The following is a 121,896-nucleotide window of genomic DNA, read 5'->3' as shown; positions in this document are numbered from 1 at the left end:
TTAAGAAAGTCTGTCTGGACTCTTACATGTAAATTGGCCTCTGTGCAAGAAAATAGTCCCAGGAATGTTTAGTCTAGTAATAAAACATCTATATCATTATAAAATCAGTCTAATAATCAAATAGCAATGTTCAAATGTCTAGTTTAAAAATCTGAGCAAATCTCATTTTTCTAGTTGCCCATGTGTACTTGTAGAGCTCCAAAGAAACTTCTAGTATGAATTGACCCATTTTTGATAGTAAAACAATGGAATTCAGACATCAGAATTTTAAAAATTATATTCATCTCAATAAATTAATTATTAATCTTTTTAATATGAGACAGAAAAACAAATATTTTTCCTTAAGATAAAAATGTAACTAAAACTTCTTGAATTAAATATTTCAATCATATTTACAACAGAGAAGACATCCAATAAGGGCAACTTATCCAAAGGGTAAAAATTAGCCAAAACTGAAAGCAAATACAATGACATTTTAGAAGATTGCATGTGAGGTATCATTCTCTCTTGGCTGCATTGCTGTTTTCTACAAGAAGAAGAAAGTGAAGAAAGCCTATATATTCTTCCAGACTTTCCAGAGGAATATACAGTTGTCTAAGAACGCACTTTCAGACTTCTCCATTTTTCTTGGTTATCTCACGGTGTCAGCAACTAATACTATCTCTTCATTTTCAGACGTTATTGACTGAATTTTGCCGTCCATCAGCTGAAAGGAAAATAAAAACTTCTGTCAGTTTTATATATAATGTTAGGTTAGCCTCTACTTATGCACAATTCAGAGAGTATTTCATCTGTTTTTGCTGTGTGTGACTACCACAGTCTGTCCGTCCTGTTTCCTTACAAAACCCTATTTTGAACTGTTTTCTGTCTAATCTTCTTTTGTTTCCTGCATGTGTAATTTGGTAGTGGGTAGGTAGGCAAGGTGTGCACCTGGAGGGATTCAAGGGGACAGCTTGGAGGGGGGAATCTGTGGGGACACGGGGCTCAGACACTGGGATCGGGTGTGAGGAACTTTGTGGTGGTTGTAGGTGAAGGGAGCAGGGAGATATGCTAATCTCAGCATCAGATTCAGCCCTGCTCAGCTGAAGAGTAGCAGAAGGACTCTGATGTCTAGGACCCTGTTGTAGAGACTACTGATGGTGTTTACAAGGTGCTGGTAGAGGCAGCCGTGCTGTTTTTTTGTCTGGCTGCCTCACTGTGCTCTGTTGTGTCATTGTCCATGTCCTTGTGTTGGGAAAGTGAACAGCTCCTGCCAATGGGAGCATCAGCCTGTGCACCCGTGGGACTGGAATGGGAGAAACCCTGTGGTTCTGGAAGAGCACTGCATTTTACTTCCCTTAAAAATCTCATCTGCTGATTTTCTTTTATTTTTCTTCAGAATATGGCAAAGAGAAGAGTGATCCTCTGTAATAAATTCCTTATCATTAAAAAATTTAGCCAGTAAAGTTTTTTATGTATTTCACACATTTAATATAACAATAGAAAGAGAACATACCTCTGGATTTGTATCAGCCAGTGTAAAAAAAGCAAGTTTTGGTCTTGGGATCTGTGGAAATGCTGCCTTCCAACAGCCAGTCCTGGAAATCAAAATGTATTGAATACAAATTTAAAATTGAATTATGGTAATGTGACAACATCATTGCACCTTTGAACCAGCTCTTATCTTCCTCTACAGTATTAGAAGTGAACTGAAAAATATAATGTAATCTCAACACAGAATGAATATATATCATGAAAACATTAAAAATTTGGATGGTAATAGATTCACTTTCGATTGAAGATTTACTAGTAGTAAATTTCCTTCTTTGACAGAAAAAGAAAGTTGTCCTGCAATGTCATTACAAAAAGTGAAAAGTGGGGATAAAAATTTTAACAAATTGAGAGAGCCATATCTTCTCTAAATTACTGTATATTTTTATAAAAAGTTCATCATATAGCAGAATATACTTTTTCTTTCTGCTTCACTTAGGTGGTTTATTTTAACCTACAGAGACACTTCTGCCTTATTTGCTTAAATAATTTAGGTGTACACACACAGGGAGAAAATAAATTAAATACATAAATTAAATTTACCTTTTGCAGAAAAAGAAAGTGATGATTGCCATTAAGGATGTGACAACTGCTACCCCAAGTAAAATCCATACTGAAGAAGACATAATTTCCTCCTTTCCTGAAAGAGAAACATTCATAAATTATTATTATTAGTAGTAATATGAGGAATAAATCATAAAATTACATAACATAGGATAGTCTGGGTTGGAAGTAACCTTTAGAGATCATCTAATTCCAGCCACTCTGCCATAGGCAGGGATGTCTTCCACTGAAGCAAATTACTTAGAGCCGTAGTCTGACTTTGAACACTTTCAGGGGTGGGGCATCCACAACCTATGCCAGTGTCTCATCATCCTCATAGTGAAGAATTTCTTCTTAAAATCTAACCTAAATCTACACTCTTTCAGTTTAAAGCCATTCCCCCTTGAACTATAACTACATTTCCTTGCACAAAGTCTGTCTCCAGCTCTCTTGTAGCCCCTTCAGGTGCTGGATTGAGTGCAACAGGATGTCCCTGGAGCCTTCGCTTTTCCAGATAGAATAACCCAAACTTTCTCAGACTGTGAGAGGTGCTCCAGCTCTCTGATCCTTTTTGTGACCCTCCTCTGGACTCACTCCAACAGGCCCATGTCTTTCCTGTGCTGGGGACCCCAGAGCTGGATGCAGCACTGCAGGTGGGGTCTCACCAGAGCAGAGGGGCAGGATCCCCTCCCTGGCCCTGCTGGCCACATTGCTTTGGATGCAGCCCAGGACACGTTTGGCTTTCTGGGCTGTGAGTGCCCGTGGCTGAGTCATGTTCAGCCTCTTTTCCACCAGCACCCCCAAATCCTTCTCAGCAAAGCTACTGTCAATTCCTTGATCTCCCAGACTGTACTGATAGCAGGAGTTGCCCTGACATGGATGCATCACCTTGAACTTGGTCCTGTTGAACTTCATGTTCTGTCAAACATGACAAACATCTACTGTGGTGACTGACTGTGGTCAATGTCGGTCTGAAAGGTTTTGCTTGGTATAAAAATGAATTCTGTACTTTACCACTTTAGCAGAAATGCCTGATGAGTAGAATTAACATTGATCTTATTTGTCCACCCCTTGCAGTCTGCAAAGGTGTAATTTTTTAATGTTATTTTCAGTGTTGGAATGTTAAGAAATCTATTAAGTCTCTTCCTACTCTTCTCTGTAGCATGATGTGAAGCAAAATATTTGCCAATCCTTCATACATCTGTGAGTCCCGAGGTGTGTGACAATGTGTGAGGTAGACAGGACATTGCTGGGGGAAGAGTGGCCCAAGGGCATGAATTTGCTCTTACCAAACTCAACGGGTGTGCTCCATTCCCCCCAGGCTGGGTTCACCAGGCAGGCACTGCCAGCTGCTCTCATTTTCAAGACATACTTCTTTCTTATATTGGGTCTTACAAATGTGTTACTATTTCCCCCTTCCTAAAAAAAAAGAACCAAAAAACTGAGTTGCTTTTCTTTGTTCCATGCCCGTGTTGACGATATGTATGTGCCATTTACCAGTGAAACATTTAAGAGGCTATGAAAGCATTGCTTATTAAAGAAGACTGCTGTTACAGAGAAAAAAAAATAATTATTATTTATATAATATATACCCAAATATATATCTCAGAAATAACCTCACACTCATTAAACATTTTTACATTTAGAAGAATTTCATTTTTTACACTAGAAAAGTATAACCTGTGGTTTCTTACAATATGGCTTAATTTATTGATCATTTCCTTAAGCACATAGAAAGGTAGAAAATCATCTTGAACCATTTTATTTTAGTACTGCTAGAACTGAGAGTTTTGAGGAATAACGCATCTGTGCACCTGCCTCAGTCCCTGCATTATGGATTTTCAGAAAAAGCATAACTTTCCAGCCAAACCTGTAAAATAAGTAGATGACTACAACAGTTAGTATTACCAGAATTTACTGCAATTCTCTTGCTCCTGGAGACTTCTGCCTAGAGGTGGGATGTGCAAGCTGCACTGATTAAAAGGAGGTGCAGCATACCTGGATGACAGCCTTCATCCCAAAAGGGCCTTTGTGGTATATGTTTTTCATAAACAAAATTGAATTCCTAGGAGATACTTTATCTTTTTTCTGTTTTCAGTGATGTGTAACTTCAACTTCTGTTCCAAATATTTGAGAAGGAGAGTGGACAGTGTAATGAAAAATGGGAGATTTTTCAAAATACATACAGAAAAGCAATAATGTTCTGCCCCTGAATGGATAATAAATTACATGTGCCATGATGACCTAGCAGTTAGATGTGCTCATGAAATCCATAAATAAGGTTCCCATGAAGCATAGGGCACTGAGAACACACTGAGTTAAAGGTATTTGAATATTATTTACTTTTCACAGTTGACAATGAAATGAACATGTATTGCTGATAATTAGAACAAACATATACTCACTAGTATGGAAGTATATATGGCTTTTCCTTTAGGATTATCCTGTAAATTGAAAGAAAAAGAAAAGCAACTAACTTTGTTTTTATCATTGCTTGTTTTATGTTTCAATAATAATTATTTTGTATCAACAGTACCATTTTTCTGCATTCTCTTTCTTATGTACTTCATGGTTTGTTTGGAAGAACTAGCAATTTATCTAACATTTGGTATCTAATATCTAATTCATCTGTAACGCAAAGTTTATATAGTAATTAATTCTGCTATGGAAAGATATTTGTTTTCCTTGTCATGCCAGTTGAGATATAAATTTTATTTCAGATTGAAACACAAAGCAAACCAGACCTGAATTAAAACTTTAAGTTTATTCTTACAGACACCAGGGAAAAAAAAAAAAAGAAAATAAAAAAATCTGTGAAACTTTTTTTTGTTTACATCTAATGTTTTAATATTACAATAAATGTTACTGTATATAATTGAAAATATTATGTAAATATTAATTTTCTTTTAGATTAAAATATTTGGGACTGGCATAGATTCACAGATATTTTAGGTTGCCCTCCAGTACATTTTTGATAGATAAAATAAAATTTGCTCATCTTATTTGAATAATCATAATAACTGCCACATAATGTACTGACCACACACAACTAATGACTGAAGACAATATCATCTCCATTAGACAGCTAGTTACGTATTTTTGTAATTAGTTTGCAATACACCATTTTAGAACAAAACTCAATTAATCAATATTTATTTTTTCAAATAATTGCATGCATGTTTATGTGGCATCTGAATATAAGGCTGTTCGGCCTGGAAAAGGAAAGGCTCTGGGGAGAGCTTACAGCACCTTCCAGCATCTATAGGGTCCTACAGGAGGGCTGGAAAGGGATTTTTCACAAGGGTTTGTACAGATAGCACATAGAGGATCGCCGTAAGATGAAGGAGGGTAGGTTTAGATTAGATATTAGGAAGAAATTCTTTACTGTACTGGTGGTGAGGCACTGGGACAGACTGTTCAGAGAAGCTGTGGATCCCCTATCTCTGGAAGTGCTTGAGGCCAGGCTGGATGAGGCTCTGCATATCCTGGTCTAGTGAAAGGTAAGGTGTCCCTGCCACAGCAGGACAATTGAATTAGATGGTCTTTAAGGTCACTTCCAACCCAAAGCATTCTAAGATTTTATAAAGCAAGCTGCTGTCCAGGATCTGCAGTCAAGCTAAATTATGCTCAGGAATCAATCTAGGAGAAATATCTGGCTAATGAACCCCTTGTTCTTCTTTATAGGTGCAGAGGTAACCTGAAAGATTTTTAGGGTGATTACAGAGCACTGGGGGATGGAGTGGCAGGGAAGGGCAGGGAGTCCAGATGGTCTTTCCTCAGGCCTTCCAGTGAGAGGGAAAGGCTTAAGCAGAATTGCTGTCATCCAGCAGGTCAACACCTGGCTGAGTAACTGCTGTCACAGGCAGGGCTTTGTCTCCTGTGACCTTGGGATCCTTTTTGAGAAAGAGGGGCTACTGGGCAGGCATGGAATACATCTCACCAAGGAAGGTGATTGCATCCTCACAAACAGGTTTGGGCAACCCCTACTGTAGGGCCTCTTACTGTGTATGAAGGAGTGTCTTGTATGCACAGAGATCTGTCCTGGGAAAAATAATGCATTGGTAAGAGAACTTGTGTGTAGGCATCAGAAGACAGACCAGCAGAGTTGTTAATGAATTAGGTGTTTGTTCCAGAGCTCATGACCAAGAAAAGAAAGCAGATGAGACCCTCTACAGGAAACCTCATGGTCACAGGCCTTAGTACTCAAGGGAAAGTAGTCTTAAGGGCCAAATTACTGGTTGATCTATGAGGACAACCTCCTCAGAGCACAAGAATCATAGAATTGTTCAGCTTGGAAAAGATCTCTAAGAACATTGAATAAAAATTAACCCAGCACTGCCAAGTTCACAACTAAGCCATGTCTGCAAGTGCCACATTGCAGGGTTAAATGTGTAAAAATAAGGAGATGTTGATGGAGGTACAGCTATAACCTACATATTGCCTATAACAAATCCCTTTATGCTTTGTTAAGATCGCCATTCTACATTGCAATATATTGTTAGTTATGTTGCTTTCGGCTGGATTTTCCCAAAGCTTATTGTGTATTATGTGTTAATGAATTATACAAAAGGTAGAAGAACGGATTTGCGAGGAATACAAAGATATCATCTGCACACAGAGGAATGGAGTCAGTAAAGACAAAGCTTAGATGTAGTCAAGACTAGTGAGGGAGGTGAATATGAGAAAGTTTTTGATGAGTTCATCGACAACAAGAGAGGTTAAGAAGAAAGCAGGCCTGTTGCTTACTGAATTGGGTGAACCTCATGACAAAGGACATAAGGGAGCTGCTTGGTGCCTTTTTAGCCTAGTTTCCCCTGCTAAATTTTGCCTTTGGTTTTCTCAGATATCCTGATCTATAAAGTCTTAACAAAAAGCATCACTGAAGAAGAAACATTTTCGAACATGAAAAAATGTGATTGAAATTATGTTGCTCATGGTATTATCCTTTTTTCAATTTTTTGTTTACTCCCAATGCAAGAAACTTCAGTTGTGAAAATTAAAGTTTAAGGGCTGACTGTAATGCGTTTGTTGTTCATAGTGTATTGGTAAAAACCCACAGGTTTAGACCTGTCAGTGATAAAGCAATAAATTTGGCAGAAGAAATTTTTCTGGGTAAATCTTCCAAAGATATGATTATAGTTGCATCTTATAAGTGTCAAAGGAACTTACCCTGCTCAATTACTGAAATAAGTGCTGTACCTTGACATAATTAGCTAGGTGAAAATTACTAATGATTATGAAAAAACTAGAAAAATTCAGACAAGGTGTGAATTGAGTATACTTTATAAAATGAGTATTACATACATTAAAAGTTATTAAAAATTATTTATTGCTCTACTGCAATACACTTTTATTCCAGCGTCACACGGAGTTTTCAATAAGATTTCATTGTTACAATAGCCAAGTGATTCAGAGAAGTAATGCTGTTTCGTGGCAGTTAGTTGGTCTTGCAAAAAGACTCATCTGTGAAATAGTAAACCCAACCCAGACTAAGAAATTCCAAATTACAGAAACCTAGGGAATGCCTTCAATCAGGCACTAAGTGAGTGGCTAAATCTGGTTGTACTACAGGAAGATTTTTCCTTTGTAGTCTCTGTCTGCCACCCTGTGGCTTTTTGCTGCAATTCTGCCGCAGTGGTTTACAGCTACTCTTGCAGGGGAGCACAGCAATCTCGTTCCTTCCCTATTGCTTCCAAAAGACTTGTAAAGTCATCCCCTCACTAACCTGTCCTTAATCACACTTCCTTTCTGCTTTCTCTCACATTTATTTTCCTTTTATTTTTCATCAATCTCCAACTTTTGGACCAACAAGCGTGATGCTTATATCTGGGTAAGCTATTTGCATTTTATACATGGAGAAATTTCATTCACTTCTATTAACTCAAAATTGTTAAGTGAATGCACGTTTCTCTTTTCACTCTGAAGCCCAGCTCTACCCTTCCACAGAGATCCAGTTTCTATGGGAAAGACTCCAATCCAGGGCAATTCCAGCAAGTTTTAGAGAAAGAAGTGCCTTTTCTAAGACAAAGCTGTGAATAAACCATGCTTCTCCTCTGAGAATGTCCCAGACATCCAATGTATCTCCAGCAGTATCTTACTTGAGGGAGCAGGGATTAAAAACCAAATAAAAAAATGGAGCATTATGGCATAGCAGGATTTGGTATGGACCTGAAAGGTACAGTCATAAAGGAATAAGATGTTATGTATGGGGAAGTTACATCATAGAAAAGACAATTATTTTCTTTCCACTCATGTATTGGTAAATGCAAATATATGAATTAATGTTAAGCGTAAGTGAAGACATTCTTACCTTATACTTTATGTTAATTTCATATTTAAAACACATGTCTTTGTTAGAATGACTTATTTGGGGTTGTTGCCATTGAATTATGCAATCATTTTTAATTTCATCACAGTTAACTGTGATATTTGATGGAGGCATGAGCTTTTCTGAAATGATATAACCAAGAATTCAAATAATTAAAATCACTTGACCCCTTTTTGATTTGATGAAAGAGTAAAAATTGTAAGTAACACCTCTATGAAGAAAGATATTAATTTGTATCTATTTTTCTTAGGACTATCAGAAATAGTTGAAAGACCAAAGTTTTCTTAATCATGTACACAGGATCATAAAAAAAGAGATTAAGACAGTGAACATGACAGGAGCATAAAAAGAATTAATCCCTCCACTTATTTTTCTAGAGTAATAAGGTAGAATACCATCTTCTTCTTAAGGGAATGTTTATTACTGCAGATAAACTAGCTGCTGCTATCCCTAAAGTAAAGTAAGAAATTCAAAGATCTTTTTATTTTTTTGTCTAAGCCTCCTTACGATTCTTCTGTGACATGAAGGTGTTGCCTTCAATCTGCTGTGAACTATGCAGTTTATTCCCTCCTTGCAAAAGAAATAACCATACAAATTTAAGGAAGACTCACCATTTTTAATAGTCTAGCCAACTTCCTCATGTATCACCCATCACAGATGTAAGCAAAAATATGAGGACCTTTATATTTCGATCATTGCCAATGACTTGATTATTGGAACAGTAAAAGACAGTCACTCATGGCAGAAAGGGTGAAAAAAGGCTGATAGAGGAAAGTTTAATATCAGCTAGACTACTACTTTACATCAGCCTTTAGGGACAGGCCTGGGCTATGAACAGTAGCCCTGTTTGCAATAGGCTACTTCGTCAAAGGACAATCTTGTTTTATCTGCCATGAGTGACCTTACAGCTCAATTTCTTCTTATAGAACGAAACCGCCTTTTTTTCCCCCCCAGTCTTTTAGCCTAATACCAGAACCAGTGTGACATTTCCAGTGAGAATTTGCCACAGTAAAACTAACTGCACAGGATACTTTCAAGTACAGCACCACACAGGTAAGGCATGTTGTACGTGTGTTAATTCATTTACTACAGGGTATGGTGTCTTGTATGTCATCCCCACTGGCAATGAAAAGCAGAAATTGGTGCTCAGATAAATTTCTAAGAAGTCCCTTCTTTCCTCTATTGAAAGGTATTTGGCCATCACTGCAAGGGCAGCAGGGGAAAGTACAATTTTGTAAGTCTTGAGGACCTTGCATGAGAAAAACCTAAAAGTCATAAGGGTAGATTGCTAAAGAATCTGAGGCAGAATGTAGCTATAGAGCTTTCCTGTTTAATTCCCCTCTTTGTCTTTTGCTTGGGGAATACATTTTCTTGAGGAAGCCAGAGTGTCTTACTCTCAACTCTAGGTGAGACAGGGTACATGATCCCTTCTCAGGGATAAATGCCCTACTATTTTCATACAATATTTAAAATAAAGCTGGAATAAATTATTTACTTACCAATTTTATACAGGTCAATGTACTCATCATAGAACTGGATCAGGGAGTCTTTGCTAGACCCATTCACCAGGAAGTAAGCTTTTTCAATCCCTATGCTCACATTTTGGAAGATACATCCCGTATTTCTGCGATTTTCATCTTTCATGTAAAGCTCACATTCCATCTGATTGTCCTCTCTGCATACAGCAAAGTATTTTAGTTAAACATGGGCACTGTGATGTGTTGAAACAGAATTCACACTTCCCTGTCTCAAGCAGACCTACTTACCCTGACTTCTGCCAGTAGAGAAAATACTGTGTGTCTGCTGGAGCATCCCTTCCTGCCTGCCAAGTGCAGTTCATGAGGAAGATGTTATAAATCACACAGGAGAAGTTTTCAATGGCTGACCCATTCATGCCTGCAAGCACAGGAATATCCATGGCGAGGAAAAATCCTGTGACTCCTCCAAGCTGGAGGATCACAGCACACACTTAGATATGTTAGATGCTTGCAAGCCCAGCTAGTTATTGCTTGGATTAGGAATGACTTACTTAATTTTGTTTGCTAACACTGAAAGATATTTGCCCTTACAGATTCAAGAAATAATTTTTTATAGATAAATCCTCCAAAGATGTGATTATAGCTGCAACGAAACAATTTGTGTGAAAAAAAGCTGGTGATCTCAAGGAGCACTTTGTAAACTTTATAGACATACATTGGGTGGCTGCTATTTTAAGGTCTAAAGATTGTCTATCTGCTATATACAAAGTTAAGGATGGGTAGATGTCAGGCAAGTGGGTAAAGAGCTGCAAGCAGAAAATATCAAAATATGTCACGGTGATATACATCAATTCTAGTTACCCAATGTTGAATATGGTAAGTTTGCTGAGGGTGTTAGTTCATGTGCTTTCAGGGATGTAGATCAGATACAAGGAAGAAAACCTTTACTGTGAGGGCAGTGAGACAATGGAATATGTTGCCCAGAGAAGCTTGGGTGCAGCCTCCTTGCAAGTATTCAAGGCTAGGTTTTCTGGGGCATTGAGCAACCATGTTCATCTAGAACATGTCCCTGCAGGGGGTGGAACAAAGTGATCCTCAAGGCCCTCTCCAACCCAAATTATTCTGTGAATATGATTCTATTATTGAGGAACACTGTCACTTCTAAAAATTCAGTAGCAAACCCAGTAAAAAATCCAAATTTTGTGTAGGATCTTTCTTAGCATGTAGCAAATAGTTAATTTATAAAAATCTTCATTCACTTTCGTTCCTTATATTCCTCTGACAGTTTCCTAGATTTTGTCTGTGATACCCAGACACCCCTCCAGCCTTGGACTTCCTAGAGACTCCGTACATACCTCAGCAAACAAAACAGTTGGAAAGAAAAAGACAGACCTACCTTTTATTTCAAAATGTCTTTACCTTGTTTATCTTTCTATTAGAGTCTTCAGGTTCAGAGAAGATGGAAAGACCATATTTTAAAAGGCTGTATAATTATAAACAGGGCTGTCTCCCTTGCTGCTTGTGTTTTGGGGAACCATTTTGGCATCGGAAGTGTTGCAAAATAAATGTTCATCACTTCCCCCCTGATTCACAGCAAATTTTGTAATTGCTCAACTTGGGATTTCTTAAAAAGTGAACAAGAAGTTAGCTGGTTAAATTTCCCCTTTCGTTGTACCAGAGTATGCTGGTGTTTGGGAATCCAGAAAGTACATAAAAATTTTTACAGGTATTTCTCTCTAGCTCTAAACAACACTGAGAAGTACAAAGCATCTCTCCCTGCCATCTCTGGGGGATGAAAGATGGGGGTTCTCCATGGAGGGCATCAGGGTAAGGCCTGGCAGTCTCAGCCCACCTCCAGCCCAGATCAGGCCAGATGTGGACCCAGGGCAGCCCCAACCCCGACCACCAGGCACCTCTTTGGGGACTGGGATGGATCACAGGTCCCAGGCTAGGTCCAGCTTGGCAGGGCTATGGGAACCTGGAGACTGGCCCTGGTATCACTGGGCAGGGGCTGACGGATCCAGGGATAGCCAGGTCTGTGGGGATTCTCAGGGAAATGACAATGTAAAGTGTAAGTGTTCTTTAAGCAGATAGAAAAAGGGGATTTCAAATCTTGGATACGATGTCTTCAGATAAGACACATCACTATCAAAAAGTGTGATGTGGGTTTGTCCTTGATCCATTTCTCCCAATGTGAAAATAGCCAAACCACAAACTGCCACTAGAACAGAAAAAAATTGCAGGTAGTAAGCATCCAACTACAAATAGCTATTCCAGGCCATGCTATTGAGCAATTGTTACCTTTTTGGATCACAGCTGTTAATTTTATAAAGAAGAGGGATATTATAAGCAGTATAAACCTTCAAAAGCTCCTTTATACAGCCTGAAAGGCTTTGTTTCACTGAAGACAATGTAATTTGCTTAATATGGAGATTTAAAATCCATGTAAAGTTCATTTCTTCACATTGAAATTGAAGCATCACTAGAAAATAGGACATTTTTCAAACACCAAGATATGTCAACATTTCTTTCTTAAAAACATGCAAGATCCCTTCTGCTTGGAGTTAAAAACTCACGGGAAAGAGGACGGTCCATGTACTTCTCTAACACTCCCATTTCTTGGCTATTGTATATGGAAAAATTCAGCTGTTGCCCAACAGTCTTCCAGGATGTTCCAGGAATCAGCTTTATCAAAATCCTGAGGTCATTCCAACCCTATAGCTTCTTGACTGACACATGGAGTGATTTAACCATATGAGCAATAGTTCTTACATCTCAGCCATTCATAGATAACTAGGATATAGTTCTGTCCAAGAGAGGAAGCCAAAGGTATCACAATGCTGCCTTTTCTTGGAGACAAAGAGGGTCTCCTTCTAGAGACCTAGAAATGCCTGGGCTCGTGAGTATTTCTGCTTCTTGCATCTGGCTGGAGTGTGAGATTGATGACTGATGAACTAGAAGTGGACAGCAATTTTCTGGGTTCATTAACGCATGTTGATTGTAAATATTAGTTAAACTGAGTTGTTGCTGAGGCCAGCCAATGCCATAAAGTGCATATCTGACGTGCTTTCTTCTACTCAACACATGTACTATAAAGTGAACAGGTGAAGTGAAGCAAGTCTACTCATCATATTGGAAACTTTTGGACTGCAAAATTATTCTCTATCACAAAAAAAAAAAAAAAAAAAACCAAAACAAAACAAAACAAAACAAAAAAAAAAAAAAACAAAAAAAAACAAAAAAAAAAAAAAAAAAAAAAAAACAAAAAAAAACAAAACAAAACAAAACAAAAAAGTCTACCTCACTTCTGCTCTTATGCAGTACTAAAGGCATAAAAAAGAACCAATGTATTAAGTGTTACTCTAAGGTTGTGTTCATGCATTTAATCACATCCGTTGATAACTCAGTTGTATGAGTTAACTGAGAAGATGAACAACTCACTTCAAGCATCCAGAACTTCAAAAACCCCAGTCATCCATAGAATCAAGAACCACCTTGCCTGGTCTTTTTTGGTTTCAGAGGTAAAGATCTAGGGCAATGTTGGCTCTATAAGGACACATTCATGGATGTTTACTCTCTTCATATGCTAATAGAGAACAAAAATGTGACAAAATTTCTCTGAAGCATATCTATGAGACAAAGGGTGGGGATGACAAGCACATATACATAGGTGGATATTCTACCAAAAAGCAGATTTAGCCAAGTAAGCAGCTCATTTTTTTAAGAAACACTATGACTACCCCTATCATATTACAGATGTCAACAGACAAAGCAAACAAAAGCTTGGACATCAGGTTGGAGCCCAGATAGTTATTCAGAGGTAAAAGCAGTCCATTTTCAGAAGTTTCACTGTACTTCCAGATTAAATGAATTCCATACATAATCACATATGTATTTTTTGAACACTGACTGTGCTGTAAAGACAGAAGAATAGACTTCTGATCATAAAGAAGGTAAAACCCTACAGTTTATTGTGTCCTCATCTTTGAAAGAAAGCACTCTTTTTTGGTGGTAACATACTGCATTTCACAGAGAATGGAGAAGGGTAGTGACAAGTACCCAAGTAATAAAATCAGAGCCATAAAAAATGTCATAGAGAGTCAAATGGTGTCATAGTCAAGATGGCCATGCACTCAGAGTGCTTCAGTAAAACTTCAGAGGGCTTCAAGCATCAGCACTTTGTTACCTAGTCTTTCATACCTTTTATATGGAGCAATCCTATGGGCAGCTCTACACAGCTCTGTCTCTTTCTCTCCTTCTTCTCTCTTCCTTCTGCAGTTCTTGCTCACTTCTAACCCTGTCTGTCCCTCACACAACCTCCTGTCCCTTCCTCCCCACAGCACAGCCAGCAAACTCCAACTAACTCTTTACTAACTAACTCACTCTTTTATCACATCCAGCTGTGAGGGCAAGGCTATTCCCACTCTTTGGTAATTAACACAGCTGCAATATATCGGAGGCAGGATTCCCTTTAGCACTATCTCTATCTGTCTTCCCACAAAATGGGACTCTGGAAAATGAAGGAAATCAGAATTTTTGTTTGCCTGCTTTTCCATGCTCTCAATCTGAAGATCTCTCGAGCCTGCAGAGAAGGCAGCAGGGAAGCAGTGTGTTTTTGTATGCTATCTCAGATTGTGTATCTCTAAAACACAGTGAGGAAGAGTGAAATTTGAGGTTTTTGGCTACTTTGTTTATAAACTGGAATTACTACAGCAGAACAATCCAAACAGCCCAGAAGGACAGTGGTGTTTTTGCAGAAAAAGGAACCATTCTACCCAGGGGATTTCTTTTCTTGTCTATATTTAGGCAAACTCCTTACCTAAGGCTTTCAAAAATGCAAACAAATTAAACAAATTTTAAAAATTCCCAAGCAAAGAGGGTGCTACCAAAGTCTGTCATTTTTTAGAGACCAGAAAACTTGAGTGGTCTTGCTATGACCCAGGATTTGGAAGCAAAAGAAGAAAAGGAAGAGAAAGAGGAAGAGAAAATCAAATGAAGGAGAGAAGAGAAACCTGGGTAGAGACACTAGGGCTGTTTACAAACTTTCAGCTCTACAAGGAGTGAAGTCATTGCAGAAACAGTAACAAACCCAATATTTCTTAAAAACCACAAAAACTTGAAGAATAATTTATTGCTCCAACAAAAACAGGAGTGTTCACAAGGACTGTCTGGTGTTTGCTGTACTGGTGTGTTGCAGGTTTTGCATAGGTCACAAAAATACTAATGGTAGACAAGACCCTTAATTTTTTCCTTGCAGTAAGAACTTTCCAATTTTTAGCATAGAACAGAGGAATAGCCATAGGAGATCAGAATAAAGGACTTCTTCCTGTGTGAGTATCTAAAGCACTTAGTTAAAAGATTCTAAAGCCTGACCATCCTTTCCCACTGATTTTGGGGTCTTTGCTCAGAGATGGAAAAGTGATAGTCCCACACCTATTACCATCTCCACTGTTTCATGGATATGATTTAAGGTTTTCTCATTAGTGTGCTGGTAGTGAACAAGTTTTCTTAATGACTTTTCTGTCTCAGCAGCTTTCACAGTGAAAGCAGTGGGGATGTAAGGGGTGCACCAATGGCCATAATCAGCTCTGTGCAAAGCAGGATGGAGAGGATCCAGTAGACTGTATCTATTTAATTGCCCTTAGATTATTACAGTGAGTGTTGGCATTAGTTTTCCCATTTAATGCAGGTGCTTTTATCTTTCGGCAATTATAACTTAAGTAGAAGGATCTTTCTCTGGTTCTGTTTTAAAAAGACAATAAAAATAATTTTTTGTTGAAAGCTCATTTAGAAACACAGAACCATAGAAAAAATTAGTTCCAAAGATGGTCTTTTGACAGTTACCTGGCCTAGTGGAATTTTATCACTGGGAGGACTTTATTTTCCATTATAAGATTTCAGCTACTTGAGATGACTTTAACCATCTTGAGACTTGATGGATTTGCAGAATCATAGAATACCCTGAACTGGAAATGAACCACAAGCATCACTGGGTTCAACTCTTGGCCCTGCACAGGACATCCAAGGGTAGCACCAGGTGCTTGAGAGCATTGTTCAAATGCTTCTTGAGCTCTATCAGTCTTGGTACTGTAACCACTTCCCTGGGGAGCCTGTTCAGTGCCCAAACACCCTCTGGGTGAGGAACATTTTCCTAATACCCAACACAAGCCTCTTCCAACACAGCTTCAGTTCATTCCCTTGGGTCCTGTCACTGGTCACCAAAGAGAAGAGATCAGTGCCTGCCCTTCTGCTTTCCTGTAGTGATGTGTGATTGAGTTTTCTAAAGTTCTGTATGGTTTTTGTTATGTTTTCTATTTGTTCGAAAATGGTTTGTTCCTGGTACCCCTTCCCCTTACCCTCTGATGGTCTCCTCCCTGAGGGACACTGTCAATCACCTTGTTAGATCTGGAAGATTAGAAGCTGAAAGCCATGGGATTCGGTCTGGGTGAGGGGGCAACGCTTTTTTCTTTTGTTCTGTTAAGTTCCCCTGTTCTGGGTCACACCCTCCCTTGCTAGCTATTGGTTCTGGGTTCCCCTCTCTGGGGGAACGTCCATCCAGGTAAAAAGGGGAGAGACCTAAAGCCAGAAGCTTGTCTTTTGCCACGAGGTCCAGCTGGAACACCAACCAAGCAAGAGTCCACTCTCTTTATTCCATGTCTGCTAGCACGCTCCTGCCAGAAATTCCAGACCTGCCAAGAATTTCATCTTATCACTACAGGGCACAGCTAGCCGGTGGGCAGCCCTGAAACCGGGATACTTTCCCTCACAAGGAAGTTGCTGACTGCAGTTTCCTCCAGGCTGAACAGACCAAACGACCTCAGCTGCTTCTCATACACTTTCTCCTTAAGGCTCTTCACCATCTTTGTAGCCCTTCTTTGGATCCTCTCTAAAGACTTCATATCTTTATTATGTTGTGGAACCCAAAACTTCCCCCAGCACTTGAGGTGAGTCCGCCCCAGTGCAGAGCAGAGTGGGACTCCTTTTCCTTGCCCACCTGGTGCTGCTGTGTCTGATGCAACCCAGGACAGGGTTGGTCCTCCTGGCTGCCAGGGCACTGCTGACTCATGTTCAATTTCATGCAAATGGAAGGTCAAAATACGTGATTAGCCCTCAAATTGAGGGTTTTCTCTCATACCTCCTTATTACTTGTAGGATTCTGGCTGTTTCATTTCTGTTTCATCCAGACGTTACAAAAGCACACAACTGGCCTGTATCATTTGCAATTAGCAAGTGGCAGGCTTCTGCTGGAGAATTCAAATGCTCAATTTCCAACATTTCCCACTCCATACATTTATATATGTCCATCTGCTACCTGTTAGCAATCTTATATTAAGTAATTTTTTCATCTAACGCAGATAGGAAGGAGGAAACACAGATAGGAGAAAAAAACGTAGCAACAAATAGACTTATGGAAAATTGTATCCTGAGCTTCTTAATAGTACTCACATTTTATGATCAAGTGATCTTTCTGAAGAGGCTTGATCTTGGCTGGCCTTCATACAGATGTCAAATTTTATTCTTGATCACAATCTCAGTGACACTAAACCAATGGAGATGCTGAATAAACCCCTTAAATCTGGTTTATTCTTTTGCACAGTGTTGAAAAACAGTAAAAGAAATACTGAAATATATTTTTTCTGAAATACTGCAATATTCATCATAATAAAAACCAGAAATAGCTCAAGCTAACTGTTCATAGACAATGCATCCAAATACAAAGAGTCTTTTAGAGATAAAATCTTGGGGAATTGTCTCTATAGACAATGAATGCTCTTCTTCCTGCTTCAAGGAGTAAGAGAATATGAAAAAACCTCTTACTTTTTGCCAGCAAGGTATATATGTTTGAAAAAAAAAATCAAGTTGCTCATTTCACTTGCATTCCATTACTTCTTCAACATCTATAATTTCTTCAGTTTCTTGTTTTTTTAATAGATTCATATATTCTGTCTGTTAAAGGAAGAATATAGCATTTCATTAGTGTTTCATGCATAAGATTAGTCTCAAGGTTCTGATTTGTGAATCTCCTTTCATTCAGATTCATTATTTATAGTACAAAACCTGCAGCAGGACAATGTCAATTAGAAAACCAAAGCAGACATGTCTAGATCTTCCCTCCATATAACTCCCAAAGACGAACAAAGACTTACCAACTAAAAACCTGGATAAATCATATTTTAAAACATAGAAAAGTTAATATGATGACAGAAGAGAAAATAAAAGGATTTATAAAGGCTCGCCAGTAATTCAGTGTGTCCCTGCAGACAAATTTTTTCTTCTAGACCTACCTGCAGCCACCCTAAAGGCTTTGCAAATTGCAGCAAACTGCAACATGCTCTCTAGAAGGGCAGTTCCTGCAGTGTTTTTCTGTTTGTTCTTGCTCACAAGTCATTCCAGGGTTCCACATAAGTTAGCACCTCTCAACATTCTGCTCTACTTTCTTGCTTACCTGAGAAACTTTTACCTCCTTTAGCATCATTGCCAAATATTAGCATGGCAAAACTACTGAAGATTTCTTTGTCCCTTCTCTCCCGGCCTGATTCTGCATTATTATTGTGCCAAGAAACTTATGCTCAGCATTATTTTAGTGATACATTGTGGTTTATAGGGAGAGCAGGGTGAAACTGTATTTTCTCCAATACTCCAGGTAGACAGATGGCAATTATTTCATAATGGAAAAAGTAAAACAGACAAATTATTTGCATATGGACTTTCTTTGTCCATATCCCAAGAATAAGAAAAAGAAAGAAAATTGATTCTCACTTGTGTACATCTTTCTGACAGTTAGGTCATACCTTTGAGACTAAATTTTTAAATTTCAGAAAAATGGAAAGAAAGCATACCTGGAAGTCCATTGAAGAGAGCTCATGGAATGGTTCTCTTGGCTGTGGTATTGTAGCAGATGTTTTTTTCAAATAAGCCCTTCTACAGTGACAAAAAAGGTTTGATGAAGAAAAGACTTAGTTTGCAGACACACGAACGTGTAATATATAATAATGCTCCTGAGGTACTATTTTATTTCTCTAAGACATAAGTAGTATTCCACTAATTCAAAGGTAGCTAAAAAATTATGTAGGCTAAATACAGCGTTATAATTTTGTTGTTCAGAATTTGGATGACAATAATGTATTTTATGACTTATTTAGGTGTCACAGGAAGTTGTTTTTAAGTTTGTGAAAAGGAAATGTTGTTAAACATGGAAAAAATTTCATGAACCACCCATCTACATCTCAGGGTCTGATGGTAGGAAAGAGGTACTGATAGAAGGCCTTGTCCCAGTATTGGAAAGCACTGTGTTATATTGATCAAGTGGATAAGAAAGTTGAGAATCAGAAGTGTAGAGTACACTTCAGGAATATCCAGAGGATGATTCCTAGTATAGCTCAGTGTCAAGTTTCTCCCTCCCTTGTTTCCTTTAAAAGGAGGCCAGAAATTTTCTGTTAGGGGAAAAAGTGTCATTTCAATAAATAAATAACCAAGGCTTATAAATAAGGCTTACACTGTCATGCAGAGGAGAAGTGTGAGACCTGCTGCCAGCCCCGGTATCACAAACAGCATATATGGTGAAGTGGATGTAAGTTGTTGTGTTCCTGAAAAGCAAGCAATCATCACAGTGTTGGTTAGCATCACAGCGCACAGGTGATCGCACAGCTATGTGCAATCTGCTTTGCATCAGGGCGTTAAGCACTGTATGAAGGGATGACTTCTTTAGCTCAGCACCTCACTGCCCTGCAGCATACAAAGGAATAGAATGGCTGAGCAGCATGTGGACTGTCCACAGGAACTTGATACCTGAGAAACTGAGTCCTACAGAGTATCTAAACATCCAAGGTGGCAGAGAGCAACAGCAGGAAAAAGGAGTTTATAAAGTCAGGAGCAAAGATGAAAGAAGTAAAACAGCTGGCAACAGACCTCAAAAAAGCGTGTTTCATTCACTATCCCCCTGCAAGAAGAACTGTCTCCCAACAATGAACTCGCTACTATTAAGAGACATGGCAATTCTTCAACTCTTTGTCCTAATGAATTAATGTGCAATTATTAACGTGTTTCCATCTGTAAGCATTAAGTAAAAATTGAGGCAGACAGGTAATAACTGAACAAGGCCAAGGAAGGGATTTTTATTCTCACCAAACTCCACAGGGGTACTCCACTCTCCCCAGTTTGAGCTTACTGAACAAAAGCCCGCGTCTGTTGCTCTGATTTTGACGCTGTACCTTTTTCCTGAGCTGAAGCTTTCATATAGGTAGAAGTTATTTTCAATGATTGCTTCCTAAATGCAAAATAAGTAGAATGAGAATTTTGGTTATATTTTTACATAATTATGATAAAATGTTATGTTTTACATTTATATATTCTTTCTGTGGACAGGCTAGAGTGAAATAATAAGTAGAAAAATATCCTTTAGTATATTAGATTGTTTCATCTTAGTTCCTCTTGTTTAAACATTTTTATTAATGGGTAATATGGAGATGAAATTTGCTGTATGTTTCTCTGGCTCCTTAGACTCTGCTAAACAATGGGACTTTACGGGAAAAAAAGTCTTTAAACATCTGGCACATCATTACAGTGGATATTTTCAAAACTGAAGTAGAGTTTGATACCCAGATTACACAGAAGTAAGAAGTTGATTTTTTTTTTCTCTGCCATCTTTATATTGGCTTAATCTTTGAGATAATATTTTCTTGCCTCTTATATCTCAATCCTTTCCAGAGAGTATTAAAAAAGAAAAAAATCTCCACATTCTTTGTTACACAGAATCATGATCCATATTTTTACACATATATGAACCCGCTAGGAAGTAAAAAAGAATTTTAAATGGAAGAATTTGTGAAGTTAAATCAAAATCCATGTGTGCAAGTGTTTTTGTACCAAGTTTTATAAACAACAGTTTAAAACTTCCGATTTAGAAAACTTACCAATAATGAGCATGTGTAGTACATTGAAACAGGTTGTGTGAAACCAAACCAATTTGGTTGGAGGATGCTCAGATACAGAAGAAATTTCAATATAGCATAAATGTTAGGTTAATACTGACTTACTGTTTTAGATGTAGTTTTGCTGTTTTTCTCAGCATCAGCCTAGCAACAAGAGAAAAAATTTAGTTTTCAGGATTATTCTTTTTGTTACTATATAATAAAGGGTCTCCTCTCATGAGTGTTTGATTTTCAGAAAGAAAAATTGTATGCAATATTTTAAATGCCTTCTTTTTAAACTATGAAATTTTAGCTGTTGTTCCACTAAGCGGTTTTTCCTCTCCACTGATGCTCTGAAATATTGTACCATTTATATTTGACTGCAGAATTGAGTATGAAAGCACAAAAAAAAAAAAAAAAAAAGAAAAAGGCTCAGGTTGACAAAATGTTTACATTTTAATTGTTAAAACAAAGCAAAGTATCTAAAATTTACAAATTAACTTTGACAGTGTTTTTTCCATTTTTTCCCTGTGTATCTTTTGCATTCTTATACATTTAATTTAGCTGAGTTATGTCTCCTGTTTTATTTTTTTTTAATTCTTTACTGTAGGAAAAACAAACTTACAAATATTCCAACAAATATTTTGAACATTATTTCTGAGGAACATAATATTACTTTCCATGTTCATCCAAGCTTTCAAAAGGAGGGTATAACTGGTTGTATGGTGTTATGTGTGGAAATAGAAAAAAAGTGCTATTAAAAGTCATAATTATTCTTACCTTGCTTTCTATGACAATTTCATATTTGAAACAACTACTTTTTTTCTTAGTACTTGTGCGAGGTGGTTGCCACCAAATACTACATCTATGAGAAGCTTCTGTACAGTTCACTGAGACATTTAATGGAGGGGTGAGTTTTTCTACAATAATATAATCAGAAATACTTTTGATTAGTAACAGCTCTCTTCACTCTGCCATTTCAAAAATATAGGTAGATGTTCAAGCAACTGATTTAAAAACATGTAGTTTCAAGTTTAGCAGATTTTCTATATTGTCCCCATATTCTAAAGCAGGTCCCCCTGATTTAACATTTCAGTTAAGGAGCATGGAGCACCAGCTGCAACAGTAAGGAAAACTAGAAACACAAGCTATTTGTTACATTTTACTGAATTCAGCATATGATTTATGCAGGCTTGGTTTTATTTCTTGGATTTAAGGGTTGGGTTTTTTTTAATATGCATTCAAATTAAACAGAATTTTTTATTAAACTTCTTACATTAAAAAAAGAAAGTTTTTGCTCACAGCATAAAATCAACTGGTTGTTTTCATTATGTGGATGAACAGCATTATGAGATAATAAGACCAACATCTGGATAGTCCCACCTGGGAGTCCTTAGCTAGTCAATTCTAAAAGATGTCACCTTTCTCTCAAAGAATAGGTATTTGACTGAAATGTTCAAAATTTTCTGGCCTATGATTCCAGATTGTTTTTGTATTTCATAAGTTTTTTTTAATTCTTATACTTTAGGGCTGAGAAAAAGGGGAAAAACCCCAAACCTATTATGAGGAGCAGTATTTTTAAAATGTATGCTTTTTCCGAAGGATGAATTCTTCATTATTTTAACTGGAAATTATATCAACAAAAACCACTTACCAATTTCATATAGCATTATCGTCGTGTCATATGGCTCAACGTTTTGTCCGCTTCTGGACCCATTTACCAGGAAATAAGCATACCAATTTCCTGTTATTACATTTTGAAATCGACATCCCGTGTGCCTTCCATAGTCATCTTTGATGTAATTTTGACATTCTGTGATGTCTTTTTTCCTTTGCATGAAATATTGTATCAATATAAACTTGACAATGTCACATGCCCAACCACAAATCAAAATTCCCAGTATACAAGCAGATCTACTTACTTTGGGGGCCTCCAGTACAGGAAATATTGGGTATCTTCTGTAGCAGTCCTGCCCACATGCCAGGTGCAGTTCATGAAGGAAACGTTAAAAATGACACAGACAAAATTCTCAATGGCTGTCCCATTCATGTCTGCAAACATAGAAAGAACATCCCGTGTCAGAAAGACTGAATAACTGCTGAAATAACACAGATCTTTTAGCTACCTGCTTGGCAAATCTGACTGTATATTGTTCTGTTCTTGTAGTTTTTGCCTTACTTGAAGATGGCAATGATTTTATTTGTGCTGGGCCATGAGGATTATCTATCACTGTTCCAGAAGCCATAGATGTGACTGGTATTTAATTGAGTCTTTAATGATCAATTCAAGCATTGGGTTTTAGTGGAAGTTAATATCAGAAACCATCCCTGTGGCGTCCTTTGTTTAGATCCCTTGTTTAGCTGAGGTCCAGTCTTGGATTGCAAATTCTACAACCATGAGCACAGTGGAAAAGTTCTTTCTGCTGTGCTTAGTGTTCTGACCCTTGGTTATAAAGCACTAATAATTTAAGTGAGATGTCCACCACTTTTTTCTGCGTGACAGCTAGCTGGTTACAATCTAACCCTGAGGCTGCTTTCTGAAGCTAATCCCTTCAGAAGTGTTGCAATTTAGAAGAGAGAATGTTATATTTTTCAATTAGGAGTTGAAACTGGCTGTCAGCTCTTCCAGTACTTTCAATTCAAGGATAGGGGGAATCTTATTAACACTGAACTTGATAGAAACAGGCCTGAATATCTGTACAATTAGTGTGAAATCACGACAAAGCTGAAACAGAAGTTTATAGCTTGCTTGAGTTAAATTACAACCTGTACTTACAACCTGAATGAATTCCTTGTGTGTTTCCCCCCCTACCAAAAGGTGAGATCTTCAACAGGAAGTGATGAACATTCAGTACCTCAGCAGCTGTCATTGTGAATTGAAGGACTGGGCCACAGCTTTCCAAGATTAATCCAACAACTCATTAAATTTAAGCACTACACACACAATCTTTGCATGTACCTCTCTAGTTAGCCCTAAAACTCCACATCTGATTCTTACATCTTTGGAAATAAAGAGAAATTTTTAAAGACATTAGAAAGTTGTCCTGGATTTCTGGAAATCTTTCTCTCTTCCAAGAGGAAGATTGAAACTTTTTCAAGAGCATGGTTCAGCAGCATTTCTTCAATGGCAAAGTGTTGGCCGAAGCGTGCCCTGTCCTTTCCCATCCTTCATTGATCCTGCCTGATCTCATCCTGCCCTCCTGGCTGTGCTAATGCCACTTCTTGTGGAGCCCTGTAGTGAGTAGTTTTGAAAAAGTGATCATAATTACAACTAATGCTCCTCACAGCAGTTTTTTTTTCTTTTTGGTTGGGTTTTTTTTTTTCCATCCTCTATCAGAAATAGTGGAACAGTCTCATCTGAGATGACAGTGTGGGCTAGCAACTAAGCGAAGAGCTGTCTAAGCTATTTCTGTAGCTGTAATAAATACTGACCCATACTTAGTCACTAGAGGTATCAAAGCTCTCAGCATGGAGTTGTTTACATCCAATTTATGTGTAAGTTTATATACATTGAAGAGACTACTTTTGAGAGTTCAGTGATTATGGTACTGTGATGAGGTGATAGAGAGCTTGGATCAGTTCTCTGGTCTGCCACAGATTCACTTTATAACCCAGGGCCAACCAAGTCTGTGCACTTCACTTCTTCATTTACAAAACAAATAGAGAAATTAACTTCCCATGAAGAAATTGCTGGGTAAATGCAGCATTCTGAAGTATGATCACAGGTGCTGTGCACTGGTCTTAGGGCAATGGGCTTCCTCAAGCCTTTAGCAATGCTGTAAATCTAAAGAAAAAAGGGTTATTCTGATTTTGAATCAGTTCACAACCTGGTTCTTGTGTGGGCCAACAAGCAGTTGAAGTGTTAAACAACCAAGGAAATACTCAGGCATATCCTGAATACAAATGAGTCTCTCTATACCCGTTGCTGACTGGACCTTTTTTCCAAGGTCTTAGGACATTTTTTTTTTTTTTTAATTAATATTTCTGTGGTTATGACAAAGAAAATATAGCAAAGTATATAAATATGACCACCTTTTCTATAAGGTTTATTTTTGAGCCTACTCTATTCATGCAACACTATCAGCATTACCTTCTTTTTTTTAGCAACACCTGGAATAGAGCTCAGTCTTCATGAGATTTGTATCTCACATTATTTCAGAGAGACATCGATATTTTTCCGCCTCCAGTTTATAACGAGGACTAGCTAGTGTCTTTTTGCTTAAGCACTACTATTTGAAATTCCCCATATTTGTCACTTGAATATATTTATTTCCTTAAAAAAATTGTAGGACCATAGTCTTTTCTGTGAGCTGTGATGCAAAAGCCACTTTAGTTTTTCTGTTCTATACTCATCCTTCTGAACTGCCTCCTGTATTATTTGATGATGATGATAGTAAAATACATATGCAAGTATGTTATTATTGTCTGAAGCATCCTTTGTTTCAGACATAAATAACTTATTTTCACATATTTTACTATCTTTAGATATATTTGAAATGTTTGATATGCTTTTCATGAAAGAAGCAAGATACCTAACTGAGATGTGACAGTTATGATTCCATGCAACTGCATAACAATCCACTGTTTCAAGTACACAGAGTGCTTTTATTTATTTGTTTGTTTATTTGTTTACTTATGTCTATTTTGTCAACTTAGATTACCTCCATCTCTTGGGCAGACATCAGAAACAATGTAGGCAGCTCAGCTTCAGAAAAATATCACACAGAAGAACATTTGGCTCTGGCTCTGCAATTTGTGGTTACCAGCATTATTACCTTCATTTGTGGTTACCAGCATTACTAGCAAGGAAGAACAGGACCTCACATTTGGGGCTTGACCCCAAGAGAATTTTTACTTTTATTCAGTGATTCTTTAATTTAAAAAAAAATGCATGAACTGTTGAGTCTTAGACATAATTGACCAGATACTTTATAAAAGATGTTAAGTAATATACTTGATATTGGAAATTAAAAAAAACATCAATTAAACTATTTAAACCTTTCAACCTAACTCTGAAGATGCTGTTAGCTGTAAGGTGGAGTTTGTCTTACCTAAACTTGCTGAAAAGCTGTATAGATGCTCACAGGGGAACCAGTAATTCTATACTGCCTTAACACAGCATGGAAAAAACCCAAAAAACAGCTACTTTAGACACAGTTTATTCAATCTAGTCTAGGACAAAATAAATGAAGGCCTCACTATATTTATTTTTGCCATTCACTGAAAGTATAGCCCAGAGAAATCTCTCTAATTCTGAGCTATCCACCTTTGTCTGATAAATCCAAGAGGACTCACTGCTTTCCTTTCTTACATCATTTGGAATTCTCATGTAATTACTAAACAAAAATACTGACACTATTATTTTCTCAACTGAAAATTTATTATTGAAAAGGTCTTTTTCTCCTCATACTTATAGATGTGCAAGTATCATGTGCTGCTTCTCCTTAGAAAAGCAGTTGCAGTGGAGGAACAGTACTATTTTCCCCAGACATGTTTCAAACTTCCTTCCACATCTCAAATAGTCTCTATGCAGATTATTGATGAAAAGCTTTAGGAAAATTAAAGTATTTCTGTGTGAAGTTGTTTCCTTCCTGTACAGCACTTTATAAGGTTTCTATGAAAACTGGTTGCTGCTAGACTTGGTGCTACAGCACAAGTTGTTTCTTAGAGAAGCCTGAACCCTAACACCCTCCCACATGGGACAGTCATGTTAGGAATTCAGAAGCTGAAATCCTACTGCAGTGTCTAACCTCATCTAGGTTGATTGGAGAGGTGATTAAATGAGAATAAAACCTACAGTAACCTGCTGATTATGAGTAATGCATAACCATACATCTTATCATATTTTCATCCCACTATGATTTTTATAACCAATAAAAAGGAAGGTCTGTAACTGAAAAAAACCACCAAAACTTACACTTTATTTTTAATATGACTATTTTTTTTTTAAAGGGAAAGTCTGTGTTGAGTATAGTACATTAAACTAGACCTCTGACATTCATTTCCCAGCTTTTTCTCTGAAAGATTTCGAAAGACATTCTTGTCAGTTGGGAAATATGAAATGGAATTACTTCTTCCGTGTTGGATGGGCTATGAGGGTAAAATTATGCCTGCATTCCTGCAGCATTTTCAGGGAATTGTGTATATAAAATCTCTAAAGTATTAAAATCATGAAAGAGAAAGGACACTGAAATAATTCCATTCTACTGGCACCTAAATGCAATACTCCTAAAAGAGTTCACTGAATTTAGTGATTTTACTCTACGGATGCAAAGACCTAAAATCCAAACATTTCCAATTTGACCGTTTTCAAGGGAAAGTGACAGAGGCTCTCCAAATCTGTAATTCAGGTTTAACTTAAACAAAATACTGCTATATGGATGAGGCCAGTAACACTGGAAACTCTGCAAATTTTAACATTTAAATTTTCAGATTGTAGAAAAAATATGCCATCAAAATATTGGCTAGGACATTCATCAGAGGAAAGCAAGCATTTGCTACCAGGTAGTGTCTATCCACTCCTCGCAGTTATTTTAACATTAAAATTAGCAGAAATTACAAAACTCAGTATTTCTTTGCCTACCTTCTTTGAAGTAAAATAAAAGAGAAATAGAGGAGAAAATAGAAAAGAAAACCAGACAAAATTAAACCTACCTCCTCCTTGAAACCTTGTTTTCCTGTGGTGCTTACAGTAATGGAGAACAAAAAGAATAGAAACTATGGCTTTTCCTTGGTATATTTTTGCATGGTTTGACAATGTGATTTCATTGCCTCATTTCCCTTATCATTTTTTCCGTTACGTCATAGGGAGAAGCAGGGTCACTCCCTGTCTTGGGAGACAAATAAGTCAGAATGGAGGGATACCCTCCTCATTACTTGATTCACATAATTTTCAGTCATTTCTGTCACACATTTTTCAGATAGATGTTTGTACAGGACACCACCTGAAAGGTTGATGAACATGGCTCTTCCTTCTGGCTCAGGTGTAAGTCAGGTATCATTGCTTCAAGCCATGCCACTGTTTTCTTCTTATTGCTTAGAGATGCTGCCCTGTACAGGAGTATCAGCCCACTGCTCTGGCCTGCAGAAGAGATGCTCCCAGCTCTGCACTAGCCATCCTCATTCCCTGTAGGTGGGTAACAAACCATGTCACCAGTCTTGACAACCGTCCTGCTTTGTGTACACATTTTTCTGGGTTGGGTGAAGTCAATGCACAGATTAGGAAAAGTTTCTGCATGTATGAAATGTCCTGAGTGTACCAAGTCAATAGTATGTCACTTGTCTGTGCTGGTGTCCTGGAACTAAGAAGCACAGAACCTGCCTTTTCATGTAGTCCATGGTACAGTCTGAGTACTGAGCCCCCAGTCTTCTTCATCTTTAAATATTTTTAACAGGAAAATGAAGCCATTAAAGTAGACAGCAACATTTAAATCTGATTATTTATAATGTTCACGGAGTGTACTACTCTTTGGTGCTATATCTCACTGGAAGAGTGGTAAATCACACAAAATCTATCCTCCTTCTTTTTGTCTGTATCTTGCACATCTTCATTTCCATTAGTCTTTGTTCTTGTTGCTCTTCTGGGCAGAGGAGGAATAGGTAGGGGATGGTTCTTGAAATATTTCCTCTTCTTTAGGTCTCAATTCCTCAATTTTTCATAGGGTAAGCAGCAGAACACTATCATGTACCCTGCTATGACATTTCATTTCAGGACCTGCAGAAGTAAGGGCTTCTGATTGCTGCTCTGTAGAGGAATTGAAAGAAGTCTGCTGGAGGACTGCGATAATGCTGAAACTCTTGCAACTACTCAGTTTCTGTAATTCTTGAAACTAGACCTTGTTGTTCTATTCTCAGAACACAATTATTCTTGGAACACTGAGTTCCAGAACTAGAGAAGTTGGGTAATGGTGTAACTGCTACTGTGAGTTAGGTTACCAGAAACTGAGCTGGAATAAAAGTCTCAATTCATTTTCAAGTAATTTTTCTTAATAAATTTTTTCACATAGATTGGAAAAGTTGGAATCTTCAATATTTATACAGAGTAAACAATATTTTATCAGTTTCAGTATAGACAATTTAATTAATTGTATGCAATGTAGGACTTCATGTTTATACCCAAGATCACCTCTGCAGAGGATTTTGGGTACTACACAAGTATCCCATTTTGTCAATTAGACCTAGACATGGATGATTTCACAAAGCCAGACAAGCTGATGATGCAGTTCTCCTTAGCTGCTCTTCAGTCTGAAGGATGATTTGATCTGATTTAGTTTGATTTGCTTAATGAAAGGGAGGGGATTTGTATGGCAGAGTAGTCTAAAGGCATCCTTTTCAAGACCAGCACATATTACCACAGACTCTTTGGGTTGATCTGTATCAATCAATCAATTCTTAAAACCAGAATAATTGTACAACTTTTATATGAATAACTTTGTAGCCTTTAATTTAAAAGATAGGAATTCCACAATTTGCATTTAGTCTTCCTCATAGCTAATGCCAAGAGTGAACATTGCAGTTATAGTAATGAAGAAGTTAACAATCAAAAGAGAATCTTTCACTCATTTCTGATTTTCTTGTTCTGGTTTAATCTGTTTTATACCAGTCACCTTTTATGTAAGGTGTCAAGAAACAGGAAGGAAAATATAAGCAGAAGTTTGCTTACAGGTATGAATTTGCTTAGGTATGAATTTGTTTATAAGAGGGCAGACCTCCAAACACAGCATGTCTCAGTATAGGGCTATCCAGTAGGTACACTTGGCAGTTCTGTTTGGATATTACAATACCTGAAAGCTGAATTGAAGCTCAGGTCCTCATTGTATGGTGATGACTCATCCAGACACTTGTTTCAGTTTACAAGTATTAATTTTCCTCCTTATTTCCTTTACTTTCATGATCTAGCTTGTTTGTACCTGATCCTGGGCTACCATCAAGTGGCCACTTTGAGAATCTTCCCGAGTAACAGAAACAACAGCTGATCACTCACTGGGTCTGGAAAGCAGCAAGATATTGCCTGCACACAAGATGAAGGCCACTTGGATATTTCTGAGGGCATAATTTGGCTTCTTGATGGCACTCAGTCATCCCTTGTTTGGACATTCTGTTCTTTGGTTTGTGTCTGTTTTATTCTGCTTTGATTCTCTCCCCTTGCAAATACTGAAAAAACACACCGTAATTTCAGAAGGAAATTTTTTCTATGAGTAGCAGCTTTGGGTCATTCCATGCATTAAACTCTAAAACACATTTCGACCCATACATTTCAAACTCAGTTTCAAATCATCCCCATGTAAATCCCTTTTGTAAGCTCTCTGATATGGTCCCCATCAACAGTCTTGCCTCTAGGTTAGAGGGACAGTTTGACAGATGGATGGTTAGATGGCTGGATGGGCTCATCCAAAGACTTAGAGTCAGTGCCTCAATGCCCAAGCAGAAATCAGTAACAAGTGGTGTCCCACAAAGGCCCATGCTTGGTTGAGCACTCTTTTACCTCTTCAGCAGTGCCATGGCCAGTGGGATCAAGGTCACCCTTCAGTGAGTTTGTGGATGAAACCAGGCTGAGTGGTGCAGTTGTTGCATTGGAGGAAGGGGACGTCATCCCCAGTGAGAGGCTTGAGGCTTGACAGCCTTGAGGCTTGACAGGCTTGAGGAATAGGCTCATGTAAACTTCATGGAATTAACATGTTCCTGGTCTGAGGCAATCCCCAATCTCTGAACAGGTGGCTCAGAGAAGCTGCGGATGCTCCTTCATTGGAAGTGTTCAAGATCAAGTTGGGGACAGGGTTGGACTAGACAATGTTTGAATATCCATTCTAATCCAAACCATTCTTTGATTTTGTTATTCTAGTCTATATGACTCCAGTAAACACCTCCAACACTCATACATCTAAGCTATTATTTCAGACTGTGACTCAGGTACGGAAACACTGTTTCTATATATTTGCAACTGTCGGATAGGAGCAGAAATCTCCAGGTCACACAAGACTATGCTGTGAAGGAAAATTTTGCAGCAAGTGAAGGTATTTCTACTAGACTCATTTTTATTCATGCAATGGTAGAAATAGTAATTTAAAAGAAACTACATGGTTAATATATTAATTGTAAAATCAAACTGGTTTATTTGTCAGAGCACTTTATCAGGCAATAAGCCACATTGGAGTTCGTGTCTACAACAATTTGAAATCTAAATCCAGTCTCCTGCCAAAGTGGATATCTATTGCAGTGTTAATATTTCACCTTAGCCTTTTTCTAGACGTACAACAAATTGTTTAAAAAGCAGAAAATTGGAAATAATTTTGATAAGGACAGTCGGGCAGAACAGCAGTTTCCTCACTTGATAAGGGTAGTAGAACAGAACATCTTACTCTCATCAAGGACAGTAGAACGGAACAACACAGCCTTGAAGAAATAGATAAAAGCTGTAACTTAGGCAGACAGAAATCATGCAAAATGCAGACAGGATGCCAGCTCAGCTCTGCAAGGCTAACAAAGCAGAAGTTATGCAGAGCAACAACATTGTGCTTACTCGAGCATGGGGATTGAGGAACAGCCACCTGAAAAGGACACCAGGCATTGAAGACAGAGCCCAAAGAACCATGTCCAATAAGGAGTAAGTGATAAGAGATTATGTAAAACAAAACCGAGGAGGTAGGGATATCTAATGAATAATATAATCAGTGTGTATGATATAAACTCTATTCACTTGATGTTCAGCACCCTGATTAGAGGAAATACCATTGCAGTGACCAGCAATGCTGCAATAAAGAGTACCTGCTTTCTAATACTCAAAACTGTGTTAGAACATTTCTATCCAGCTGATTTCTGTACCACATTAGATAAAGGTTTTTAGCTACAAATATTGTTAGCTCTTAGTCCTAGATTTTATTTTATTTTATTTTATTTTATTTATTTATTTTATTTTAATATTTAATATTTTTTCCCAGAATTAAAGCACCATACAGTGATGTTAAACTTCAAGGACTTCAAAGGTGCAATCAATTTCTAAAGTGTAGATTAAAACTGTGTATTATATTCACCTATAATTTAGTTTTGTGATTCCGTGCTAATTTTAAACTCTGTGAATAGATATGAATTCTATCTGGGTGAAAATGAAGAGGGTGAGGAGAGTTTTGTTTTATCTGAGTGTATTTATTTTCATTGAAAATAATGATAGTTGAATTTGATTTGTCTAAATAAAAATATCTTGACAGAAAATACTGAAAATTCTTTATTACAGAATTCCTTTGTGTTCAAGTTGCAGTGACATTTACCTGATTACTCCTAGAAAGGTGACATGTATCAGTCTGGAATTGTGGTTCTACAGCACATAAGTACTTGCATTTTCTTTCCCACTCAGTACTGTACTCTCTTTCATAGAGAGTTGTGCTGAAGTCACTTCCAGTCTAGACTACTCTGAGTTTTGTGTGAGAAAATGTTAAGGAATTAAATTAATTATGTGCTCCCTCTGCCTTTCTGTATTTCATAGAAGACTTGAGCTTATTATGTCTTAATATTGACGTTTTTGCATTTGAGCTATTTTATTCTTAGATGTACCTCATTCACTGATTCATTGTTGAAGTTTGTGAGATACACTATCCAAGCAAATTCTGCTTTTCCTTTTTTTTTTCAAGTCTTTTTAACAACTATTTGTCCTGCATTTTTCAAGTTGTTGTAATTTTTCCTATGATATGTTTAGAAAGGATACTGTGCTTTTAAAACCCTAAACATGAAATAGCTCTCAGTATGCTTTCCACCCATACTGAGAGCAGTCACTCTATTAAAGCAACTCTGTTTTCAGCTGTAAAGGAAGCAGAAAAGATCCCAAGTCTAAATGCAGTCTATCTTTGCTGCATTGAAATGATCTTTTCAGGTTTAGCAGCCTTCTTTGCTGACCTGTTGACCACAAATTTTCAGGATATGGCTTATCCTTTCGTTCAAAGGACATGTCCAAATCTCAGCCATGTAATCATAGGTCTGAACTAACAGAAGATGACCAATGTTAGTATTTCACCCAGCAGAAGGGACGGCTTTGAGAGAAAAACACCTCTTTAGAAATTTCTCCTGAAGGTATGGGTAAATCTACGTGAGATAAGGCAATGGCTTTAAATTGAAAGATGGTTGATTTAGATTGGACATATTTGAAGAATTTCTTTCCTGAGAGGGTGGTGAATTCTTTCCTGAGGTGGTGGAACAGGTTGTCCTAAGATGCTGTGGGCTCACCACTCCTGGAAGTGCTCAAGGTCAGTTCAGTTGGAGCTTGGAGCAACGTGATCTAGGGGAAGATGTCCCTGCCCATAGTAGGGGGTTTGGAATGAGATGATCTTTGAGGTCCTTTCCAAGCCAAATCATCCTACGTTTTTATGGTTCCTCAGAAACAAAACCTTGTTAAACTAAGGAATAATGTTTTAAAAGAAAGATAAACATTTGGCCACACACACTTGTCAGATAAAAATGAAGTGGAAGTGGCTAAATTACTGTGACTCAGCATAATGTAGGGAACAGTTTAAAAGAGTGACGACAATCTGAATCAGCTGGGCTGACGTGCAAACTCTTTTGTCAATAGAGCTGGTGGTACTACTTGCATGATTAAGTGCACTGGTAAAGGTTGGGGAAAAAAAGTAATGTCTGCAGCTGAAAGGGCAGAGATCCGCCTGATTTACTAGTTAGCTGATCTGATAGCACACAAGACAGTGAGTAAGCTGATCTATGGGAAAAGGGAACTAACACTGGACAGAATGAGGGACAGAATTTGGAAATGTTAAGACAAGCTCAGCCCATAGTGCAAGCTAGAGTTTTGAGAAATCGCCTCAGAATGAAGAGTATGTCTCATTGGGACTCCCCAGGAGACTAAATGGGGAATTATATAAGCTTCATAGTTGAAATAGCACCATAGAGGGCTGCATCCTCTCATCTTCTCCATCAGAAAAGCATGTGTCCTTCTTGGTGCACTGAAAACCATAGATGGACTGAAACTGCTGTAAACCTCTGCCAAAGGTAAGTCCTAACAACATTCCTTTTAAAATGTTTGGAAAATTTACTCCCTTCTCTCAAGTTGCCAGAGGGTAGAACCTTCTCTCCCTCCTCTCTGTTGCAGCCTTCCTCTGACAGATTTAAATGCAGCTTCTCCTCCACCTTCATTGTTTTTTTATGAATCTTCAAGCAAAAAATTATATTTTAGTCACAAAAATCAAGTACTCTCTACTGGGATACTGAAAAATAACTCCACACTGCACTCTCAAATTATTTTCAAGCAAAGGTGCAGATTTCAGATGGCTCTTTTTACAAATCTTTCTAAAATTTAGAATAAAACAGATTTATTAACTCTCTAACACATTAGGATTTTATCAAAATATTTCCTGTCATTTTTTTTTTTTTTTTTTTTACTGACGAAAAACAACTGTATCTGTAGATAGGTCAATCTTTGGCTAAGAATATAGTTGTTTCAAGGCTCATTGCTGTTACAACCCACCCCAGAAGGTGAGAGTAAATCAGATTCTTGTCAATATATCTCCTTGGGGCAGATTAGAGTGAAATGGCACTGACTGATATGTGAATAAATATAAATAAATATAAATATAAATATAAATATAAATATAAATCTGGGGTCTATTTTAGAACAATTTGATTGCAATGGAAAGTAGGTAGGTGTACGTTTTGGTTATTATCCATAGTAATACAAAAGCATAAAAATAACACTTAAGAAAATATATAAGGGAAAAGATAGAAAGGATAAGGGTAGAAAGATATCACCACCTGTGGATCCCAAAACAAGGCTCGATAGTTGCAATTTCGATATTCCTTCATGCCCATTGGTCAAAGTAATGGTCATAGTCTTGAACTATTGGGGATGGGGGAAACTCAAAATTCACAAAGCTCAATGGACTAATATACACTTCAGGCTCAGTGGGAATGCTGAGACACCACCCATAGGGCACGGAGTCTTACACTGTCTGATGCCAGACTGTGGATCATGGGGCAGTAAGGGGTCTTTGATAGTTTATGACACCTTCTAAGACATTCCAGCTGCCTCTCTCTTCACCGTAGTTGAGCCAATTATGGCCCATCAGAAGGGATGAATATCTCCAGGCCACATCTGAATGCCCCAGTACTTCCCTGGAAGGGAGATTTCACTGCTGAGTCATTTGTGTAAGGGAGGACACATGACATGGCAAAAGCACTATCCCACCTCACATGATCTCTTCTTTAGAGGCCTCTTCACTTACCTGGCTCCAACTCCAGCTTGTAGCCTCTGGTGGTGGTTGTGCACCCTCTCTGCACCTCGATGATTACTTTGAGCAAGGTCAGTAAAGCACCTGAAGCTTTTGCAAACGGCCGGTTGTTTTGGGTCAGTAACCATTTTAACATTCCAGTCTCCCACAACTGCCTTTCAGTGGGCTTTCTTTCTCAGGGTATTGACCCTGAGCAGAGGCTGAGACACCACAAGACCTTAACGGAAGAATTTGTATTAATGAGTTCCAGGTTAGTAATAAGGAGTTTGAACAAACACGATTACCAGTGTTGACCAATAAATAAGACTGATGAGCAGAGTGCCTGTTAAATGTGCCTAGAAATGTATTTTTCTCTAATACAGAATGCATTTCTGAATATCTCCCTGGGTTAAGTGACCAAGAGCAATTATTCTCTTAGATGATTCCATTGTAAAGAAGCTGACATGTTTTGAAACTGTGAGAAAAACTGTTCCACAAACAAGTAGTTTATTTTCTTTCACTAGGCAGATGGATGGACATTTTCCCTCTGCCTGTCTCTGATGAATTTTATATCACCAGACTGTTTGGCTGAGAGTCAGTTTTCTTTCAACTGATGTTTAATGCTGCTCTTCACTATTGTGCCCAAGGGCAGAGAGAGTTTGGTAGGGAGTGTTACAAGGGTAAGAAATTTTTTCCTTGAATGATGGCTATAGCAGGTGGAGAGACTTTTGTTCTCCATACATGGTTCCATAATGATAACTGACATACTCATCTTCCCTGAGAATGTCATCTTCACAAATATGTTGTCATACTTGGTTAGGCCACAAGCACCCTATACAAGCATTAGAAGACTCCTTATTTAATATCAGAAATCTAGACAGGAAGCAGATTTTTAATAAATGCATGTAAATCAACAGACACTTTACCAGTGCCAGTCCTAGTTCTTGATGGTGGCATTAAGATGATTAGGGCCTGAAGTTTAAAAATGTTGTAAGGAGCGTTTTTGAGTACTTCAAAGGTTTTCTGCATACCAACAGAGGAGAAAAATAGAATGAATCATTCTTAAGAACATTCTTATATTAATTGTATAGAAGCAGCATGGAGATAATTTAACAATGCTCCATGAAGGGAATAGAATGGAGAGAATTTTTCTTGTTTAGAGTTTAACATTTTTTAAAATCTGCTTGGTTTTAAAGATTTTATCCTAACAGGGGGAGCAGACATTAACAATTCTGCTATCAGCACTTGAATATCGGATCTGGAATAGTTGCACAAATTAATAATCAGGTGATGATATATATGTTCTGAAGTTCCTAGGAATTTTCGCTGTATTAGGCTATGTTTCAGCAGTTCCCTTGAAATAATACAGAAGGATCTCTTCCTAGAAATATTTGGGATGCATAGCTATTGTTTTAATGATAAAAGATAAATCATTATTTCAAGCCTTACTCCCTTAGGCTGCTTGTAGTCACAACTATTATGATGCATCAGTAGTCTGACCATCGCCCCAGAGGAAATTTGTGTGCATAATGAGACATCAGCTTCTGACCAGTGTTAGGAGGTTTTTTTATGTAGTTCATCAAATTTAAAATGGAAATGACAGAATAGTAGCAAGTAGCTGTTTCAGGTATATCTGGTCTGATTTGGAAAATTTGTATAATCCCTCAGTTCCTCACTCAGGAAAGATTAGGGATCTGTTTTTATATATTCATGTCCTCCCCTATCTCTCCCATTAAATGCAGTGCCTATTCTAAGGCAGGTGTTAAATGGGTCTGATTTAGTCTAATGGTTTTGTAATCACAACACTAACAGCCTTTCACTGATTCCTCTTGATTAGCTAAGGCCAAACATGGCTATATAGTATTGCTCTCCTTTATGGGACTCTTTCTCACCCTTGTTGCAAAGTCACCATACCCTACAGTGTACCCCAAACCTGTACATTTATCTCATAAATCTCTGCCTGTAGGATTTGAGAGAAACTGGAACAGAGGCATTGTATCTAAGGTTGACTTTCACTGCCAACAGCTGGCTATTTGTTGCAGCTGATAATTTTCACAAAGCAAAGAGATATCTCCTCCAGGAGATCTCCTCTCAAGCCTTGCATTGGTGTATGCACATACACATAGTTGAAAAGTATTACAAAATAATTCATGACAAAAGAAATGTCACATTTTGAAACTGCAGATGCAGAGTAGAAGGCTGCATGGACGATTGCCATCCCTATTATATGAAACAGAAACATGAGATCATATTTAAAACAGAACTATGAGACCAGATGGTGGAAATCTAGTCACTGCAGCAGAAAGCTGTGATTTCAAAATTCCCTTCTGTTAACAAGCACGCATCACTTTCAGCACACTCCCTTTACCTTACTGCTGTCCTTTAAGCCTGCCCCACTATTCCTTTGCAGTGAAACGTATCACTAACAGCACAAATTTCTGAAATTTCATTTTCACTTCAGTACAAAGCAAAAGATGAGTTTTAGCCCTCTTCCTCTCTTGCTGTAAACAGAGGTGGAACTCAAGGGCACCCCAAATATCCCCAGCACGTGATTGCAAACACTATCTGTGTTGACACAACAAACTAGTCTGCAGGGACTGTGAGAAGGAAAAGACTTTGTCCTTCAGTCACATGCATGGGATTTCACTGGCTCTGCACAGAGGGCACAGACAGAAATGGCTGTCAAGTACTGTGCTTAAAGCACAGGCTTTATGGAGTGTGAGCAGTCATAACTTCCCACGGGCACCTAAACCCTGGTGAAATAACTGCACAGTGCACTGGCTTCATGGATATTTTGAATTACATGACTGGCTGTTTTGATCAGCCCAAATCCACACGTGGTTCCAACACATGGCTTTGATGGACTAAAACTGTTATGCATCTCAGTATGAGAGTCTATTAATGGAAAAAAAGCATTGAATTCCTACCATTCTTGCTTTCCTGATTAAATCAACAACATATGAAAATTTAAAATATAAAATAAAAATCTTTAATTATTTAAAATTTTAAGAGAACTCCAGGAAATGTGTATAAAGTAATTAGCTTCTTTCCTCTGAAGTCAGTAAGGGCAGTGAGTTATGGTGTAAGAGAAGAGGAAGAAACATGCTGCAATTGTTGAGGTGTTACTGTTAACTCAAAGAACAAACCATACCTTAACCAGACAAAATGAACATATTCTTCTAATAAACAGAAGACACATAGGGAAATGAAGTTTTCTATATTTTAAAAATTGAGCGCTGTGCTTGTGGTCAGATTTGCCACTATTACCATTGGATTTGAGATTTCAAGTCACATTCTTCACACTAAAATAAAACATACTCTAAATATAGTCCAAGTTCTCCAGAAACATTTACCTTCCTTTATCTTAGTTCATCACTAGAAAAATATGGGTTTTGTACATCCCCAGCATAAGATCATGTCTGATTAACAAGAACAAGGAAGTAATTGGATTCAAGCATTTGAGGTAAAGGTTTGTTGGTTAAGCCTTACCTTGAATAATTTCATTATCTAGCTTTAACAAAGTAAAAATTAGAGAAAAAAAATCAAAGACCACATGGAACTAAATGTATCCTTTTCTAATCTAAGATTAAGATGAGCTTATTGAATCTATGTATCAGGAAAATCTAGATATAAGTCAGTCAGAGTAATCACTGTCAAAAATATTTTATTGAAAGAAAGAGGCACTCAAAAGACACAGCAGCTGCTTTTAAGACTTAACTATTAACAAGCCAAAACATTCCACTGATCTTCTCTATGACATTTCTATAGCTGGATTTTTTGTTTGTTTGTTTGTTTTTTGTTTGTATTTTCTTTGAAATATGTATTTTTAAGACACATACTGGAAGAATAAAATTGTTTCTATACATAACTCTGGGATGAGAGCGAAGATCTTTAGGTTTCTAGCACTTCACTGGATAAGTATTGAAGGTGTTTTATGGGATTTTTCCTTTTTCAGAATTTCTCTGCTGTGTTTCTAGTATCTAAAGATGGGGAAAGGCAAAGAAGATCCAGTTTATATGCTCTGGAAAGGATCACACCAGCTACCAAATGACAAAAACTGCATTACCTGATCTCTTCAGCCATTTGTAGTAGGGATTGTGAAATATAATGTCCAAATTTGGCAATTTTTGAAAAGGCAATAAATAATGCAGTCTTGTCACCTTGAGTTCATTTTTGCACCAAAACTTGGGGTCAGATCCTTAGTGAATAAACTTTTTAATGGGAACAATGAAGCATATCTGTTCCAAGCCAAAATACTGAAACCCACCCCCCACCCTCCACAGAAAAAGAACAATTTTTATCCATTCTTGCCCCACTAAATCCAGTTTAACATGGAAAGCTGCCATGCAAAATATCAGTATGTATGAATAGTGGTTGATTTCAAACCCACTTATAATCAAGTCAGTCAACTCCCTCCAGAATGACAGTCATGAGTTGTCAGTGTGTCTTGCAATTGTATTTATGATAACTACAAATTAACTTACTTTATAAAGCCAACCAGTGAAAAGGATAATTTCAGATACTAGGCTGGGAAAACCTTCAGATATGAAGAGTTAAACAGACAATCCTACTTGTTCAAAATGCAAGATTTATTTGTTCTTTTTCCTTAGTTCTGTGACTTTTTAATTTTTGTTTATTTGGTACACACTGAAAGATGCATATTAGCCACTAAAAATGAGGAGAACAATGGCAAGTAGGGCAAGATCTTTCTGGGATTTTAATTTCATAGGTCACACTTGAACTGTATGATTTAATTTCTTCTTTAATCTGACTTCTTCTTAAAAGATAAAAGCTCATTACAACATGTAAAATGTTTCAAAACTTTTCCATATACAAAATAGAAAAAATAGTAACAGCTCTGACTTCTGAGATAGTCATGCAGAGATGTGTATCCTTAGAGATCCAAAGACCTTGGGTAAGGTTCCAGTCAGTGTTTGCTTATTCAGAGGTGTGCTTCATCCCCTCAGTGGGAAGTGGCCCTGTAATGGGCTTTTCTGAGGGAGTGCTTTGTGAAAAGGGAAGTCCCTTGAATCAATTTCTCATTGTAGTCATAAATCAAGACATTCTCCAGTGCTGCTCTGTCTCACTTCTCAGCCCAAACTATGCATAGGTACCCAAGGTTTAACCAGCATTCAAATTAAGGTAAGTTTTGAAAAAAAAGAATGGAAATGGTACTCCTCTTTTGACCTTTCAGCTACCAAGAAATTTAAACTTTATTTGACTTATACTGCTTATTTCATAATTCATTGATGAATTTCTACATTTTCTACTATGAAACATGGGATGGGGGGTGAGGAGTGTTGAAAAGTATGATGTGACAACCTTAAGTGAAGTTCTAAGTTTTAGGTAGTTTTAATCAGACAGTCTCAGTGATTCCCTTCATTTAAGACTGTGCATTAGAACAGTGAATAAACGATTTCATTGTTTAATGGTTGAATTTATTTTCCAAATTTGGCATAATATAATTTTCAAGACCACCTGAAATTGGGTTTTTTTTGACAATTTTACTATTTGTGTTTCAAAGAAAATATATGTACATAAAAATATGTACATATTTCTTAAAAATTAGCTTTTGCGTTTAGGACAATATAATAATCAGCCCCAGAAACATTTAAAAAATAGCTTTATTCAAACACACGTATAATGTGGATTTAAAATTAAATAGTTTATTTTTCTGCTCTTAAAGTAACAGCTCTTAAGTTTTATGAAACTTGTTTTAGCTATTTTCATTTTTCTTTCTTTGTCCACTTCCCAAAATCACCAGGTGGGCTTTGTACAAACAACTTCTGCAGCTGCAGTGGTGGATGGGCTGACAGCTCCTGTCAGTTGTCTTCCTTTTCTCTTACTCCAACAACCCACTACTGTAAATCAGACATTGCTGGGCACCAACCAACAGGTATTAGATGTAGTTGAAACTCAGAAATTAAAGAAAGGGCATAAACAAAAGAAAAATGGCAAAATACGTATAGTATTTTTTAAAATTATTTTTAACATCCATTTTTGACAGGCAGGACAATGCTTGGAAAGAATTTGGGGGGTTTTTGTTGCTTTGGATTATTTTTTTTTTTTTTTTTGGGAGGGGGGGTGATTGTATTAAGATTATTTTTTTAAATTATTTAGATTGTTGAGATAATTTCTACCAGAGTAATTAGACCGTTGGCAAGTATATTTGGCTAGTATGCATTTTTTCAGAGACAAAAGAGCCAGAGAGTCTTATTAGAAAAAAAATTATCAGACAATGAATTTTATTTTGCACATCGACTGAATTTCAGCACCATATGCTGACCCAGACTTCTTTGTAGCACAGGATGAGGAATGCAAAGTCCTGTCTGCATATGTCTGAGACAAAATGTTCTGTCTTTCAGCTCATCTATGCTGGCATAAACGAAAATATGTTTTCTTTGACAAGTTGTGAATCAAAAGCTTTTTATGTATGGACAGGTTTTGTTCCCCCTTGGTCACTTTGGGTGTAATTATGCTGCAGTGCTTTCACTTTACCATTTTTTGTGGACTAATTAATTGTATATAAACATAAGAAATACCCTGTGGGGTCAGCCCAGCTGTCCTTCTGCTGTTCTGCCTGCAGCAGTGAGAACAGGAGATGTTACTCAGAAATAATCCACAACTCTGGCCTCTTCCTGCAGCTCATTCCCTACATATTCCTCCAGCACTTACAGCTGCTGAATTAGGGATGCGAGCTTGTGCATCCACCTCTAGTACTTTTTGGTAGCTTTCTATGTACCTGCTTTCCATGCATTTTCCTGGTCCTATTTGCAGCCTGCTCACAGTGTCCACCATCACAGCATCAGTGGGAAAAGGTGCACATGCCCATTGCACACTGAGTGGAGAAGTGCCTCTCAGTCCTGTACAAAAGGAACTCCTAGGAGCAACTCACCTCAGGGAAACAGCACTGCTCTCACTTGAAATGTCTTTCTTTGGCTCTCAGGTTGGTTAGGTTTTTTTCCCAAGCTTGTTCAGACTTTAAAAATCTTCCTTGTCTGTTCCTGTGTGTCCTCTCTCCAACTAAATGCATTTCTATTGCCACACAAATTACGTCTATTTTTGTTTCTAACACCAAAAGTTGTTGCGCCTGTAAGATTTATTTTGTTCCTTTTCCTGTTCCACATCCTCTTTTGACTTGTGTTTTCCAAAAATTCATATTAATACTAGCCACAAGTATTTTAACTGGCTTAGTGTTTTCCATCCTCATTTTTCCCTTTCTGCTAATTTAAATAAAGTACTTACATTTCCTAGGACTGTTTTTGATTGCTCCATTTCATGGAGAAGGATGAATCACTATGTGTTGAACAGCAAACCATAAAAATTTCCTTGTTTTTATTTTATATTTTCCCTGACTTTTTCCTCTTGCCACACACTATTCTGTTCTGGAGCACAATTAATTGCACAGCTCACCCCTTTCCTCTCCAGACAATTAGAAATGGCTTCTTACCTGGGCACACCAAGAAGAATTTACAGGTTTTTTGTGCTGGTCATGTGCATAGTGTGACTTGCATACTATAGCTGCTGCTGGTGCTACAGCTGAGATCACTCCAGAATGACAGAGATGGGGAAACCTCTGCTTTACAGCATTTTGTTATGATTTTTTTCATAGCACTTCATAAACAAGGGCAGCATTCCTTAAGTGGTCTCTTTTTCACTGCTTTGTGATAAAATGACGTTATAAATTAATCTGTATATATATGTAATTTAAAGTGGATGTGTATTGCTTTTTCCAGGAAACCTCATTGCAGATTTTTTTGATATGCTGAACATTGACACATTTTCCTCTACATTTCCTCTACAGTGCCACTTATTAGCCAATGTATTGTGAACCTTTTGATATGGCTCCAGGTGCTGATCCCAGGATGCAATATGTCTGAGAATTTAAAAGCAAAAACAATCAGAGACAGGATAAATCAGTTACTGAGTGAAAGTTTCTGAACATGGAGGCATATGAACACAGAAGGGATCAAATGTTATTTTATATTAAAGCAACCTCTGAATGAGACCCTTCAGAGAAATAGCAATGCTGTTTTGCTAAAACCAACTCTGATCAGTCTGAATCTGTTTGCCCACTGTCTTCCAAATTTAGCAAACACCTGAAATTCTCTTGCTGATATTTTTTCAAATGGCAGGATTTATCTCTTCTTATGGTTCATATCCTTCTAAACCAGGTAACACAAGTCACAGTCTAGAAATGACAGTTCTCTACAGACACAAGAGGCCAGATAATGCATGCAAGTAGAGCTACTGGGCTTAAATCTAGTGATGGTTGGGTTAGGTGGGCCCTACCTAAACCCTTGCAGTGTCAGTAGCGTCATATCTGTGGTGTTGGCTTGCAATCCAAGCTGTGCTGTCACTCAAAACCAGTGCTCTATGGCACACATTCTCTCCAGCCCTGGCACAAATTAAAGAGTGGGCTTGAATACAAACATCCTGGGAACAGCAGGCACCAGCCAACAAGACCTGTCAAACATAGATCAATTCGTATTTACTTTTTGTACTTTAGACACATTTTAAGCATCTAGGTGACCTTTTCTTAATATTTCACAGACGCAAAATGAAAACATCATGTTCTAACTACTTTTTCAACTAAACTTGGAACTAAAGAGTCTCAGTTTCCTCAGACCTGTGGCCCAAAACATTTGCTATGGCACGTGTTATAGTCATTCCTGTCCTGCTGATATTAAACTTTTTCCAGCATATGACACTATTTTCCACAATCCTGGCAAGTGGACTGGAAGACATAAAAGGTAAGTAAAATATTAACAGTTCATCCTATGCTAACCATCCCAGATGTCTAATCTGAGCTTGTCAAAGCACTTTCTACAGCCCATAGAGAGAAACAGAGACTTGCAGTAGGAGGAGTGTCCAAGACAGGCAAAAGTGAATAAATTAATTTTGAGAGCCGCAAAGAGCAGCATGATTCCCACTGCTGAAAGTCATATTCAGCAAAGCTCAGAAATTCCTGCTCCATGCAAGAACAGAGGTCCTGGTACAGCTACTGGGCATGCAAGCCTTGCTGGGAGACAATTCCTTTGTGTACACAGTGAAGGATCCTCTCTCTATGTAATATCATTGCAATTGCAGATGCCCTTAGGCTGCATAATGTTCTATGGACCACCAAGAATGATTCAAGAGTTATTTTGTCCTGGAACAATAACCTGACAGAAGAAGAAACCAAGAATTACACTGTGAAGTATATTTTGATTTATAAGTTCTTCAATACCACCAAGGAAAGGAAAGTAAGTTCTTCAGAGGTTGCACATAGTGTAAAGTGTATTGTATCATTCAGTAGATGAATATATATTGTATCATTCAGTAGATGAGTTTGCATAATTTCTCTTTCAATACTTTTACCTTCATAGAATTTCTTCTTGCTCCTCTTAGGAAAGACTGCAGGAGAAAGAAAAGATAATACATCTTAGACTACACTCTGGTTTTACTGCTAAAGTTAAGACACAACTTTTTGCAAAAGAAACAGAAGACATAATTAAGGAGAGTGACTGGACAGAACTTACTTACAAGGCACCTCCAGGTTAGGTATTTCCTACTTGTTGTTAGCATTTATGATAATGTCTTGTCTCACTTGGAAGATTTCTGAAATCTCATTATTATCTTCATTATCTTCTGCTCCTTTTTTTGTTTTGTTTTGTTTTGTTTTTGTACAAGTGTGTTAAGAATATGGTTCGTAATACCTTGATATATTGCAGAATTATTTCCTTTATTAGATGTGTTCAGATTCAGAAAACTCCAGCTCTGCTGAGCAAGACATCAGTATGACCCAAACACTCTTCATTTTCCCTAACAACTTGTCTCACGAAGATTGCTTCCTGTATCACTCAATTTCAGCAATTCTTAAAAAGTTTAGAGATTTTAATGTATATTTAAGTGGGTTAGTAAGGCTTTGGTGTTAGTAGCAGATATGCTTCCCAGTTTTCACTGTCTAAAAAGCAAAAAGACCTATTTTTTTCCCCACGTAGTATGTCTTCATTCTTGTAGAAATAAGCCAATATCATGAGTTTGTAAGGGCAACCATGATGTTTTTATTAGAAAATCAATGTAAAATAAACACAACTCCTTCTTTTTACCATTTATTTGTTGCAGTCTACATTCAGAATCTTTTGTGCATCATATATAACATTTCTTCTTTCAATTGCACCTGGGACATCAAAGCAGAAGCTCCTGAAGATATCCAGATCTTTGCCTCATACAGGTAAGGATGCTTAGCAAAATAAATATGAAACCATGATTTTGGACCAAAGCCTTTGATTTAAAAAATTTATATATCCTTCTCACAGGCATGTAGGAAAAGATTTTTCATGCCAGCAATATATAAAAAATGCAAGGAAGAAAAATATTGGATGCCATATGAAAGAAATACATTTCCAACCATCAAGGAAAATAAATTTAAATATAACTGTGAGAAATTTGAGAAATAGTTCAAAAGGGCTGTCTTATTACAAAGCTTTCACACCTCAGACAATAGGTAAGTATTGTCTATTATTTTGTGTTATGAAAAGTTTATTTATTGGTTAGTTGATGGAAAGCAAAAAAGGAAATAGGTGTGACAAAGTCATAATATTAATTCAAACTTTGTAGGCATTCATCTCAGTGTGAATGTTACACAAAGATTAAACAAAATGGATTAGGGCTGAAGGCTTTTTAATTTTTTTGTCTGATTTAATAACATTGTTTATCTATAATTTTAATTAAAAGAAAAGATGAACTAATGTGAGAAAACAATATTTAAAAGCATTATACCCTTGCTTCTCAATTTTTTTTCTTTTCTATACTTTTTTCTATAGTGCTGAGCAAGTGTGATTAAGAAAAGGAGTATAAATAGCCATGAGTCTCATTTATAACCTGAATTTAGGAATATGAATGTTCTCAAACATTAGTAGCATTTTAATTTATTTTTTAAGTTAAAAATATCTTGGCAGTTATTTTTAATTATCAACAGTTTTGAATGATCATATAAAATTACTTTTCCTAACTTCTCTGGGAAGTTTGAATTAATCTCATGGGTAAGAAATTCACCTGAATTTCAGCAAAGATTGCAGATTCAAGTGCCTTTTAAGTCATTAACATGTTGATCATCTTCCAGATCTGTAACCTGGGAATCAGTCATAGCTCAAGGGACAGCAAAAAAAAAAAAAAAAAAAAAAATTATTCTGAATTAGATCTCATCTAACTTTTTCTAAGACATTAGAATTGTTTGCTTTACAATGCAATCAGAGTCAGCTAAAATCTGACATATGACAAAAGGATGAAAAGAAACTGCTGCCTATTCTTGGTTTCCTTACAGAAGGGAGAATGTCCTGGCAGTAGTAACAAAAAAACCTCTGCTTCTCACTCCTCTCATGGCTCATGACTTCATGGCTCATGGTGTGCCCCCACCCTCAAAGGCTGCTGGAGCAAGCAGAGCAGCTGCACGGACCAGTTGTGCAGCCACTCACCCTCTCTGCTTCTCCCTGGCTTTTCTCACTGGCGTCTTATTGCAGACGTGCCATCCCCAGACCTCGCTGACCCTGTCTGCAGACACTTGCCATGCACTTCTGCTCTTCTGGGAGGGCTTTTTCAGAAAACTCCAGCTGCAGTTCTTCCTCTTATAAAAATGCAGTCCTGAGAAGGACTGAGGATGTGTGGGTACAGAGCACACACTCAGGATCAGTGCCCTAACACTTGCCATGCTAAAAAACAATTGTAGACTTGCTTATATGAATCCGAGGCTGAAATCCCAGGGACCCAAATGTCCCTTGCTTCCAATCCTGTACTTCCTCCTTAGCAAAAGCTTGCTTGCTGCCTTACAGGAGAGAGAAAGAGAGATATTTCTTAAGCACCTGCAGAAATCTTCATGTATTGAATCAGACAAATTCTCTGGGCAACAGGCTGTTCTGAGAAATTGTGGATGCCCCATCCCTGGAAGTGTTCAAGGACAGTTTTGATGGAGATTTGAGCAACCTAGTCTAGTGGGAGGTGGCCCTGCCCATGGCAGGGGATTTGGTCCTAAAGGTCCCTCCCAACACAAGCCCTTCTAAGACTCTGTGAAGACTTTCTAAGTACCCCTCCTGTAACCCTGTTGTTAGAGATGGAATTACTTTCTTTTTTATATATAAATAATAATAGCATGCCTGTGGGTAGACAAAACACATGTATCCTGCATGACGTGGAGCCAGTAGCAGACTCAAGGTCTCCTCAACACAACACAGACTCCAGAGAGGGCTGCCTTCTCCTGCCCACTCTTTCCACCTTTCCTAGAAAAATATGTAAAAAACCCCAACTACGTCCCTTTATTTTGAGAAAGTGAAGAGCAACTTCAAAGAAAATGTGTCACTCACTAGAATGTCTCCTTTGGGTGTGGCAAACTCCAAAACACTCAGCTCTGTATTTTAAGGACTAATGTACTTTTATTTGTTTTACCTCAGTTTAAATATGAGAAAGAGCATGAGGTACAGAAGGTCTCCCTGTGCTCTTTATTTTTCAGAGAAGCTGAACCCACCAATCAACGTCTCAGTTTCCCTTGAAAACAAAAGTATTAAAATTCACTGGAAACCTCCACCTACTATTGGTTCGGCAAGGAAAGAGTGTTTTTTGTATCAAGTGAAAATAACAGATCATAAGGTAATCAGTTTCCCTGATAGTACACTTAGTCTGTATAATATAACTTCCATAAAAACAAGGCATCCTTTGAACTTAAAAGAATTTAATCTCAAACGAACTTTAAAGAAATCCCATTGTCCTTAATGAATAATCCAATTTGTCTCTCTGGTAAAAATGAAAAATCAACACATTTTATAAAATCTTTCAGAGTCAGGCTAGCATTGAAGTAAATTGGAAGTTTCTGTCTTCTATATTAAATTTGAATTGTACATTAGTATCACATAGACTGTATTATATATATTATATATTATAATATAATATATAATATATAATATATAATATATAATATATAATATATATATTATATATATAACTTTTTCGTTATAGCAAAAGAAGTATTGTCTGAAAGCTAGGAAAGGTTGTCAAGTACCACGGGAAACAAGATTAGAATTTGAAATATTGGTTAAGTCTGAAATCAGCAGGGCAAACCTCAGTAGTAAGAAAAATTCTATGATTAGAAAATACAGGTCCAATATGTGTACACAAAATAAGGAATTAAAATATAGGAGTCAACACAGAAGAAATGTCTGTGGATTACATTGAACCACAAACTGAGTCAATTGTTCTGTGTTCTTAGGCAAAGGTCAAATGTTATTCAAGTGTATATGACAAGATGTGTGACCAGCATGCCACACATAAGATGCAGGTTGTGACTAATTTTCCCATTTAGATGCTGAGTTTCACCTAAAGTTTTGTGCTGTGCTTGGACACCACAAAATATTAATAGACAGCAGAACTGGAAAAGTCCTAAAGGGAAGAGAAAGAAGTGATGTGGTGCACAACATTGTTTGTTAACAGAAGCTGGCTTCAGTATTTAAAAGTGGTGGATGATTTAGAGATCCCTCTGCTTTAAACTCTAACACTCCATGTTAGGGCTTGATCTTTTGAAGTGATGTGCTTTTCTTCACAGGCACAATTAAAGATGTTTCAGGATAGTCACAAAAATAGTGGACATTCTTCAGCTGAAAAATGCAAGATTTTATTCTACCAGAGAAGCAAGTGTAGCACATGACCCACACCAAAATCTTGAAACTTGTCGTTCTATAGTTACTGTGTTCATCCTATATATGGTGTGAAAAAAAATGAAAGGGGAATCAGTGCTTTCAATTCCTAATGTCCTGCCATAAATGATATCTCCTTCCATCTTATCAGTTCCATTCTGTCTTCATGTTCAGTTCTGAGTTTTCACACACATCAGATGAGAGTCAAATTGTATCTGGACATAAGAACTTGTTTGGAAAATCTCTTCCTACTACTTAGAGATATAAATAATTGTATTTGACATCTCTACTTTAGATCTGTTTGAATTATAATGCAAAATATTTTAAAACAATCCCTTAAATCTCTCTTGATAGATTGTAAGTGTCACTGCAGAGAACTATAAGTATCCCTTTCATAAGCCAGCAAAAAAGTGTGCAGCACAAGTCAGGGTAAAGAAGGAGGTTTGCATAGCAAACAAGCTTTGGAGTGACTGGAGTGAACCAGTATTTATTCACGATGGTAAGTTTTATACTTACTTCTCATAACTGTTATCATGGGTTATGTTATTACCATTCAATATATTTACTTCATTATTGCCTTTCTTCTTCTCTAGGCTGTTATTGGGTCATAATTGTACCTAGGAGTCTATGGCACACACCAGGCTCACATGGCTCTGCTGCAGGGAAGGAGAGTCCCTAGTCTGAGTTCTACTTCTCTGATCTTTACTGAGCTGCTGTCCTGAATTAAGTTACAGCCTACTCTTGACAGCCTTTAGGAAATAATAATGGTCAGCAGCGGGCAAGGCCCTAATACCACCACTCCTCCACCCTGCTGCCTTGCCCTGCAAAGGACAGCCCACACATCTCTAAAAATACTTTCAACTAGATTTAGTAATCCAAGAAATCCATAAAAGTCATGACATTCATCAAAACACATAGTCTTTAAGAACTGAGTTCAATATGTCCCTTATTACACTGATGGAATAATTTCTTACCTGACAGAGATAGGAAATGGTTCAGCTCTCAGTTAAGTACATGTGCTCTGGCCCCAACAGTTCACTTGAGCACAAAGTAAACAAGAAATACTTTTCCTTCAACCTCTATGAAGAAAACACTTAACATATATGTGCTTACAAGGGAAACTTGTGCTTTCCATGATGAGAAAAATGGCTCCACATGCAGAAGCTTCCTGACATTGGGTTAGACAGAGGGAAAGTAGCACACTGGTGTGATGCTGTATTCATAGCGAGAAACTGGTGTCTGTGTGTCAACATGCAAAAAAAAGTACAGTACTATGGGTAGTAAAACAAAACAAGATAAGTATCATTATTTAGTACAAGAGATTGTATTTTGGAATATGCCTTTTAGATCTTTGAGCTTAAAATACATATTTATCTGAGGACAGGAAATGTCAGGCAAGACATTATTTTTGAAATGGATTGAATATAAACTCAGTTATAGAGTTTACTGGATATTGACTGCCTACTCTATCAGATGCCTCATTGTGTCTCACTGGTCTGCTGAAACATTTTTTTACCTAAATTAATTCATTTAATTTCAAAAGCATTCCATTTGTGAAATATCTAGAGAGAGAAACCTAATTGCTTTCATGTTCATTGTGGTGAAGGAAATAACTTTTCGACTATTTAAGAGTCTTGAATTACTCTTGAGAGATCTCCCTTTCTTCTCAGTAAAGACAGAGTGAGTCTAGGACCAGTGCATGGCCTAGGAGGAGTCTGCCTGACATCAGGCCAGACACATCTGATGTGTAGATAGGGGAAATCAGAAGAGGTCCTCTGGGTGGAGGCATGTAGATTTACTTGCTCCCTGCCAGCCTTTCACTAGAAGAAGGAAACGGATTTGAGCAGTCACCCATTCTGGTTCCAGCCTACCAAACCTCGCTTTCAGCATCTGCCACTCTCCTTTAGCGGATTTTCAACACTGCTGCTTTCCCAGATTCCTCTACAGCTTTTGCTGAGGTTCAATAAGCACAGCATGTTTCCCCCACTCCCTCTCCCACTTCGGAAAAGTTGATGCTGGACAAGATCCCCATGGCACATAAGCTGTAACATGTGCATGTGTTCAATGCAGCATGATTTACCCTGGAGTGTACTGCACATGTGGTGTAGCAATGCCCCTCCTTCCTACTCAGGAAGGATCAGTGGTTTTTATAAAATGGATCTATGGAGATATTGCATTGGAGGGTCAGGTGCACAGCCAAATCTCTTTACATACCTCCTTTGATGCTGAGACAAAGTTTTCTGTCCATTTTATTCTGTATTCTGTGGAAATTATTCTATCTGCATTTAATTGGGAACAAGTATAAATGGACATTGTGCAAGTAACCTGAAAAGTAAAAGATCCATTTAATATTTTTATTTTGAAATGTATCGGTTTTTCTGGTGTTACAGGATCTCTTTCTACTGAAAGACTTGTAGAACCATGGTATGACCTGCTTTCTGTTTGCTTCTCCATGGCATTCTACTGTTTCATCTAGGAAATGTGCAATATTTCTTTAAGAATACATTTTAAAAAGGCATTTTACTATTCTTTTAAAAAAAGCTGAAACATCAAAATGAAATAACATAATTCAAAACATAACTAAAATATTTGTTCTGAAATGTTCCTTTGACATGAAAAGAATTTGCTAATTTTCTCATGAGGAAAACATTAATTCTCCTTTGGAATTAGCATATGCCCTTGAAAAAAACACTCACAATTTAACCTGAACTGCGCTGTTTAGTATAGAAACTTTCTGCTAAAAAAAGAAATGTTTAATCAGCTTTATTCATATGTAGAAACTTGAAATAATTGGTCTAATTTTTAGAGCTGATGAGCATTCATAGATCACTTTGAAGTTTGTAGTAATTCAGAAGTGTTCTGCATTTTTGCAAACCAAGCCACTTGTTTTGGTTTCAAAGTTCTGTTATTTTTTGTCAAACTTAAAGGATTTGCATCTGAAGAAAACCCACCATGAAATGGTCTACCCAAAAGAATATATGTGCTTCTTTTTCTTGCTGCTTTCCAAAATGCAAGAAGAAAGCAGGAGAAACAAACCTCTTTGTGGTTCAGCTGACGATAAGAACAGGGCTTCCTCTTCTTCTGGGTGTGTGCATGATTTAGGGTTAGCAGAATGATGTACAGCAATTACCACAAACTAAAAAAAAATCCTACTTCACAGTCCAGAGGTTGTTCAGAATAAGTTTTCTGAGCCCTCATCTCAGAGAGCAGGAAGAAAAAAAAATTCCTTTCAATCCTAAATTGAATAAAGGATAGTTTTGTACTTTAAAGAAGATAAGACATATTCTTGTAAGTTCTGCCCACAAGTTTCTGAGTTTTTCTTGGTTTCATATGAAATTTGTGGAAATGAATGGGTTCAAACTCAGATCTTTTGTTCCATTCTTTTATACTTTGATTTTTAATCAGATCCTAAAACCACTGTTTATCTGGCATCAGACCATAAACATTTTAAGAGCTGTCCTTGCCTGTTTTTACTTCAAAGTACTTAGTTAAAACCAATCCAAACTAGTTGTGGTTCTAAAGCTAGATATTAAAGAAAAATAAAATTTCCCAGAAAAAACATTTCTGAATTAACCAAATCATTGCTATTTTGGTATTTTGGGTAATTTGGAGGAAGAAATGCAAGGTACAGAACAGTAGTATTTGTTGAACAGTATAAATATTGTATTGATGTCATTTCTTTAGGACTATGCCAAGCAGGGTTAAAAAGGTAAGTATAATAGAAACCAAATGCTGCTTCTTGAATCAAAGAGAATATTTTGTTTGACAAAATGCTTTTATTTTCATTTTGCCTTAAATCAGTTACAGCTGAGAAGTGCTGAGGAGGCAGGAACAGGGGACTTATGGGGTGTGGAGATGGGAGGTAGCAGCAGTAGGAACTCAGGGGCAGCTGGAGCAGCAACAGAAGTACTAATAGCAGATTGACAGAGGGTTTGATATCCAGAGGAATCAAGGTTGTGTGGAAATATGTGGTGGCAGAATGGGCCATGCCCAGGATATGAGAGCAGAATTCCAGGAAAAGGAGGGAATAGTATGAAAAAAGAGGAAGTGCTGGACAAAGACAGCAGCAAGGCTGTGGGTGAAAAGGAGGAAGGGGAGGAAGGAACAGTCCGGAAGTCAGAAGCCCTTTGCCCTAAAAAAAATCTCCAGGAAATGTTTCTTTATATCTGTGACAGTTCAGGAATAGAGCAATATTTATGAGTCGATATGTAATTCATCCATTTATTAACTACCCTCGCATATAATTAACATTACTTTTCCCTCTTCTATGTTTCCTTTTTTTTTTTTTTTTTTTTTTTTTTTTTTTTTTTTTTTTTTTGTAAGGAAAGACAGTGGATATCCTGCTGCTAAGCCTCACATTGTTTTGTCCTCTGGTTTTCCTTGGAGGTTTGGTGATATATGCATGTAGAAGGTACTGTACATTTCAGGATGGTTGTATAAATTTCTAGTGGAAGAGGAGTCAAGATGACAGTAAACTATATAATGGATAAAAGTCAAACGCAGATTTTCTCAGATAAATTATGTTTACAAGAAGCAGTTAATTGTGCATTTCCAACTATTGTTCTAACAAAGTAGTGCTTGATGTTATGACCTAGTGTTAGACACTGAGAGTTGTAATTCTTCTATCGCAGCTCCTACCACAGTCCCCCACAGATCCAGTCTCACACCTTACTCTCTGATGTCTTTCTGCCACCATAAATGACATTTTCTAATCTTACTCTGACAGCTGCCCCTCTATCCTCAGTGTGACTTTATCCCATGCTTTCACAGGTTCTGCATTCAAGGCCACCTATATTAATCAGGCCAGAGATGAACCGCATGTCATGCTGTCCAATTTAATTTCATAATCAATTGGTGTTACGAAAACAGTCTTTCACTCTAAGCTGGAGAGTATATGAAATTCTTATTATTAAGAAATAAATGAAAAAGGGATGTCAGGCTAATGGAATAAATTTCCTTTGCGGTACTATCAATACCATTAATAGCGCAAAGTAACAATAGTGGCCTTACACCCAACAAGAGTTAATGCTGCTAACTCTCTCTATGCCACCACTTTTCTGCCTGGTAACATAGCTTTCCTAATGACAGCTGCCTATGGCAGCAAAGGCTTTTTTGAACTGAGAAACAAACTTGTTCAGGATAGGATGATAACTCAAGATACCTTAATATTTGGAAGGTGCAATATGTAAGTGGAGCCTCTATTAAAAGTAAACTTATTATTTACTTAATGGCTAATCATTATTCCTGATTCGTATACAAGAAGTTATTAAATTTTTATTATGGAAAGAACACATTGGAATAGTTTTTAATCTAGAGACACAGTAGCATGCCACAAGTTCTCACTTTGCTTGGAAATAATATTTGTGTAGAAATCATAGAGGTTTTTATATCTATCCAGTCCTTTTAAAACTCTTGATGGTTAGAAACCAGTCAGGCTAAAGAAGAGCTAGGGAAAATGCTGAGAAAAGTGTCTAGAGTGAAAAGAAAGAAAGAAAAAAATGTTTAAATGGTTTAGAAATAGTAGATACCTGTCTTGGAAATGGAATACATATTAGAAAGCATTAATGTCTGATCTGTTCCTGCAGACAAGAATAGTTGCGTGCCTGTATCACTGTCTTGCAGGTACAGATGCCTGGAAGTTATAACCACTCCTGTTCCACATCCTTCAGATAATATCAAAACATGGTTAGCAGATGAGATTCACCACCAGGTAGGGTGGCTGTCTTTTTTCTCTCACCACATTGACACGCATGATATCACTTGCAGCTGGAAAGGTACAACATTGCATTTGGAGCAACATGTAATTTAAAAAAAAATAAGGGGGGGGGCGGGGGGAAGGTATGTACAGCATTTGTAGTGAAGCCAGAAGAGACAGAAAACTTGTGGAGATTACAGGACAATCATGTCAATAGACAGGATGGAGAAAATCCTCAGGGGATTAAAATATCTAGTCTGCTCCCAGGTGGTTCAGCATATCCACACTCAATGGGCCAACATTTTAAGGAGTGATCACCATGAATCCCTGAAGAATAGTCAGTTATGGGATGTTATACATGTAAGCATGTAGACCAGTTATCAAGGGGAATTTTTTGTGGCGATCTGCAAGCCATTGGCAGTAAATATGCACACCCTTATAGCAGGAAGGAGGAGGCTGCTCAATCCAATATAACCTACCCCAGCTGTGCCCCTGCCTCAGGACAAAGCCATATGCAGAGGTGTTTACTTTGGGAGAGCTGGTGTGATATAAGTTCAGATGCTTGCTTATCTCATGCCAGATTACAATCTTTACTAAACTTGGCAAAACAAAGACTAAACATTTTCAGTATTTTTGTGACTGTCATTAATGGCTTGCACATTCAGTATTTCTTATTGCTGTCATTGTGTCATTGAGATGCAGGAAAAAATGTGCTAGTCAGGCAATAATTTAGATCTGTGTAACTCCAGAGAACCTACACAGTGAACTGTGTGCTAGAAGGCACAGTAAGATTGCTTTTTATCTGGTTATGCAATACATGAGGAGAAGGCACAGGTGTGCCCAAATTATGGGGGTTTTTTGTGTAATACACCATTGAAATAGGAAACGGTAATGAGGATTATCTCTGTTCTGGGTACTCAAAATATTTGTTCAGAGCCTCTGCAGGATTTCTGTTAATTCTACTCTATTCTGCCATATTATTGTACTTACACTGCAGTATCAAAATATCTTCTAGTAGTGCATTCAGCAATTTAACTAGTAATTCCCAGTGTGTTCCCTTATGATGTTTTCTTTCCCAAGAGAAGGATGTATGCCTTCCAATATTGTGTTTTGCATTTTTTTTAATAATATATCTATGTGATTGCAAACTCTGACAGAAACCACAAATCATCTCAATCCAGGAATCATAATTTGAGTAGTGAGGCAGAGGAATGGATTGTTTTGTTTAATTTTATGCTCTCAAAATTTATGATTACGTGCATATTCCATATAATCAAATGACAAATTAAAAGATTGAAGTGTTTTGAACTCGCACCTGGAGTTCATTCCACAAGCCTTGGGCTGGCTCTCAGATTCAGACTGCTCCTCTTCTTCACTATACATACTCATCTTAGAAAAGCTCAAGACCTCCAGAACCGGCCTGAGGCCAAGTCTCTTATTCTCAAGATTCAGAATAATTTCTATGACACTTCTTTTGGTCAATATAATTTGACCAAATTTGATGCTAAAGGTGTCATGTTGACCCTGAGCTCAGCTGATTAAAGAGTATATTTATCACCTCTACTGTGGAAAAGTCCTTTTCACCCATTTTTACCAGTAACTGTGAGCAAATTAACTGATAATACCATTGTGGCTATGAATATGGGCTGGCAGAATACAGAATTATCACCATCAGGTTTATATTCTGCATCTCCCTTCACATTAGAACTGTGTAAACTGCTATGTAGGAGCCTTTGTATTCAATATGTAATCACCATAAAAACTATATTTAATGTTAGTGACAGAGAAAGAAGCAGTTTCTGTCCCCAAACTATTACAAATGCTGAATAAACCTTTGACAGAAGATTCAGCATAGCTGAGTAGTTACTGTCTACATGATGGCAACAAATTACTAAGACCACACTGTGAATTTTTGATTCAAGTGATTGTTGATGCCACAATGGTCATATCATCCTGAAGAGTGCCAAACAATCAAATTAAGGCTCAGAACAACCAAGCAAATTTGCCTGTGAGCAACATGTATGTATTGCAAGAGTAATTAATACAATCTTTGTATTCCAGTTGCAACAGAGTAAGTAACCTGTACCAGTCCCAGGTATACCCCAAATAAGTTGAATACTTGTAAAAATACATAGAATTTTTAATGCCAATGAATGCAGATTTTGTGCATCATGTAATTTTTTCTCCAACAGCAACATATGTCAATGCAAATGGAGACGCACTCAGTGGTTACTCTGGGAACACCAGAAGAGAACAGAGATGAGAACATTCAACTACAGAAATGTTTGAAGGAATTCACATTAGAAGACCTATAGTGATGATATGCCTTTTTTATCTGCATACAAGTATACCTTTCCATGAGGTGGACAATATTCTAATAGATCAAAGAACAGCTATTACGGGAGCTTTTCTGAGCCAAATAACTTGAAGTACTTTGCGCTCTGACAACATGTTACTCTTAAAATTAGCTTTGGATCACAAACACGAAGCAGTATCTTGCAGCTTGAGTCTAAAAAACCTGATCTTCAGCCCAGTAAAATTAGAGCATCTCAGAAAATATAAGCTAATATTGAGGTCCACTTGGGTTAAAATGAAATTAGTGTTTCATAATGCTACAATAGCTCCTCCCAAGTACTGTCTGATAGATCGAGACCTTTTGAAGATTGGCGGAACATACCATGAACATACAAATCTCATACTAGCTATTCAACATCTGATTGAAGTGGTCATGAGAAATGATGGAAGCAGTAAGTGTTTCTGGAAACAGCAAGAGAATCTCACAAGTGTTCTCTAAAACTTAAAAAAAAAAAAGCTAAAAACAACCCTTTCTGATTCACTGCATTGTGTAAGCACACATCAACCAGAAAGAAAAGATACATGTGAAGATAAGTCTTCTACTGTTGTGGACTTTGCAGTTAGTAAAATAAGTAAAACAAGAGAACTTCAGACGAGGTAAAGAAAACAAAGTTTTCTGCTGTACTGTGATTGCTTAAATAAGTTTAACTCAAAGAAGTTAAAGTTCAGAACTGACCAATTTTTGCTATTTATTTTTCCCTGTCCTTTTAAAGAATCTTTCCTACTGATTCCATGAGCTGATGAGCTATGCTAGTCCATTTTCAGGTACACAATCAGGGCAGATTATTCTAACTCTTAGTTGGGACAGTTCATTTGACTAGAAGAGAATGAATTGATTTTGCAAGGAAGACATTTCTTTTTTGAAGGTTGGAAATACAAATCAGTGATGGACATTATTTTCTGGAAGGCTTGGAAGATACCTAAAATGACTTACTTTCATTACTGGTAATATTTTTCCATGTCACAAAAATATTTATTGGAAGAAATAACAATATGATTTTTTTTCTGCTTTTGAAACATAAAGTTTCTAAGATACACTTTGATGCTGAGTCTTGATTCACCTAAATGTGCTTTTTGTTTTGGTAAAAGGTCCACAGTGGAGAGGATGGCACTATTTCTCCTTTATTATTAATGGCTGGTGACAAGTGAAAAGTTTAATCTAGAAATTATTCAATCTGAACAACAAAAGGACTAAAAATTACTTTGCTGTAAGATAAGGTTAATGACCTCAAAAAGAGCAATCTGCTAGAGTAGGTAATATTACATTTCCTCTTGCATTGTACTTTTCACAGAAGGTAAAGGTGGCCTTACCTTTGAACATCAGTGCCTCCACACCTGTCAGTCTGATGCCCACCCAAATCATCAGGGAGAAGATAAACTGTAGATATTAGGTACTGAGTCAAGTTTCAGTGAGACAACTGTAATATCTCCTCTATCTTGAGTGCTGGGAGGAAAACCCTCAGTCAGTGTAATAACTTTTCTTTTGGATTATCTGACACCATCTCTGTTTATCCCATTGTCCAATGTTCAGACCTGTCTTCTCAAAAAGAGGGAAAAGAATTCCTACTTTCTGATAGAAATCATTACAGGAGGCATTTAGAAAGCATCATGAACTTATAGATTCCTTTCTTGGTGAGGATATAGAATGGATAAAATGAAAAAATCACAATATAAGTGAGCTAAGAGGGTTAGAGGAGAACTACACTGGCCACTCACATCTGGAGCACAGACTTTATAGAGTAAAATCAGGCCACAGTGAATATTATATTGTTCCTTAATATATATATACTTATACATATATTTTATATAGTTTTGGCTTGCAGTGCCTGAAGCCCTGAAGCAGTGCCAGAATTTAAAATAAGACAGAGAGCATACGGATTAAAGGAATTTTAATATTTTATCTGAAAATAAAAGAATTAAATAGAATTCTTTCAGATTAAAATTGCTTTTCTTACAACAGGCCTTGATCAATACACAGAGCTTGCCCACACAAACATGACAGTCTCCAGTGACACATCACATAAAACATTATGATAATATCAGTTGTATTGAAAATTAATCTTAAAGTGCAAATTTGATAAAACAAAATCCAGTATCTGGAACCTGCCAAGAAATATTTGACCAATGTATTCACAAAATGATATAACTTTTCCTTAAAATAAAATATTATTCTAAACCTATTCAACATGTCTTCTCCAATAGTGGATTAATCTGCAATAGATACACAAAGAAAGGTAATGATCTGAGAGCAAAATTATACTATGCTCAGTATGGCATTAAACACCTCAGCCTACACAAAATACTCAGCAAGTTTGTTGACAACACCAAGAGAAGTGGTATGGTTGACACATCTGCGGGACAGGATGTCATCCAGAAGGACTCAGTGAAGCCCTAGCACCCGGCTCATGGGAATGTCATGAGGCTTAAGAAGGCCAACTATAGCGTGCTGCACCTGGGTCAGGGCAACCCCTCTATCAACACAGTCTGGGGAATGAACAGAGAGAGAGCAGCCCTGCTGAGGAGGGCTTGGGGGTGCTGATGGATGAGAGGCTGGACATGATCCACCAATCTGCATTTACAGCCCAGAAAGACAAACATGTGCTGAGCTGCATCCAAATCAGTGTAGCCGGGGGCACTGGTGCCTGGGATGTTCTTCTCCCCCCTGCTCTACTCCATTTCCTGTGAGACCCTACCTGAAGTCCTATGTCCACTTCTGGAGTCCTCAGCACAGGAAAGACAGAGACCTGTTAGAGCAGGGCCAGAAGAGAGCCACCAAAATGATCAGGGAGCTGAAGAATCTCTTCTAAGAAGACAAGCTGAGAGGGTTTGAGTTCTTCAGCCTAGAGAAGAGATGATTTCAGGGAGACCTTTTAGAACTTTCCAATACCCTAAAGGGGGCTGACTAGAGAGCTGAGAGACTTTTTACAAAAGCATGTAGTGGTAGGACAAGGGGGAATGGAGGTACATTTAGATTAGCTATTAGGAGGAAATTCTTTACATGTGAGCATGGCAGGGCAGTGGAACAGGTTGCCCAGAGATGTTGTCAATGCCTCATCCCTAGTGGTGTTCAGGTCCAGGTGGGGTGGGGCTTTGACCAATCAGATCTAGTGGAATGTGTCCTCATCCATGCTGGGAGGTTGGAAGTAGATTTTAAGGCTCCCTTCCAATCCAAATGATTCTATGATTTTCTGAAAATCCTACTCAGCTTGGCTTGCTTTCTCCTGTCAACAAAGCTCTTGCCTTTACCTTACTGGTGAATGACGCTGCTGTGTATAAGATTTCACCTTCTGGTACTGAAGTGGGGCCTGATGAGACACTGGGCAGTGCATCGCACATAGATTGCTCTTCATCTCCATTTATGCATCCCTTTGCTGAGGTTATACATCATGGCTGTCTGGTTTTATGCTTTCAATTCCAAGTCCCCACTTCAGTCAGGCACATATAGCACACAGGAACTCAGGGCTAGGAGCATTATTTAGTGTTTGTGTTTCTTCCAGAACATCAGTGACTATGTAGATATCAGACATACTTACTGAAGCTCCTGAAGGAAAAACAGCCCCTTCTCTTTGCTTTTAAAGAAGAATAATTTCAAGAGGATGATGGGAGTCAGCAAAGCAACCTTCAGCCTTGGGACTCAGCATGAAGGCTGGTCTAGTTGCCCAACACTGCTACCTGCTGTACAAGCAACCTATTTTCAGTCAGAAATGTTCCTCAGGTTTTCAAATCGGTTTAATTTGGAGCAAGTCTGTTGCTTTAACTGCACTGAGAGAATTAAAGAAATACACCTCCTGCTCTAACTTGAAGACCTGGCCTTTATTAGGGACAAGACAGACTACAAGATACAAGATTCTAGTTTTTCCTTCCTCAAATTTGGGTATCTAATCAAACAGAACTGGCCACAGCACTCAGATATTGAGAGAAGATCTCCAGCAATCTCATTCTAGAACAGGTGTCCAAGACAGGATGACCACCTCTTTCTTATTAAACACCAGATTATCAGACTCAGAGTACATGCCCATATATTCTTGACCTAGTTATTCTGCCTTTCTCTGCCCTAGTGAAAGGAGATATTTTGGCCAAACAAGAGCTTGGCAGTTACAGCCTTTGCATCTAGGAGTTTTTCTCAGCAATGTTAAAGATGTCATAGTTCATATCTCATAATATTTCAGACCAACATTATTAAACCAGAAATAGCAGTTTTGATCAGAAACACCCTTATTCAAGAGCAAGGGCAGAGAAACTTGGGCCACAGTGTTTAGACTGAAGACTGGGTTCACAATTTTGTTCTTTTCACTATCAAGTAGAGAAGCTGGAGGATGCAATACTCAAATGTAGAGCACAGGAATGTGTGGGTGTATCTATGTGGATACATACACACATTCCTTGGCCATCTAAGGAAATGCTATTTGTATGGAAAACAGAACCAATATTCCTCAGGGCTAAGTGTATGGTGCATGTGGTGTTCTTAGCATACTGTCCTGCATTTCTCCATTGCAGATGTGCAAGTTATCTGCTGGCATTTGATTAGCCAGTGCCAGTTGACTGATACAACTTGGTCTACTTACATTGAAAGGAACCAGATGGCTCCTACAAAGTAACTTTAAAGACAAAGGTGACATTGGGAGATAAAAATGCTTTGGAGACTGATGCAGCACAGGGATGTGCTTAGAGTTACATTATTGCATCTTGTCAGAATATATACATCTGCCTATTTTTGGTAATCTCAGAAAAAAATCCAGGTCACAGCTTTGAATGTCAATTGCATATAAAGCCTGTCACCATGCTCTGGTTCTCCTGAAACCTGGCAGGTGATCAAATCCCAACTTGTTGGATAAATAGTTAGAGAATACAATTTTGGTATTTAGTTCAGAAAGATACTTGGAGTGACAAAGAACCAGCAAAGCAATTGACATCTTTGAGTAAAAACTACTATACCTTTACTCAACTTTCCTCTTAATATTCTCTAGTTTTGTAGAAGTTTCTAAAGAAACCACAATCATATGTATGTAGATCCAGTGAAAGCAAAACATGCAAGGATTAAAAAATACAAATTGTAATAGATAGGCAAAGCAAGGCATTAACAAAGAAAGGAAGAATAGATGAAAGTTGAGGGGAAGAATGAAAATAATTAGATTTTCAGACCATACAGCACTAATATTATGTTTTTGTTAACTTACAAAATTAGTTTGGATTCAGCAAGCTGTCACTTTGCATTCATAAAGATGAAAAATAATTGCATTTTAAAGTTTGCTTTGGCTTCTGACTGTCATTTGGTTTTTTAACCAATGACAAAAATGAGAAATAGGGTGATCATGTAAATATTCTAGAGCACAACAGCTAACAAATATTCATTTCATCCTTGATTTTGTGCAAAAAGGCTTCTGTGCGGGGAAACCTTTCTCCAGTTTTTAAACTACTTGCTACAGGGTATTGAAAATGTGCATGAATTCAAAAGAAACTTGACAAAACCATGAAAAAATATCTATCAAAGACTTGTTAGATACAATGTCAACTTTTCTGACTCCTGGTTATTTGTTCAAAAATTGCAAGACACAGGCAGAAAGAATACTGCCATCCTCTTGTTGCTTTCCCCCCAGGCTCCTGCTGCAGGCACTACTTGAGAGAAAATGGACCGACCACTGGTCAAGGTCAGAGGTATCTTTGGAACATCTAGAGGAATGGTGGAGGCACTGCATGTGTTTCCAGACTGAGGGATTAATGAGATCACTGCTAATGCTGAAACCAAGTGTGCAACCTCTATCTTCAGGAGAATAGCAAAACTTGCCACTCAACTAAATGCTAAACCCAAAAAACAGCAGAACCCTGTGGCTTCACAAAATCTCCCAGTTCATCTTCACTAATGAACTTCATCTTCCAGGCAAACATTATTTGCCCATACTTTCGGTGATTGTTTGGCAAGGGTCTTTATCCACTTGCATAATTTCAGTAGCATCTTGATTCACAAAGTGTTTTTATAGAGAAAAAAAATGTTTTATTTAAAACACACAGGATGGGAAAGCTTTATCCCTGATCTCTTTTGGATATTTAATAAAAAGAAATAGCGATGTATATATCACTGCCTGTTTCAACATCTGGCAATAGAAAGAGATGGACACAAGCAAAATTGTGCCCACTTTCTGCAGGCTGGGGAGAATTTACAGTAATATATACTCATTATATTGTTAATATAGTCAGCTTTGATTCCTTATAAACCTGTCCTACTTGATTGCAGAGTCTGGAAAGTACAAGGTCTTCAGGGTACATATAGAAATTTTACACTATTTGCATCCTTACTTCTTTTTTTTTTTTTTTTTTTTGGTGTGTGTGTACTTTTCTTTTTCAAGTGTGACTGGATTTTAAACACTAGGTGTCAGTCAGTCACCTCTCATAGGCATGCTCTCAAGAACGAGCACATTCCTCTTTGGCAGCAAAAACTTTTAGAGAGATAATGTACAATAACGTACGCATTAAATAATTATTAAAATCATGCCAAAGTCAGGTGAGTTAATTATTCCATAGGGCTGTTTAGCAGCCAGATATATCCCAGAGCCTGGAAATGTCAAGAAAATCCTTTTGTAGAAAGAGCTTTGCACACTCTGCAGTGAGTATTCTCACTGTCATGATAAAATGTTGTTTAATCTGTTGTCTAATGCTACAGATGACAAATAAATTCCTCTTTCTTTCTACTTCAGCTCCTGTACCACTTCTAAAAACCTGTGTTTCAAAAGAAAGCACACCCATCCTGACCTACGGACGTTGCTCCCCATAGGGCATCATTGGCATATACAAACTTATGCCTGCAATAAAGCCATTGTGACAGACGAGGGCTGTTAAAGAAAACTGTTTATGTTGACAATAGTTCGACTATTGCTTTTTTCACCAGTTCTCCAAACATGACATCTTCACCGTGTCAAGCTGCAGCAAGAGCAACAGGACTTAACAGATCAGGCCTCTCAGGCACCTCCACACTGAGATCTCCGGTTTTGTGGAGCTGGATTTTAGTGATCTGGTACTTCAAGAGATGCTGAGAGCAGAGCTGTCTCTGTAGAATAATGTTGTACAGGAGGAACTGTTTGGTTAAACACTGCTGTGTGACTACAGACACACCTCTCCACACCCAAACCCCCAAACCCTCACTCTGCTCCCAGCACGGATCTCGGGGACACCGCTGGCCCCGCGCAGGCGCAGGAAGGGCTTTGCTCTCCAGCCTCACAGGGGCACGGGCAAGGGCGGACACGGCCCTAAGGGCACGGCAGTGCGCCCGGGCAGGGTGAGCAGGTGGGTGCGAGGATTTTCTTTTAGTTTGCAGTTCTGTTGGTTAGTTTTTGGGTTGTTTTTTTTCTTCTTAGTAATGGTTTATACAGGATCCAGAACTGCAGTTAGTGGAAATGTATGTAGCCAGGTAGAATCCTCCAAGAAGGATGTATCAGTCCAGACCCATTCCTGTGAGGAGTGTTTAAGCCTATCAGTGGCATCAGGGGGACTCGCAGAAGAAGTCTGCATGTGGTGTGTGAACAAGTGAATCATCTCCTTTTGTTGGTGGCTGAGCTTAGGGAGGAAGTTGATAGACTAAGGAGCATTAGGGAAAGTGAAAGGGAAAGATTGGTGGAGCTCTGCCCTTCCGTCCTGAAGAGAGGCCCACCACGAGTCAGAGGACTCCCATGTCTCCCACTGTCAGGCAATAGGAGGACACTTAGTGGATGAAGGGGAATGGAAATGGGTTCCTACTCAGGTAGGTAATGGAAATTTCTCCCAACCTCCACCCAGGTGCCACTTCAGAATAGGTGTGAAGCCCTGGCTCTAGAGGGTCAGTGAGATGATGTAGAAGAAATTGATCTGCCCACTGCGCCTCCCAGTTACACCTCATCAGTCAGACAGATTACTACTTCTAACATCAAAAAGAAAAGAAGAGTAGTCATCATGGGTGACTCCCTTCTGAGGGGAACAGAGGGCCCCATATGTCACCTGGACCCATCCCACAGCGAGGTCTGCTGCCTCCCTGGGGCTCGGATACAGGATATTACTGAGAGACTTCCTGGCTGATTCAGCCCTCTGATTACTACCCACTGCTGATACTCCAGGCTAGCAGTGATGAGATTGAAAAGAGAAGTGCTAAGGCAATAAAAAAGGGACTTTAGGGCATTGGGCTGAGTGGTTGATAGGGCAGGAGTACAGGTAGTGTTCTGTTCAATCCATTTTGTGGCAGAAAAGTATGATGAAAGGAATTGGAGAACTCACACTATCAACAAGTGGCTCAAAGGTTGGTGTCATCAGCTGATTTTTGGGTTCTTTGATTATGGGGCAACTTTTCAGTGCCTGGCCTGTTGGAACTGGATGGGTTTCATTTCTCTGAAAAGGGTAGTAGGCTTGTAGCTTACAAACTGGCAGAACTCATTGAGAGGGCTTTAAACTAGGTTTGAAGGGGGAAGGGGATGGACTATCTGGGGGCAGGCCCAAGGGTGATAAACCTAAGTTAGGGGTAAAGCCATTAACCCAACTGGGGTGCATGTACACCAATGCACGCAGCATGGCTAATAAATAATCAGGAAGAGCTGGAGGTCACAGTGCAACAGCAAAACTATGATGTAGTCACTATCACAGAAACTCACATGGCTGGAGCACTGCACTTGATGGCTACAAAGTCTTCAGTAGAGACAGGAAAAGGAGAAGGGGTGGAGGGCTCGCCCTTTATATTAGGAAGGCTTTTGATGCCATGGATATTCTAACTAGTGATGATGAAGTTGAATGCTTATGCGTAAGAATTAAGAGGAAGGCCAACAAGGCTTCCTCATCCTATTGGGAGTGTGTTATTGTCCACCCAACCAGGAAGAGATGGACAATCTATTCTATAAGCAGCTGGAGAATATTTCAGGAACACCAGCTCTTGTTCTTGTAGGTGACTTCAACCTGCCAGACATCTGTTGGGAACTTAATATAGCAGAAAGGAGGCAGTCCAGGAAGTTCTTAGAATGTATTGAGGACAACTTCTTGTTGCAGCTGGTGAGTGAGCCTACCAGGGAAAGGACTATGTTATACCTGTTGTTTACAAATAAAGATGGGCTGGTAGGAGATGTGGTGGTTGGAAGCCAGTTGAGGCATAGTGATCATGAAATTGTAGAGTTCTCAATATTTGGTGAAGTTAGGAGGAGTATCAACAAGACTTTTATATTGGACTTTTGGAGGGCAGACTTTGACCTATTCAGGAGGCTTGTCCAGAGAATTCCTTGGGAAATAGTTTTTTTTAAAAAAAGGAGTCCAGGAAAGGTGGGGTGCTTCAAAACAGAAATCATGAGGGCATAGGAACAGACTGTCCCTGTGCGCCAAAAGACGAGTTATCATCCAGCTTGGATGGGTAACGAGATTTTGAAAGAATTTAGGAATAAAAAAAGGATGTATCATCTCTGGAGGGAGGGTCAGGTTTCTCAGGAAGTATTTAGGGGGGTTACTAGGGCATGTAGGAAGAAAATTAGGGAGGCCAAAGCTCAGTTTTAACTTTATTTGGCAACTTCTGTAAAGAATAATAAAAAATCCTTTTACAAATATGTTAATAGTAAGAGGAAGAATGAGACCAACCTTTATTATCTATTGAATGCAGGAGGGAGCTTAGTAACTGCAGATGCAGAAGTGCTTAACACCTTTTTTGTTTCAGTCTACAGTGAGAAAATGGCTTGTCCTCAGGATAATTGTCATACTGGGTTGGTGGACAGTGTCAGGGAACAGAGTGGTCCTCCTGTTATGCAGGAGGAGGCAGTCAGATAAATGTTGAGCTGCTTGAATGTCTACAAATCTATGGGCCCAGATGGGATCCATCCCAGGGTGATGAGGGAGCTGGCAGATGAGCTTGTGAAGACTTTCATTTACCAGCAGTCCTGGCTCACTGGTGAGGTTCCAGAAGACTGGAAACTGGCCAATGTGATTCCCATTCATAAAAAGGTAGAAAGGAGGATCTTGGCAATTATAGGCCAGTTAGCCTGACCTCAGTACCAGGTAAGATAATTAAGCAGTTTATACTGAGAACTACTATGCAGCACTTACAAGACAGCCAGGGTATTAAACCCAGCCAGCACAGGTTAGGAAGTGTAGGTCGTGTTTGACCAACTTGATCTCCTTTTACAACCAGGTGACCTGCCTAGTGGATGCAGGAAGGGCTGTGGATGTTGTCTGTTTGGACTTCAACAAGGCCTTTGACACTGTCTCCCGTAGTATACTCATGGATAAGCTGGCAGCCCGGGGCTTGGACAGGAGCACTCTTTGCTGAGTCAGGAACTGGCTGGATGGCTGGGCCCAGAGAGTGGTGGTGAAAGGTGCTGTATCCAGCTGGCAGCCAGTCACCAGTGGGGTTCCTCAGGGATCTGTGCTGGGACCAGTTCTGCTACCCTAAATGGATGAGGGTATTGAGTCTTTCATTAGTAAATTTGCAGACAAGACTAAGCTGGGAGCATGTGTCAATCTGTTGGAAGGTAGGAGGGCTCTCCAGAGAGATCTGGAACAGTTGGATGGATGGGCACAGTCCTTTAAGATGAAGTTTAATAAGTCCAGGTGCTGAGTCCTGCACTTTGACCACAACAATCCCCTGCAGTGTTATAGGCTGGGGACAGAGTGGCTGGACAGTGCCCAGGCAGAAAGGGACCTGGGGGTTCTGGTGACAGCAGGTGAACATGAGCCAGCAGTGTGCCCTGGTGGCCAAGAGGGCCAAGGGCATCCTGGCCTGGATCAGGAATGGTGGGGCCAGGAGCAGGGAGGTCATTCTTCCCCTGTACTCAGCACTGGTGAGGCCACACCTTGAGTGCTGTGCCCAGTTCTGGCCCCTCAGTGTAGGAAGGACATTGAGATGCTTGAACACGTCCAGAAAAGAGCAACAAAGCTGGTGAAGGGCTTGGAACACAAACCCTGTGAAGAGTGATTGAGGGAGCCGGGGCTGTTTAGCCTGGAGAAGTCTCAGAGGTGACCTTATCACTCTCTACAGCTTCCTGAAAGGTGTCTGTAGCCAGGTGGGGGTCGGTCTCTTTCTCCAGGCAGCAACTGACAGAACAAGAGGACACAGTCTTCAGCTGCACAAAGGGAAATTTAGGCTGGATATTAGGAAAAAGTTTTTTACAGAAAGGATAATAAAGTATTGGAATAGTCTACCTGAGGAGGTGGTGAATTCCCCATCTCTGGATGTGTTTAAGAAAAGGCTAGATGTGGCACTTGATGCCATGGTTTAGTTGAGGTTAGAGTTGGGTTGGACTTGATGATCTCAGAGGTCTCTTCCAACCTGATGATTCTGATACCTCCTCTGTGTGACTTGGGCACACGGCTTTCCCTTTGGATTGCAGCATGGACCTGTCCCAAATGCTCACAGCTCCACTAGATGTCAGGACACTTATATCCTCTGGGGTCATTTAAACAGTTTGTGCAATTTGACTTCGTATATATTGAGGGTTTTTATTAATCTCTTCAGCTACAATTTGATTCAGTAATCTCAATAGTCCTCGAAAAATCTATTATCTATTCTTGAAACACATTCAGACTGTCTTTCTTTCTTGGAATTATATGTGTGTAATTTCAAATACTGAACTATTAAGACAATGCCACTGTATAGCTTGATGGGAAGCTTACTCTAGAGTGCATGAAGAAATGTATTTTACAATTATGATCTTTATTCTTTCACACATATATTTAAAATTACTGCATCTCTGCTGTGAGGCACTGAGGAGAATTGCCTTTTATGATCTGCTGATTCCATAAAATACAATTTTTTTTCACCCAACCTGTGATATCATAGGTTGCTAGGTTTATACTGCTCTTGACTATCGGACCCCGGAATACTAAAAGTTGGATTAGTCTAGCTCTCTTTCTCCATGTGTCAGTCCACAGATTCAAGGACCACTAAGGGCATTATATTAGAGAAGGCATGTAACAACTGCCATGCTAAAAGAGCAGAGCTGGATTTTTCAGTGCTCTGTATTTTATGAGAGATACATCCACATGCAGGGCTCCCCCACGAGAGCAGTTTGCCTTTCAACCCACTCTTCACTCATCCTGACTGAGCACAAGTCGCTGCAGAAGGTGAGGGGACTGGAGAACCAGCCTCTTTGATGTCTAAATCATCACTGATTGGGTCTTTTTTATTTTATTTAGTTTGTTTGATGTCACATAAAGGCTTAAGTTATTTTTTTTTTCCTGGTGATAGAAAGAAACAACAATTGAATGAGTTCCTTGTCTGTGCGCCTCTCTTCCTACTGTGATCACTTTCTTGTTCCCTTTATTTCAGGATACTTTTGCAGCTGCACATCATCATAATGGCCATGGCAGCTCCTCAAATCAGTGAAAACTAGACATGTTTGTATGACAATTTTCTACCAAGATAACAGCTGCCCTGTGTGGAATGACAAGCAAACGCCTACACCCAGATTCATTCCACTTAAGGTGCATCTGTTAGAAAACCCGAACACCCCCATATCCCATGGAGAAAGATAAGCACCACCAAAGGAGGATGGCTCATGCCACATGAAGATGAATGTTTTCTTCTACTTTTCTCCCTGGATTTGCAAGACCTCCCTCTTGCTCCCACTCTTACTGAAAGAGCTCCAGTTCAGCACATAAACTTTGTTAAAAATAAATAAGGGAGAAGCACTAGTTATTATATCAAACAGTATAAATAGAAAACATAGTAAAAGTGTAGAAAATACAAAGATGGAGGAAACATTATAGTGATGAAGAAAATGGCTCTCAGGCGCCCTCTGTCTTCAGACCTGTCTTCTTACCAAATATACCCACTAGTTTTCAAGTTCTGTTATTTTTATAATTCCTTTGTGAACTTGCAAGACTGATAACCATCACCAAAAATGTCCTCCTGAGTGCTTGAAATGGTCATTTAGGACTCTGTCTGAAGTCAGTCCAGAAAAGTGGATGAATTTTGAACTCATTTTCTGCTTGAAGCTAAGACTGACCTGGTGTCACAAGTGTTGTCATTGCCCCACCTGGAACCAGAGCCTGTGCTACTAAGCTGATTTGATCTATGAGATAGAGTCATAAGCAAAAATTATATCCTTCAAAATCATTATGTGATCTTTTCTTCCAAAATGGCCATGCAAAGCTCAAGTTGGTGTTTTACTGCTGAAGTAGAGCAGAATTCTACCATAGGAAAGGGACTCACTCTGCATTCCTTGCCTATTCATGGCTATGAAGGTTTAATGAATTGGCCTGCCACAGAGTCTGCCCTATCCCTTGGTGACTACTTCCTTAATATTTGTGAACACTGAATATTTATCCGTCTTTTACTTTCAGTCAAACTGTAGCTGAATCTGACGAGTAGGATTAAGAAAAAAGAGGTGACTAAGAGACATAGGACTGTATACACACACAGCAGGATCAATCCAACTTTGTTTACCTAATAAATCAGACTCAAAGTTCTTGAAGACCCACTATTCTGAAAAATTAAATTATCAGAATACTAAACATATGCATATGATCTCTCCTGTAAATTGGTTATATTTATCTAACTCAAATCAGTCTCGTGCATACTAAGCAATCTTCAGCTTATGAGCTGATTGGTATGTTTTATACTTCATAGCTTTGAAGACTAAATTTTATTTTTGTAATCAGTAGAGAATAAAAGAATTCAGTGGGGTTTTTTTTTTCTCTGTATAAGGTCTTTCCTTAAGTGACAATGAGTGAAAGGGCTCTCTGAAAAACAAAATCAATTGTTTTACAAGGCATCTAAAATCAGGAAATTGTCAAGGAAACCAAATGAGATAAACACTGAGCTGCTTGGAAATAACATGGGTTTGTTAAATATCTGCTTTAAAAAACATGCAACTCATTACTGTGATTGCACACATCCTAAAGTTGTGTTCAGCTCTGTTATTAAAATATAATTTTTGCACTTGTGCTGAATGCAAATCAAACAATTATGAAATCTTTAGGAGGGCATATCAGTCTTGCTCTCAAAGAAATGGATAGCAAAGTTCTCACTGAGTACATGGAATTTCTTTATTCCATTGAAACATTGGGAAGTGCATATAGTTCTTGCAGAAAGTCTGACTGTTCAGCGCATCAAGGTAAAACCCGTATTAGAGTCCAGTCTCATCCACAGAAGGAGGGAGAGGTAGATGCCACCTGAGCATGACATCAGAATGAAGATATATTTTTCTTGGCTTAAAAAGCCAGTATAATTGTGCAAGCAGGAACTATTTCAAAGCAAATCTGAGGCTCTTGAAACAAGTGATATTTAAATAAGGCAGATTCACACAGTAAAAAAACATTAAAGTATATTAGTTTTGGTTATCTGTCTGGAGTTGGTTGTCTGGGTTTGGTTTTTTTTTCTGTTTTCTTGCTTCTTTTTTTCCAAAGCCAGATGATATGTGATATAAAGCAGCAATTTGATTTGTTGAATCATAACACAAACATCCTGTCAAGACAAACTGATGATCTATCTACCTTTTTCTGATGTGGTTGTATGGATACGCTTTATTTTTTAGTTCTGAAGAATTCTTGGAATTACTGAGGTAAAAAAAGAGTAAACCAGAATATATTATAATAACATTGTAAATCTTCATGGTGTAACAGTGGCTCAAAAACTGCCTGCAGGTTTGTTTGTCCAGCCTAGAAGCATAAAATACATCTAGAAAAGTGAAAGGCAACAGAGGTAAAAGGTATGAAACAGCTCTCACCTGAGAAAGAATATGTGATCTAGCATCCTTCAGCCTGGAACAGAATAAGTGGAAGGATGGCTATACTGGTTACAAACTAGACAACTGGCTACCAGCTAAGCAGACCAGATACTTCTCTTGCAACAGCTTGCATTGTTAAGCATCAAAAACCTTTTCCAAGGAGTGCTGTGAATGTTGATGAACATGAGTTCAAAAGGTGATTTAAAAATCTCATATAGTAAGCCTTAATTCACCAAGAACTGTCAAACACACTTCTGTAAGCCAACAAGCCATTGTGCTGCTGTCCTATTTTTGGCTAGGATAGACTTATTTTTCTTCGTAGCCAACCAGAGAGGAGGAGGTTGTGTGCAACATTTCTTACATCTTTCCTTTGGCCTTTCTAGGTATGCCAGCTGGAGGATCAGTTGGTTCGGCAGTGCCAGGTGTTCTCCTCACCTGTACTGGGACCTCAGCTTTGGCATGGAGTTTTCCAGACTGGATATGGAGGGGCTATGGATCTGCCCTGTCTGCCTGGGGAGGAGCGGGCTTTTGAGAGACCAAGCCATGCTCTCCCTGAGAGGGAATAGAGATCCTGCCTCTTTTTGCTTGTACACTCTTGGCAAGGGGAAGAAAATATATAGTCTTTGAAGTGTAGATAAGCTTATCACCTTTGAGAGGAGTATGAATCTTCTTCCTGGAATCTGTTCACTGAAAGGCTGTAGAAAGTTCCTAAAAATGGTGATCATTAAAATGTAACCTGGCACAGTGATGATGTGATACAGAACAGACATTGTGCTTTTTTGCAGGAACACATGACCTTCTGTGGCCGTTTTTAATGGCCACACAGGCAGGGCTATGACTGCTGCATTGTGGGTGCAGGCACATCACTGGCTGCAGCAGCTTCCATCTGTGCAAGTGAATTCAGAGGTGTGTCACCCAGTGGTGGGCACATTTCATCTTTTCACTCCCTCTTCTACCTTCTTCCTTTCCTCTTGGAAAGAAAAGTGCTGCCTGACCATGAATGTGGAACAAATAGAATCCATTTTGTTCAAAACAAAACTTTAAACTTGCTCAATGTTTTCTGCTTTCTCTGTTTTGCTGATTGATAAAGGAGATAATAAAATTGGAGATAAGAGAATAAAGAAAAAATTCTATCTTGATCTGTTTGTTTTCTTTCTGTAAGTGGTTTGTATTAAATGTCACTAAACTTTGGTTCTCTTTCTTAATGTGACATTGATCTCAGCAGATTTATTAGTTTAATTTCTTATTTTCCAGTTTATCATCCCTACTAATCTGAATGTATTCATCCCTAATTTATGGTTGCATTTCAACACAGAACTGAGATAGATCATGAGCATGGCTGACAATATTTTTGCTATTCATGGTGAGAGGGATGGCAGAGATCTGCCCACAGATGCAGGGCTGCATCCACCCACAGCTCTCCTTGCAGCACAGGGTGGATTTCTTTAATCAGAAAAAGAGTGATGAAAATACTGTTTTTCATCTTTTCATGGCTGACAACTGAAAGATGGGGAGAAAACCAGAAAAATTCCACTTTGCAGGCTTGCACCAAAGGACACAATTTACACCAGGGTAAAGTAAGACAAAACCAAAGCAACTGCATTAAAGTATTGCTTTCCATTCATGAGGAAGAGCAGGGAATCAGTGCTTGTGCTGAAACACACTGAGCATTCAGCCTGACCCTTCCTTATCTGTGAGCTTTGGTCCTCTTGTCACATAAGTGAACCAAGAAAGCCTCTGCTCTGAAAGCCACTCAGATAAAGTAACATAAATGGGTTTATATGGGAGAGGGGCAGAGGAGCAGCAGAGGTGGGAAACCTGTATTTACTGCTTCTAAATCTCTTAAAGATAGAATTTTGAAGTGCTTCTTAGCTAGCTTTAGAAGTGCTTTTAATTGGTGGTGCAAACTGTTAGACATATGACATTCCAACCTTTTGTGAGTTTGTGATCCCAGGAAGCCCTTTTTAGTTAGAATCTCCACAGCTAGTTTTTATGACTACTCCACATCACTGAAACACCTTCTACAGTAAAGGACTGATTTAGCAGAGTTGGGTCAAGCAGCATTTCCTTGCAGTTATCCATGGATTCATTAAATTCTCTGTAGCCAAATGGGTTTCAGAAAGGAAAATCATGGAATAGAACTATCAAATTATGAAATATCAAGGTAGCATAGAAACTACTTTGCTTACTTTCATGTGCACAGGGAAATCTGTCAGACCCAAACACCAAATCAAAAGAGAAAATTTTTGGGGAAAGCAGATACAAATTTTCAGTCTGATTTTCCATAGCAGTATCACATTTTAGACAGAAGTAAATAGAAATTGTAATCTTGAAAAGATGTTCTTTAACAAAAGCAGAATCCTTCTTTCCAGATCCAAAAAGTACGATCTTTCCATGAGCCCTCTACTTGCCCTTTCCAGATTTCCTTCTAAAAAAATACTAAGGAAAAAAAAAAAAGGACTTTAAATACATGTTCTTCCTCTTTAGATCTAATTTGATAAAGACCGCCATCCTCCATTCTCCATATGCCTGCTGGTCATGGCCATCAGAAAGTTAATATTGTTACCAGAAATGAGCTCAACAACTCAAAACATGTGTTTGTCTGTACAAGAGCATTTAGAAATCTTTGCTTGTATTTCTCCATCCTCAACTTTTCTATGATTTGTTTGTTTGAAAGCAACATTTGAAATTCAATTATATTTGCTACAATTCTGAGAAGGGCCCTTGCTTCCTTTTTAAAACAACTCAAAGAGAAAATAAAGTGGGAGCTGATGAGAAAAACCCCAAGCTTCTACTAGTCTAAAAGACTGTAGAGGCTGGCTTTCTCCTTCCTTCTTTAAGCAGATTCACCCATTTAAGAATATTGTTTTGTGCTCATTTCCTGTTAGTTTTGTACTGAAGGTTCTTCTCAGCAGTCACTAGACACTGAAGCTGGATCAGAGGATAATAAAGCAAGAAAAATTCCAGGCTGAAGAGTCCCACTCCAGCCCCCACCAAAAGAAGCATTTGTGGAAAAATGGACAAAGGCTCTACCTAGACACAGTGACCTAAGGCATCACCTTGCTTTGACTATTTTTCTATCCTTGCTCTTCTAGATTCAGGCAATCTTCAGTGCAGTCAGTCATTAAAAGGCACAGAACATTTTGTGGTTATTGTTAGTTCAGATAACAAAAGGTGAACCACAGGCCTCATTCCTGGATGCAAACTTATCTTCCCTGAAGGTAGAGGATTGCCAGATCTCCAGAGAGATGGATGGCATCTCCATCCTCTTTACTGTAGGGATCACCTATGGAGTATATAAATAGTTCACTTGACTCATGCCTCCACACCTGAGCTGCTCTTTCCTCCAGACCTGCTTTAAATCTTCAGTGCTACTTGGAGCACAAATGACCTAAGAGCAACCGAACAAGTACTTTCTGAAATTCGAGATTCTGATACAATTTTTCAGAATTACAGGCAAATTGGGACCTGAGGGAGTAGAAACATATTTAGCTAGCTGATGATGGGCAGCCATTTGTTCAGTGCCAGGGAGTATCATTAAATATCCACTTATTGTCTTGCTTTCTTTGCCACTACAAAGTCTTCCAGTTGCAAAGAACCAAACTGTCCCCAGGCCATTATATCCCATTTCGCTACATTGGACTAAGATAATGGTAGGCCGGATAGAAAGCTCTCACAATGTGTCCAGCAATACCTGTTGAGTATTGAGACAGAATCATTTTTAGGGACCTCAGACTTTGGATGAATATTTCATGGGACTACTTAAAAAGTTTTGGTGGGTAGATGTGAGGACTTTCCTCTATACTAGAAATTCATTTACGTGAAACATGAGAAAGAAGACAAAGAAACAAAATCTTACTAAATGAAACACATGCATTAAAAAATCATTATTAAACCCATAGTCATAAAATACAAATATTGAAATCCAGTATAGACTTAAAAAATACATAAGATTACTATGTAATCCACTCTTCATGACAGTGCATGAAAAAATATGTGTAAAAAACAGTTCTGGTGTTGAATTTTTATAATAGTTTTAATCTTCTGAAAAAGTTGCATTTTGATACCATGGGCTGAAACAAAGGAAAACAGTTCAGGTTACAGTTTGTTGAAATTTCTTAGTTCAAAATATAAACCAGAGGTAAGATGGAATGCACAAAGTTTTAACTTTCCTTTCCAGTCTTATGTTTATAAACTTTTACATACATGGGTTTCTCTTGAGAACAGATGAAAGAAGTTGTAAACACCAGAAAACTGACGTGAATCAACATACTTCTACATCACCCAATAGTATGTAAAATAGAAGTCTGGGTTTTTTGAAACCTCATGACACTGAGACTATGTCATTAAAAATTTCAGTTGTTGCTGGTCTATTACACTAAATTATACTTTCTAGAAATATAGAACTAATTGAAATATATGACATCGATAAAAACAACAACAATCATAGCTGTTCATAAAGTGAGACACAGATTTTTGCAAGTTATTCTTGCATCTTTTTATGAAGGCAGCACTTCTAGGTAAACATAAATGCCTGAACTTCTCCAGCCAAAACCCAGTCTGGAAAAACTGCCAAAAGACAAACCCAAACACTATATACTGTATATACACACTTACCAGAGTGGCATTTTACAAGTGTTCAGAAAGTTTACCTGAAATCAGATCTTTCTGATTTGAAACATTTCTGTCTTTGTGAAAACCAGAACAATGCAAAGCACTTTAGAAAAAGAATTAAAAAAAAGTAGATTTCATAATTTTTCTACAAGAAAAGTAAAAAAAATAGCAGTTATTAATAAAAAGAATTTCTGTCATATTCTCATTTTTACAGGAGGATTTTAAAAGGAAGTTTACTAAAAATGCTTTAAGTCTATGCAGGAATATGTAGTGACAAAAAGTTTGTCAGGAGAGGGAAATTCGCAGACCTGGAAAAAATCACAGAGAAGTTTTTACACACTGAAACCTTTTTCAAACTTGAAGTGGACACCGGAATACTGAGGCTTCACAGAGGCTGCAAACAATTGGTGTGAGTTTAACGAAAGTAGGTTCATCAGAATGCTGTAGTAAACAGACAGGAGGAAATGATAAGGTCTTAAATCTGGCCACACAGAGAGGGAACTGATGTTAAATATGAACTTGAATGAATAAAATTGACTTTTGGAGAAACTCAAAACATATGATTAGCATTTTCTGAACCAGTTGTAAGACAGGGTGACTTCTTTGCATACAAATGAAATTAGAATTTACATTGATCAGACTCACCATGTTTTCCTTGGAGGACAGGGAAAGGGAGACAAGGAGGAGGGGATGATAGAGAGTTTTAGGATTTTGTTTTGGTTTGCTTTGTTTTGTTCAAAAGAGAGAACTAGATTTTTTCCACATCTTTGCAAGCCCACCAGCATTAAAAGTATAATTATGCAACATGAATCTCTGGTGCTGAAATGCTGGAGTTTATGGTATCAACACCAGGGGCCAAAAGAAAGACAGCATAGATGATAGACTTCAGGTTTCTGCTGAGCTTTCCATGGGGGCTAAAGGGTTGATCCCAAATCCATACACCTTGTTAGATATTCCAGAGACTTGATTTTTGCCAACATATTCTTTTGGTTTTACAAAAACAAAAAAATATCAACTTCCAGTAGCTGAAATAATTCAGCTATAACCTGGACTTCCAGGCAATTCCCCAAATACTTGGTTTATCCTCATGGCTGGCACACATAGTCTTACACATGCAAACAGCTCAGTTGAAAGGAACGATATATCTTCGTGGGGAAAAAACAAATTTGTGATATTGGGTCTGGAAGAGATATTTTGCCAGTTCTTTGGCCTTCATTTGAGGGTTCTTTAAAGAATACTAAATTATTGATTTTATCATTTGGAATAGATATAAATGTTTATAAAATATCTTATTTGTAATTTGAAAAGAATGTGAAACACTAATTTAAAAAATCTAGAAATAGATTGTAAAGTATAAAATAAGTTTTTTCTAAATTTTCTCTTTATATTGATATCTTTGTATTATAGTAATCAACACCTAATTTGAATTGAGACTACACAAAAAACTAAAAAACCAAAAACAAACAAGCAAACAAAAAAACCCAAACCAAACCGAACAAGAAACCAACAAAAAAACAAAATCAAGAAAACCACACAACCAGAAGCAATTAAATACAAGCTTTTGCTTTTCAACTTGACAAATGCATATTGTGGCTTCATTTGCAACAAATGCTCTAAGAGAATTGAGTTTTTAGATAAGCGTGACATTTTGAGACTTGGAAATCACCAGTGAATCTGCCTGGATCAGCCAATGGCCAAAGCACTCAGAAAGACTTTGGATGATCGAGGAGTTATCACCACTCTGTGGGTGATATTGTGAGGTTGTCTGACAGCACACCTCAAACCAGGCAATTTAAGGCAATTTAAGGATGTCGATCATCCAAAGGTAAAATGCATCACGCATTGCTCTGGCTAAAAATTTGGTTGTAGTGTGTTGGCTCTTCACTCCCTCCTCTGATGGGCAGTATGTGGGACTGTTTAATCTCCCAGTGATGCAACCACAGTTCAGTAGAAAATTAAAAGTTCTTCACAGATAACTCTGCTTCCACAATATTTGCATGAAAATTTCAGGAGTGCCAAGGTAATCAAAATGACCATTCATACATTTAGCTAGGCATTGTGTCTAGTTTTACTGAGCTTATTTATTTTCTAAGTCACTTTGGGGCATAGGCTGGTATAAATGCAAAAAATTCATACAATGAAACTAAAATTTTATGTCTAGGAAAAATGCCAAGATTCATAACCATTCCCCCAGCTAAATTCTACTTTGCCTGATTTTCTGAATTAAGTGGTGATAATTTTGTGCCTAATATGCATTCCTAGTTAACATGCTTGTCTCTGTAAATTCTGTAATTGCTTATTTAAACAAGGCAACAGGCATATTACACATAATTGGCATGCACAATTACCTCATTTGCATCAGCAGTCACTGTAATTTCATGTCAAACCGATTATGCATGAAATCATGAGTATATTTTGGAAGACATTTGAAACTCAAATGCAAAACAGAAGCACAACGTAAGTTTCTAAATCAATAATCTTTTTCCTTCACCTTTAAAAATGGTGGGTTTTTTTTTTTTTCTATGGTGCTATTCTACATTGTTGTGCATTTACTTCTGTTTGTCTATTTATTTTTGCTTTCATTAGCTCACAGTCCTGTATTCAGGTCTGTAGAAGGTTGTTAATTATTCCCATGAATAATTCCTGCAGTCCTACTGTGTCAGCTAAATGGTGCTTGTGTACTTCCCTGTGTGTTCAACGAGGCCTAATGTTTTCAATAAGCAAAGGCTGCAGTGTTTTCATCCAGGCATGGCTACCTTCTGCAGAGGAAAGTTTTCTCTAAATAAAGTTGATATTTTTGGGGACTATGTGTTTGACCCTCCCAACTACAGACATTTTTATTTCTATCTCTTTAAATAAAAACCATTTAAATCTTATTGCCGTTATAATTTAATTTTTTTGTTTAATGAAATCAGAACTCTGGAGAAATTAACGTTTAACTTTTGAAAGCTTTCCAGGTGGTGATTTAAATGCTTTAAAATTTATTACATGTAAGTTTGAATAATTTCTTATGTATTAATTTTGTTTGCTAATTGAACATATAACATAAAATTTTAAAAAGAGACTGAAACCCTTATTGAGGGAACGAGTTAAAGGAAGCTGCATTTCATTTTATTCTGAAATAAAATACAGGACAGAAACAGAGCACTAGAGTAATTTAACAAGGTGAAATACAGATAACTGTGGCTTTGCTGGTGTTGCTAAAATGGGAGAGCTGGATCTGATTCTGCTTTTTCAATGCCTGAGCCTGGCTGTATCACACTTTTCAGCTCAGCCCTGCATGAAATCATATGCTAATTTAAAAAATTTATCTGGTTTTTAACTTTTCACTCACCACTCAGGCATTCAAAGCAATCTTATTTCCCTGTATTCCCCAGAGCATCCACACTTGACATGCATGAAGTTGCTACTCATTAGTCCAACATCTTAAGTAGTGACAGCAGAGTATTAATTTAAGTAGATTCTGTGTTCTCTTGAGAAGTTTGTGGAGGATTTTATCCCCACACAGTTCATCCCCATTTTCACACTCAAAAATGTGTGTTCACATGACTGTGTCCTCCCGAGGAAGAGGCTGAGTTTGAAGCCTGAGTGCAGAGCTGGAGCTGTCGCCCTCGCAGAGCTGCTCCTTCCTGAACCCACCCTGGCTGTGGTCTCAAGGACCACTGGACAGAGAGGCTGTGTCAGTGAACAGCACTGCCCCCCTGAGACCTCCCCTGGCACAGTCAGTAAGTTAGAATTCTTGTCAGCTAGTGCTTCACATCTGTGCACACCCAAGAAGAGAATTACCAGTTTTGGGTGCAATCTGTGATGCTTACAGTATAAAATCCATCATCTGAAGGCACTTAAACATAGATGGTGACTCCACCTGCTATGAGAGTTCTTTCACTTGTTGTGTGTGCATAATTTACAAATGTAAACCGACACATTTGGTTGTGTTCAGCACTCCCACATCACGAGTGGGAGTGAGCCAGGAAGGCAGATGAACTGCCATATTAGACTTTCAGGACAGCAGAGGGTATTAATGATGCAATATTCTGAGAGCATGCTGAAATCACTTTTGAAATCTGATTTCCTTGGATCCAGAAAAATGAACTATAAGCATCTGATTCATCCCAGGGTAAAATAATAAAGTATATGAGTATGTTCATATGTCTACATAGCAATAATCTGTCATAGAATACAGTTACACATGTATTTATGCATCTATTTATGTAGAAGCTATACATAGAGATGTGTGTGGGAGTGCACACACAGACAGACAGACTCACATAATCAAGAACATAAAAACACTTGGAAAGGACTCAGTCTCAGAACTGAGTACAGGAAAGAGCTCAGTAAGATCTAAGGATAACCAGCCCCTGAGCTGAAAGACAGAAACAGGGCACAGAATAAAGCCCCCATAATGCAGCAGGAAATGGTCAGTAGGAATACAGCCCAAAGCCAGGTGACACAGTTGGCTTGTTTTCCCTCTTCTATTACCTGCAAGACACAAATAACTTTATTATGTGTGTTTGCAAATGAAAAACTGGCTTGCTCTTAATACAATGTGGAAAGACAGGTGTGGAGTTCAGGATGCCTTAAAAGATCCTATTTTTAACATGTAGGGTTCAATTTCTTGGGTACATTATAAAAAGTGGTCATTTCATGTCTCTTTTTGAGTATTAGAAAACCTGGTAATTTTTCAGTAATTCTCATTTATTAAAGCCCCACTGAGACCCATCAGAGTCCAAACCTGCTTGCATTTATTTTACCAGATGCTGGAGGCATTCCCAGCTACTGCTCGTCATTGGAAGACGTGATTTCCGTTGATCCCCCCAGCAATGACAGCTCTCACACTAGCCTGCTGCTGTAGAAGGAGCTCTGCTCCTTCCTGGACAGCCTCAAGCAATGCTTCATAGAGCTGGACACTTGCTAGGGTGCCTCGACTGCTTGTTTTAAGAATCACAGCAGACTTTCATGAAAAGTGCTTGCTGTTAGTCAGATCTAAACCACCCTTCATAAAACACAGGGTAAGTTAAAGTGGAAATATGCCTGTTCTGGAGGGCACATTCAAAACTGTTGATGCTAAAATGAGTGGGTGAAAAAGTGAAGAAAATAAAAAGTACAATCTTCCTAGAGCAAGAACAAAACTTGAAGGCCTTGTTTCTCTTCAGATGACATGCTGTAGGTGTCTCCTTGGTCTGTGAGGTCAGGGATCTCTGCTCCCTGCTTGCTGCTCAGTGCAGATAACAATCTTCAGAGCAAACCTATTCTAGATAAATTGAACAGTTAATCTGTAGCTCTTCTTAGGGTCCTCCAAAGTTTTAGTACCATTAAATCTTCCCATGCCTTATACAATGGCAAAATCCATTAGTCTTCAACACCCTGGAAAATTAAAGATTGTTGCCACCTGTAGCAAATGCTTCTTGGGCAGTGCCTTGTGGTATTTGCACAAAAGGATCTGTTTGTATTTCCTTGATTCAATCAGGGGTACAAATCCACCACCGTGACTGAGGTGTATTTTTTCCCTGAGAGCAAAACAAGCATAAGAAAATTCTGTTCCCTGCATATTTCCCCTTCACAGTTCCTTGCTCTCATATTCTGATTCCTGCACTGCCCTGTGACTGATCTAAAATATTTGCTGATTTTAATCTAGATTAACTCAGTACCCGATTTAAAGGTCAAGGGAACACTGTTTAAAATATCTTTGATTTTGTCATATTTTGTGCAAGAATTAAACTCAAGAGCACTAAAATATATTTAAAAAGTGATTGCAGTCTGGAATATTTTTAGGACAGCGCCAACAACAGTGGTGGAATGTGGAAGTTTTCAGGTGTAGAAAGTTCATGAGAGATTTAATCTCTTATGGAAATGAGAATTCAGTACATCACAGGTTCACAGGGCTCAGTTCCAACTACCAGCTATGCAGATCTTCCTGTGATTGAATTTAGGTGTTAGAGGTGAAAAGTGATGATTCTCAGTCAAAGTCCGTGTGGGATAGGAATTGTAATGATAGGAGAAAGGAAATAAAAATTCTCCATAAGACAATACCAGCAGAGATCAGGTCCAGTTAAAGAATTAAAATCCTATGTTTCCAAAATTCCTTTTTCAGTAGTTTCAGAAAAATGGAGTTTTTAGTGTGCTGTAATTTTTGGGCAGCTTTTTCTTCCTAAAAAAAAAAAAAAATATAGAAGTCAATGTAATAAACTGTGTGAGGAATAAAATTAGTATGGTACTTGCTTCTTTCAAAACAAATACCTGAGACAAAGAGTAAAATGCTTTTCACAGATAAGAATCTACAGTCATCTCAGTACATCCTGAGATTATTGACTACTCAGTCTAGCATTTTTTCACACTGTTACGTTCTTTTTTAAAACAGTAAAATGTTTTCTTCCAGATACCACAAGTTTTTTGCTGTTAAGTTGAGCACAGACAGTAAGTGTGGAAAGCATTTAGCCTGTTTCAATACACCCTCCACCTGGCAAGCTTCTGAAACACCAACATATCAGCAATGGGTAAAATCTGGTGGTGTTTGGCTTTTTCAAGGCTATGTCAGTGCATGTTGAAATTAATATCTTGCTGAAAGGCTATGACCACTGGTTTGCTGGTGCTGTACCTTGCATGACTGCGGTCATACAAGAGGCTGCAGGAACAGCCTGTTACTTGTCCTTTTCCGATGAATATCCCAAACAGTTGTAAACAACTCAATAGATCTACTTCAATAATCTGACTCACAATGTTAAATTCTGCACTCAACAGCAGAAAAATCCAACAATTGCATTTAGTCATAATATATGAAAGTAGCTGCATTCATAAGAAACTAAAAGTAATGTGGAAAAAATTGTTCTTGATGTCCTTATCTTACTTTCGATATCTCCTGTGTAAGTGCATGTTCATGTGCTCTCTGGAAGAGCTCTAAAACTGAATCTTTATCTCCTCCCCATCACTGTCTGCAGCAGTCGGGGGAAGAGGGGGAGGGAACCAGGGTGCATTTCATGGAGTTTCCTGACCGTTTGGGACTCAGCAGTGTGTGCAGGAGCCTTCGACACCTTCAGAGAACACAAGCATGAAATCAGTGCTTGCCTGGTGCCCCATCTTCTTTGTGCTTAGAGATGGTGTACATGTTGCAGGCAAAATCCTTTTGGCTGTCCCCTGCTTTCCTTGCAGTCTTATCCCTCACATGTCACCCTTGGGGACAGTATCTGTTCTCTACAAACACAGAAGAAAATCAAGACCAATCTTATTCTTTTCCTCTCATACCCTTTCTAACATCTCTAACTTTCACTGGAGTCAGTTTCACACGAGCTTGCTACATGAGAACAGAATGCCACTATGGACTCCAGGACCTGAAAAGGTGACAGTGATAGTCATGAATCTCTTCAATAGATAGGTCAGTGCATAGTGTGCAGGACATAAAAGTTGATTTTCAGAAACAATGCTATTTCTCTCAGGATTTGAAAGGCAGGCCAGGATACCCGTAGTTCAGCCCCAGTTGGTAAGTAACTTATGGGAGAGGCTATGATCCAGTTTTGAAATGGTTATTTAACCATCAGATTCTCTCCATTCATGCTGTTATTTCTAAGATGTGTTTCATCTTGCATGTTTTGTTGGATGTATTCCAACAAATGTGGTCTCCTGCCCACTGCACTCAGCAAGTGAGGACTATGGAGAAATGAGATACACAGGATGAAATAGCTTTATGATAGGAGAAGAAAAGATTACTGGTTTCATACCGGCTCCATTAGTTGTTCTTTCTTTTTAGCAATGGAAACACTAGTGACTAGTTTGAAGTTTTTTGTTGTCTGCTGTTTTACCTTTTATTTAAGTGTAGGAAAGGAACCTAAATAGAAGGATGTACTTCAGTAAAATATGTGTTCTTCCAGAAATGTGTTCCAAAATTAATATTTAGGTTTTGTTTTCCCCCATGTAATCTACCATAGTTTCCTACCTATTACAGCTTATATATTCTTTAATCAGTCAGACTTTTTTCCCACATATATGTTCACTATTAGTTCCTGTTGCATCCCTCTCAGCTTCACCATTTTAGGGAACATGAATAAAGCCCTTCACTTGCAATGCAATTGTTCCAGGATGAGAGGAACCCCACCTTTTACCAGGAAAGACGAAGGGCAGATGTGCTGAGTGTTTTGAAAAGGAATGTGCCAGAGGTTTGTAAATCCCAAAAATAGATCAAAATATTCCATCTTGGCAGATTGAAACAGCAGAATTCTTCGAAGGAGACTAACTACAGCTCACAGAAATTATATTTAGCCTCTAATCTTTCCTAGCACTACAGGACTGTAATACTGCAATTATGTAATTGCATAGTCTTATTTATTACTAATGTATATGGAAGTATATTAAATCATGAGAATCCTAATCTTACATAGTTTTAGGATTATGCAATCAAAAGGTCTTCATTAATTTATTTAAACACAACTACTCTGTCTTCTACAGATTGTTTTATAGACTGTATGGCAAAGTTTACTTTGGCCATTTTGGCTCTTAATTGAAGGAATCAACATGTGATGTTGATATAAATAGATGGGAAAAGAGAAAGAGAATAGAAGTGTAAATGACAGTCTGGTTTCCATTTGATGCAAAATACTCCCAAAATTAAGGATGCATCCCTGAGTTTATAATTTTATTATTTTCTTACCCAGAAAACCAAAACACAACTTGAAGAACAAAAATGTATTACTTATTAAAAGTGTTTTTAAGGATACGCACAGCAAGGATAAAATTTAAGAAAGCAATGTAGTAAAAAATGGAACATGCACCATTAACTGGAATAATGAAAGGCTTTCTCTAAATGAAATAGGTAATCCCATCCAATAAACAGATTGTTGTATACTACCCATTAATTTTTTTCAATTATATTTCAGTGCTATATAACTTAAACTATTCATTATTACTTTTGTAGAGGTCCTTGCTTGTTTCTGATTTTTAAAAAGATGTTTAACTTCAGCCAACAGATTTCTTTTTTTTTTTCTTTTAAGTTCAGACTTGACATTGAGAAATATTTCTTTACTTAGAGGGAAGTCAAACACTTAAAAGACTCTTCCTACAAAGAGGTGGTCAATGCCCCAAGCCTATCAGTGTTTAAGAAGCATTTGGACAATGCTCTTATTACTAGGCTTTAATTTCTGGTGGGCCCTGAAGTGGTCAGGCAGTTAAACTAGATGGTCATTCTAACTACGTAGGTCCCTTCCAACTGAAATATATTCTATTCTGTTCTATTCTATTGTTGCCTTGGGTCTGTTTTTGAAAGACTACTTTTTAAAATTGCTAATAGGACATTTATGCCGATACTTTTTTGTTTGGTTGGGTTTTTGTTTGTTTGGATGTTGTTTTTTGGTTTTTGTAATCATCAAGCATGCTTATTCTTTTAGATAAGGATTTGAAATTTATGTAGGAGCAGTTGTCAGTATCAGATATTAACAAAGAGAAGAACTTCCATTGTGTTGAAAAAGTCCCTGCACAGCATGGGCTTCATTGGGCTTCATTCAGCTCTGTGTCTTCCTCAGTCCTCCTTTTACTGTTTATACACTTGTGGATCCTTTCTTGTTGCCTTTCACATTCCTTAACAGATTCAACTCCATGCTGGCCATGACTTCTCTAACCCTGTCCCTGAAAGATCAACCAGATTCCACCTCGTGTGTGCGGAATCCATTTCACGTCTGATTTTAGGTGGGAACTCCTTGCTCATCCATGCAGTCCACCTGCCATCTTTGCTTGGCTTTTCCCCTTCACTTTTTTCCTGTCATTCATAAAAAAGATTAGGAAAGGCCAAGTCATTGTGATACAAGGACAGGCCACCAAGTGACACTTTTTGAAGTGATTGTATAAGAATGTGAATTTTAAAAGTTCCAGGAACACTTGAAGATTGCTCCCCCAGGCTTTTCCCATGGGTAGAAGATGTGTTCAAAGTGTACAGTAGAGATCTTTACACATGCTCTTTGCAGCCATTAAAACAGGGAATCAGGTTCTCCTGATGACACTGTCTCAAGTTGACTAAACTAATTTGTCATGGAGCAACAGGACTCACTATTTTATATAAATGGTTCACTGTTCCCTTTATCCCACTCACACAAAGAACACTGAAAGTGCATCCTGCTAATGCTAAAAATTAAAAGAGGTCATTTTTGCAAAAAGAGATAATCTTGCTGTTTTTCAGGGCTATATGTGAAGGCTATGAGCAAGGCCATGAATAAGTAAGTAAGAATAAATGAAAATTACACCCAGTCTATTGATTGCTTTGGCTCTAAGTGAAGAAAAAGGTAAACTGAGACAATTTACTTTGCTTAACTATGTGGTGATCCAAGACCCATTTAACACCACCAATGAAATAATAGAAAGGAGAATAAAAAAGAGGAAAGAAACTGATGAAAGTTAGCAAGGGTGCTGGAAGTTGCAGCTGGCAAGTACAGCTGCCCAAGAGCTGCTGCTGTGGGTAGAGAAGCTGGCAGAGGGCCAAGATCTGTTTGTGTGTTTTGATCCAAAATGAAAAATGAAGTCAAAAGGGCTTCTTTTAATTTGCTTGCACTGCTTGCATTGTTCTCATCAGCTGTGTGTCTTGCTAAGAATTTTCTCTTCTAGCAGTCAGCATCAGAAGACCTTGCTGATACTTTGCAGCTCACCTTCACCGTTTGCTTTCCCTATTCCAGCATGAAGTTGCAGAATGAATCTTGTTTTCTCAGGCCAAATAATCCAACACTGCACTGTGTGTGAGCCCTGAAACCGGGCCACATTGTGACAATGCTCTGGCCTTGTCCTCCTGAGAGCAATGACCCAGAGGACATGGGCAGGTTAATCAAGCACACTCCTGCAGGCAGGCAGAAAAAGTCCTCCAGGAGAGCAGATCCTATAGTATCACTCGCAGCTTTTCAGTTCATGGACTAGGATCATGAAAAAAATCAAACCAGGTAATTGGAGCTGGCTTCCAGTAAAGAGAACCTAAGGCAGATGGTTGGGCCGGTATCTGCCTGTGTGGGGGAGAGGTGGGAGGTGCCAAAGCCCTACATCCCTCCAGTGCCAAATCTGATATTTCTCTCAGCAGTAGCAAAAATAGCTCAACAGTGCATCAGCTTAATATAAGCAAGTTTTTTGACCTAGATGCCATTTTTATTCCCCAGGACCTCAGCCCTCGATTTGGGTTCCAAAGTAATAAAAACAGAGATTTTGTTTGACCTCCATATACAAGCAAGAAGACAAGACTGGTGGGAGGGGTAATTACTTGTGGTGCCAGCACACATGGTATATGGAGAAGGTGAGTGAAAACATAGTGTTATTGCTTGAGAATTAGACCTTGTTTTAGATATACTGTCTCAAAATCAAAATAATTATAATCCAGAAGTTATTTTAGATATCTTTACTTTTTTTGTTGACTTCCTCTATCCATTCCCTCCTAACAATGAACTGCCTTAGGAGTTCTGCAGTCTGGTGTATTTTACCTGTGTGAAATGCAGAAATGGACAGATTTGGCTCCATCACACTTATATGTTCTTTAAAGACAGATAAGACTCATTTCTTGGATGAAAAATGTGTTTTTTAACCCAAATGGGGACATGTGGGAGTTACCATGTCCTGAAGAACCAGAGGATTTTGGACCTTTGCTTTGGTTTATCTCACTGAGTTTTGCAATGCTGTGGAAACCATGAGTGATGTTAGCTTTCCATTAACTATCACATACGACCTGGTTTAGTATTTGACTTTTGTGTTGCTTGTTACTTTAGTTCCAGGAATTAATGGCTCCCTGGAGGAAGTTGGTCAAAGCAGGGACCAGACAGTTAACAGAATACTGTATGTATGTCAGATAGTCGTGCTGGGGTTTCCAAGAATTACTGAGATTTGAATGGGTCTTCTTGGGTCATGCAGACTTTGATGATGTGACTAAGCTGAAAAAGGTCTCGTTGGACAAATAGTGCTGTTGGGTTAAAAAGGACAGTGAACATTTTAGGTAGGGATCTAAGAGGGATGAAAATAAGCTTAAAAAAAATCATGGCAGCACTTATGGGTTTATTCCCATCCCAGGCACGGCAGACAAGCTTCTACTCTTGAGAAATTTGCAGCAAAATGTAGTTCAGGGGTCTCAGGCAGCATGGTGTGTGTGCCCAGGGCATTTCACATGCACCATGACTGACTTGATCATCTGCCCAGGAGAGCCCCTGCATGAGAAGAAGGCTACTATACATTTTCTGATGCAAGCACAGAAAAAGCTCAAGACCAGATAGGAAAAAAATATCTAATTGAGGACTGTCTGAATGGCAGATCCCAGAGGGTCATAATCAATGGTGCTGGGTCTAGTTGGAGGCCTGTCACTAGTGGTGTCCCCCAAGGTTCAATACTAGGCCAAATGTTGTTTAAGTAATTTATCAATGACTTGGATGAAGGGGCAGAGTATCTCCTCAACACGTTTGCTGATGGCACAAGGCCGGGAGGAGTGGCCGACACCCTGAAGGGCTGTGCAGCCCTTCAGAAGGATCTCAACATGTGAAGAGAGGGTCAGAGAGGAAACGTCTGGAATTCAACAAGGGCAAGTGCAGGGTCCTGCATCTGAGGAGGAACAACCCTGGGCACCAGCACAGGCTGGGGATGACCTGCTGGGGAGCAGCTCTGCAGAGAAGGACCTGGGGGTCCTGGTGGACAACAAGCTGTCCCTGAGCCAGCAGTGTGTCCTTAGGGCCAAGGCCAGCGGTGTCCAGGGATGCATAAGGAAGAACATTGCCAGCAGGTTGAGGGAGGTGATCCTGCCCCTTTACTCAGCCCTGGTGAGGTCCCATATGGAGTGTCCAGTTCTGGGCTACCATGCCCAAGAGACATGAAGCTCCTGGAGAGGGTCCAGCAGAGGGTGACAAAGAGCATCTCTCTTGAGAGGAAAGGCAGAGGGAGATGTTCAGCCTCGAGAAGAGATGGATGAGAGGGGGCCTCATCAGTGCCTGTCAGTATCTGAAGGGGGGGTGCCAAGAAGACAGAGCCAGGCTCTTACTGAGGTGACAGGCAATAGGGCAAGAGGCAATGGGCAGAAACTGATGCACAGAAAATTCTACCCGAATATGGGGAAGAACTTTACTGCATATGACTGCACACTGGAACATATGGTCCAGAGACAGTGTGGAGTTCCTCTCTCTGGAGATATTCAAGAACCATCTGAACAGAATCCTGTGCCATGTGCTCATGTGGGATGAGCCTGCCTGAGCAGGGAGGTTGGATCAGATGACCCACTGTGGTCCCTTCCAACCTTGCCTGTTCTGTGACCCTGTGACTGCTTCTATGATTCTATGTGGTCACACCTACCAGCACAGCTACCTTGTCCCAGTTTGCATCAGGGCTATGGTCTCCTCTGATTGATACAGCTGTGAGAAGATAAAGTTGGAAAAAAAGAGACACTTGTATTCTGAGGATTTGTTTTTACATTGTATGAAGGAAGTCCTGCACTTCTGATTTGTTTGTAGCTATAGATAAGCCATTTTTTTATTTCCTGTAGTCAGCTCCTCCACTTCCCTCCAGCATCTGGTATAAAGTGATCAAATAGTAAATCCAGAGATTATGATTACTCATTTCTTCACAGTCTGTTGTGTCATTCCAACCATGAGACTCATCTTTCAAACATGTTTGATGGTCTTCATACTGGGCAAACTTGTGGCTTCTCAGTCACAATCTTCTGGTAAGTTCAAATCTCCATATATTTATTTAGGAATTTATATACCAGCTAACGATATTTCTGTGTATATTTTACCTCATGTGTTACAATATTTAGTGCTTTTTTTGATTAGAGGATTGAACCAAACAAAAATTATCATCCAGCAGAAATGAAAGTGGTCTCCTCGAATAAACAAAAGATAACAGATTTTTATGAGAATTTTCTGACAAAGTAAATTGCAGCCAGAAAAGACTAGCCTTCACAGAAAAATGAAGGATAAAACACATTCAAGGTAAGACTTCTGGACTTAGTACTCTGAAAGAATGAACACTATGGGAAAAGATCAGCTATACTTTGCTCCTGAGAAAGCATCAAGAGAAAAATATTATTACACAGCAAAATTATTAAACACCAGCCATTTAGCTGCCTAAGAACATCTCTGTTTTAGATATTTGCCTGTGATGCCATTACTTATAGCTCATCAAAGATAAATGCATTATTACAGAAATCAAACATAAAGCTCAACATCTACATCAAAAATCTAATCTTCACTCCAGTTAATTTCCCATAAGTTCTATGTCATTCATTTTATAAGGAAAAAGAAATTCATTAAAGTTACAATCTATCAACTATAAGTCAGCTCTCTGTTCTGCCAAACATATGGTAAATAGTAAATACCATTTTTGACAATGCTGCACCACCTGATTCCCCAGGGTTAATTGTCCTTTTGAGTCACTGGCTATCCTGTGAGGGTAGGTGACTTCCCTGCCCTGAGATGGCAATCACCTATGGCCATGCAGTACTGATGGCATGCCTTTGTCAAACAAAATTTGAAAATTAGAGTTGTGAGGCTTATTTCATGCAGTGTTGTGAGGCCTGGCAATGGTCAGTGATCTCCTGAGAAAAACCCCAAAGCACTCCATTTGGTGGATTCTAAGAATTATGCCATAAGAATTATACCTTGTCTCAAAATGTCACTTGCTGTCTTTTTCCTCTTCTTGAAAAGATGTTTTCTATTCATTCTCTGCCCTATGTGTCCAATTCAGCAGTCTTGTGCACAAATGGCACATTTGCTTACACTTGTTCCTGTTAAAAAAATGAAACTGTTCTTCATTGACCAGTACTATTAAGGTTAACTAAAGACTATAGGTTCAGATCTGGGTTTTGTTCTCAGGTAGTTTCTGTACGGTGTACTGCAATATGTGGAAGTTCAACATGTGGTTAGTAATCAGGTTTCATCAGTCTAAGGAAATCAAAAGTGGTTTTTCTTCTTTGTTGTGCATGAATGAGGCAGCGACTGTTCCAGTACATGCATGTTTCATTCTGTTATCTTTGAAGACTGATATTCTGCCTCTCCCTTTCTTTTTTTAAAATTTGTTCCATGGCATTTAACCTTTTTACATGTTCCCTTTCAGTAGTATTTTTCCTCAGTAATAAACTTTGAAAAATAGAAAGGAGGTGGAAAGTACTTGATCATATTCTTGCTCATGGTTGTATTTGCATAATTTTTTGCTCAAGGAAATTTCTTTTCTTTTTCCCCTGTAGAACTATTTTCTCCACACACCATAGTGCTATTTTCCATACTTCTCTATCCTGAGAAGAATTAGATGCCCAGCAGGGCCTGTGAGGTTCAAGTCTTGTGTGGAACCTTACCAGTCTCTGTCTGGTTTTATGAAATGTGTAGGCTTGGATAATTGTCTCTGAAGCCCTTGCTCCAGGGCACTGGTGTGTGTCCTGCAGCACTGCAGCATGCTGCATACCTAGATAGACCAGCAGGTCAACCTCAGACAGAAAGTTGTGCCACCTCTTTTAGCCCAGGGACTGACTATTCATAACATTTTTGACCTTTTTATCTATCCATTATTATAATAGAAAGAATAATTATGAATGTGTGGCTTTGGTGTATTGTATGCCTCCAGGACCATAATAAGAAGGCTTTAAATATTTGCAATTACTGTGGGAGAGCAGACATACCAGCTGAGAATGATCTATGATGTCACAGCTGAATTCAAAAGAATTCCATCAAAGGGAGAGAAGTGGTCTCCTCTATTCTCTTTCTCTTTCTACTAACAGAAGAGCCAAATGATTCTGCCTCTAGAAGTATAGGTGTATACTTGCTTAAAATCAAACACCTTTTCAGTTAATGGCAAGGGAAACATCATCAAAAAGAAAAAAATATATTTCAGATAAACGGTATATATCCTCAGAGGATTTGATGTCAACTTAATCTAAACTTTAAAGAAACTCACTTAGGTTATGCATGCCTTCATGTTGAAATGTAAATAAGCCAAATATACATTTTATAATTTGAAAAGATACATGCAAATATATATTTACAAAAAGTACAATTCATGCTACAGTCCAAAAGGCTTCACGACTCATGAAATTGGGAAGCACAGAAGGAAATTTGTCTGACTAGAGATCTGAAAATAAAGTCTTTATTGAAAAAAGATTGGTAAGACTCTGTCCTACACGCCTACTTCATTATGTTGAAACTGATTTCTTATGTAATTCTTTAAAATTGGAGCACAGGAAATAATATATATATATACATATATATCACCAGATGGTTTATTATAATTTCTATTCCATTTCCATTAACTTTCTATTTATTGTTGAATAAAGTATGTCCTGGATTTTTGTCATAACTCTCTTGAATGAGTTTGACAGAATTACATGTTGCACCACAAATACACCTCTATGAAAATGTTCTAATTAGAGCAGTCATAAAGCACCTAGACAGAGATATAGATATGAAAATAGGCAAAATTCTTACTTGAAACCATGTCTCACATTCTTTGTGTCAATTACAGAGCAAAAGATAGCCACCATGAGAATAGTTATTCTTGATTCCCATGAAGTAATCAGAATGACTGGATATGATGAAAAGCTCATAAGAAATATTTTAAAATTTTGAACCCCCAGAGGAGCATAAATTGTACACAGCAAAGCTAAAATCCTCTATTCTCTTCTAGAGAGGAATATTGCAAGAAAGATTTTTAGTGATAAACACTTCACAGCCGGGGAGAGAAGTCTGAAAATTTTACCTTTGAGTGGTTTCTTGATAATACATTTTTTTCCTTTTTATTCATTCAAGTAAACACAATTTTGCATCTTATAGAATGCAAAATAATTTTTGATATAGAATAGATTTCTAATCCTTTTGCCTTCTTAATTTCACCATTTCTTCAGTGTCAGGTTTATCTTCAGTGTCTGATTTTGGAGTCCTGTGTCCCTAGCAAGGACAGTAACAAGGACATGATCAGAGAGGAAATATCTGTGTGCAGTCAGAGGACATTAAATGGTCAAGCTTGTATTTAAGGTGGAATCAGCCATAGATCAAATATGCAATACATCGACTTGTGGTGATCTGCTCTGTGTTCTTCTGGATCTTGACTGGTCTGCATTTCTGGTGATAGTTCCTTGTTTCTTGCAGCAAACATGTGACAGTTTACGCAGACGTTCCCTATAGTGTTAGTTCCCAAACAATTTTCCTCAGCAGGGATTATGGGAGAAGTTGTCCTCAAGGTATGGGCCTTATGCACTGTGTGAATGAGCCCGGTCTGCACTTTTTGGTCCCGGGAACATGTGGCCAAGTCTCTCTCTCCTGGCGCTGTGCGTGCCTTCGTTCCATTAATTGGAAATTCTAATTTTCACCTCTCTGTTATTTTACTCTATTTCCCTGTATTTTGGAAGTTCTTATGTCTTCTTATTTTACAACCATCTGAGCCTGTTACATAGATATCTTAGAAATACTGATTGCCTACTAACATCAAGGGATGCTTTTCTCACTCACTCCTGAAGTCATGTTCTCCGTAAATGTCCTGAGCAGGTGGGAAAGATGCCATCAACATCACAATAATCAACTTCAATAAGGAGAAGATGCAGATCACATGGGCAACAAGAGAGCTTTTTCATAATGAGAATGTATCATTTTTTTACACGTGAGTATTGTCGGTTCCTATTCCTCTCTTGTTAAAGGATTTACCTAGGGAGAATGAAATATCCAAGTCCATTTGAGTCTTCTGTGAACTAGAAATGATTTTAACATTTTGTAATATCTGGCATGAAACCTGTTTATATCCACAACCTACAGAAGTGTACAAGTCAAAAAACCTGGTGAGTAATCAGTCACAACAGACATAATATGAAAGATTTATCCCTCACCTCCATCATTGTGCTAAATGTTAACGCTATTTGCACCATCAAAAGTGTTTTTTCCACATATGTGTCTATATTTTCCTTATTAACTGACATCATTATTTACTAACAGAAGTGTAATATTTTAGTTAAGGACAGTCATAGTGCTTATCTTTTCTTTCTGGGTTGCATATGTGGACAAACTTTTCAAAATACAGTCTTGAAAACAGCATCATGAGAGCATGTCTTTGAGCAAGTCATTCTCCTATTAGAAAACAACATCATGAATGAAACTTGATTATTTCAGACTGCATCAAAACCCAGGGCTGTAATTTCGGTGAAGTTTGTGATGAATTCCCTCACACCACTATGTAATTTTTGAATTCAAGAAAAAACATACTCAGATTTTCCTCAGTGTGGTATTTGAAAAAAAAAAAAAAAGAAAAAATAAAGAGCAGTAAAAAAATAATTAACTTGTGTTAATTGTTAAGTTTTCCATTTACCAATATTATTTCACTTACAGATTTGGTGAAGGCAAGCACAAAGTTTGGAAGCCATGTACTGCCTATTTATTGGATCAAGATTATAATTCTGGATGTCTTTTTAAGAGAGAAGGACCTACCCTTGCCATTTCTATCAGGAACAGCAATGGAAGTGAAGAACTTTTTTTAAAACAATTAAAATCTGATTTTTACAGTAAGTACGAAAAATCAGGACTACTTTAGCAGGTTTTCCAGTTCTTTAAATTTGAGAAGAGATCAGTTATATAGCATATAGAATGGTTTTAGTGTGCACATCAAAGCAAAACTACAGTTATTTCATTCTTATTTTTGTTGATTTTCATGCTGATTTTTGTTCCCTGCTGTCATCAGTAGTTACGTAGGCTTGTGTGCAGCTGCACTTAAATGAGATAACATAGGACAGTCAGACTGGTCCCAAAAAATACAGTTTCAAAATCCAAATGAAAATATTAAATATATATATAGGTGTCCTTTGTCTAGTGCAGGTCAAGAAAATGAATAATAATTTTTGTCTTAGTGCTGACTGTGTGATCTTTCTCATACTTTCAACCTTCATTCCGTTGCCATCTTTCATGCAATGCAAGGCAGAAAACTGCTTCTTGTCAAAGATGCTGTCACAAAGCCATCATTGGATGCCAATAGAAATTAGCTGAGTGGCTATGCTATAGTCTGGCAGAGTAAAAGGGACATCCTACTACTGCTAAAGAGATGATGTTCCTGTTTTTATTAAACCTTTCCTGTCCCCAAATACATATTCAACATCTAGTGTCAGATTAGTTTATCAAAAACTTCTGGAATTTTACATACCTACATCATTCAAAATAGAGCGATTTTTTTCTAATAGCAATCACACAGAAGATATACAACAGAGAATTATCTGGAAAAAAGATATATATTCCAAATTTACTAATAATGTTTTAGCAAAAGGGATTAAATACAAATCTGTCAAGGCATCAAACTTTGAGATTATTTTCATATCTCAGAATTTTACCAATTTCTCTTAAATTATGAAAACATGCAGCCTGATTCTTAAATTTTCACCATTAAACACCCACTAATAGCAAAATTAATTTTCAAAAGGGTTCAGTAAAAGAGGAGAAATATCAAAAATCAGTCTGAAGTCTTTAAATTAAGAAGGTAGAGTTTTTGTAATGCAAAAAGGCAACTAGAAGGATTGAGAAAACAGGTAGTACTCTTAACCCCTTTATTTCCCACTGCTGAAGACTTACCAGCTGCATAGGTCAAACCATGGAGTTGTCTTCAGACCCTCTAAAAACAAATAAGGGGCAGATTCAGTTGTGCATAGATAGAACACAGGGCTTTTGCAGATGTCCCACCATATCCCACATATGTGGCCTCCAGCAGCTGCAAAATTCTTGCAGGTCTTGGAGGTTTTATGGTACTGAATTTGTCACTTCATTTCCCATGAGGAAGCTTGTTTCTTTGTCTGGATTGCAGGGAGCATGAGGAGATGGAAGTCCTTTCCTTAGGTAGCTACAATAGGTTCCTCATGTGAGACAGTTACTGCCTTTGAATGTGGCACCTCAAATGGTGAACAGTGTCATGGTGTCAAGCTTCATTTTGCTGTTTAATAGGGAGGTCAGTTGCAAAAGCAAAACCTCCAAGAAGAAAGTCCACCTTCATCTCTCATTACTCAGTGAAATATTGAGCCCAAGAAGGAAGAAAATTATTTCAACTTTAAAGTGCTTTTTAGGATGCTATAGCAAAATTTGTTTCTCTTCTTCTTAGTAAAGCCCAATCCACCAGAAAATGTGACCTTCTTCTGGGAAGAGGACACTGTTACTGTAAGCTGTGATAAACCAGAGAGAAATGTACACTGCTTGAGACTTGAGCTTCAGTACAAAAGCAAGTTTGACAAAGAGTGGCAAGTGAGTTGTATGTCACAATTTTAATCAACATTGAAAGCAGTTGGACATCACACTTTTAATCAACAATAGAAGGAGGTGGAAGTAGCATATCCATAGACTATAAAATACAGTTTTTTCCAAATTTTCTTCCATCCTATATTTTCAAATATAGCAGCTAGCAGAAAACATCTAGATTTTTAGAACCCTGGGTTTCTTCCATGCCAGAAATAATTTACAAGTTAAAAGCAGTTTCTGCCCTAAGAGCTGAGGGCAATCTAAGGAGAAGGCATACATTCAGAATAGAGGAGTTTGGAAAGATGGAGGCAGAAAACAGATAGGGAAAAGAAGAAAGAAAAAAAAGAAAATTAATGAAAATAAACCTAATTAAATAGAATTTAAAAAAAATACACAGAATTTTTATTTATTCTAAAATTAGCTGTTAAGTATTTCCAAATATTATTTCACTAACTTAAGCATTTCCATTCTCAAATATAACTTGTAAATATTTTGTGGATTGGAGTGTCTTTGTATATTGAAAATGTGCAACTGTAGCATAGTGCACTATGTCCTATGGTTGCTAGGACCTTCAACTTCATACCAGACAACAAGGAATGGATATGATTAGTCAAAAGTCAATCAAAAAACAGAATTCCTGTAAACTCAGAAAGTTAACATTCAGTTCTGAGGTTTTGCATTGGCCTATTCCTTGTCCTAGCTGTGATCGTGAGTGAAATATTTTGAAGCACTGTCTTGAAAAGCAGAATTAACAATGATAAACCTTCTTTCTCAGTCCAGAACTGCTAAATGCTGCAGCGTTAGAGAACAAGGCTTTGATCCAAGGAAGTGCTACTCTTTCCGGGTCAGACTGAACAGGCGAGTACCACAGTGCAACGTAGTTAATTACAGCAGTGACTGGGAAGCTGAAACATTTTGGATGAATGGCACATTATTAGGTAACAGCTAATATATATATATATGTATATATGTATACACATTGTCAAAGTGGAAGAAGGGGTGACTGCAAAAGAAACTGAGGACATGCAGCAAATTAATGTAGTGCTATTGTTCTCCATCTTGAGTTATCAAAGAAACTTCACATGAATGTTTAATTGCACTTATTTAATTTAACTCTGTCCACTTTATTCCTGATGGCCCCTGAAGCTATCAATATATGTCATAATCAGCAAAGTTAGGAATGTTATTATTTGTGTTACAATAGCATAGAGGATCCCCCAGTGACAGTGATGTGATGCATGAGGGCTCTGTGGGTGTGCGTATTGAAGGGGGGTGCCTATTTATGATATTTGAACATCAAATATGAACTCTTAAGAAAATCCCTGATGTCCAGTTTTTGAAGGCAGTTTGTTTTGCAAGTACATCCAGCTGAACTACAGGACCACAGGTCACAGAAGTCTGATGGTCACGGATGCTGGATTGATCAAAACAAGGAGGATGGGGAAAAAGAGATTGAAGGGAAGCAAAGTCAGTTACCAGCACTGCTTTCCTACCAGACAGTTGTATTTAACTGAGGGTGACTGACGTTAATTAGATTGTCAATGTAAACAGTATTCTTACTGCTTATCAAAACCACACCCCAGATTTTCTGTGGGAAAAAAAAAAAGACTGTACACCATACCAACACCTTTATATTATCTAAGCACAAAATTCCACCCGCTAGGCTTTATCACAATTACGGGGCCCTCAGTTGTCCAGTGTAACAAGACAAGAGTTCTGTAAAATGCAATGGGCTTTTAGCTCACTTGACAATCTATGTAGACAAAGATAGGATGAAATCATGGACTGTAGGTTGCCTGTGTACTCATGGCCACAGTGCTGACCTACAGAGAAGACTCTTCCACTATGCAAATTGTGAGCCTCAAGCATGTCCTCAGGTGTGGCTCGCAAATGCCTTTAAGAAATAAGGACAATGTGGTCTTCTTCTGCATTTCTGAGAGCAGGCAAGTAATCAGCCTTACCATTTGACCAGAAGCTGTCAGCAGGTACCTGTGAGGAAGAACATAGCAGAGGAGACAGTCTAAGTGGTTAAGACATTCTGTGTGCCCCTGGAGTGACATTGACACAGCCCCTTCACTGGGGCAAGCAGTTTTCTTCAGGACTTTAATGAATTATTGACTCTAAATCTATAATGACATAAAGCCATGAAGCTTCAAAAAATTTCATAAACTCTGAAGACTTCACTTAGCAGGAGGTCGTAATTTTTACTTTTTTCCTGGCAGCTAAACAGAGTAGGGAGGTGGAACAGGCTGGACAGTTGCTCCTGTATGAATAATCATCCAGGGGTATGGCATTTTTGTGGGGACCAGAAGGCCTGTAGTAGGAGGCAAAGATTTGAGGCTGCATTACAAAAGCTGCAGGAAGAGCACTGAGGATGCAGAAAAATGCACAAATTCATTAGTTTTATATACTTGCATGTGAGGTGTTACATGCCACTAGTTACTTTCTGGATATTAACTCTTGTGATTTGCTGGCTTTTTGCTTGGTTTTTGTTGGAAGATAAGACACTTGGGGTACATGCAAATTTGCATTTGCAGCTTTAGTGACTGTAAGTAGGTGTATGTAATACAGTTCATAGCACAAAGGTGCTTCATCCCTGTCAATGCAATGTGATGAAGGTGAGTAGAAATACTTGATTCATTCATAATGCATCTACACTGCCTAAAAGCCCCCTCTGTTGTCTTGTACCAGGTCAATTTGGATAAATAAAAACGCACTTTTATTTTGTTGCAAGGTTTGGGGAAGCAGAGATTTTCTTTTCAGTTTCAATTGAAAAATTAAACTGTCTTATTTGTCTTAATAAATTGTCTTATATAATAAGATAATAAATTGTCTTATTTGTCGTTAAATTTTTTTTCTGGTTTTTAAATTTTTTTTAAAGAAAAGTCAACATTTTAGCATGATTAGGAACATTTGCAGTTAAAGCAAAAAAAAAAAAATATGACATATTCTTTTTGTAATTATTCTTAGATTCATGTGATGATGATCTAACTCCTCAGTCAGAAACAGAAATTGTTTTAAGTTGTTCGCTGGCGATACTCTTAATGATGCTCATCCTCTTGATTCTTCTGTGTAAATGGCAGAGGTAAATATAGAGTTATTGATTACTGCTAAATAGCCACGTCATGAAAATAGGGATATCATTCTGAATGAAGCCTCTTAGTGATGAAAGTTCTTATCAGATAAATGAAGTCATGGTGAAGATGTAGAAGTCAGTAGCTTAATCACTATTTGAGGAATAATACATCTGGGCCTTCCAAACATCCAGGAATTTAATTTGTAAAATTGGAAGAATTCTGGTAAAGGACAATGTTTCAGGATAAAATTGTGTCTCTTCCACTTAATTTCTTCTCTTTTTTAAGAAATCTAGTTAAATCCTGAGAAGCCAATTTTTCTAGCTACTTCTTCTGAAACAATGTTCTTTTGTGCGACCTTCATCAAGCAATCAAAATATCTGTTTGCAGTAGGATAAAGTAAACTTGGGTGCCCTCAACTTTAATAGGAGTATATCAATATTTCAATTGGCAGTTCAGTAATGCTGTTCATGTTTAGAATTTACAATTTAAAAATAACCCCAAACAAACCTGCAAAGGCCCCAGATTTTGACTTTTCTGGTGGAGAAAAAAAGGCAAAAATGACATATTTTCACAGATGAAAGTATTTGTAACTCTAATTACCCTTTTTGTTCATAATAGTTTTTTCTCCTGCACTTCTCTGGTTCACATTTACGTTTGTTGTTCACTAAGTCAGCTAATACAGCTGGTTGCTACACCATCTTCCCTGTGTAGGGGAAGGTAACCAGAGAATGCAAGGTCTGATTACTACATCAGACAGAATGGCACATGCTGATAGCTGGAAGTTTGTATAAAGTCTGGATTTTGCTAGGCTGGGGTTTGGTTGAAAATTCATCAATAATTTGTCTTAGCCTGATGATGCTATCAGACTGTTATAACTGCTTTTTGACTTTAGGACACATTTAAAAGAAATGAAGAACAGAGTAGTGTCATGTAAAATATATTTGTGGGTACAGAACTGTGCTGAAGGAGATTTTTGTATGAATAACTGTGCGATAACAAAACATCGATTTTTATTTTTTTTTCTTTTTGCAGGGTTTGGACTTCAGTCCTTCCTGCTATACCAGACCCAAAATACCCATTTGCTGATCTCTTCAATGATCACAATGGAAACTTACAGGTAAAAAGAAAAAAATATACAAATTCAAATTAGTACTGAAGCATTAATACAGATATGCTCCATTGCCTAAATCTTCATCTAAACTTCGTCTTAATTTAGATTAAGTCAAGGCTTGAGTCAAAGAAAGCATGAGTCTGTCAAAGAGGGAGCATCAGATATTTTACACATCCAAGATTTTCTAAGGGTCCTAATTAAAACTAAACTGTATTTTATGTGGTCTCAGGAATAAGTAGGAGTTTGTATGCAGTTCTGGAATCCTGTTTTCTTTGCTTTCATTCTGTCTTTCTTCTGTCCTGCTATTTTATGTCCTGCTTCTCTACTTTGCTTCCTTTACATCTTGTCCATTGTGGCTTATCATGGAAAGATGCCAATATGAAAGGAAAATTGGTATCTGTACAACCAGGTTTTTTTTGACAGATAACTGATCTCTGCCAACATTAACCTTTTAATTTTTCTAGGAATGGCTAGACAAAAGTGACCATATGATGTTGCAAACCAAACTAGAATATGAAGACCCAGAGTCCATCACTGAGGCAGAAAGCCAGCGAGAAGATGGGAAGAACAGTGAGAAACCAGGGCCTTTGGAAAAAATCTTCACTTTTCCAGGAGCAGTTGAAAATAATGACAGCAAAGCAGCTGAGATTGCCTACCTGATACCCACATCCAACACTACAGCTCCTTTTGCTGGCTTCAATATTTTAATGAATGATGACATGTATGTGATGTTATAAAAGCTGCATAATGAAGAAGGTGTTAAGAAACTGCATAAAAATCCTGATAAGTTTGGGAGAGTGACTGAATAGAAAAGGCAATTGTGATAAGATTCACATCAAGAAAGACATTGGGCTGTATTTTTAGATCTGTATTTTCCCAACAGTTAAGATGTTTTGGGCAGACTCAAGTGTTTGAAACCAACTCCTGATAATTTATAAAGTTAGGATTTGTTCTTCTAATTGAGGTTTATTCCTAAGCCCCATTTTCCTGCTGTGGACAGGAGAGCACAGGAGCACCTCCATAATATATGTCAGCAGAGCTGAGGTCTAGTCGTTTGGCTTATGGAGTGTGTAGAGCAGTGTGTACACCATTGTTCCTTCCAAATGAAGAGAGAAACAAAGAGATATTGCCATCTCACGTAAAGAGATTTTTATTGTGTAACTTTGCATTTCATGGCACTCCTTAAGGGTTTTTTAGAGAAGGAATAAGGCCCACATTTAAGAAGAGAAGAGAGAGGATGTACAGTATTGAATCACATTTTAGCCCGCAGATACTTCTGTGTAGGCAGCTTCCTCCAGAACAGCAGGGCTTCAAGTGTTTCCTCTGAAGGTCATGTCCTCTGTATCTTACAGTCTTTGAATAGTCAGCATTTGCAGGCTTAATTTTAGAAAGCTGAAGTTCGTTTTGAACAGTATTTATGTTTAACTGAGTTTTGTGTATTTTGAACTGGGGTTTAGTGCAATCAGCAGCTGTAGACACAAATTAAGACTTCTTGTTCATATTGCATATACTAGTCTCTTGTTTTCCTTTAGAAAATGGGGGTTTGGGCTTTTTTTAACAAGTTAAAAAAATAAGTTTAGAACAATATTCTAAAGATTTCTAAACACACCATCTTTTAAAGTATGTTTAATATCAAATTTAAAATACAATATACTAAGCAATCAGACTTGACAAAAAATCTTCACTATTCTGAGTTTCTCCATATCACTTATGTTACATGCTATTTGAAACCAAATTTTGTAAAAAAAATTAAGCGTTAGAAGTATCTATCTGGATAAGCATAGATAGTGTGATTATGTGCTGAATTAGTTACAGTCATTCACCTGTCAGTGAATTTCAGTCAGTGTTTAAGTGGCTTTATCAGTTGACTAACCCTTGCCAATCGCATGCTTTCATGGTGCAAACACTCTAATTTATTGTGCAAATTGGAAATTGCACGTATCAGAAAATCGCTATGATAAGAAAAATATTTTAATTCAGTACTTTAAAAATGTCAATTTCAGATCTTTTCAAGAATAGTAAATAATAATATGGATCATTAAGTGTCAAAATCTTTGTCTAGGTGTTCCAGTTTGTTTTACAAGGAAAAATACAGAAATTTTATGGCCAGTAAGTGGGAAACTAAATTGGAAGCACAGTTCAGCCACATCCCCCAAGCTTTTTTTTTGACATTGCCACATATTTGACTGTTCACTAATAAAATTAATACGCTAGCAAAGGATTTCCCATAATCCTGAAAACAATTTTGCCTTGTGTGCAAGTTTTGGGGGCCTTTTTGTACACTGCACACTTCTTGAACTTTTTCTGAAAGGTAACCATGCAAAGTTTAAATAGCACTGTAAGAATGCAATGGATTTTAAACTAATTCAAGTTCCACAAATTTTGATGAGTAGAAACTGTCTCAGCTCAGCTCTTCTTATATGATATAAACTGGCATTATTGCATAAGAACCGAAGAAGTTATAGTGAATTACAATGGACAAGAACCTGCTTCAGTAATGATTTTATGAATAAAGAGGGAAGTAAAGCACAGAATACATTGTTTAGTTGCTTGCTGTTCAACTTACATCATATGGTTCCTGCAAAGCTAGCTGCTCTAATTAAACCATTATTTGTTGGGTAAATACTCATCTGTCTGAATTCAAAATGTTTTATTACATTTTCCTGAAATTTTACCGTGAAAACTAAAGAGGAGAAAATCATGTTGAATTGTTCTGTTTAAGCAGCTTTCTGGAAATGTTATAATAATGTAATTTTTTAGTACAAGCTATATCTTGTACTATGTTTTATATAGAGAAATATAGGGTTTTTTTATGCATGTATGCAACCACACTTACGTTGTATATAACAAATCAGAAATAAAACAGATAACACACATCCATATCTCAAATATTTATTTGTAAAATGTCCCCCAAGAAAATAAAACCTAGCAAATTACTGGCATTCAAAACAAAATTCTTCCCTCGCTTAAAAAAAAAAGCCTTCCAGTCCATAGAAACTCCACAAGAATGTCTGCAGAGTGATGAAGAACACAATTTAAGGAACAGTAACAGTCTTTCCCCAAGTAGTGATGATGATTCTATCAAACACAGTAGAAGACACACACCAGATTAACCACACTCATTGTTTGAGGGTATTGGAGGCTTCCTTAATCAGCCCTTTCCATCTGCCATTTTACACCATTTTGTCATCACTTTTTCTTCTGTCCCCTCCTCTCTCTTCTCCTCTCCTTTCCCATTTCCCAGATGGTCACACAAATATGTATTCTGTCTCTCAGAGCAGACTTCTACAAATTAGAGAATTAAATAGACAGGAAAAGGCCTGTTCAGTTTCCCACAGTGAGAAGAAGAATACACAGTAACTTTCACATCTTCATTCTTATTTATTCAAAACTTGTCATGTTCTTCAAAAGCGAGAGTCCCTCAGATGCCATATCTCATTCCCTCATTATGTCCCAAAGGAAGGGAAAGGGTTCATGCAATACTCCAGACTAACTGAACTGTATTTTCTCAACGGTGGAACAAACATAATATATATTTCTTCCTCATGCAATTTATGTGCTAGTTAGAGTAGTACCAGCCCAATTTATATTGATAGAGTGAATACTTCTTTTGTTTGCTTTGTTTTTCATGTTTGATTTTCAGTGGGAGGAAGAATAGAAAGAAATAATGTTTTTGTTAAAATAAGTAGCAGAACTTACTGAAGCCAATCTTGTAACTTCTACTTTCCTTTTTTTTCTTTGCCTTTTTTTTTAACAATAGGGTTTTTAAATTTATTTGGAAATATGCTTTGCCCGACTATCAAATGCATAATTTTGACCAGAAAAGGGTTGCTTCTTTTGCAATAAACCTAGAATCTTCTTAGAGTGTATTTAATAAAGCTTTCAAAATCATTCTTGCTTTTTGGATTTTTCTGGTAGGGTGCATTTTTATGGTTGCTAAACTCAGCCATGCAAAACATAGTTTATTTTGCTTATCCGTTTTTCTGAAAACAATGCAAACTGTAAAGATGAAACTAGAGGGTCATGCTTGTTGAATCCTTGAAAGACTGGACTATATAAAATCAATTTTTTTTTTTGGAAAAGCCACATGGGCCTAAACCTGTCAAAATACCAAGGGCAAGAAGTCAGCATTTTCTGTGGGAAAAGAAGCCCTGACCCTAACTGACCTTTTGTCACCAAATATTTAAGTACAGATCTACCACTGACTGAACCAGCAGTATTGGGTAACAAGAGAAGAAATGCAACAATAACTCCTCCTCTCCTGGAAATTTCTTGTAACCCTTATGATCTGAGAGCTGAGTTACTGCCAGCTGCATTGTTTGCTCCTGCCTGGTTCCTTGCTGGAAACTGCTGGCACAAGATTTTTTGAGTGGGAAATAGCAGCTCTACCCTCACCCTGAGCAACTCACCCTGCACGCATCCAACACTTGCCATGTTGCAAGTTGGAGAGCATCCCTAAACTTGTAACTTGAGAAGTTACATCTGTTTGGGGTTCCTCCCTCCTCCTTACTGGGGTGCATTAGGGCCAGTGGCAGAGGCAGAGGCAGAGCCTATCTTCCTTTCACGCCCTGCAGCTCTGAAGGGAATGCTCTGTCATGGGTTGCAGACAAAGGAGCCCTGTCTCCCTTCCCTAGTGAAATTACACAATGTCTTCTTCAAATAAAAATCCCCTGATTTAATGATAGGTTTCATGTTTACCTGCTTGTTGTTTGGGGCTTCTGACTTCCTAGTCTTAGAAGATAAATGTGAAAAAGAAACAATATGCACTATATTAAAGAAATCTCCCTATGTATATCTAGGCAGGCTAAAAATGTTGTCCAAAGATAGGCCAAATAATATCTTCACATTTCTTAAGTACTTGATATTATAATTGTATTGAATAAAAGAGAAAAAAAAAAAAACATTGTCTCATGACTATTTTATTATTTTTCTTTCTCTGTTCTCTTTGTATCAGTATGCTCCAGTATCACCCTTTTTTGATAAATGTTTTCCTGTTCTACATTGGTCTACAAATGTCTTCTGTTAAAAATTAACATTTATCACTGTGTTCCTGGAAGTTGTTAAAGGCAAGAGCATATTCAGTTTCACATTTTTGATAAGAAAACTAGATGGGTTGATAAATTGTAGGCAATAAGTCTTGCAGGGTCTACAGAGAGAAGGAGCTCTCTGCATTAACGCTCTGCACTGCTATGAAATTTTATAACTAAGAGGAAGCATTTCAGCCCAACCTCCTTAAAGGATAAGATATCCCCAAAACAGTTAGGAAGTGCCATTATTATATCTCTTAACTAAGGAGTATGTTAAAGTCACAGATAGCAAGATGGAGAGAGACATGTATTACCTTGCTGCTGCATGTGGCACAAACAGCTCTGCTTTGTCCAGTGATTCTTTTACTGTCATGAGGTTTATGGAAAAAGCATCGATCCCCTTTTTGGTGATTGCAGGATGCATCTGCATCCCTGTATCATATATTTTCTTACCTGTCTGGCTAACCAGTTTGGAAAAGGGGATTTTTTTTCTGTGGAAGGATTGAGCTTCCAAAGAAGGGTGGGAACAGCACAGACAGATGCACCTTCGTTTTTAATGGGTATGGGAGGTCTTATTACTAAAAACAGCAGTGAGAGCCTGACTTCTACACATCCTATGAATTCTTTAAATGCTGAGCTATAAGGTTAAGCAGAGAAAGAGGAAGGGAGAGGAAGAGGGAAAGTCCAGGTAAGGTGAAGGGAAAACTTTAATTCTGCATGCACAATGGAGGCCTATTTAAAGCTGTGCTTTGTCAACAATAATACTTAATAATGTTTTCCACCCGAAATTCTTAAAGTATAGATTTTCAAGTATTCTATCTCAATTTAAATGCATTCATAGAGGCACTGGAAAACCACAGCCACCCATCAGGTTACACAGGCATTGCCCAGAATCTCCCCAATATCCAAGAGAAATACAAACCAGCACAGCAGAACCGGGCATACTGGTCTGCTAGGCAAACAAGCACATTTCCAATGCATTCAATTATCACAGACCAGATGAAACTAATCAATACAGACATAAGTTCACCTCTACTTTACAGTAAATCTTGCCATGAGCAATGGTGTTACTATTAGAAAATGGATGTGTTTTGGGATTTCTCTCTCTTTAGGTAGCTCAGCTTTCATTTCCATATGAAAGACTCTTCACACAGAAGTTATGAAGTTGATTCAGGCTTACTGTGTGCCTACTAATACCTGCTCCACTTTCGAGTGTGTTACCTTTGTCTATTGAGTTTGCCTGGGGTTTTTACATAATAAACAAGGAGAAAGCGGCCCAAACAGCCCAGCTTCAGGTTTGTGTGTGAATCAATAGAAAAGAAGAATACAGCAAGCCACTGGAAACAGATGTTTTTGTTTCCTATCATATTCTGCAGATGTTGTTTATAAAGAAACTAAAGCTGAGTTGGGGAGCTACTTGTGCAATTTTTTCCCCATTCATTCCAAAATATTTGAACTTCAGTACAAAGAAAGGCAGTAAACAAAGGGTCTAGCAGATGGTTGATACTGGAGTTATCGCTCATGGTATCTCAGTGCGTGCAAATGTCTCCTGTCTCTTGCATGCTATTTTGCAGAAATAGCAGGTGTTAGATCACAATCAACAGCACAAAGGATTCAAACACCCAGGTACTGGAGAAAATCTCCACATCAGAAAAGACTCAGGGTTACCACCTCCTAGACTAAAACAGGTAGCACAAGTAGTCTGCTATAGATTAAAAACAAGAGGTAAAAGAGGCAGTCCAAAAAGAGTTTGTATTTCCTCTCAATTTTGATTACATAAGAACTGTGAGGTAATTCTACATCTTGGTTTGAAATGAAATTAAGTCAGAATTGTTTTATACTTTAGCACCCTGGCTGAGGTGCTCCCTCTGCTGCCACAGCACTCAGTGGCAGGACTGTCCTCAGCAGGGAACTCAAGGGAATGAGGACAAAGTGGGAACATTTAAATGCCATAGCACTGACAAAGCTTGGACAATTAAATGATGGGTTTCAAAAGTACAATTTAACCTCAAATCTTGATGTATCAACCTTGTATGGCACCTTTCGGTGTGATGCGAATAGATGTTTAAAGAGACATGAAAAATATTTTTCAATACATCATAAATCTACTTCACTATTAATGGGCTTGGTTGTATGTCAAGGAGCAATTTGGCTTCATTTCTCCATATTCTGCTTGGCAGTTGACAGAATCTGATATCTGTTGAATGCAGAAAGAAAAAATGGTTGATGTTTATTCTGTGGCAAGATATTTTGATGTGATTCTTGGAAGCTGGGGAACTAAACAAATTGAAAGACAGAGAACTTAAGTAACCTTTTGTTCCAGTGTTATTATACAGCAACAGGGAAATTAAGAGAAAAATTAAATTACTCCTTTAAGAAAAGGAAGAGCAATTCTACTAGAAGGACACTTTCGAAAGTCATGACTAGATGTCTTGATTATATAAGGATGTTTTTTGATTCTGTACTTCAAGTACCTTAACTGCACCACAAAGTCAGAAAATTTATAATCAGTGCACTATAGACATCCTCCATTAGCTCTTAAAATCCAAATTTTATTCCAGATATTGTTTGAAAATATTGTGGTTTAACCCTAGACAGCAACTAAGTGCCATGCAGCCATTCACGAATATCTACACCCCACACTCCCTGGTGGAGTGGGGAGGAGAATGCAAAAATAAGGGTAAAACCTGTAGTTTGAGATAAGATAAAATTAGTAGATGATTTTTAAAATATGACAATGATAATAATAACAATAATAGAGATAGTCATAAAAATAAATGAGTACAACAAAAAGAGAGATAGGAATAAAATTTTAAAAAGACAAGTGATGCACAATAGGGTTGCTCAGCACACACTGACCAATGCCCAGCCTAGCCCAGAACAGTGATAGGTCCCTCTCAGCCAATTCCCCCCAGTTAATATACTGAGCATGGCATTCAAAGGGTATGGAATATTCCTTTGGCCATTTTGGGTCAGCTGTCCTGGCCATGCTTTTTCCCAGCTTCCTGTGTAGCTGCTCATGGGCAGAACATGGGAAATTTAAAAGTCCTTGACTTAGGGTAAACAGTGGAAACGCTACTTCGAACAATTAAAACGTTGGTGTATTTTCAACATTATTCTCATGCTAAATCAAAACCACAGCACTGTACTAGCTACTAGGGAGAAAATTAACTCTATTGCAGCTGAAACCATGACAGAAAAAAGACAGTCATTCCTAGAGTTGAGCAGAGGGAAGGGTCACTACTTTTATGTGCTGGCAAAGCTCTGTCTAATGCAGCCCCAAATGTCACTGGCCTTTTTTCCTGCAAGGTTACATTGCTGGATCATGATCAGCTTGTTTTGTAGTAGCTTTGCCTTCCCTGAAAAGCTGCTTTCCAATGGTCATCCCCAAGCCTATGTTGCTCCCCATAGGAGGGACATTTTTTTTTTGCTGAACTTCAAGTTCCCATCACCCTGTTTCTCCAGCCTTTTAAGATCTAAAGGTACGCATTTTATTTTGTACAGGTAACACTTCTATGTCAATGCCAAAGGCATGGTTCAGCCACTCCTTGATCAGCACTGGTGTTAGAAGTAGTACATTGTGGAGGGTGGTAGTTGATAACACCCATTGTTATAATAACAGCACAATAAATTATTGGTTAGCGTGTTTAGTCAGGGAGTATTTAAGAGAAAACTTATAACAGAAACCATGCAAAGAATGCACAGAATTATACACATTATCTACAGAGAGGAAAAACTGAACTAAAAAAGCAGCTAAAAACATGAGGAAAGGATAGTATATGTTGTAGTAAACTTTGCTCTCAAACAATAGAGAACAAATCTTCTTGATGTCTTGATGTGATTTTACTCTTATGGCTTAAAAAAACCCCTTAGTTGAAGATGAAATACAAATGCTCTGACATCATTCACACATTCTGTCAGCATTTACATTGGTGTTTGCAGCTCAGTCTTTGAAGACACAAAAGAAATTTTGCAAACAAAGTCAGCCTGAGGGGCAAAATGATTTAGCAAATCTAATAAAAATAAGTCCTCTAGGACACAGATAAGCTATTGGACCACACACCAATATAGAATGCATCTTACTAGGATCAGATGTGTTTCTGTTCTTGTAGTACTCTGAAAATACAATCAGCTGCCTCCGGGTATTTTGGAAAAACACCATGATCACAACGTCCTATGTTATTTTGAATAGAAGTTCAGTTTAAGCCTTCAGCATATTGACTTTTAAGTGCAAGAAGCCTTAAAAGTACTTGTAGGCTAGATAAGCATGCAGATCATACTGAGGAGGCCTATAAAAACTGTTAGCTGAAGACAACCTTGTTGGTCAGAAAAATTGACACAGCAAGTTACTGTGTTTGATGAGGATAAAGGAGCAATTTTATTTCTGTAGGCTTTTGCTTAAAAATCAACTCAATAACCAACATGCACATCAAATATTCTCAAAATAGGAGACTATTTTCTCTCTAGTTTCTTAATGAGAATATTTTGAAGCAGTCAGTGTTTCTTCCACCAAACCCTGTGAAATCACTCAAAACACTTTCATTTAGAACAGGTGATTCTCTATGGTGGAACAATCCCACCAAGTTTAATGAAATCTTCAGGGATAAAAATTTTCATGTTGCTTATGTTTACAGTCTAGTGGGACATACAAGAGTACAATACAAGAGTATTATCTTTCAATTTCTGCCTGGAAATTTACTATGTACAAGCCATATAACATGAGAAAGGATGTCAAAAGTCACAATGTTTTCTCTAGACAAATAATGAAAAAATAAGGCCAGAATAATCTTTCAAGTGTTTACAAATAAAAGAAAAATGTGCTCTCCATTTTATATAGCCTTGCTTCTGACTTTCTAATGGGAGAGAATTATGTTTGCGTTTTTATTCCATATACAATATAGATGAGTGAGTATAGCACACTCCAAGAGAACATTTTTTAATTTCTCGCTCTCTAGTACTTGTTTTCTTTTCCAAAGTCTCAGTAAAGCGGTCTCATTTAAATCATCATAATATCTGAAAATAGAATGATTAGTATAAGAAATTGAAAGCATATAAACTAAATTTCCGCTGTCTATTCTAAGTTCAGATTAAAGCCTGAGTGCTACCATAACAGTACCCTATTAGTCTACTTGGAAGATTTTCCTTACCTTTTATAAAGTATATACTAGTAATGGTAGAACAGGATAGCAAAATTTCTTGTTTGATTCAGCATGATAATTCCTATATTCTTGTTTCCCCTAAACACTGAAGTTATGAGATGTTCAAATACTCCTATGGACACGCATCAGTCCTACAGGACCCCATACCATGAGCAATGGGCTTTTTGTTCATTTGAAACTGCCATCATCTGAACACAAGAAATCTGACTGAGGGAAACTACAGAAAGATTCATGAAGATTCTCTTACTGGTGAATCCATACACAATCAAGGGTGAGAGAAAACAAGTAGTGACAAAAGGTAACAATTTTTACTTGAATTAAACCCTACTGCTTCCTCCCTGGAGAGATTTACGGGTGGGCAAGTAGACAAGCCCAGCTTTTTTGTTAAGCCAATATTATAGCTTTAGGCTGCAGAGAGAGGGCAGCTGTCACAGCCTCCCTTCACCACTTTTGGGAATAGTGATGCCCTGTAGAGCAGGCTTTGTTTCAGAGCCCTTCTGCAGAGGGCTGCTGGCCAGGTGGTGGTCACAGCCAGTGTGGTTCATACAACCAGACACATCAGCTCTAGTACAGACTAGCTCAGAGCTAGTCATCATCCTTCTCTTCATAGTCAGTACATAAAACCCACCACATCGATTTCATCCTAAAGAAAATATAAATAGTAGGCCAGGTGAATTATACCCCAAAGTCCTTCCTCTGTCTGCTGATGTTAACATAGACTCAGGACAATTAACTTAGATGTGAGAATGCATTTAAACTGAGTTGGGATGAGTTCTTCCTGAGGTTTCTTTTAGTGTAATATCCTTTTTCAGTGATGGCTGGATGTTTCAGTGGACACATACCCCACAGAATCAACAATTAATTGACAAAGGAAGTTTCTTCCTTTAAGCCAGGTGAGCAGTGCAGGTCAGATTGAGCATCAAGCTGCAAGTAGTTAAATGTAAGTATCTGAATGCAGAGATTGGATTTAATTGTACACAATCTGGCATCACCTAAGATGTTCATAGTGTTATTCCTGTTCGCCAACTGTCACACCAGATCTCGCAGTTTTCCAGCAAGGAGGAAATATTCTGTCCAATATTTAATGAAAAATGTCACTAACTGCCCATGAGCTGCAGTAAGATAGGTCTTTGGTTATGATTTTCACCTTGATGTCCAAGGAGCAATGTTCTACACAAACAGTGAGACATTCTTAGTAGTCTCTCCAATAGCAAATTGGTATGAAAGCATGACATCTATCTTGCTGAGCTGACCAAGTGTTGGTTTTCTCATATCCAGTTGAGAAGACTGTCAAGTGAGATCCCCGTGGAAAGCAACAGATACGTGTAGGAAGCAGTCCACAAAATCTGAGATAGCCGTCAAGTTCAACCATCAGGTTGAATAACTTTTGGGGCTTCCTGTTTTCTTTCCACTGACTAGAGTCTAGCTGAAGCAGCCAGCTCCTGCCTGAACCTCCAAAAATTCAGCAGTCACTGGTTATTGTGGTTTGCTTTTTACACAGGAGAGACTGAAATCTTACATACTCAGGTTAAATATTTCTTGAAAACGGACCCTTATAAACTAAAAGGTTATCAGGAGCTTCTAAGGAATATGTACAATGAATGTCTATAGCCACTGCACAAATGTTTCAAAAAAGACATTCCCGTACACAACAACTACTCATTAAAGAATATTTACCTATACTCACAGGCAAAATAGCAAATAAAGCATATGGAGATGTCAAGTTGCTCCAGGTCTGTCATCAGGTTTGTCCATTAGAAACTAAACTTCTTTCCAGCAGTCACATGAAAGTAGTTCCCAAGTAATCATTCACATATAGACTATGTTTTTCCTCCATCCCATCTTCAAAGCATACGCTGGTGGTCCATTTATCGGTATGAGATAGTCTTTTTCTTCTACTCCCACTTAAAAGTACTGCATCTCAACCAATAGTTTCCATGTGAATATGGGATTTGCCATGGGGAGTGTTAGAAGAAAAATAAAACAAGTTTTGATTTTCCAATAAGATAATATGAGACCACATGGACAATTGTCCCTATGAAATATTAAATGCAGATTCTTTTGATCTCAAGATATAAGATACTATAATAATTTAATAAAATTTTCTGAAAAAAAAAAGTAAATGGAAACATACCAACTATTAATATTTTAATATGGGTAGTGACATTCCACGTTATTTGTATTTGTGTTCTTTTGAGACACAACTTTTCTGATCTGAGTTATTAAAAATATTTTTTTCTGAATAATTTATCCTTTCAAAGCCTTTATAATGATTTAGAAAATTTTAAAAGCTGAATATCTTCTTTTATGAGTCTATCTCCACATATGGCCATGACATAGGTCCATGCCATCAGAACTGGAATATCATTCAAATTACTTAAAAGCATAGCTGGGCAAAACTAAGACCATTAAGTCTATAAAATATTACTTGTGTGACATAACTCACTCTTACAGAAGTATAGCATGATTGGTTATAACTGACATATTCATATGTTGATTATATGATTTCACTTAGTCCGTCATGTTGCTGTGACAAACGAATCAACACTGTTATGATGAGGACATGGAGCATTTTGACAGAGTTTTAAACATAGGAATCAAGAATGTGCCATCAGTAGATAGGTCTTCACTGAGTAGTTACTCAAGCAAAAATCTGTCACTGATATTACTGCATTGTAATTACAATTACTGCATTGTCATTACAATTACTGCATTGTCACTGATATTACTGATTTGTGGTAGCGTTGCAATATACAATTGAAAATGCTTTTTTAGTTTCTACTGGGAGTCTGGTAGAGTCTAGAATGAGTTTATAGTGCAGGAAGCTGACTACATAAATGATGTTAGCTAAAATTCATATCACTCCATAGCTTGATACTCAATAGATATTTAAAGCTTGGCACACTTCAACTATAGAGCTGAAAAATCCCATGCCATAGAACTGTTAATGAAAGGTTTTGCTTCTGTTATGTTTTTCCATTTTAGGGTTTTAGTAACAGAGTTTATTTTCTTGTTCAGTATAAACAGGGCAGCTACTTCTGAGAATGATGCTGCATAAAATATACTTTAGAACACATTACAAAAAAAGAAAAAAAAGGAAAAGAGAAAATTGTGTCTTGGATGTGTTCTGGCTCCTACAAAATTTGATATGAATTCATATAGGGACTGTGCTTTTTCCTATACAAATTTGCCCAGATCTGGCCAGTTATAAATTTGTGAAATATCATAAACTTCATATTTCTCTGAAACCTTGTATACACTTTGAAAAATCTCACCAGTCTCACAACTTAAATGGGATGCTGCTTGATCACAGAATCATAGAACCACTGGAAACGACCACTAAAATCACCAAGTCCAGCACTAACCCAGCAGTACCAAGTCTTCCATTAAACCATGTTCCCAAGTGCCACATTCACACATTTTTTGAACGCTTTCAGGGATGGTGATTCCACCACTTCCCTGGGCAGCCTGTTCCTATGTCTGACAACCCTCATGGGTGAAGAAATTTTTCTTAATATCCAATATAAAACTTCTCTGGTCCAACTTGAGGTCATTTCCTCTTGACCTTGAAGGATGGAGAAGAACACTTCTTGTGCTCCATATCCTTTAGCCAACCATATAGAACACGCATACAGCAAAAGGTCAGTGCCCCAGATTTCCTACTGCTTTCCAATATATCTAGACCTCCTAACAAATCTGCCAGTGTGAAAACAACAGCTTTTGAATCTCAGTATTTCTGCTGTGTTGTGAAACTCCAAAGTCACTGGTCAAATGTGTTCCTCCACTCCCCTCTAGTGGGAGGTCCACACAGCAAGTGCTTCCTCCCTCTCCCACTTCCCACCATACTTTGAAGAATAAAGGGCTGCTCTGCACACCCAACAACCTCAGCTCTGCTTCAGTGGTTTTGCTTTGTGGGGACACATTCATACAGGTTCAATTTACTCCATTTTTTTTACCAAATTCTCCATGTTCAAATTAATTAGTTCTAAGCCACAAGGCTACATTGAAAGAATCTTTAAACTGCAAAATTGCCCAGCAGCCCAACATTATGAAGTGTTCACATAAAGTTAAGTTTAATTCATCACTCTATGAATATGTGTTTTGCCTAAGGATTGAAATTAATGATCATAAGACTCCCACTTCATTAAAAATATAGGATGAACAGTGCTCGGACATGAATCGGTTTTGTGTCATGACTGAAGATCACTTGATGCTTTGGAGATGGGCACAGCATGAGGCAGATGAACAAAAGATATTGTGATAAAAGTCACTGAATGCTCCTAGAAAACCAGTTGCATCCTGTCTTTGAGATATTTTCTTTAAAATAATATAAATTTATATTCTCACATTTTGGACTTACAACTTGTGATTTTGAAATATTTTTTTTGTTTGAAGAATCCTGAGCTTTTGAAGCAGCCACTAAGATAAATAGGAGCACTACCCTGAGCATACATGCTGCTACATAGTCTGAGAAATCAGACCTCGGGCATCTCGAATAACACCCCAAATTAGCTGGCACTTTTCACAATTCCCTATCTATAAAATGGGGAGGAAAATACCACAAGGACATTATGAAGATAAATTCATTAATTTCTGTTAATAAGCAGGATAGTATGAAAAAAAAGCACCAGGGAAAAGCTCATTAGGAAGTGAATAATTATGTATTCAGTGCAAGGTTTGGATTGTGTGCAGAAAATTAGGCATAGGGACATATATTAAGTGATGAGAAGAAAAAGGAATACTGCATGGCTGATCATTCTGGGAACACAGTCTGCCTTGTGCACTGAGTGAAGCAGGACCCTTGTGAGTGGACATGACTGTGCAATTAATGACTGCATTAACACAGGCCACTGTAATTTTCTTCTTTCTCTTTGTGAATTTGTAAAATTTCTTTACTAAGTATATGATGGGATGATACACCTATATCTAGAATGTTAAATAAATTGCTTATTCTTACAGATGGGAAATTGATATCTCCAAGCTTAAGAAATTCTAGGATTTCCCTGATTTCTTTATTGAGTATAACTGGGTAAATCTGTGGGAAAACCAGAAAGAATTTTGTGTTCAACTGAAAAAATCAAGGATGACCTTGCATGAACATTAATTCTTTTCTTGCAGAGGTATTGTTTGCTTTATGAGTGAAAAAAGTCCAGGTGATCCTGTATATGACAGGAGTCCAAAAAATCTCCATATACCTCAGAAGCTGAGTAAGGTGAGAGGAGCTGGCACACAGAAAATGCTGCTGTAGGCATTGATCATATTCTGTGGAAAACAAAGTTGAAGAAGTCTTTGAAGATGGAGTTTGTACAAACCTTATTTTCCGAAGAATATGCACGTGGTTACTCAGAGATTAGAGCAGCCAACCTCTTAAAAAGTTCTGAAGAGTTGATTTCCAGAGTTTTATAGCCTAAACATAAATGAATTAATTTTCTTCTTTTGCCAAGGAAAATATTAATTATTTCTTAGCTATAATGACATTTTATTTAGAATTTCAAGTCTAGGTTTAGATATAGATTTTCACAGACTGGGAGTAGAATAGTTCTATTTTCCTTTCAAATCTTTGAAAAAAATTTCTACATAAATTCTGATGTTGAACTATCTCACCAAGTTTCTGATAGAAGTGGGGATGAAAGCCTGGGCAGCAGACAGAGAGGAAAAAAGTTAACAAAGTGGCTGAAAGAAACTTTTCAGGGGAAGGTAGTATAAATCTGAAATTGTATTACTTCCAGAGCTACCCACAATAAGACATCACGGAAGCTTTCAGACAAGCATAATGAACATCAAACTGATCTGAGGTCTTCCCAATAAATATGGCTATTCTGTCAGCATCTCAGTAGCTGATCGTATTGCATTTACATTCTGATTACTTCTCTCTACAAGGTTAACTGATTTTAAATAACTGCCTTCAAGCTGTCAGACAAGTTGGTTCAAAGCTCACCTTAGTCAGTAAAAAGAAATTGAAATTGATTTCACTGCAGGAGGTATCTACTGGCACTGATCTTTTCAACCATAGAGGCTGAAGGACTTCATCAGCTGTTCCTGTGTCAGTGACTGGGTGGAGGCTGGCTTTCAGTAGCTGGAAGAGACAAGACTAAGATTAGATCATCTCGTCTTCTTCTGAATAAGGGTTAGATTAGCTTTTGAGAGAAATTGTCATATTTCTCAGCTGAATAAAAATTTTAAGTAGAAGAGAGTGTACAAGAGAGTTGTTACACAAGTGGGCTCACAGTAGATTTTCAGCCCTAAATGCTGTGAACAAATGGTTTGAGTAGTTTTCTTTTTTTTTTCCTTTTAATTTCTGAAGTACTGCCCACTGACAATCCTCACAATAGTCTCTCCCAAATGCAGTGGGGACAAATTTGCTAATCTTAGTAAGTATCTAAATGTAAGAAAATTACCTGGTGTAACAGAAGCCCTTTAAGTGAGAGGAGCTGGTAAAGCACTTCTGAAAGCCCTCCTTGAGGGGAGGACTCACATGCTCAGGTGCCTGAAGCAAACAGGAAATCAACTTGTTAAAATGTTCCATGTACATATGCTCATTTGGAATTGTTCATGCCTGAATTTCTCATGGTGCTGAAAATACGATCAGTTTCTTTGCTAAACTAATATACTTCCTTCTAGAAAGATTATTTGGCATGAGTTTTATTTTTTCTTGGGAGGAAATGAATATATTTCTTTTATCTACAAATGCATGTGTATATGAATGTATTTTTGAATATGTGTGCGTATGTACACAGTATGTAAAAAGCTTAATTTCATCTGGTAACTTATTGGTTAGTCATCAAGCTCTATAAAGATAATGCTGTAGATTCTGAAGTAAAATAGTAGCCAAGTGCCTCTGGAAATTTGGACAGCACTAGACTTCATCATAATATATTCAAGACTATACAAGCCTGACAAGGTCCAGTTTTAGCTAAAATGTGGAAACGTTGTAACATGGAATTATAGACTTGCTGATTTTCCAACATAAAATGAACATTTCTGCATTGAGCCTCCTGATTAAGCAAGTCAGCACCAAAGCAAATTGTCAAGAAATATTCAGGGGAAGACATTGTTTGTTTTTAAGTCTATTTCTGTTATCGCTTTTGTCCTGGGTGGTAGTGTGGGATGTAAACAAAGTATTTATTCTATCACCATCTTCACGAACTGTTGAAACCAAGTGGGGCACTACTCTAGTGTAGGGCTGTCTTCTGCTAATCGCCCATCAAGGACTTGCCCATGACTCACAGATAACTCCCTCCAGGAGTTGTCTCTGTTTAATGGGCCGTCAAGGACCCACTTCACACTCCTCATCCCATTGTGGGATGCTCCACCCAGGGGGAGGAGCCAAGCATTCTCACCTGGATATAATCTGGGATTTGATACAGGACAAGCAGCCCTGACCCACTGGATTCCCAGAGGAGCAGAGCTACCAGACCTTTCTACAGGATCATTGCTTCAGGAAGACTGCCTCATCTGGACTGCTTCCACCATCCTGCTCAGGTTGTATTCTGACTCTGTCAGTGATCCTTTGTGTTATTGCATTTATTTAATTTTATTTTTACCTTTTTACCTTTTTTCTTATTAAATTATATTTCTGACTTGGAGCCTCTCACTCATTTTGCTTTCAAACCACGACAGCTTTACATTTGATGAAACAGGGACTTCTGCTTTATGTGAGGTTTCATCCTGTAAATAGGTCCATGTAGAAATTCTCACCTGAGTGGATTATTTTCCTTTGATGATCTACATTTCTACTGTGCCATGGTGTAAATGATTTTTTATTCTGTCTTTGTCAGGAGACTCAATAGTGATGGTCATTCGTGCTTGGTCCTACAATGTTAATTCAGCAGAAGGAAATAAGACTAAACTTTTGCTCTGTGTACAAGGCTGCATAATTAGCTGAACTGCTGCATTGAGTGTAACCAAGTCACAGGAATAGGCTAAAACCAATGGCTGTGATGAATGATGTGACAAAAGAATCTAATTAAATAAGGGATCTGTTCAGGAAAAATTAGGCTCCAGTGCTATAATGTTTATTAGGCTCAGATTGGTGTCTCCAATATCAGCAACAATCACTATTGTGAAGGAAGAAATGAAGGAGGATGAAATTGGGTTCTGTTAGTTTGAGGGGAGGGAATCGAGTTAGCAATCCTAATGGATACAGTTGCCAGGACAAGAACCCAAATTTGATGGGAGAAGAGTAAGGAGATGCTTGAGACCCTGCCATACTTACAAACATGGTGAGTTATGGTGCCTCTGAAAGACCAGCTTGGCATTACTACACATGAAAATCAACCAGTGTTCCTAAAGCACCTTGGCACAGGTTGAATCAGAATAGGGATGGCGAGGGATGGGAAAATGGGACCCACAATGCATGTGTGAAGCAGAGGTAGCCTTTCAATGCTCTCTGCTCTTATCTGACACAGCACCTGGAGTGTCAGACTCATCCTGACAGGACCACTGGAAGTCAGGTGTGCCATCTAGGAGAGGTGTAGTAGTTCCCACTGCAGAGGAAAAATGGGGCCTGGAAGCTCTAGTGGTCAACCAGGACCACATGTGTGATTGATGTGAATTTTCCTATCAGTCCCTCTAACTGTTCAGATTGGCCCTTTGGATAACACTCTCTTTCAATGTTATCTTTCAGTTCAATTGATGCCACCTGAAGCTTAGTCAGCTACTCTTTTTGTTCTAGGATTGGTTTCTAGGTGCTCTGAACATTGTGTGGTTGCTTAGAAGTAATTTTTTATTTCCTACAAGAACTGTGTCATGGTTTCATTACAACTCTGAATACTGATAGTCATCAAACACTGCATTTATACTTTAAATAATGCAGCAGAGGTGATTTTAATGACTTCTATATATTTCTGAAGAGGGAAGAAAGAAAAATAATTTCTTTATAGGGCATTAATGAAGTTAAAATTTCAGAAGCTGTATTCTAGTATCAGAATGTTAAGAGTGAGTTAATAGTGTTATTCTCAAAAGTATGAAATGAGCAAAAAAGACAACACCATATTGCAGGCATTGATTCTCAAACTAAACCAGAATATACATAAATTCAGAAAATATCTATTTTCTCAAAGTCACCCTTTATCCTCCTGCATATCATTTGGTCTTTTACATTTCTCTTCCAGATTTCGGGGATAAAAGCTGCCGTTGAGCTTCCTTGGAGATATTTAGCAACATGAAGTGTTTGGAAAAGTTTCTCGTTTGAGTGAGTGATTGGTCACTGGAAGTGGTCATAGAACTGAGCCTGCCAGAGTTTAGGGAGGGTATAGACTGTGCTCTTAAGTTACATGTTTTAGTTGTAGTTAATCCTGTGAGGAGCAGGGAGTTAAACTTGATGATTCTTGTGGATCCCTTCCAACTTCAGATATTCTCTGACCCCATGATTCTTATAACCATTCATGAATTCCACACAGACATAATGAATATAGTGTCTTTCCAGCACAGACAATTTCCAAAGTTGCTCATTTAATTTGCAGCTATGAATTCTGACAGATACACATCTTGTTTGGAAAGGAAAAAAAAAAACATTTTCTTAGACCATCATCTTTCTCACCAGTTTGTAAAATTTTGTTATCATGTTTCTCTTCAGGTTCCTAATAAGGATGTCCAGTGTAATACACGTCTGCAGGAAGTATCTACTTTTATTTCTATAGATGCTGAAGCAGATATAAAACAAGAAAACCTCTTCCTCCACCTTCTAGCTTTGAAAATTTAATATCCACAGAGTTACTCAAAAAATACACTGTCTCTTTTGACCTGTATGCTAATGTCTTACTATCTCTAATTAAAATGATTGCCAAAGCAGGCATTTTCTCTGAAGCCCTTGTTACACATCTGCCCGTCCTTAATCATATTTTCTTGTGTTTTTACTGTATCTTAAAGTTTGTTCCATTTTACTAATTTGCAGATGTCCAATTTCCTCTCACTTTCAGTAATTTGGTATAGTTGTTGAACTTTCCAAATTTATTCTAATTCCAGGATTCTGACAGATATTGTTTCTTCTTAGTTCTAGTTCTCTTTTTTAAAGATGGACATCTTCAGTAACAAAGATATCTTCCATTACAGCTTGCCAGCAACACACATAATTTTAAAATCTATTTCATCTTTAGTATTTTCTTTTGGATATTTCAAGAAGAACCTGTTTCATTCTTGTACTTTTATGAGGTCACAGGATATAATTCTTCTCAGACTTTGTTTGTAGTGTTTGCTTTTTGATTACCAGCATATTAACTCTAATTGTAAGTGATGATGACAGCTGATTGTTGAGAAGAATTTGGGAGGGAGGATATCCATATCTTCTGTATTGTGGCAGTGAATGGTATGTGGGAGTTCTAATTTCAAAATTAATAATTTTCCAAATATTTTTCATTTTTCTAACAATTTACTAGCACTTTGTGTCACTTCCTTTGTCCAGTTCTCTACTCCCATGGCCTACAGGGGCAGTTTATGGCATTTCAGCAGTCCCTTGCCCTCTGAATTTATTAAGATACCTTAAAAACAATAAAAATAAAATAATTGATTCTGCCTGTAGGCTCATAGGAAAATTATTACTTTTCATTCCTCTTTTAATCTGCCTCTTTGTTCTTCCAACTATGTTCTAAAACCAAAGTGACTTCTAGCTAATAAAGTGACTTTCATTTTCTCAGTTACTTCTTTTAGAGAACAATGTGCTGTGTGTGTATGTTGCTCCTAGATTTTTTTTTTTTTTGGTATCCCCAGCTTACAAATGGGTTTGGTTTACAGTATGTTACCCAGTATATCTACCTGTATTGCCTGTAAAATCTTCTTTTTCTTGACAGGGTCATTTGGATCTTTAACTTTTATAGATGTAATTTTTATTGATTCAAAAGTCCACAGTTTGTCAGCGCATATTCTCTTAAACTCTTTGTCTTGATGGTGTAATTCCAACCCTGTCAGACTAAGACCAGCCAATATAGTATTAAGCTGTAATACTGAGTATATAATTTAAAATTGACTTTCACTTTTTTACAATAAAAATATAATACATTTTCTGGTCATTTCTTAGTCTCCCAGTGTATATGGATTTCTGTTTCTATCTTCTTTCATCATTGTATAAAAACTATCTCTAAAAATTAACTTTTTAACCATGGCCCCAAACAGATAAATATGTCTTCCCAGACAATTCCTCAGCTCTGCTGCTTCATTATTTCAAATGCCCATTTATGTGGATCCTCAAATAATCCTTTCCTATTTTCTTTTACCTCTAACCATGGAAACTCACCCCTACCCTGGAATGGTGAAGAACAATCATCCTCTCTTCATCTTCCAGATGAAGTCCCATCTGGAGGGTTCCAGTCTGTCACCTGGGTGAAGAAGCACTATTGCATAAAGACACCGTGTTCAGGCAGATCTGGGAGGGTATTTCTGCTTGTT

General features: G+C 37.9%; 4 protein-coding genes across 7 annotated transcripts; 2 read left to right on the top strand and 2 right to left on the bottom strand.

Moving 5' to 3' along the window:
* Positions 1-415: 415 nt before the first annotated feature.
* LOC310906292 (granulocyte-macrophage colony-stimulating factor receptor subunit alpha-like) lies at positions 416-17,422 on the bottom strand. 3 transcript variants are annotated; one of them, XM_083855455.1, is made up of 9 exons: positions 17,326-17,422; positions 10,168-10,297; positions 9,901-10,076; positions 8,384-8,523; positions 4,479-4,517; positions 3,363-3,492; positions 2,074-2,170; positions 1,496-1,577; positions 416-706 (listed from the first exon to the last, which is right to left on the bottom strand). In XM_083855455.1, exons 2-9 carry the CDS (start codon positions 10,293-10,295, stop codon positions 632-634), a joined length of 867 nt encoding a protein of 288 aa, XP_083711581.1. In that variant the 5' UTR covers positions 10,296-10,297; positions 17,326-17,422; the 3' UTR covers positions 416-631. The 3 variants fall into 3 exon arrangements, with proteins under 3 accessions (XP_083711581.1, XP_083711579.1, XP_083711580.1); XM_083855453.1 differs by lacking the exon at positions 17,326-17,422 and adding an exon at positions 11,276-12,061; XM_083855454.1 differs by lacking the exon at positions 17,326-17,422 and adding an exon at positions 11,299-12,061.
* Positions 17,423-17,491: 69 nt separating this feature from the next.
* LOC310906294 (granulocyte-macrophage colony-stimulating factor receptor subunit alpha-like) lies at positions 17,492-27,492 on the bottom strand. Its single transcript, XM_083855456.1, has 9 exons — positions 27,444-27,492; positions 22,712-22,841; positions 22,444-22,619; positions 21,570-21,709; positions 20,916-20,954; positions 20,005-20,146; positions 19,376-19,466; positions 18,720-18,801; positions 17,492-17,826 (listed from the first exon to the last, which is right to left on the bottom strand). The coding sequence occupies exons 2-9, from the start codon at positions 22,837-22,839 to the stop codon at positions 17,749-17,751; spliced, it is 876 nt and encodes a 291-aa protein (XP_083711582.1). The 5' UTR covers positions 22,840-22,841; positions 27,444-27,492; the 3' UTR covers positions 17,492-17,748.
* A 3,775-nt stretch (positions 27,493-31,267) lies between these two features.
* Positions 31,268-57,669, top strand: LOC310906291 (interleukin-5 receptor subunit alpha-like). 2 transcript variants are annotated; one of them, XM_083855451.1, is made up of 14 exons: positions 31,268-31,392; positions 34,992-35,082; positions 40,755-40,886; positions 41,768-41,936; positions 43,544-43,743; positions 44,081-44,235; positions 44,381-44,528; positions 45,098-45,206; positions 45,292-45,479; positions 47,478-47,614; positions 49,009-49,153; positions 52,978-53,065; positions 54,277-54,364; positions 56,542-57,669. In XM_083855451.1, exons 5-14 carry the CDS (start codon positions 43,641-43,643, stop codon positions 56,662-56,664), a joined length of 1,284 nt encoding a protein of 427 aa, XP_083711577.1. In that variant the 5' UTR covers positions 31,268-31,392; positions 34,992-35,082; positions 40,755-40,886; positions 41,768-41,936; positions 43,544-43,640; the 3' UTR covers positions 56,665-57,669. The 2 variants fall into 2 exon arrangements, with proteins under 2 accessions (XP_083711577.1, XP_083711578.1); XM_083855452.1 differs by lacking the exons at positions 31,268-31,392; positions 34,992-35,082 and adding an exon at positions 40,081-40,132.
* A 31,833-nt stretch (positions 57,670-89,502) lies between these two features.
* CRLF2 (cytokine receptor like factor 2) lies at positions 89,503-101,065 on the top strand (the record flags this gene model as incomplete). The annotated part of the gene is made up of 8 exons (XM_083882248.1): positions 89,503-89,620; positions 93,429-93,540; positions 94,260-94,432; positions 96,007-96,146; positions 96,916-97,078; positions 99,111-99,225; positions 100,250-100,334; positions 100,793-101,065. The coding sequence occupies 8 exons, from the start codon at positions 89,503-89,505 to the stop codon at positions 101,063-101,065; spliced, it is 1,179 nt and encodes a 392-aa protein (XP_083738374.1).
* Between the last annotated feature and the right edge of the window lie 20,831 nt (positions 101,066-121,896).

Source organism: Zosterops lateralis, assembly GCF_965231275.1.
Source record: "Zosterops lateralis genome assembly, chromosome: 2".
NCBI lineage: Eukaryota > Metazoa > Chordata > Aves > Passeriformes > Zosteropidae > Zosterops > Zosterops lateralis.
This window is presented reverse-complemented; position numbering and strand designations above follow the sequence as displayed.

What these genes read in the sequence shown, in the direction of transcription:
- LOC310906291 (XM_083855451.1), top strand. Translation starts at nt 43,641, where the DNA reads ATGGCACGTGTTATAGTCATTCCTGTCCTGCTGATATTAAACTTTTTC. An exon ending in CAGATCTTTGCCTCATACAG is followed by an intron (nt 45,207 to 45,291) that starts GTAAGGATGCTT and finishes TCCTTCTCACAG; the next exon opens with GCATGTAGGAAAAGATTTTT. An exon ending in ACCAGTATTTATTCACGATG is followed by an intron (nt 49,154 to 52,977) that starts GTAAGTTTTATA and finishes TTTTTTTGTAAG; the next exon opens with GAAAGACAGTGGATATCCTG.
- LOC310906292 (XM_083855455.1), bottom strand. Translation starts at nt 10,295, where the DNA reads ATGAATGGGTCAGCCATTGAAAACTTCTCCTGTGTGATTTATAACATC. An exon ending in CATTGACCTGTATAAAATTG is followed by an intron (nt 8,524 to 9,900) that starts GTAAGTAAATAA and finishes ATATCATTTCAG; the next exon opens with AAAAGCTCATGCCTCCATCA. An exon ending in CCATATATACTTCCATACTA is followed by an intron (nt 3,493 to 4,478) that starts GTGAGTATATGT and finishes CTTTTTTTTTAG; the next exon opens with GAAGGGGGAAATAGTAACAC.
- LOC310906294 (XM_083855456.1), bottom strand. Translation starts at nt 22,839, where the DNA reads ATGAATGGGACAGCCATTGAGAATTTTGTCTGTGTCATTTTTAACGTT. An exon ending in GCAAAACTACATCTAAAACA is followed by an intron (nt 20,147 to 20,915) that starts GTAAGTCAGTAT and finishes TTTTGCATTTAG; the next exon opens with GAAGCAATCATTGAAAATAA. An exon ending in TCTCTTCAATGGACTTCCAG is followed by an intron (nt 17,827 to 18,719) that starts GTATGCTTTCTT and finishes TTCCTTTAACAG; the next exon opens with ACAGAATATATGAATCTATT.